General features: G+C 44.3%; 3 protein-coding genes across 12 annotated transcripts; 2 read left to right on the forward strand and 1 right to left on the reverse strand.

Annotated features, from left to right (window-relative positions):
• Positions 1-10694: 10694 nt before the first annotated feature.
• Positions 10695-21358, forward strand: egfl7 (EGF-like-domain, multiple 7). The gene is made up of 9 exons (XM_070989027.1): positions 10695-10890; positions 14323-14588; positions 15086-15208; positions 16191-16303; positions 17015-17110; positions 17192-17404; positions 19304-19380; positions 19668-19830; positions 20857-21358. The coding sequence occupies exons 2-9, from the start codon at positions 14509-14511 to the stop codon at positions 20874-20876; spliced, it is 885 nt and encodes a 294-aa protein (XP_070845128.1). The 5' UTR covers positions 10695-10890; positions 14323-14508; the 3' UTR covers positions 20877-21358.
• A 694-nt stretch (positions 21359-22052) lies between these two features.
• agpat2 (1-acylglycerol-3-phosphate O-acyltransferase 2 (lysophosphatidic acid acyltransferase, beta)) lies at positions 22053-38244 on the reverse strand. The gene is made up of 6 exons (XM_070989248.1): positions 37842-38244; positions 30145-30278; positions 26673-26848; positions 26307-26402; positions 24895-24967; positions 22053-24766 (listed from the first exon to the last, which is right to left on the reverse strand). The coding sequence occupies exons 1-6, from the start codon at positions 38015-38017 to the stop codon at positions 24609-24611; spliced, it is 813 nt and encodes a 270-aa protein (XP_070845349.1). The 5' UTR covers positions 38018-38244; the 3' UTR covers positions 22053-24608.
• Positions 38245-43530: 5286 nt separating this feature from the next.
• Positions 43531-100273, forward strand: fnbp1b (formin binding protein 1b). 10 transcript variants are annotated; one of them, XM_070989235.1, is made up of 20 exons: positions 52496-52927; positions 59475-59590; positions 63365-63421; positions 63683-63830; positions 69729-69791; positions 71562-71666; positions 74481-74495; positions 76127-76255; positions 76835-76981; positions 79156-79347; positions 81040-81228; positions 87356-87448; positions 89715-89729; positions 90024-90059; positions 92590-92699; positions 92800-92932; positions 93309-93430; positions 93566-93726; positions 95143-95301; positions 96945-100273. In XM_070989235.1, the coding sequence occupies exons 1-20, from the start codon at positions 52766-52768 to the stop codon at positions 96950-96952; spliced, it is 2160 nt and encodes a 719-aa protein (XP_070845336.1). In that variant the 5' UTR covers positions 52496-52765; the 3' UTR covers positions 96953-100273. The 10 variants fall into 10 exon arrangements, with proteins under 10 accessions (XP_070845338.1, XP_070845336.1, XP_070845337.1 ...); XM_070989237.1 differs by lacking the exons at positions 52496-52927; positions 96945-100273 and adding an exon at positions 43531-43835 and having other exon boundaries at positions 93309-93429; positions 93553-93726; positions 95143-96025; XM_070989238.1 differs by lacking the exons at positions 52496-52927; positions 96945-100273 and adding an exon at positions 57820-57877 and having other exon boundaries at positions 93309-93429; positions 93553-93726; positions 95143-96025.
• The last annotated feature ends 40905 nt before the right edge of the window (positions 100274-141178 follow it).

Below are 141178 nucleotides of genomic sequence, written 5' to 3' on the forward strand. Positions count from 1 at the left end.
GGGAACAATTGGAAGATGTGACTCGCTAGGTTTGTTCAACGGTGGGGTAAACTGATGTGCGTGGATGAAAGGCTGGAGCAGCGAATATGCCCGCTTTTCTTAGCGTTCCTCAGGGTGGGGCCGCCAGCGGTGAGCGAGTCTGCAGGATTGAGATAAATTCAGAGGGGAGTCGATAGGAAGTGCTCTCACATCACTTCCTCTCTTTGTTTTAGCCGCTATTTTCAAGGCTTGGAATGTAGTTCCTGTCAAGAGGTGAAGGAATTCAAAACAAGTTCATTAACCTCCGTAGGGGAGCGCTGAGGTGGGAAAGGACAAGGTGCGGGCGCTGTATGAATGAAGGTGTTTGTGGAGAGGGCATCAATGAGAATGCAGCACCTCTGGCAATTTAGCTACCTTTTCTGTAGTTAGACTGAAGTAATCCAATCATGTGCAACCGCCTCCTTAACAACTGTGTGTGTTGTTCTGTCCTGTGTCCCGGGGTCTGTGGGAGAATGAGAAAACTCGAGCACCACACCCTCCTCACATCCTGTGGCAGGCCTGTCCTTGTGTGTCTCAGGCCAGGGTCCAGAGACATACCAAAGCCCTGCAGTCCCAGCGCACTGACATAAACACTGACCCTTAAAAGGAAGTCTGTGTGTATGTGAATTTGTGTGCGCTCGCTGAGTAGTTGCATACGTGTGTGAAGCGCATTAAAGTGCTATGAACTTCATGTGTAACACGTCACATATTTGTTCCCATTAAACTAAACTTCATTTGGCTCAAGAAGTGCTGTAGGTTTCCACTGCTCCGGACACCTGGCACCTCCATTGTGTTACATCGGTGAAGACAGGATGTCAGTCATACTGTGCTCAGCAGCAGCATGTCTACAGGCTTTTTTTGGTAAGTGGGTATATCTCCCCGGGGACATCTCAACGATGCCCAGTTCTCTGCACACAGACATCCGGAAATCCACCACTTTTCTCCAGCAAAGACTTCAGTCCCACTAATGACTCTCGAGGAAACTTCAGTCAGCAGCAGAGGGATCCGAAGTCAAACACGGCAAACCTTTTCCAAACCGAGTCAGACGGCCTCTCAGACATGTGCACATGAATTCCAAACCTTCTGGGCTTAATATGAAACGACATGTACCTGCAAACCCTCCTCTCAGGTTGTGTAAATCTGTGAGTTTTGAGTTTCAATCACAATGATTTTCCCTCCTCAGACTGTTTCATTTGAGGAATTTTTTACAACCCCGAAGGTGTAAAGCTGTCCAACGTTTCACAAGAAACAAAACAAAGTGGAGACATAAATTTTGTTTTGCAGAATTTAGTTCTTTCTTGTTTCCCAGTATACTGTATATTCATCTTAAAACTCCCAGTTTGGGAACCACTAATGCAAATTAACACACTCTTAGGCCTGAATGCTTAATAAGAAGCTACAGCCAGGAGATGGTTATCTTAGTTTTAATGTGGATTAAACGTACAAGATATTCTGTGTTATTAGCGAGCTTTGGAGCTTCTGAATTGGCAAATCTTTTTCATGACAAAGGAACCCACATTCATCCTACAACCTCTACTCTGTGTAAAGTGTAAATAAAAATAAAATGCAAGCATTTGCAAACTGTGTTTACTCACAGTTTTACAAAGTGTTCCTGAGCCCAGGTAGTAATATCCTTAAATCATGTGTTCACAAAGTGGTGAATCTCACGACTGAGCCTTTCCAGGATGCCCCTTTCACACCCAATCATGACACTATCACCTGTTGCCAATTAACCCGTTTACCTGTGCAATGATCCGCACAGGTGTGTTTGGAGCGTTCAGCATCTTTCCCAGTCTTTCTTTGAACCATGTTGCTGCATCAAATCAGACTAAGCAGATATTTACAAAAATCAATGAAGCCAATGAGGCGAAACATTAAATGTTTTGTCTCCGTGCTGTTTTCAGTTGAGAAGATGTCAAAAATGATTAGCAGATGATCACACTGTGTTTTTTCTGCGTCTTTTCGGAATCAGGGATCTAACGATTGTTTTGCTGATGGCTTGTTTATTTTGCATGCCGGCTCAGCCTGCCTTCCCTTGTTTAATCGCCCTCCCCTGCCTCCATTTATTCCTTAATGCTGTGCCGTTCTCGCTTTTCCTCCGTGCTCGTCTCCTCAGTGCCATCAGTGCTGTTGATCTACAGACAGCATGTTGATGGGGCAATGCCAGTTGCACTTTGTGGCCACATTAGGGCCCCACTGCTAATGTCTTTGACACAGTTATGAGAGTGCCTTGCCTCATAAAGCCTGCGTGCAGCAGTGTGCAGTAGCTATAAACTCCATCTGAGAGAGGACCATTTGTCAGGCTTGTTTATTGAAGCATTTTGCTGCTCTGCATGCTGGGCTCATCTAAGGTCGAGAAGTCATGATTTCTATTTTCATACACTTTCATTCGAATGATTGACACCATCAAGGGAGAAGCGAAACCCATGGGCATATTTTTTGAGTGTTTCCAGTCTCTGGAGATACAGTATCTGATGCCCCTTGTGTTACCTCTCCGTTCAACAGGCACATTTATAGAAATACTGAACAAACTGTCAGTTTTCATTTGCCTTGAATTGCTCTCCATGTCTAGAGTGAATAATCACATTTCTACTAAATGGATGTCAAGGACAGTGAAACTTTGGATCTCTGTAAAACCGGAGACAGGCAGCAGATCAAATAGCTGTAATGTTGAGACTGCTGCACGACTTTCCCGGGGCTCAGCTGTGGTTTGACATAAATCTCCTCCGGAGTCTGTCTGATATACCATAACTGCTTCTTGGCCATCTGTGCTTAGTTAGCGAGCTAGATACCTTTTTAATGAACCCATCATTAAGACTTTAGGAGAAAGTAACAGCATCGGGCTGGTATTCCCCCTCTGTGGTCTGCTGACGGCTCCCCTAAATACAACAATTCAAACAGCACTGTACTTCATTATAGCTGAAGCAGACTGCGCTCTGCACACAGCGCTGGTACAAGCGAAGGGGGGGAAAAATCAATTCACCACATCAATGAGAATCAAGTAATAACCTGAAAGAAAGAGTGGGGTGGGGTCTCACACACACACACACGCACACAAAGAAGTGCTGGATTCTCATAAAGCTCTCATCAGCTCAAGGAGTCGTGCTGCTCCTTTGACAGCAGTTCACTATTTTCTTACACTCCCGCATGTTCCACTGAATGTTCTGTCCTTTCCCTCCAACTCCATGGACATCTGAGAGGAAGCTGACAAGGATCTGCAGCCTGTCGTAGGGAAAGTGATAAAGCTGAGTGTGTGCTTTTTAAAATTCTACTTTAAAATGCACTTTATCATTAAGTTGCAGGTGAAGCAACGCGTAACACCTGAAGACTCTGCAGTGAAGTAACTCAGAAGTTTTGGGCAAAATGCTCTTTTATTCTTTTAATTCTCATTTTGAAAACTGATTATTTGTTTAAATCATGTATAAAGACACAAGGCTAAGAGTTTGCAGCCATGCTAGCAGCTCTACAAAGCTGTGTTTAGGTACCGCTGCACTTTGAGGTAAACACTAAAGTCAGCCTGCTGTTGAACATGGTGATGTTAGGTAGGTGTAATGCTTACCATGTTCAGCATCTTTGTTTAGCATGTTAGCATGCTAACATTTGCTACACACAAAAGCTGAGGCTGATGTCATTAGTTCCTCAGGTGTTTGATCATAAACCAAAGAACTGGACACTAAAATTTGACTGATGATGGCGCTAGAGACAAAGCCAGGGAGTCACCACAGTCAGTAGGGCTCATCATCAGGGCACCATGAATGTCTCCACCAAACTGAATGTCAATCCATCCAATAGATGTAGAGATATGTCCGCCTGGACCGAAGCTGTGGACTGACTCATTGTCATCCCAAAAGCCATAAAAACCCAGCTTTCCACATCTGAAGATTTCCTGTTTTATTTTGGTTGGACAAAAAAAGTTAATTGAAGACATCATCTTGGGCTCATTTGATAGAGCAAACAATTAATTCATTAATTGAAAAAACGTGATAGAATAAAACATGCTTGTAAGTATTAGCTTTATTAGTTAGCAAGGGGTTGAGTCTTCCATCTTGGGGAGACGCTGTCGATGTGTTGGGTGGTCTTGGTCTTAATGGACCAGTACTCTGTCTCCCGGAGGACAGCTCTGGAACAGATGGCTGAACAGAAATCTTCCTGCTCTCGGTTCCACCCTGGTGTCACTCAGTCCTCTTTGATGTAGTATCCTCCTATTCAACATGCTTGTGGCTGTTACCGGAGCTGCTCCAGTCCGGGATGCATCAACAATCTATAAAATCGACTGGTTGGGCTTCTTCAGCTGCTGCAGAAAGGGAACGGCTTACGTTGAGCCTTTTAGTTAAAGCACATGTTCAATAACAAAGTCCTAGCAGGAAAGACAAGTTTACGGGTCAGTTTTGAAGCAAGGGTCCTGGTTAAAAGGGTCATGTGGGGATCTACGAGCTTCCTCATCTCCTGCTATGGTTCATGCACAGACATGGAAGAGAGAAGAAGGGATTGGAGGCAGTTGAGAGAATTAATATAATTAGAATGGGCTGATGTACCTAAAATAAATGAATTTCTTCAGATCCAAGAAATGAGCAGTTGAAAATTAATGATTCTTTAGCGAGCACATCTTTAAAGGTCAACCCTCATTTTAATAATTGCTTTGTAGATGAAGCACACTGGCAGAACTGCTGTTAATCATTCAAATGGAGCTTTCATAGTCTTGTTATATATTTCTTGTCATTTCTACCTTATTAAATAGTAAATTCTAGAGAGTTAGAGGAACATTAACATGAAATGCAGCACTTTTTAACCTGCAATGCTGCGCATTGTTAATTAGCATGGAGAAATACCAAGAAGCTAATACATGTAGCATACAGTCTAGCTCTGAGGATGGCAATATTGTCATATATTAAATTGACTGCTATGACATTCATGGTCCTCAGAGGTTTAATTCTATTGACTTTGGCAATCTTATAACTTTTCAGGTCAAAGTTTTGCTTTACTGATGACCAAATACCCGCAAAGCTAACGATATTCCCATCAAGCCTCAGCTGTCCCTTGTGTTAAGTGCTAATTAGCATATGTTAGCCTGCTGACATGCTAAATTAAGGTGGTGAAGATGACACATTGATGACACAGCATTTAGCTCAAACCGACACTGTGATAAAGAGCATGGCTGTAGAAACGTAGCCTTGTTTCGGTCTTAACTGAGATATCTCAACAAATATTGAGCGGACAGACATGACATTTTGTAGCATGCATGGTCCCCAGATAATCCATCTTGATGAATTTGGTGACCCTCTGAACATTCTTGGTTCCTAGATGATGCATCCTAATGACATTTAGCACAACCAGCAAGCTGAACCCTTTTACAACATTAAGCTAACAGGTTAAACTATCAGCACACCTCATTTATATCAAACATATTTGATTGGATGCAGCATTTGCTTCACATCTTTCTAACCTTTCTTGAAATGAAAGTCATTCTCACTCCAGCATCACTTCCCTGTTTAGTCTATTTCTGCAAGAGTTGGACAATTATCCACCGAGGAGATCTAAGGATACCCCTCATGGAAACAACACAAAACAGTAGAACGCCAAATGCCGCTACTGACAAGCCATCATAAAAATTTGGCAATGCTACGCCAAATTTTACAGCCAAGAAATATTAACAGCATTCCTTTGTTTGACACCTCAGCGTATTGCATATTTGTGCAGGAACAGAACATTAAATCATTCTGGAACAGGCTGGCTAACATATTTCAGGATGAGTGTACACTTACACTTAACACTCTTGCAGCTTCAAAGAACAAATGTCGGGAGACGTTGGACCACAATGGACACGGCCACCGTTCCAAACATTAGCCTCCAAGTGGGAAAATTTGATTACCGTGGTAAGTAAGTCAATCAGACTCACATGTGTTTCTGAGATGCAGAGTTTGGTGGAATGTGTATAAACTCCCTAATCTCTCCACACTGTTGATGACAGGCTGACAAGGGGAGCTGGCAGCCAGAGGACGGGAATACTGTATGAAGGAGAGGCCATTAACGGGGACATTACAGCATGTACAGCATTACTGCTAAATATGCATATAGGACACAATTAGTCAAGGATATTTTTTGGGTTGGTTGGGTCTCAGCGGCATCAGTTTTGCATTATGTATTTTGAAACAAACTCTGGCATGCGAGGCAGAGCACAGGAAGTGCCAGGACCACCAGCGCAAGCTTTCTGAATAAGTGCGTGTCTCGGCTTTGTCTAACGCTGAGGGTAACAGGGGAGCGGTGGTGTTGGTGGCAGGCCTTGGACATCAGGATGTCCTGTTTGGCTGCTCAGCATGGAAATCCTACAGAGCAGAGACACATGCTACACCTCTAGACTCGTTCCAGGGTCACTTGTGAATCAGCTGAGTTGATGAATCTGACACAATGGCAGTTTGGCATTTCAGCATTTACTGAGACAAAATCTGAGACATAACAGTTCAACTTAAATTCAGTTCCACGAAGGAAGGAAACTTGGGGGAAATATAGGAATGCTGCTGCACAACTGCAGCGAGTCTCCATATCGTCATACCCATCTCACCCATCACAGCAAACCGCAAACTTTATCACACAGCATTAAGTCCGACTTCACTGCTCACAGCTATGCACGTTATAACCGTATTAAAGTATCAAATCTCTAAAAGCTGCAGTGAAGTAAAACATTTTTTCACTCTGCTGACAGTCCTCCATTAGTGCTGCCGACCAAATCCTGACTGTGAAACACTTCAAAGAGGGAGATGAGGGGAAAGAGCAAACTCTTTAAAAGGGGAATTGAAACTTTAACCCTCATCACTTCTTGTGGAAGACGAGCTGTCATGATGCTACAGCTTTTGGCATATTCTTTACTCTTTCTTTGGATCCCCCGGTAGCTTCAACTAGTGGTCACTGCTTAAGTTGCACATTCTGATGACTCATTGTGCTGTTAAGTTCATACTCCACTTGGCAGCTAGTTAGCCTAGCTTGCTAACGTAAGCAATGTTTCCCACTTTTTGCTCGCCTGATGAGTCACCGGTGGCTCTCAAACACTCTGTGCCACGTTTGTCCCTCAAAGCTGTGGGTCTAGTTAGCATTAGCTGCTTCTCTTTCATGGGTCCAGATGTGGTGATGGCAAATGATCAGTCGGTCAAATCTCACAGCAACCGGTGTCCTGTGGTGTCAGTGCTCCATACGTAACCCTGCGGTTCCAACCATGAACATGTGGAGTGCTCAAATCACAGATGGGGCCAATCAACGGATAACAACGTGGGCCCCTCAGGTCTGCCTGTGTGGCCGTAGCAATTGAGGTGATATTACTAACGCTGGATTCAGGCAGACGGACAGCACCTTCCGGACGACACGGAAAAAACAAACAGTCCAAGGAAGTGACAGGATGGCAAAACATAATATATATGATGATATGGTGATGTCTTATTACAAAGTCTTGTATTTTATGTAGCTATTCTAGTAAAGCATGTATCTATGAACATGCAGCTTTCTCTTTATGTTCCACTAATGTTCTCCCTATGTGAGGGAGCGACGTGACATTCGGTTGTAAATTCTGTCGCAAAGTAACAAAAAAAATAATAATTTTTTACTTTTTACGTTACCGGCATGCTCTGCCGACTTTACCGTCCCACTCTGGTACATTAAAACTGATGTCCAGTCTGCCTAAATTGATGTGAATGCAGCATTAACATATTTAGTGCCCCACCTGTTGCTCTTCCTGAGGTTTTTCCCTTTTGTCCCTCTTCAGGGGGAGTTTTTCCTCATCCAAAGCAATGCTCTAAGGATATATGACATAGTATGTTGTACAGATTGTGAGATCCTTTAAGAGAAATTTGTGATTCATGGTTTTGGGCAATATAAATAAAAGGGCCTTGCCATGACTGCACTATACATTATGCAGATGGATGACAAATAAAAAGAAAAAGTAGAATAAATGAGTAGGAAAACATGCACAACAAATGCAGATGCTTCCTCTCGCTCCGGGCACGAGGGTTCACTGAGTGGTTTGATGAGCATGACAATAATGTGAATCATATTGCTGGCCTTCACAGTGGCCAGACCGCAGCCCAGTCGCCCACCAATGGCAGATTTCAGACAACTGTGCTAGACAGCACTCTCCACCTCCATCATCAGAACACCAAATGAGGGACTATCTTTTGGTGTTTTACCCCCGATTAGAGCTCCACAGACCAAGCAGAACTGATGGCTCCTGCTTGGGGGTCCAACACCTTATGAAAACATTTAATGTTGGTCTAAGTATCCACACACAGACATACTTACACATGCATGTAAGAGTTCACACAAAAACATGCTAACAGACTGATGCAAGCAACAAAAGCACCTACATTAAACATTCGAACATTAATACATTAAAAACAAGCTGTCCCTCCTCCATTATTTCTGCAGTTATTTTTCCTCTTATCATGATGTTTTACTGCATTTATTCTAAAGATTTCCTCATCTTCTGTGCATTCATACAGATGCATACCTTGTGCACTTATCTACACAGCACTGACTTGAAATCTATGTGTTAAAATGTGTTGCATGTACTCAAAATCTGCACTTTTTCAGAGTTGTTGTTGGGCACAGCTGCCCTCTTGTTCATGCCCCATCCAGGGTCACTGCTACTGCCCTTTAGCAGAATCTGTCAGGCCCTCTTTGACGCAGATCCGTTTCCTGTCAAAGTGAGATTTTTATTGTTCCAAGGGAGCAGCCTCCAGAATCTCGCTCCCCCAGCCTTTTCCTGTTTCCTCTCAAAGAGGAAGTGCTGCTTTGCTTCAGTTTTTTTCCTCCCTCCCGCATCTTCTCTGGGACAAATCTGGAACACCGACTGCAAAACTTTACTTGTGTCGGCCAAGTCTTGATTTCAAAGAATGAAAAGAGTTCCTTAAAAAGAGGGACCCTCCCACTTCGCTCTCCCTTGCACGAGCTTACGCGCACGCACACTCACACACAAACAAAGCGGCGCATTCACAAACAAGCCCACATTGATTTTGCATCCTATATTCTAATGTGCCCCCTCTGAGCGATCAGCCTTGATGGTGTGTGGTCACCTGCGACCCCGAAGTGAAGCGTTCCCATGGTGCCTCAGCACGTAGCCTCTTTTGTTATCGCAGAGAAAATAGTTCTTTGTATGCAGGGAGTGTCAGATCATACATTTAGTCAGCATAGGTCCTTAAACGAACACAGACAGAACAGCAGGCACTTGAAACTCCTCAGCAGCGTCACTGCAAACAAGAAAACTTAAGTGTATAATTCCTCATCATAAATCTAAGTAGAGAAGATGTCTGCTCAATGTGAGTGATGTTCTGGCACAAACGCACAGAAAACTAGTTTGTGTGCACATGCATGCACACAGGGTTCTGCACATACTTAGAATGACAAATGAGCCCTGCTTGTCAGTCTGATCTCAGTCAAGCTCGGCTTAAAGGCAGAGGAGGAGCAGCTTGTTTGTCTTAAATACTGATGTCAGCCATCGCTAAGGAAAGCGTTTGAGGCTCACTTTAGAGACCCCGTCTGAACCCGGGCACGACCCCATCCGAACAAACTCCAGATCTCTTACAAAGCTGGAACACTGATCATCAGATCACAAACTCTGTTGTGAAAGAACCAAAAAAAATCTGCAGACGTTTAGAGTCCGAGGGCCGAAACATGAATAACGTGAGTACAAGCGATCAACAGTGTGCAGCATTTATGCAGCTAAAAAGTTCAAATTCAGCAAAGTGTTCACCGAGCCAAGGGATCCCAGTGAGGAAAATACATGTACAATGTGAAGTTTGAAGTCAGTTTGTGAATTTGGAAACAATGAACAACACTTGAGCAAACAATCTCACCACAAGGTTCATTTAGCTGCTGTTCTGTTGTTTGAAAGCTCCAGAACAATAATGAATGGGCCTCCTTATAAGACTGTTTTCTTCTAATCAGGATCAACACAAACATCTTTTAAAACTTGAACGTGGCTTTTGCCACTCACTGCACTCCGTCTCATATCATAGCAAAGCATCATTTATTTTGAACATCTGGTGCGTTTCAAGCTACATCTATTAATTTGAATCGTCCCTGTTAAATATACCAATGAATAAATAAATGAATAAATAAAGTAATTCAATACAGTGTAAATTAGTGAAAGCATTTGTCTTAGGTAAGTCTTGCACACTATGAGCTGCACAAGAAGGAGGAAAAAAGAAACTTGCTTCTTATCGTGCAACAGTTTGGCCTTAACAAGCTGCAATTTAGCAGATTTGATCTCACAGTGACCTTAACCACTGTAAACACGAGCCTATATGAGCTCCCAGTGTGCCATCAGCTGAAATGTTTGAAATACCAGTCAGTGTTGTGACATCAACCCGAGCATTAGGTTCAGTAAATGCAAATAACCTCCCAGTGCTGAGGATTCCTGCGCTTCCTCTGGACAGCAAAGGCGACAGAAGGCCATGAGGTGAGAAGGCTGCGGGTTCTTGGCCCCTTCAAGATGTCTGCGGCACAATGGGGACAGAAAAATGCTTCAAAATCAGATTCGTGAAGCGGTTTGAGCAGGATGGAGAGTGTTTGTGCAGGAGAGGGGTTTTATCAGCGGCAAACACTCACAGGAATTCCGGTTTGGGATTGTCCATCCAATTCCTGCGTTCCACAGGAAGCCCTGCATAAAAAGCAACTGAAAAACGCCCGAAGACGTTTCATTTCATCCAGTCGACTCACGGGGAGCACCTCGAATCAAGAGCGAGGTTTTTATTTGAAGCCACCGAGCCGAGCTTTAAAAGAAACGGGCGCCATGGAAGAGTCCTCTAATGCACCGCTCCGGCGGCTCGCGCCCCTGGCCGCCGCTCAGCCTGCGCGCGCGCACGCACCTGACGACCCCATACAGCGAGGGTAAGATTTTTACACCTTATCAAAGCTTCATGTTCCGGGCACCTGGGTCCTCTACAAGCGTGCTTTATTATTAATATTATTTGTTTTGTTTAATTGTATTTATGTATTTTCTTATTTATCTGAATCAACTTTTATTGGCAGCTTGCACACAAACACACACACACACACACACACACACACACACACACACACACACACACACACACACACACACACACACACACACACACACACTCAGATTTGCAGAAGGATGAAAATGCACTTAAGCTAAAGAAGCTAAAGAAATACAAGCAAATGTGGCTGTAACTACAGACAAGAGCTGAACAGCAAACTCTCCACATATGTAACTCCAGGTCAGGTCGCTCCTGTGCTGCAGGGTCACAGGTAATGCAAAGGATAGTAAAGTACAGTCCAATCAGATGGACACAATGAAATGGTGCTTTTGCACAGTGTGTGATGTGCGAAAACATATACAGCAGAACGGTAAAATGCATATCATCAGTGACTGCCATGTGTCTAAAAAGTGGTAAATTGGCAGTGGAAATAACAGCCGTGTGATAAAGGTAGTCTGCATTAGTGAACAAGAGCATGACGTGAGAATGGGAATGATTCATTTTTATTCTTACTGGCTTAATATTGTCTGTATTCATCATGTTAGCCAAGTCAATATTGAACTCATTTTCCAGGGACATAACTTCAGAGGAAAGGGATCAGCGCGCAAGTGTTGACACAGTTTATTAAAAGAAAAAACACAATCAAAGCTTTTAATTGCTATGTTTTCTAATCACTGTTGGACAAACATCGATTTCTTTTGCACATATAACACACATTTAAGTAATTAATTAATTTAGCTATTAATCTGCGGAACACATTAGGTGGAATGATTTGGAATTTACTAAGACCAGAAATCCTGACCTTAATCAGCATTTTGTTTTCCTCAGAACTTCCCATATGGCTTCGGTTTTCCATCGGTTTTCCCCTGACAGTGAATTAAAGGATACGGTCACAGTTTTCGAGCCTGTTGTGAAGCAGCTGTCTGTTGTATGAACACTGAAACAGGTTTGGCTCGCTGGAATCGTCCCTCTTGTCCATGCTGGACATTATGAGCTCCTGTGATGGAGAGACATCCACAGTCATTCTGTGCAAAAATGTAGCCTAAAGTTTATCTAAATCAAGAGGATATCTTGCAAAGTTGTCGCCTTTTTAGTACAAAATCCTGGTTTGTGGCACAGCTTATCAAAGAAACACCATTCCCTCATTAAAGCAGCAAAGAGAGACATCACACTGAAAGACAGTAAGTCTGAGAGTGCTGAGGTCTCACATTGTCTCCCTCTTGCATTGAAAGCAGGGTAGAAAGGGATCTCTTAATGGCCAGGGTGGAGAAAGTTGTGGCTCTGCCCTTTAGTCACGCCAGCTGCCGCCTTCAGACACTCCGCAGGGTCTTTTTTTACCCACCGCCGGCACGTGAGGCGCATCAGCAGGTCATGAATGAAAAAAAATGAAAAATCTGAGCAGGTGACGTCGCCTGTGCGGTGACGTCACGCACGGTAACCCAGCCTGAGCTCCGGGACACCCAGCTGGAGGAGTGGGAGGAGGTCCTACCATCACCCCCCATGCTCCCTGACGGGTCTGAGGAGAAACCTGACGAGGAGCGCAGTTTCATGGACTTTGAAGTCAGCAGCGGGACGGAGCGGGACTAACTTTTGCTTCTGCACCTCCTGCGATTTTTAGGGGATTAATCTTAGGAAAGCTGGTTGTTCTTTGCACGGTTTGTGATTATTTTTCTATCCATGCATGCGCTCTTGGCTTGGTTTTACTGGCTTGTGCGTGCCTGTTGTTCGGTTTAGGAAAGTAGTTTTCTTTGCGTTTGTTCCTGAATTTGTGGAGTCATCGTTTTAATGTGTGAGCGCGTAACTCTAGATGCGTGTGCGTGCGTGCGTGCGTGCGTGTGTGTTACGGAGATGGTCCATTGAGTGAAGGATGTTCTCCAGATCTGCACAGTGCTGTGAAACAGCGCCCTCTAACGGCGAGTGTAAGGCGCTCAAATGACGGCTAATGTGTCAGTGGGTCAGAGCTCGTTTTAAAAACTTACACACAAAACAGAGTCAGACACAAACACCTTGTGACCACACCTGGATTACGAGCATCCTTTTGTATAACATGCATTTTATCCAAATTGCTGCTTTTTGCAAAAGCAAAAAATCAGGTCAAATCAGAATAATCTTATGGGGAAATTTAAGTCTTACTTACTATAACTATAATTTGCTGCTAATGTACTTTATGCATCCCAAAGGAAGAGTTTTTCCTTCCATAACAAGATCATAAAAGGCTCCAGTCATAGGAACACTTACTCCACACCCAACTCGTGTAACGTTTTGGACATGTGCTTTGCCCTGCAGCACCTTCCTCGCTGCCAGTGTAATGATGCTGGATTGTTACACACACGCACACACATGTCGTCCTCAAAGTGGCCCCCTGCTGCACCACGAGTCACCCTCGCTGCCGTCATTTGTGAATGAACGCAGGCGGTGGATGTGCGTGTCCTGTCTCCGGGCGTCGGGCCAGCAGGGGATCAGGGAGACATGCAAGCTGTCAGCTGAGGCTTCGCATCAGCCTCAGGATGACCGCAGACTCTGCTGCAGGCTGCAGACCTGCGATCACACTCGGCTGGCTTTAACGCCCCGCTAGAGATTTCCCCTGAAGTTTAGTGTCTGGAAGGTTAAAACACACGCCAGCAGGCTGATCCGTGGAACTACTACACAGTTCTTCCTCACAAACAGAGAGCTCAGTCATTCTTTTAATCCTGTACAGTATGTAATAATCCAAAATGGTGCGAAGGGATGAGTGAACATGTCTGTGAAGGGAGAGTTTGTGCGTTTGCCCCGTCCTTTGTCTTACAGTCTCAGAGTCCGTGCAGGTGCAGTTCAGAGAGAGGTCAACCCATTGTTCTATATACAGGACCTGAGCACGTGTGATGCATAGACGCCCACATGTGAGGCTGTTTGTGTGCTTGTGTGGCCTCTGTGTGCTTTCAGGCCAGGAGCCGGGCCCAAGGAAGCATCCAGACATCTGCCTGACGTCTCTCAAAGAGGTGTTCTGTGTTCAGCCTCACATGGATGTCAAGCGTCTTGAGATTAGCACGCAGATCCAAGTCCACGTGCTCATAAAAATGTTTCAGACTGGAGGACTTTGTGAACATGCTTGGTCTACACCCTCTGGGCTCTGGTTTCTGATCTTGGTGCAATCACTCACCAGGGCAAGAGAGAAATACTCGCGAGGAATGTTGAAGATAAACATTTGATCGTGTCAAACGTTTGAAGATGATGATGCAGCAGTAAAAATGCCTCATGGTTCACTTGTTGGCTGGCGTTTTAGTGCAGCGACCCACACTGTGTTAATGCGTAATCCCCTCGAATGTCCTGTCTGTTACAGGTAGCTGGAGTCGCCCTCCTGGAGGAAAGCGTGCAGATTCAGCGTGAGGTGGACTTTGGCTCAGATCCACGACCCCCCCCTGCCCGCCCCCTCCTCCTCCCCTCCATCCTCCTCTCCTCTTCCCTCCGACTGGCACAGAGAAGAGTGTGAGAGACCGAGCGAGGGAACGTGGGAAAGAGGAAGACAATGTACCAAACGCTGCTTCTCTCCTCCTCCCTCTTCATCCTTCATGTGATGGGCACTCCGCAGTTCTTCGCTCACCACGGGTAACAGCTCACTTAATACTCTTCCTGTGTTTATTATGACCTGCCATTTAGTCAGCGCGGTCCTCCAGCTCCAGATCTCCTCTTCAGCTGTCATTCAGACCTGTTTGTTTTAGCGACCTCTTCCACATTCTCCCCCACGAATGTACACAAACTGGCCAAATGACATTTAAACATTTAGGAGTGCACCCTCTCAGGACCGAGGAGCTACCCTTCTGTCCTAGACTATTAGGTGCACAGCAGTGTGGGGAGTCTGCAGGCTTGTCTTGTCATTTTCATTTGATTTGCACAAAGACCAAATTAAGCCAAAGGCCAAATGGAAAGGTCAAGTGGAGCCAAAGAGGTCAAAGATCAACTCTTAACCCCGACACGTTCAGGGGTGATTATACAGGTCAGTCAGGATCAATTAGGCTACATGCCAGCTTTTGGTGAAGAACAGAAACCATGAGTTACTTAAATCGGGCAGTTTTAACCTCAGATCTCATGTCTCACTTTCGCAGGAGGAGGGCGTGTGGCCGAGACCTCCGTCACGGCGTTGTCATTGCAACAGAGTCGTATGTCCAGCCGGTGCACAAGCCCTACATCACCCTGTGTCAAGGCCATCGCCTCTGCAGCACGTACAAGTGAGTCCGCCGGCACACAACAGCACGCTCCTGGACTAATAACAGCAAAATGAGAGATCCTCGGCTTGTGTTGGGCGAGCTCCAGCTGAAGTCCGGCTCGTATGCAAGGACCCGGGTCAGCGCGGTGTCAAAGCAGAGCTCCGATTAAGCCGTCACGAGATGTTTGTTTAATGAAGGGGTAAACAATGCATGACATGCTCAGGAGGGGAAAGGGTTAGACGTGCGGTCATGAATAGATTAAATAGACGCTCGTAAGCACGCACGCATGCACACAAATCCGTGTTCTACACAGAACTGGGTCATGGTGGCACATATTTGGGCGGAATCTAAATATCGAGTACTTTGTGTAACTACGGGAAATGAACTGCCGGCCCGCAGAGACCGCGGTCATGTTTATTTTGGACTGCGTCTCCCTCCATACTTACACACTCTCGATCTCTCCTCCAGCTCTGATGCTCGAGCCCCCCCCCCCCCTACATTCCCTCCATTTTAATCTTTTAACTCTTGCCTCACCGCCAAACGTTTCTGTCCTCTGGCTCGTCCTGTGGGGAGGCCTCAGACAGTTCCTGGCCCCAGGTCCCATGGTGATTCTCCTGACTGTGACGGCTTGTTTTCTGAAAACATCCCTCGTTGCTTTTCGCTTTGTTTTCAGCTTTTGCCTCAGTTTATCACCTTTTATCTCTCCTTGCAAGCGCATACCACAGTCTCAGCAGGCTGCAGCGAGATCTCAGTACTCAGATCTGACTTTGCATCTCCCCTCCTGCCCCTCGCTCCCTCCCTCCATCCCTGACACACTCCTGGACGTCAGTGGTCCGCGGTTTCAATATTCCACCAGATTCCCAGTCTCTCATCATGTTCTTTGGGTTTGACAGAACATGGAAAAGGCTGGATGGGCTCAACCACACACACGAGGGTGATGACAGCATTATTCATAATAACCAGGAAAACCCTAACTGTGGGTGTCTGTGTTTTGTCTCCACAGGACTGTGTACTCAGTGGCGTACCGGCAGGTGAGCAGAGCAGCACCTTCTTCGCATTTCTACCCAGAGTGCTGCCCGGGCTGGAGGAGATATCACTCTCACAACTGCAACCAAGGTAACCTGGAGGGATGTGAGAGGGGTCTGCGTGTTGATCACTACCTGCACCTGCTATGCGAATTCGCTTCCTTGCCCAGAATTATATGAGAAAATTGATGCCACTCTCAGGCCTATATGGTCAATATGAAGAGAGAGCCAGGAGACAGTTAGCTTAGTTTAGCATACAGACTGGAAGCAGGATGAAATGGCCAGCTTAGTTCTGTACAAAGCTAAAAGAAAGAAAAGGTCTGTGCAGAAAATTTGTTTTATAGGTGGCTGTGTGCTGGACTGTTTCTTTTCATGCCTGCCAAAACACTTTGCACTTTTTGTGCGGCTTAAATGTGGATAAGTGAAATCAGTGGTGCTGGATGACCAAGCTAGCTGTCTTGCCCTGTTTCCAGTCTCTATGCTAAGCTAAGCTAACTGTCCCCAGGCTGTAGCTTCATATTTAGCATTTAGATACGAGAGTGGTATTAGCATCATTTCCAATATGTGAAATAATCCAGCACAAAACTCCACATTAAACCTCAACTCAACCTTTTCTACACATTATTTTGTACAGATTGAGCAAAACTAGACAGAGGTAGGCAGATTTTACACAGCCAAGCTTGCTTCATATCTCTCCTACAGACATGAGAGTGGTATCAATTTCTCATCTAACTCTTGGCAAGAAAGCAAATAAGCGTATTTCCCCAAAATGTTGACTCAGTCCTTTAAATGTCTCCTCCAGCTGTGTGTGGACAGCCCTGTGTGAATGGAGGTACCTGCTTAAGACCCAACCAGTGTGCTTGTCCGCTTGGCTGGACGGGGCACCAGTGCCAAACAGGTAAAACACACACACACATTTACCTGCACAACAAGCTGACAGCAAAGCGCATATTCACACACATATCTCTTCGTCTGTCAGATGTGGATGAGTGTAGCGAGCAGCGTCCGTGCGCTCAGGAGTGTGTGAACACAGCTGGCAGCTATCGGTGCGCGTGCACAGACGGCTTCAGGCTCACCGGAGATGGTCGTTCCTGTCAAAGCCTTCTTCCTCCTCCTCCTCCTCCTCCTCCTGCCACTCCTCCCTCTCCCACCCAGACCAGCCAGGCAACAGTGGGTGGTCACACAGATGCGGGTAAATGAGCAGCAGAGTGTGTGTGTGTGTGTGTGTGTGTGTGTGTGTGTGTGTGTGTGTGTGTGCACATGGTTCAGTTTTGTGTCTTGCAGCAGCAAAGTGTCTGGAGCGCAGAAGAGAAGAACATAGCCAGCTTCGCGGTCCATTATTACTTTTGGTACGCGCTATGCCACTCTCAACTCGTACCGTGAGTAATAATGCACTGCGACTGGTGCCGACTCCAGACAGATGTCTTGTGGTCTGGCCCCGTGCGGTGAGACTGGGACCAGTTGGTCTTTGATAAAGACTCAGTTTACTCCTATGAGTCCTGTGAGTACAGCAAACATCTGACTCTAATAGAGCTCCCATGCTAATACAGACATATTTTTATCCCGCACATTAGTTGCCTTAAAAACGTTTCAGTGTTGTCTCTTACCATGAAAAAGTCGACCTTCGTTTGTTTGTGCTTCCAGTATCTTAGCAACAAAATAATACACCCCCTCCTCCATGTCTGCAAATGTGGTAGTTGACCCCCGGACATTCCACTTCTGTCAAGTATTGCTTTTTTGGGAATAAATGCAACATGAAACCTTAAAGAAGACATCCCTTTTCCTGATTTCTCCCAAATCTGTCCACCTTTGGGGATTTTTGTGAGTCACCAGACTGTAAATGTAAAAGGGATTCTGTCTCGTGTCTCACCATCAGAAAATACCTCTACGTGAATGTGAGCTCTGCACCAAACTCCCTTGTATATATCAGTGTTTTTGTGGAGAAGAAAGACCAAATCCACACAAAATGGTACTCCTCAGCTAAAATGAGCCTGTTCACTCCCATGACTCCACATGAGAGTCCTGCAAGTATTGCCGACTCAGCGGGAATGCAGAAAAACACATGAAGAAAGGCGGATGAATAGCCAAAATATGACAGATCTTTCTACTTGGTGAAAGCGACGGAGGGTTTATTTGTGGGAGCGTGCTCAGTTTCAGCTCTCAGATGCAGAAATGCAAGGCCAGCAGAGATGTTTTGCTTGAGGCTGCGTTCCATTATCTGTTCATATGCACGCGTCAGAGGGATGTTGATGGAGATTGTGAGAGCAAACACAGGTTTGAATGCTCAAAAAGTAGAGCCTCGCTCTGACTCTGCCAAGCTGCTGTGGAGGAGTGTTGGACTGCATGTGTGTATCTCCATCTCAGACTCCTTTTTTTCTTCCCTGTCTCCCTTTTTCACTCCACTCTTGGCCAACGCTTGTGTTCTCATTCCAGCTCCATCAACCCTGTCTGCTGGGGGTCATCGCCGGCTCCCCCTCGCCTTTCCTCCCCCTCGCCTTTCCTCCCCTCCTATACCCTCCTCCTCCTCCTCCTCACCCCGTTTCTCAACTCATTCTTGTCTCGGTAATGGACCACATCTGGGAGAGATTGAGCCGCTCTAGCTCTGTCTGCTAAAGCACAGCCAGAGAGCAGGGGGTCCCTGAATTTTGCATCCCGATCTGGGTCCCGCCTGCTCCAGGGACATTCCCCTCGGGTGGGGCAGAGCAGACGCTTCCCCCGTAACTGATGCATGTTTACAGGAGGGATGAATGAGTGCTAGTCTATTTCTGGTGGCCTCTCTTTCAGCTTGTTAGCTTTTTCAGCCGTTCCCATATCCACCATTCCCCACTGAACCCTAAACTCCCCGGGCCTCCCTGCAGCTCTGCCGTCCTGCTCCTGGTTTGTAGTTTAGAGACGTTGCTGTGGCTGTGAATCATCCGAGGTGAGGGACTGATGAGGGCCGGCTGCTGGAACGACTCTTCTGAGATATAAACTTTAGATCTGAGAGAGAGGATTAAACATCGTTCTCGCCTTTGATCTGTGCCCTAACCCCTCTCTCCACCCCCTCTTCACTCAGCATCCTCTCATGTACGTGTTTGTATGCTTTCCACAGGTGGACGGTTCGGCCTGGCGGAGAATGTGACGGAGGAGGTGCAGAGCCTGAGGAACAGAGTCGAGCTGCTGGAGAAGGTACACGTGTTAAACACAAGCGTGCACACATAAAAGCCACCTACCCTGATACTTCCCAGCCTCACTCACCAGGAACACCTCTGGTCCTTGTATGATGCTATGATATAAAATTTTTGTTGCTATTTAAACCTCAAACCAAAGTTTCTTTGAAATGCCAGCCCCACACAGAGCCTTTTTAGAGTTTTATGGGTTTTATTGGATGTGAACCTGTGTTCAGTGAAACTAGGTGAGTAATAGTCGTGTTTCTGCAGCAGTTTCCCTCATTTCCTCCTTCTCCCTCTGTGCAGAAGTTGCAGTTGGTGTTGGCCCCCTTCAGCAGCTTCTTCCCGCTGTCGCTGGACGAAGGCTTGTCGGAGAAAACCACCTTGCTGTCTCACTCCTTCCAGCAGCTGGACCGCATTGACTCCCTCAGCGAGCAGATTGGCTTTCTGGAGGAGCGCCTCGGCACATGTGAGTGACCCCGGGCTGACCGTCAATGCCGCACTTAGAGGAGGGGAAAATCCTGTTTTTAGTTCAACGCCACTGGAACTTTGTGTCCCCAGGAAAGCACAAACAGTTTTTAAACTAAAAGATCAGAGACCATATAAAAGCCCAAATGCAATAATTGCCCATAATGTAATAAAATAAATGTACTACAGTGCATATTAATAAAAATCCAATAATATAATAAAATCTTGAGCCTGGAATGTAATAACCTTTTTGGCTATGACATAATAAGTTCAGTGATACAATAAAAGTAGATCAAATTAGGAGTGAAATGTCAGATTTTAACCCAATTAAGACATTAAAGATTATATAATAAGACTGAGTCGACAGCCGTGCTAGCAGCTCTGAGGCCTTTCTTAACCACAGCGCTGCTCTGAGCTAAATGCTAACTTCACAATGCTAACAAGCCTGCAGTGACAATGCTAGCATGCTGATGTTTAGCAGGTAATATTTACAATGCTCACCATCCTCATTCAGCATGTCGGCATGCTAACATTTGCTAATTAGCACTAAGCACATTCCCTTTGAAACTGCTGACTCAGCTGCACTGTGTCTGAGAGGGACTGCGGGTCACTGAGGGCTTGGCCTTTGATTGACACGCTGTCAATCAATCAAAGTGTTTAATAGTGACTCCTTGCTCTCAGACGGCTGAATCATAAGTAGCATGTACAATGTCAGCAATGTCTATCAAACCAAGCTCGTTTCCTATCATTTGTATTCATGTCTGTTAAATCAGAGTACAGTTTTAAGGCATGTCAATAAATGCAATTATACCTTCATGAACATGAACTATTTTTATTATGTTATGAGCTTTATCCCATTTGGTTTAATTACATTATGGTCAGTTTTTAAATTTTGAATCTTCAGCTAATGAAGCTCCAACTATGAAAATCTTAAACCAACAATCTTTAATTAGCAAATTCCGCTCAGTTAGCATTGCGGTGGGTACAGTGAGATAAAAGCACGGCCTTTTCTTCTTCCCCCCTGCAGGTTCCTGTCAGGAGAATTAGCCACCAATCACGGGCACGACATTTCCAGACATCTCTACCATGAAGTTAATAACGACACAAACCTGCCAGAGATTGTACGCACCGGTGCGGCTGGCGTTTCTCAGAAAGCAGAAACAGCCTCAGCTGCGACGCAGCCATCGCACAAATCATCCCAAAGGCTTCATTTACTTTTCTGCTTGGATTACTGTCAGATTCTTGATTTTGTAACAGTACCTGTGGCAGGGTCGGCTTCAGCAGTACGTCATCCCTGTAACATCTGAATCAAACCCCCCGAGGGTCAAAGGTCAACTTGGCCACTTTTGTTTCTGTGTTTGTTTTGCATCAGAGCAGCTGTGTCCTCCGTCTCAGCCCAAACTGTCCCGAGGCAGACGTGGACATCTGTATTTATCTATTTAAATTATGATAACTTCTAGTTATTTCTCAGTGCGCCAATAGACATTTCTACCTAGTTTTGTAACATTTTGTAATAAAAAGTCTTAATCAAACCACCATGTGTGCTCACTAATGTCTTACTGAATAATGTGTGCAAATACAATTTTCTGATATAAGATAAGACAAAGTCTCCATTAAGCTAATGTCTCAGTGCAGAAGAAGCATTCAGATCCTTGACTAAAGTAAGCGGAGCAGTACTGCATTGTGAAAATACTGCATTACGGGTTTAAGTCCTGCATTTAAAGTTTTATTTGAGTAAAAGTCTTACCAGCAAAATCTGATTAAATCATCAAAAGTCCAAGCAGTCACCATGCAGAGTGGCCCTTCCAGAGAGTTTAATGTACAACTTTTCCAGTTTTCATCACCTATGCTTTAATGCATACGCAGCACTTTAATGTTAACTGATCGAGGTGGAGCTGATTAGAAATATTTTATATGATAATCAGTTTTTCTTAAAATAACTGAAAAAGCATCTACATCCTGGTAAATATACAGTATGTAGTGAAGTACAAAGTAAATTCCTCTCTGAAATGTGGTAATATAGAAGTATAAGGTGGCAGAAAATGGACATACTGAGTAAATGTGCTCACTTACTTCCCACCACTGACTCTGATATAAATCACAGAGGAGGTGTTTCAGCGCACAACCGAACACTACATCATTGATATTAACCAGATACTATAATGGGTGTCTATACCATGTGTGCATATTTACACACACACATACAGTAAGGGACCCCACGCACGCACGCACACACACACACACGAGGCTCTGCAGGATGTCAGCTCTGGTTCTCGTATCCATCTAAAGCTGCAGCTGAACCACTTTAATAGCTTTGGTGAAAATCTGACAAAACTCGAAGTCTGTTTCTTTATTTTTCAACCCAAACTCAGCATGAAAAGTGCTTTATTAAGGTCCAGAATACTTTGAATCTTTTCCAATATCTTACACATGAGTTTGTAAACTACTGCCCAAAAATCGGTTGTCGCTGAGCCCGTGAGCCGCCGGATCGAGCTCACGACACGAAGGAAGCCTCACAAATCACACGTCTGTATTACAAAATGAACGAGAACTGAGCAGGAAATCAAACTTTAGCAACATGAGCAAAATGTGTATGGTACAGGTCATATTTTGGGAGAAATCATTTTGGTAGAGTACTTTGAAACATTCAAACCACTTGCTGCAGAGGTAAAATAGACTCTTACAGATAAGAAAAAGTCAATAAATATATTCAAACTCGGAAAACAGAATTTGATTAATTAGAATTAGTAGGGGCATATATTCCATATTGGCCTTGAATATAAATGAAACCTTGACCATTAATTTTTAAAAACTACTGTTGCACTGAGCTATGAACAGCAGTGTACAGGCTTGGTACTGATGAATCCACTCGCCAGCAGCTCAGCCTCAACTGAACATTTTATGGTCAAATAAATACATTTCTAGATTTGATGCCAGCTATGTGCAAGAAAACATCCCACTTTAATACAATAACTTCATCCAATAGAATAAGATGCAGTATCCTGAACGCTGAGTTACATTCTCAGGGGCAAAAGCGGCAAAATAAATGATTCTGCGAACGGCGTAAAGGCAGCGAGCGATGTCAAACTGAAGACCTGGATGTAAAACGTAAACAGCTCAGTCAGCTCAGTTCTATCTGGGAAGAAGTCGTCGTCAGTACATATTATAAAACATAAATTATCGATCAAGAGCAACAACAGCCGATCAAACTTAAGGCCAAAATTTCCACAACTTTTTAAATAAATCTAATATTCTGCTATGAGGTTATTTAATAACTGATTCAGAACGTCACAGCTAAAACAATGTTATTCACTTTAATATTGACTTTGAAAAAAAAAGACAGGGACAACCCTTCCACTCTTCTGAGATGAAGACTTGAGTAGGTTTGTTAGTAATCTGAGAACCTTCAAGTTAATCAGAACAAATGAAATCAGTCACAATTCTACGCGAGTGTCACCTTCTTCTGTACGGCGAGAGCGATCTTCTATCATTGGTAAAGAGAAATCAGTCGCTGGATGGCTGATGGAGCAGGTCGCAGTGAGATAATCACGTTGGAAACGTCCCAAAAACCGCTCTGTGATGGCACAGCAGGTAGCTCGCACTTTGGAACAGTAATGCTAATAAAACAGCTCGACATTGCACAATATGAAATCGCCTTTTTGACACATCTTTAAATAGGTTCCGTCTGAGGAGCAAAAAACGTGTGATCACCATTCAAAAAAGAAAAAAAAAACAAAACAAGAACCAGATTATCTGATGTAGACATAAATAAAGCAGAAAGCGAGAAGACACTTGCTGCTTGATGCTTCTGATCTTCTGCCGCGACCAACTGAAAGAATGCACAAAGATACACCAACAATGCACGACATTGAAAACTGATCAGTCCGCTTAAGTCCATTAAATCAGTACAGATGGGTGCTATTGTTACACTCTGTATCCTGTAACCTTGAATTCCTTTCATTCTGACATCATGAAGTATGTCATGGACCTATTGGTCGTTGAGTTGAAGAGCCAATGTGGATTAAGAGTTGAATTCAGAGAGACAGAACCAAAGAAGTCCGCGGCCGACCGGGGTCGACCTCTCGCCTCCACGCGCTCCACCGCTCGTGGAGACCCCGCTCCCTTTGTCTTTAGGCAAGAGACTGGAATGCAGAAAGGGGGGAGAACACACTAAAAGGAAAGGAAGGAAGGAGATGGGGTACTTTGAATGCGTGTGTGTGTGTGTGTGTATGTATGTGTGTGTCAGAGGAGAAATAAAAAAAAGGCAGCGTGAGAGGAACACATGAATATCCACAGTTATGAGCAGAAAACCCTGAGGTTTATCTGCTAAGCAGAAGGCAGACGGAGAAAAAAAAGGGAGGAAAAGGCCAAAAGAAAAGTACAAAACGGTGATAAAATAAGACAATAATAAAGCCAGGCTTCCAAAGCCAGAGACGAAGGTGGACAAAGCCATCCAAAAGGCATGCATGAAGAACAACACACATCCATACTGTTCGGCTCGCCGTCCGTCACTCCGCTCACGGCGTGCAGAGCAGCGCCGCTGCCGATGCTGCTGCAGACACAGTGAGGGTCAGGACTGACTGTGCTGTATGGTCAGGCCAGAGGCGGACTGGACCAGGCGTCAACTAGACAAGAAGAGACTTCATGACAAGAGACCTGTGTCATGTTGTTTCCTGGCCAGGTGATGGGACAACCTGGGGAGAGCGGGGGAGGTCTGGGGGGAGGAATGGGTCTCAGACAGGGACAGAGGAGAAAAAGAGGAGGGAGCGTGGTGAATGTTCAGTGCCTCAACGGCCCGTTGCTCTGGGTCACGGAGTCAGAGACCTTCAAGAAGGCAGAGCGCATCAGGTCGAAGGATTTGTCAGAGAGGGACGCTACGTCGTCTGACGTCATTCCCTTCGTCTCGATCTTTGGAAGGATCTTCAATCTGATGGTCCCTGCGGAGGCACAAAAGCTTCACTGTCAGAAGTCTCAGCGAACATCAAGGAGCAGATGTCATGTACAGAGAGGACAGGCCTGCGTGCAACAAAGACGTGGAAAAAGGAGGATAATCGAGCGGAGTTACCTGAATTGAACTGCTTTTCTTTCCGTAGGTAGAAGTTGCTGTAGGAGGAGAAAACGACGGGTATGATGGGCACCTGAAAAACAAGACAGGAAAGAAGCTTGAACTTTGATGTTGAGACAAATCTAAAGTAACCTGGCTCTTAAACTTCAAATTTGCCCATTTTCTTAGTCAAAAGCAAGCCAAAAGACGAGAAACAAACCGACAGAAACGCCTGACTGAACCGACATCACATTCTCTCACACACAATCAGCGCCACACGAGCTATCTCCATCTCCTCCGCTGCTGCTAATAGAGGCCGAGCTCCTCTCTCGAGGCCCCCCCGAGTGGCCCTTCGACAGGACTGGCTGAGCCAAACGTGGCTCCCCCTGGGGGCTGTCCTGCTTCCACTCAATCTGGCCGGCTGGGTACAAATGAAAAGGCTGCGCTGCAACTCGGCAGAAGCAAACACGGAGAGATAGAAATAGTCTGCGTTCACACAGGAACAGCCTCGAGTGTACAGCGAAACCAAAACACAGTCTACAGCTACTCCGCTACTTTATGCCGACGCTCGCACAACAATTCAAAACTGAGTACATCTGTTTGTGCTATTTGTACATCATATGAGCAGAGCGCCTACAGAAAACGACCGTGTTTGTTAATCAGGAGCAGCGGCTCTCGGCCTCGGCGCTTATCTGAAGCAAACTGATATCAATCTCTAGCAGCCTGGGGTGAACCGAGGTGCAGTTTCTCGCCAGATCTCACTCAGCAATAATGTTTTTTTAATTCATTCCACCTGTCTGACCCGGAGTGCGTGCTGCAAAACATCAGCTCGAGAAAGGAGACCTCCCACCTGCATGCACGCTGAGATAAAGCTCATAAACGCGCACAGCTGAGCCGACGGTTGCTCTGGAGTCAGTCTGTGGCGGGAGCTGCGACCGCCCGCCCTCTAATCATTTGGCGTGAGGAGTTTCGGGAGAAGTTGCATTACGTGCAACTGAGGACAACCTCAGAGCAGACCGAACCAGAAACATCACAATGAATGAGTAAACAGACCAAACTGATCGGATCTTTCCAAAGCTGTTGTGTACATCAGCGTCTGTACGTTGGATTAGGTTAAATCACCATGTTGCCTTGTACCATTTAAGGTTGCTAGCTCCCCCATGTGTCTAGAATCAGCACATTTCTGGCAACATTACCCCTCTCTCTTTTAGGAGTCAAAAGCTGGCACAAGTCTCCTGGAACACAGCCAGTATCATCGCGGGCCTTCTTGCCAGCAGGGTTAAGTGACTGAACATGATGAGGGTGTACATTACACTGCACGGAATACTGACTGTATAGATGGGGACATGGATGGGACAGGACGTCTCACGCTTGCTCGACTCGGCACGCAGAGAAACGAAAAAGAGAGAGAGAAGTGAATTTGAAGTACTGACTTGTGCCTGCACTGCCAGGTGGAAAGCTCCTTTTTTGAAGGGCAGCAGGTCGCCTCTCTGGTTCCGCGTCCCCTCCGGGAACACCCACAGACGAATCTGTGGAGGTCAAAGGACGAGAGTTGGAGGGACAAAAACAGCGATTTAATCCTCTCATGTCATCCCCAACGTGTCAAAAACCAGAACTTTATGACAAGAACAAAGAAAATGGTAAAGCATCAACTTACTCTGACATACAATCTACCCTTAAAATCCAAAAAGCATGAAGTACTAATTCTTCAGGGACGTAAACACTGTAAAACAGTTTCACTCAGATAAGCTCAGCTCCTTCTATCATCACTGATACGGAAAAAAAAGATTACAGATTACCTGCTCGTCCAACATGGTTTTGGCAGCGTCGGCCATGATGCTCTTGGCATCGCTCGTCTTCTTGCGGTTGATAAAGACGATGCCGCCCAGCCAGCAAATGAGGCCCACCGTGCCGGCGTAAATCAGCTCCTTCTTGGCGATCATGGTGCAGCGGTCTGGTAAGATCTCCATTAGACCTGAGGAACAGAGGAGAAGAGGCTCACTCGTCAGTATACAACACTGTGTCAATGAGAACCACTAATGTTGAACACTTTTTCCAATTACAGCCGTGTCTATCATTCACAAGCACGAGAAACAAGACTCAATCGATAGAGAAGCTTAGTTTTCTAGCATGTGAATCAAAAGCAGCAGCAAAAGAAGGACATTCATGTGCTTGAAGCGAATCCAAAATGTCTCACGTTACTCTAAAAACACAAATCCAAAAACACTACGACTAAAACAGTGACTAAACAAATGGCCTTCGCCTTCCTGGAAATCACCTTTAGCTCCAAACTTTAGGCCACAAGTGTGAAACTTTATGGTTAAGTGAAAACTTAATTCTGCAATTTCAGAGACATTTTCACAGAAGACGTTGGTGAACGTGCCGTCACGTAGCCTCTGTCCTCACAGCCTGCTTTAATACTGCCCATCAAATCTAATTACATCAGAATTGGTTTGTTTATTTTTCTAAATTTGAAGCACTTTCCACTGAAAATGAGTAAACAAGTGAAGTCTCTAACATAAAAAGTTTCAAATTGGACAACCAAACGCAACTTCCATGTGCCCAGTTTGGGATGACCTTTGGCCTTTCCGTCTTATCTCTCTGTGGCCTTGTCAAAACCCAGATTTCATCATGTATAAAGTCTGCTGATGGAAGAAATTTCACTTTATTGATGGGAGTTTACCTCTGCGAATAGCGCCAGCATTACACAATCAGACATGTGTGATTAACCTTCGTGCAAAGGCGGCTGGTGCAGAAGACAGAGTGGTGCGGGATGTCCAACACGCACAATATTAGAGGGAGGAAGACAAAGTGTGTGACATCAAGGATGGGACGCAGCATTGACAGATGCGTCTATGCTACAGCAAGAAATCCTAAATAATGACTTATTTATTGATCTATTTATATAACTTTTATTTTGGAAGTGACTACAATTAGCATTTTGTTACCTTGAAAAACAGAGCACACAGAAGCAAAACGGCATCAGAAAGAGACCCGGCGCTAGCTGTGGAGGTTACGTCCTCATCGCATCACATCAGCTCTGGGATGAGCAGCTATTAACGGCTGGGTGTAGCAGTTGGCATGGCAACTTGGACGCCAAATCAGACTCACGCTGAGTTTTCTCAGCGCTAATTAGATGCCTAGCTCTCCCCCTGCTGTCACTGCCCTGGCCTGGAGCCTGCCCTCGTCACTCTGCCTGGCACTGCTGGAGAGAAAGCGTCCCTCTGCTAAATGAGCATCCTCAACACTCACATTTAGGACCAAGACGGATGACGTGCAAAAAGCACAGACACCAAGAACCAACGTGCTCTTAACTCCGTCTAAACTGACAGTAAATGGCACATTTCTAATCATCCTTTAATTCAGAGAGGGTCCTGTGAGGCCAGCCATGTGTGAATTCTTTATTGTTCGCCGTGTCCGTCTACGGTCGGCCGTGCCAAATCTAAACAAAGCATGTTATAATAATCTATGTGGTTGCGTGGTGCTCTGCTGCAATTCATTCTCCATTTTGCAAAAACCCCTTTGTCACCACAAAGCTGGTGTAATCTTACATTTGTCCCAGTTTTAGCGGGACTATTGCCTAAATGGCACTGCAGTCCGCCTCAGCAGCCAGAACCAGGAAACGCGGTTCCTCCCAGAACACGTGCTTAAAGTCTGAACGTGTGGTGTTACATCCTGGATGTGAAGGCACGGTGGCACCCGACGTCTTCTTCGTTTGAGTCTGTTCTTGTACTCTTTGGTGGTTGATCCAAACCAGACTGTGACTAACCGATCCGGCTCCGGCCCAGCTGACAATCCTGCTCCCTGTGATCACACATGCTGTGTTTTAATGCAGCCAAATTTAGTTATTCTCTTTTACATATCCCCACACATTTCAGTCGTCAAGCAAATGAGCATGAAATTTGACTGTGGATTTGAATCTGACTCATGTGTGTACATATATCTATATATAGTATATCTTCTACCGCATCTAAACAAGCTGCAAACATCTATTTATGCTTGCAAACACACAAAAAAATGCAGGAAGTAAATCCTGCTGGGCCTTTTAAAAAAAACTGTGTTTTTCTGAATTAGCTGCCTTCATGAGGACATAGTCTGAGTGGGAGCAGGTCAGGGGGGTGAGCCTGGGCCTATCAAATCTACAGTTAAATACATTCAGGTCATCATGCAGTTGTTAACTGTCTCCAGTGTGAGGGGACGGTTTCCTGTGTCACGGTGTCAGTGAGCTCATCCAGGTCAGCAGTCAGAGCACTCTCAAAGCAGGATTCAGTGTTTTGGCAGCTCACGGCTGAGACCTTCCCCATTAAAATCCCGTAGGATCGTGATAAGGGAGCATGGATGTGCTCCGTGCAGCATCCCGCTCACACAAGCTTGAGGTGGGACGTCAACACGGGCCAGAATAAAAGTCAGCGGAACAACACTTTTTAGTTCCTTTGAACAGTAGCAGCTTGGCTGTTTTATTGGCCAGGGAGCAGAGATTCACCACATGCATACACACGTTTAACCAGCGCTAAAGTACACTTCTTTCATCTGCAACTCCGCCGCTCCGTCAACTAAAATGTCCAGAAATGTGTGAGTGTGCCGCATCTGGAGTCGAGTTGCTCAGGGTGAAGAGCTGAAAGTTAAGTACGCCTCAGTGAATCTGATCTTATTTGAGTTCATGAACACAAACAACAAAAGTCAGCGCTGAGCAAAAGCTGCAATGTGCAGAAACATCTTGCATAATTATTAATATGAACCAACAAAAGATTTCAGTCAGTGCTGAAAAACAGACGAGACCTGCTGCATTTCTGAACCTCTCCACATTGTTTCAGCCTCGCTTTAAAGACAAAATGATTTAATTATGCAGGACGACATTTAATAGGCTCTGAGGCTCCAACACTCCAAAACATACCCTGTTTTTCACAGTTTCAGTTTTGGCTGTCAAACCTTCTTCTCCTGCAGTGTTTTAACGGCATCTGACTGGCAAATAAGAGCCACCAGCTGTTTGTCTCGATCAACCAACTCCTAATAATCACGGAAAATTTGCATTTTCCTCTGCTGATTTTCTTGAAATCCAGTTAAAATTTGAATGAAATCCAATAAGGTCTAATAATAAGGTCAAAGTTCACAGAATGCAGATGTTACTCCCTCACATTAAAGCTGAAAGTCATTGTTTCACTTCAGATCCATGCATCACTGTCTGAATATGGACTGCATGCAATCAAAGTCTTCTGTCATCTGAGAGTGAATATGTCAAAAATATTTATCTTGATAGAGCGCAGCACCCACCCAAAACATCCAGGGAGCTCTGGTGGTTGGAGATGATGACGTAGGGTCCCTCTGTCTGCAGATGCTCCCAGCCGCTCACTTCAAATCGAAGACCCAGGAAATACTTCACATGACGAACCATGAAGCGGATAATCCTGAGGGGGAAAAGGTTAATTAGAGTCCTGAATAAGTTAAGTTACTGTTCACAGTCATGTGAGCGTAGCACGTAGGCTGCACATTATCAACCAGGACTACACTGAAAGGCTGGAAGTGGAATCTGTTAAATACGAAGGTATTATAGCACATTGCAAGAACACCAGCTCAAATATTTCAAATGTGACCTAAATGAAAGAAAATAGTCACGACTGTCTTCAAAATACAAGAGATCTGGCAGATGAACCACATCAACGTCCCCATTAGTGCTGTTTGTTTCTTGGTTGGTTAATTAACTGCCTGAGGTAAGAACAACGCTCCAATGAGCTTTGAGAAAGAATGGCCCACCATCTGCGTGCAGGCAGGTAGAAAACAGTCCAACAAACAGCTGACAAACACACAGCCTCCACTGTTCTTTCCAGTTTAGAGAGCTGTTTACGTTGGCTAACGTGTTAGCAAACAACTGCCTACTTTTGCATTCAGCAGTCACTAAACAACACTGGCAGTCATTGGTTGGATTTACGGCCACTTGGAAAATATTCATCTTTCCAGCTCTGGTTAGGTCTCCATCGTGTCTTTAGCTCGTTGCTCGATGTCCAACTCTTAGCCAGACAGTTGTTAACTTCACTGTATGCGCTGTTTGAATTTCAGCATTTACTCTCTGTGATTCTAGCACAATGAGTGATACTTTCAGTTTACACGCAGTCATTTGATTAGATGTTAATATCAGGTTGCTTAGTGAGGCTTCAAGATAAGATAAGAAGAGACTTTATTGATCCCACTGCCAGCAAGTATTACAAAAAGCGAACACAGTGGCACAAAAGGATCAAGATTAAACGTGTACACGATAAAGAATAGACAAACAACATACTGCATGCCATAAAAATCCTACTGCCACAAAAAGTACTATTGCCAATATTCTTATGAGAAAACTACTCATGTCATATGTTGTATTGCACTTGAAAAATACTTTTTTTATGCTATTTAAGAACTGTTTTCAGAAGTAGGTTAAATATTCTCCAACATAACAAACAGAAAAGCACCTTTTGTGCACAGCATTTTCACCCTTTCTGCTCAGGGTTTATCTTTAGAGATTTAGAAAAGTCGACCTTTGTGCGGACACAGGCGATAACAGTTCTGAACTCTGTTAAGACACATCCAAGGTGACCTCTTCCTCACTTGGAAAAGTTTCAGTATGATTCCAAACAATCAGCTCCAAGGTGAGATCATCTGTGTCACAATCTGATCATGCAGGTTCACAGGCTCTGAGTCCATCCCAGCACTCACATCCGTGAGGTTTTCTCTAACACGTCCAAAAGCCCACCTTGTCCTCAATCAATACAGTGTCTCACCTCAGACACACTGACCATGGCTGCTGATTTTCAAGAAATCTGCTGCTAAGCCTGGAAAGAGATCTTTGGTATTTTATGTCCAGGCCACAATTAGCGAATTAGCTCTCCATTCCGAGCCATTATCTGATCATTATGTCATCAGGACGAACCTCTTCTCACTCTTGGAGCCAAAGTACAGCACATGTACAGTATATAATGCATGTAAAATTAAGGTCCATTTGAACATTGAGAAAGGGGGATTATGTAAATGAGGAGTGCTTTGCAAATCTGTGCTGAACCTTCCATTCAAGTCAGATGGAAGTCACGTGATCACCTAATTTTCCTTTTTTTATTAGCCCTCACAAAGCAATTTTTTTGTGCCTTAAGCAGGATAAATGATCTGAAAGACTCAAGAGTGTGCAAAGAACGATGAGAAACACCTCAGCGCTGAAAGAGCAGCATTAACGGTCATCATGATGGTACAGTAGATCACTGCCAGATCTCATGGTGTTCAATCAAAGGATGCATTAAAGATGCTGCGATCAGTGCGGCGCAGAGTGAGGGATTCGAAGAACTAGCTCAGTACCTAGAGCCTCAGTATGTAATGCCATTGAGAGCTACTGTGGCTAAAAACATTGGAAAAACTTTGAGGAGGAACTAAAAGTCAAGGTCCGACCGCTGACTGTGGGACAGCTCTCACAAACGAAAGCCGCATCACAGCTACCAACCACCTGTCACTTCATCAGTGCTGACTGACAGCACGGTTTCCATTATCCGGTAAAAACCTGCTGAAGTCCCTCATATTTAAGCCCAAGTAAGATGTGAATATATCTCTGTTTTCCCTACTCCCCCTTTCTCTCGCTCCTCTCCTGATTCTGTTTAGGGGTTTATTTCAACTGTGGAACACTAATGACAAACAAAGACGGTTTTGGTGAGTTTTATTTTGTTTCTGTCGAGTTTGAATGAAGTGTTTTATGATGATAAAATAACTGGTTTTGCAAATGGAGTCTGGTGGCTTTGGCCAGAGCGATGCAGCGTCTGTTTCTGGTTAAACAAACAGATCTTACTCTTTGACAAAAGGGTTATCTCTGTCGGGATCCTTTCTATAATGTTGTCAGGCACTTAGAGTAACTATCTGAGCTTGTCAGTGGCAAAAACAAGCATTTTAGCAGGCGTACATCGATGGCGTGCAAACGCCCAGAGGGATTACATTGCAGCCTGTTTTACAGCTGCAGTACTTTCATTCAATACTGGACCTATTTAAAAAATCATTGTCCCCATCAGTCACTTACATGGGAAAACAGAGTTCAGAAAAAGATATCTAACCAGAATTTCTCCCACTTGGCCGGGACAATGAAATCTTCCAGGACACGACTGACTGGGAGACACAGTCCAGCCTGCTCCTCAGAGTAAAATGAAGCTGTTAGTTGCCGATTAATGGCTGTTGGGCTACTGAAAGCAACGTTAACCAAAGCTGACATCCCTACTTCTCATTGCTCAAAAAGATGCTGAGGTTCTAGATAAACCTGTAACTCTGCCTGAACTGAAAACGACATGAGTTGTTATGAAGAGAAAGACGTCTCCAGGAAGGGATGGGATCCCCTCGCAGAGCTCTACATCACCTTCTGGGACTGCTGGGATACTGCTGCTAATACTTTTTAGTCATCATGCTTCACTGGTCTAAGAACAGAGGTTCCTTTTTCAGTTATTTGAATACCGCTTTAAATGCTGTGATACCCAAACCTAATAAGACCACGGCCTTACACAGAGGGTTAAGTGTTTGCTCGGGTTTTGGGATTGTGTCATCAGATAACGGCTGCTCCGTGTGATCAGGTCACCACCTCTGTGGAACATTTTCAATTAGGTCCCAAATTCATCAGACACATTCAAATGTAATAATCCCTCTGCAGTAATGAACACAAATGGTGTTATATCTCCTAAGTCTGCTGACAGGGCTGTCCCTTAGGCCAGCCAATTCCATGACTGTGACTGAATTATAGGTGCATTATGGGAGTGTGGGGATGCTGGCAAGGCATATGTCCAATGTGGGATTTCTATAAGATCAGAAAGCTCAACCAAAAAAACCTGAAATGCAGTGATCTTGAAATAAATATTTTCTTTGAAAATGGCTTTTCAGGGCGTCCCAGCAGCCTGATGAGTAAGGCGCACACCACACAACCGTAATGTCCGAGGTTGGCTTCCTGCCACGGGCGCATTTCCTGTCTGTCTCTGATTCACTGACTGTCAAAGGCCAAAGAATAAAGTTAAGACTTGATAAACTCAGAGCAAGTCTATACACGATGAGGCCTAAAAACAAGAACACCACAGAAATGTCTTCATGTTCATACAGCCACAGCTCACCGGCCAAATCTGCACCTGCATCCCACTGGCAAGCATTTTCCTATGCAAAACTGAACCGCACATTTTGGATAACAAAATATCTATTTTTCCTGCATATCACACTAAAACTGGCTTGAATGACCTTCCCTCTCCGGGAAAAGAACAGAGTGACATCTTCTGTCTCACCATCACTTCATAAAATACCTCAAGTCCCTTCCTCATCAGTGAATCATTTCCCTTCTCCAACTGCCTTCTTTTGCAATCCTAATATGCCTTCATTTTAAAAACACTTTCTTCCAACCTACATGTAATTAAGGGTCTCTCACGACAGATTTTGCTTTTGCGTCACAACCTTGCCCTTCTCTGCAGTTAGACACACAGGTAATTACCTTGAAAGCTACAAATATCTCCATCTTTAGCGTGCAATGTATGCTGCAAACCCCGAAACTAAACATTAGAAATAATGGGCTCCATGTGTATTGACAGTGTACAACACTGAATGACACAATAATCAAACATTTCCAGTCTTAATTTCCAGTGTTCCACTCCAAAAGAAAGGAAATTAAATGATCAAGGCTTTTGGTATGGCAAGTCTCTGTGGTTATATTCACTATAATTACTGGACTGAAAACAGGAAAGCCACTTATTACATTATATTAGCCTTTATCTAACCCTGATGACAGAGCTAATTATTTTTTACCCATTCACTTGAGGGTGAAAAAAAAAACTGGAGAGCATTTACTGGACATAAACAGTAAATTTGCAGTTTTAATTTGCCACTGTTTGGTTACACGAGTCCAATTCGTCTCAAATGAGCAAATCCCTCATGGATTTTTTTCTTAATTAAAATATTTTAGTCTTGTTTTGATGTTGCTAAAACAATCCCCCATGAATTTGGGGAAAAACTGAATCTGGAAAAATTTAAAACAGACTTCTTAGGGCCCTATTTATGTATGCTCTGAGTGACTTTCCCTTCAAAGATAGTAAACAGTTCAGATGATGTGGTTAACTTTTTTTTTTTATTATTATTATTATTATTTTTTTTTAGAAATGTGTCTGAATAACTCGAGCTAGGCTTCCTGGGTAATAGCAAATTACCACACAGTCCATTTGTGGTAATCAAATCAAAATGATTTTAATTACTATGTCAAGAAGGGAAAGCTCACAGTGTCATAATACTCAAAGACACGAGGACGCTCTTGAACTCATCACTATCTTGTCATTCCACCTAATGCAATCATCTCTCACTGATGGCTCACTAAAAGCTAAGCTTGCCTTGGACATGCAACATACATTTGGCAGGTTTACTATTGTAAAACCACCTTAACCTTTAAACAAGACTGCGATCTTTGGGTTATCTTTCAACGCAACAGTACAGTGATAATACACTCAGTCTAGTGCAAAAGCAAGTGGTTATGCAATGACTGTTGCAGCAATTGAAAGATTGTTCAAGGGGAATGAAATGGCCTTGGTTGAACTATTTTATGGCCAATCCACTAAGATCTTCCTATGGTTCATTTCATTATCAGTCTCTAAATAAGCTCCATTCATGCCTACAGGACATAATGATTTTTGGGCTGTTCTGTTATCTGCATAGACAGATACCTGGCTGGTCACAGATAAAAGTGGGCCTGACCTGTTATCCCTACAAATATTGCACTAATAAAAAACACTTGTGCCAAAGCTAATTCATGTGTTGAGGGTCAGAGGTCGTATTCAAGACAGGGACATGGTCACAGGATCAGAATGACACAGCCGGGGATTAATTCGTTCAGAAAGGCAGGGACAAGAAAATTAGCAGTTTAAAACTGTGTAGGCTTTAAAGGTCAGTCACCTAACAGTCTGAGTGACAAGATTACTGCTTAGTCAAACAGATAGAAACACTGGTAGTCTCCCACTGATGCTAACAGCCATTACGCAGAATGGAACCTGAGCTCAAGCAATTGTGAGGAAGGAAACTAAACCTATGTCCTTTATCTGTTGTCATGAGATCCTACCGGATAATTAAAGTTCGAGCTGTAGCCAAAAGTAGCCATTCACATAAGTGACAGGTAAAACTGTGTGTCTGTAGACGCAGACACTAAGAATAAACTGAAGACCAACAGGAGTGTTTCAGGAAAAGCGAGCACGATATGAATGGTAACTTGAATCCTACGGATGCTCCTGACTGTAAAGGCCTGTTCTGTCCCACTATAGTTTACTGTTACATTGAAGTCCTCTAAGTCAGCTGTGGCGCAACCAGTCAACCCCAGAATTCAGGCCTTTGTGTACCCGTCTGACAGCAAATGACTGTGACGGACTGCTCTGTCCTTGATGAATCACTCTTTCTGCCAGAGCTGGCTGGTGTGTAAAACGTGCATCCAAGACTCTTTTCACTCTCTGTGCAAGGTTTGACCCCGATTCAGCCGCTTTGTCACAGTCAACAGGTCCAGATAACCTTTGAGCTGACAGAATGGTACACGGGTGCAACATGACACCAGCTCCATGGCTAACGTGACTGTGAAACAGTTATTCCTAGAGCAGCGAGGCAGTAAGGTCAACTTTGTTACTGACGGGGCTGCTGTCAGATCAAGGCCAAGTGAGGTTGCTTTGAGGATGTGCATCGTTGCTACTTAGTATGGCAACTCTAATCAGGGGGAAATCGCCATCTGGCATCCAACTCTTCAAGGTGATTACTGGAATGTAGTCATTTCCATCCTCAGCATCTAGGTTTAACCACAACAACAAAAATCCTGCTGTCACACAGTGGACACTGACACTAAAGGCGTACTACATTTCTATCCCAACAGCTATCAGTTGGTCTGGCCAGTGTGTGTGTGTGTGTGTGTGTGTGTGTGTGTGTGTGTGTGTGTGTCGAGTATAAAATGACATGTTTCTCCAGTGTTAAGGTCGAGGGGTCATTCCCACAGGGCCATTGTCTGCACCTATAGTATGTTACATTAGAAAAGTTGTAGCTGTGTGGGTGCGGCTGTATTAGATTTCACTGGATCTGAGGTCGTTTCTAATATTCAGCCCCTCACATATATGTTAATATAGGTCTAGACATGAGATCCACCTTTAAGTATAATATTTAATACACCATCACCACCACTAACTCTGGCCTCAATAACTCACTCATACATCTCATAACGATGGAAGTTATTGCAGGCTGTTGAGCTGGTTTGCATATTTAAAGTGCACATGTGTACCTCAAACAGATACTCTGACATCTGAGCAGACACAGCTGCACTTGTATCCGTTGCATCATCAAAATTGCTGAACCGATTTAGCAAGCGTCAATCCTAAATGTTTTGCCACAAAAAGCGGCTCTGACACCGAAGCTAGCAAAACAATGATAGCCTTGTGATATACTTAGCTATGTGCTCCCCTCATTAAAACTTACAATGTCAGGTATGTGACTGGAGGAAGATGAAGTTAGCACACATGCTTACAGAAAACATGACAATTATCGTTATGTAAGACTAGAATTGTTTCACCCACAGCGGGAATAGTCAGAGCATGGCCTGACTTTGTTCGCTAAACAGGAGCTTAACGTTAAATGTTAATGTTAGCATTCTAGTTCTCAGCTAACGTTGACACGTTACAACTGCCAGTGTGTCAAGGGGGCTAATGTTAGCATATGTGTGATTAAAAATGCACCCTGTATTTAATTAGTTTTTATTTAATTTTCCTTTTTAATGTCAGATGAACTGGTACCCTACAACATGCCGATCGTTACAGTGCTGTTATGTTAACATAACCCTCATCTGAATTAAAACCGGGTATGTTGCTAGCAAACGTAATCTGAATGTTTAATATCAACTATGGCTGCTACTAGCCAGCCAGCTAGCATGCTAACGTTGGCTAGCTGTCAGACGCCGCCGCGAGCGACATTTATTATGCAAACAAACTCACCTCATGTTTTCAATGTCTCTGCCTCCGCTTTTCAGTATACACAGAGGGATGGTAACCAGGGCCAAACACATCATCCAGGCGACATAAAAACACTTTTTGAAATAAAAAACAAACGTGCTGCTGGTCCACATCAGGAGTGGAATCAGCAGCAGGGGTATCATCCACATCACATCCATAGCGACCCACCACTGCAACTCCCTGCCAGCAATAACACACGCGGTGGGGATGAGGAAGCCGCTAAACCGCTGCCCGGCAAACGTTACGGTGCAAGAGCGAAGAGAGACACCGCGACCGTGACGAACATTACACACTGCTAAGTACTCCTTTAGGGTGCCCTAGCGATAGCAATGCTCGTCCCTGGCTACCCAAAATGAACTGTAACGTTGCTCATCTGTTGCTAAATGGCATCATGAGGTGGAGTCAAGACGTCATCGGTTGTGTTTTTTCCATTTCCGGTTGCTCAGACAGTGTGTCTGATGTCACAAGCAACAAACAAAAAATTGCATCAGTGCATGTGTACTTAGTAGTCTGTGTGATGTTAGATTAAATTAGCATTCGCTGTGAAAACAGAAGTTTTAAACATGTTTGACCACAATCACAGCTCTTGTAGGATATTTCAAAGTTTTGTGTGGCCAAACATCCAAATTTCAGTTTGCTTTACTAAACCAATGCGGATTCACCCCAACAGGACTGTCCTTAGAATGAGACCAGTTTGACAGCTGATTACAGAGCAACACGTGTAATTGGATTAACAGTGATAATCCAATCCTTGGCTATAATCTGACACTGTCCCGTAGCCTTGGCTATGAAGTTTCACCCATGTCGAAGCGCTCTACTTGACATGATTTGGAAGATTAGGATCAATCTGTAATTAATCCTGATTTAACATGTGCAGTGATCCTAATCATTGGCAGTCTCTGAACTTGGCATCATTCTTCCCATTCAGAAGCAGAAATTAGTCTAATTTGCACTTTAGAAAAGAATAATAGAGTAAGTGTGCGATTACCAAAAAACTCTGTGATGAAGAATAGAAATCCCAGACTTAAAACAAAGTTTATAGATTGCTCTTGATTGTTTTATCTATTTAGATCAAGATAAAAGCTTCTTTGTTGGTTTGTCTGTATGGGCTGGAATACAGTTTCATACAGTTTAAGCATATAGTACATAAAATATGTTGATAATGCATTTGGAAATTTGATAAAACTGACTGCAACCCCGGTAGACTTCACTCAGAACTGTTATTTATATTCTCTGGCAACGTGGGGTTATTTGTTAGATTTATGGGTGAACACAGGTTGCAGTAATTGATCCATAAAACGTAAATGATTTAACTGGCCTCACAGTCAAGACATGCAATAACCGTCCTCCAGACGTCAGATCTTTATGTCCACCCTTCGAGTTGCACTGCCTGCAGGGGAGCCAGACCAATAAGACCTCTGTGGCACAAACTCTCCTTCTGTAATCACGAGTGGGTCAACATCAAGTTGGGAAAGTTTGCCTTTGAACTAACATGGCGAGATGGAGTGTAAGGTTGAGTTTAAGTCAACAAGACGGAGTCATGGGTGTTTGAAATATTTGGCACGGCCCACAGGTTCAATGTTTACTGGTCTGACAGATTTATGATAAGAGAAGCTGTGACCAAGTGTACAGATATCTGCCCACATTTAGATAAAAAGGCTCGTGTTTGTGTCCACAGTAGATGTGTGTTTTCTAATTAAGCTCAGTTTACTTCAGTTTAGGCCCTTTACTCCTGCTGACTCGGCATCAGGGGCGTTCCTGTTGCAACCATTTCTCTATCGCTTTCCAAATAGCGACTTTACATTTGTGGGTGGCATGTTGTCAGACCTAGCAATTTCCTAAATCTTTGGCTGGCTGAAGTGTTTATTCTTGAATAAAACAAGTGAAAGAAGCGTGTTTATGGTGTCTGCTGTCTAAAGACTACTGAGGAGCTGAGGGAGTATTGACAGAGGGCCGGCTGTTGCAGGAGGTTGGAAGATGTTGAGCAGGTAGGAGCAAGCAGGGCCGCAGGCTATGATAAGATGTGTATTTGCTGGAGTTGGACAACCTTGCAACGCCTTCATTTTCTAACCTCTCAGAACCAAAATGTACTGCATATAGGGCTACCATAAAAGAAGCCAGAGTCCACTCGAGCATTGCTACACTTTTTTATTGCTGTGACTTACTGTCAGAAAAAAAAATAAGACCTGTCTTTGCTTTACTGCAGACGGCTGTGCAAAATTAGATGGTAAATCAGCTGTTTTGCGTAGGAAATAAATATGATTTCACGAACGATTTTGTTTACATCAAGTATAGTTTGACACAAACGACTGTACCCAGTAACAAAGGTACACAGTAAACATCCATTTGCTTTGGAGAAACATGCAGTTTACTTTGCAACTCAAGCATCATGACAAGATGTGATACATGGAAAAAGGAAGAAACTTGTCAGACAGATGCAGTATACTGAGATCTCCTATTGTTTGCAAGAGTGTGTTACTGTTTGACTTATGGGTGTGTTTTCCATAGTTATGGTATGTGAGGTTGTGGTATATTTGCACTTATGAATGCGTTTTTGTGTTTGGTTGCGGAGGTGATTATATACCTCAGGAACAATGCACCCATTATTTCAGTATCCTGTACATCTATATGTGAATTTGAAAGGATTTCACAACTCTAAATTGCAAAATGCATCCATCTGGTGATTTGGTCAAAGAAAAAGGAGCTTGTCCACATGACTTCTATCTATCTGTGACTTAATCCAATCCAGTCTGCTATTTCCTTTTCTCTTACCATCCCACCGCAGATGCAGTCTGCTGTCACACTGTTTCTCTTCTGTTTTTATGAGCCAAACTGCTACCAGCAAAAACTGAACGCCTGGCAAAGTGGTGAAAAAAAAAAAGCTACTCAGGGAAAGTTTCCTGAGGAAATTAAGGAGAAATATTAGATGTGATCTGTCTTTGCCTCTCATGAGTCATTACCAGATGGCTTTACACTCCCATTAAAGTGATTGAAATTAAAGTGTAAATGTGCATAACACCTGGTAAAACTGAAATCCCATTCATCTCAGTTGCACATCTTCATGAAACCAGTGTAGACCAAAGATTAATCTGCAGGACTGTGCAGCAATAAGCCACCTGAATTTTGATAACTGAAACAGGAACAGCTCTGCATCCCGGTCCTGCTCACTTGACACCTCTGAAGCCAGCAGCAAGTGTACAAAGCTTACTGGGAAACTGGTCTAAATGTGGAATGGAACCACTAGGGGGGAAGGATTGGGGTCACATCCAGGCTCTCTATTGGCTCTGGAATCAAACTCCTCCATCTGGACAGTGTAAAACCCAACAGAGGCTTCAATGGCCATTTTGGGAACTACGGAGAAACCTGGAGTGAAGTGAAAACAGAGAAACAGAGGTTCAGTTGTGAACGTGGTTTGTTGTGGTTGGACATCTGCGCGGGCCATGAATTGTTCAAGCTAAACATCAACTTGAAACACAAGAGGGTTCATATGTAGACGGCAGGCTGTCAGAGGGCTTGAGTCAAAGGATGATGTTGAAGTTGGAGTTGTTTTATCAGACCTGTACTCTCAGATGAGTTAAGAGGCTGAGCTGTCTACTGATCACCATCTGGTTTAGGTGTTAGATCAGAGGAAAAGCCGAGACTCATGATCTCATCTCAGCTGCTGATATGACCTAAAGTATCTCATGTGGCTGCACTCGCTCTCCTTTCAAATCTGAGCCAGGAAGACCTCAGATTCGAGTCGCTGCTCCTCAGAAAAGGAGCCAGGCAATGCTTTCTGATAGTTGACAAAGGACTGAATGCATTCACGCTATGATTATTGTGATGCCCTGTGAATTTATTGTGTGGGCTTTAATCTCCAAAAACTTGATTTCAGTAGGTTGTGATTTTGCATGCGCTGATTGGTGTCAGCGATGGTCCTTGTGCGCCCCCTGCTGGTGAAACTAAATTCTTTTTCAAAAGATGTGCTTTTTGCAGTCCATCATCCAAATGTAAACAGAAAAAAGTCACCCTTTACCCCACTCCAGATTCTCTTACCTCGAGGACCCGACAGTAGTTCAGCAGTTAAATACATTTTTGTCCTCACACATCACCAGAGATAACACCACAGCTGGGCACTTCATCAAGGATAGACAGGCTCAATGGAATCCAGACGCTTGTCAGAGGTATGGTGTCCATATGTCAGATGGTGTCTGACAAATATAGCAGGGCCATCACAACACAACAATTATTTAACTTTAACAATACTTAAAGATGTTGTGATAGATTACACAAACACCAAGTTTTCATCTTCAGTAAATGTGATTTAGCACAAATTAGCTTAAAAAAAATGTGCAAATGGTCCTTTAAGAAATGGTTTAGTTCACTGTAACACCATGCAATTTTGGAAGCACGAACCATTAACAAACTGAATGCATACCTTGAATGTTTTGTTTCTGCTTAGTAATTATGACAGAACAGCCTACTTTGAACAGCATATCTGTAATATTCAACTACAAGCGCAAGGGTTTATTGTGTATAATGACTGTACAAGGATGCTGGGCACCTAATCTTCCAAGAAATCTAATAAAAATGCACATCTCAAAGCTGACATTTTTACCCATCACAGTAAGTGACAGGTTCCCCTGAACACACCCGAAAGGAAAAACGATATAATTAGTTGTTATTTATTCCACCTGCGTCAGACAGGTAAAAATGTTTGCTGTAAGAACCATCAGCTCCAGCTTCCCGGTGTTTCTTTCCGAATCTGCACTTACTGCCCCCAGTGGTCCCTCCAATAGAAAATCTCCAACCACTAGATGGCAGCAGTGTTGTATCAATACTGGTCAGAGCATCAACAATGGACCAATCACATCAGAATTTGTTGCTAAACACTAAGGAAGGCTTATTATGAAACTTAATGCTGATGCAATTATTCACATAATCGACCACAGTCATGATAACTGCTGATACGGTGAATGTTTTATCTCTGAGTGAGATCATTATTAAGTCTTTGTGTCTTTTTGCTACTGGAGATTGAACTGGAAGGTTGCAATAGGTGCCTTGAATGAACAGTATCAGCAGCTAGTTTTCTGTGTCAATTTATAGCTGATATCTGGTCAAAATCATGTTAACAGATCGTCCAGTGTGCAAACAAAGGTCACCAGGTGGGGGTCAAGGTTTTGAATAAAAGCTTCTACAAAGGGTAGAAGGACAGACTGCCATCAGTGCATAAGATGTTGCCCTTTCATGATGCTGCAGCAGGATTTTAGCTGCCCTCTCATCATCTGATTCTTGGTGCATCACAGTTTCTAAACTCTGCAGCTTCAGAGTAACACCCTGTGTGCAGAGTGGAAGCCTCCAACTGTTATTGGGCAAATGTTAAGCAAGACACGCACGGTGTCTTACTTTATCAGAGAGAGGAAAGACAGAGAGAGAAAGTTGCCAGAAGTTAGTATGAACCCCTCAGGGGGTATTCAATGAAACATCTGCCGTGGGTGGTGACCTTCTTGAACCCCCTCTACCCCCACCGCCGCGCTCCTTCTGCACCACCACCCTCTTTAAATCAGGGCTTCTGCTCAGTTAGAGCGCACAAGGCGAGGGAGCGTCGATATTTGTAAAGCTTTATTGGTCAACCCTGCAGAGACACCCCCCACCAACACCCTTTTTTTTTTATCTTCGCGTGCGCGCGCGCAGGAGCAGCTGTCATTGGGTCGAAGCGGGTGCCCGCGCGCCGCTGCATATAGCGAGACTATCCTGTTTGAAGATTATGCTGCAGCTCCTGGCCATCTTGTATCAGACAGGATGAGACGCTGAGGAAAAAAAAAACTGCGAGTACAGGAGGCCTTCTATTTGTCAGAAGACGGTCGTTGAGAGGCGAATACCTCAAAGGCTAAAATCCCATCTTGCCGTTTGTGTGCGTTGCAAACACCTCGTACGAGTTGTGGATTATTCCGAGGACATCGTACTGAAACCATGAGCTGGGGGTCAGAGCTCTGGGTGAGTCTCTGTTTACTTCTAACGTTCGTTTAATTCATACAGCCTGTGTGCGGACATAACGGTTCTCAAATGAGATAAGCGTGAGTGATAAGACGCAGCGTTTGCCGCTAAAACGACGTGTGCTGTCCGCTGTTTTGCGGCTGTTCAGCCTCCCCGACGTTAGCCTGACTAATTTATGGCGCTAATCACCGAAGCTGGTGTGTGTTTTTTGTGGCTTGTGTTGCATTTAGCTTCACTGTCGGTGTGACATGATGTATGTTAGCTAGCTGAAGAGTCCGTGCTAGCTAACCGTCCGTTTTTAGGGCACATTTGAGCGTTTCAAAGCACGCTTTGCACACACCCCCTCACAATATAACATAGCTAGCCATGCCGTGCCAAGCTGCTGAGGCTGTATGGCCATATTGCAGTGACACTTGCTTATTATTATTAGTATCATTTTTGTAACGGTTTCATAAACGTGTAAGGCAAACTACGTGAACCTCACAGGTCACGCTCAGTAGAGGAAGTAGATGAGGTGAAGTTCTGTTACTGAAACGCACCGTTGACATTAATATCTGCATACAAAAGGTTTCTTAAGCTCTGCTCAGTACAAGCTGTGGGAAAAAATAACTGACAAACCACTGCAACAATTTAAGATATATTTAATCATCACAGATGTATTCATCATCACAACCTATAGCATGTAAACATCTAAATAAGGGGCTTACAAGCATATACAAAGGGAAATGTCTGAGATTAGTCTTAGATTTGGCAAGAAATTGCATTGCAATTGACTGACTAAGCAGAGGCTCTGCAGTTTCATCCCCCAAAATTGCCACAAAACCAGGGGGGCTAGGATGACCTTATGTCTTATAAATGTTTGCTTTGGTTCGTCACTCCTTGTGAGCAACAGAAGAAGACAAAGTGGAGGCCCAGTGACCTTACTACAATAAATTCCTGTGTGGTGATGTCACTTTTCATCCCACTTAAATTCACTTTTCAGGAGTGAACTTCTTACAAACTGCAGCCCTTATTAAGCCAACCCCTGCATCAATGGTATTTCCCCGTGTTCGCATACACACAGATTTAGGGGAATTTAAAAAAGGACATTTAGGGCAACGTGTTATAAAGTGCAGCACTGGTATAAGAAGATTACAGGACTGTGTCGAACTATTTTTATGACTTGATAATAAGCAGTTGCGGCGAGAGGAATTCCTGTTGTTTCAGTGGTTCATGTTGTCATTTTGTTGTGGAAATGATCCGCCGGAAAAGCAGTCATTCAGCTGTCTGTGTGCTGGCGAGCTACCTGACAGAGGTGCCAGCTTGTTGTTACAGGATTCGTTGTACATTTAGTGGTATGTGTATGTCTGTCATTGTAAATATGCATGAATGTATGCCTGCAAGTTACCACATGCAGTTTCAGTTTGAACCTGTGAGAAGGGTCACATTTTATTGACTTAAACTCACGTTTCACCCTTTTCTGTATGTTTACAATAACAACAACTCAGTTTTGAACTGTTGGTCAATGATTGCACCTTTTTCCTCTGATAAATCTGCAGTTTTAGCAGAGTCAGTATTATGAGTTTTTTTTTTATCTCTACCGAGCAGCAAAGGGGTCTGGAGATAGTTAAATCAGGGATGTGTTTTCCTTTCTAAGAAAAAAAAGAAGGGAGAGGCACTCCCCTGAATTCTCCAGTAATTTACCTGGTCCAAAGTTCACAGAGAAAAACCACCAGTACTGCACTTTTTTGCATTTCCCCAGTGTTGTCAGTGTGTTTTTGCTTTACTACTGCAATGCTTGACCGAGAAACACTGCTGCCCAGGTAGTCATGCAAAGCGGACGTAGCCCGAAGGTATTCAACAGGCTTTCATGTGTACTTAAAGTCTGGAAAAAATGTGAAAGTTTTTTAAACAGAGTCTGAGCTTTTGCAGAGAATAATCTATTACAACCAGATGCTGGCTCCCCCCCCCCCCCCCCCCCTTAGCAAGCTGAATAGAATCCAGACACTTGTTCTTTAATCTACGTCTGCAGTGGGGCCGCAGACAGAGCACAGCGAAGCTCGACAGGTGGCTGTTGCCAGTGGAGAAAGTACACGGTTTATTTTCTTGTTGTCCCAAACCAGATCAAACAGCAAAACATACAGCAACACTGGCGCTGTTGCTGTGGCTGCACACACGCTTTTATGTAGAGCAAAGGCAGGATGTTGTGGGTTAGGCTTCACATGTCGTGTTTTGTCACGCTAACTTAGAAAAGATAATCAGTGTACGCTGCGAATCCTCACATTAAAGGAGCTGAGATGTTTGCCATTTTGGACTGAAATGATTGATTATTATAAGTGTCTGAATGAATTTTCTGCAGGTTAGTAGTTCTAGTTTAGCTAAATCCTACATTATCTGCCATTTAGGCATATCTGTGTCCAATTACTTTTAAGGTCAAGATCCAGCATTTTATGATGTCTTCATGAGGTTAAATATCTTAAAGACTTAGATGGTGCAACGTGACAGATGAAGGATGAGGCATGCCATGCACCGCACATTTTATCACACTCGTCCTGCTGTTCCTCATCGTGAACAGGAAAGTAAGTGATATTTCAGGAAGTGAAGTCACAGTCAAGCGTGGTTTCTCAACCTCTCACGAGCACGACCGCTTTGGTGAGGCAGTGCAAGTGTGCGCAATCAAATTATATTGATCGAGTATCATATGTTAGGCAGATAGGACTGGAATGGAGATTGTTAAGGCTTTGTTAGAGTAAAGCACCGCAGTCAGTTGATAGACTCACGTCAAATACCTTTCCTGCAACATCATAGCTCTGATTGTAGTCTTCACCATCCACTTAAAGACAGACTCGAGGAATGTTTGCTGCCATGTAAATGATGATCATCACTGACCTGTCCTTGCAAAATTACCAACAAGGTACCAATAGAAATGTCACAAAAACATCTTCCTTTGACCTGCAAGTATTCATGGCATCAAACCTCATAATAGTATGTTTTAGAGTACTGAAATGCACTGCAAGATAGCAAAGTTTAGGGCAAATTCTTAGGAAATGCCGGTTGTTTTCTTTTTATGCAAGCAGATAATGAAGTAAATGGATGATTAGTAAAGACCCCCAAATCCCTTTCAAAAGAGGCATTATGTAAAAACACAGCCAAGGAAGAAGGAAGTCAAATGTGGTGAAACATGTGACTGTCTCTCAGTGGAACAAGGGTCAGAATAAGAAGAAAGAAAGCTTAGGCGGCTATTTTATAACTATAGAAGCATTGCACTCTAAATCAAGTGCTGTGGTTGTCTGAAGAAAGAGACAACATCTCTGAAGTATTTCATGTTACAGCTGGAGGTGCCACTAACCAGGCCAAAGTTGTCCTGTCAGATCAAACACAACATTCACAGACAAAGTATCAGCAGTAGACACTAGTTCAAAATGAAAAAAGAAGTCCTTGTCCTCTGGCTTTTCATCAAAGTGACTACTGCACCTTTTCACAATGACACTCCTCGAATGTTTCACTTCTTGTGTGGTGGTTCGGGAACTGGATGTGCTGCCTTTCTCACAGTGGTACGCAGGACTTTACTAAATCTCCATAGTCAGATGAAAAAGTACCTTCTTGTCACGCAACTTATTGATGAGGCAACATGGACAAGGTTGAAACTCTACTCAAAGAGCAGCAGCTTAAGGTGAGTTGAACCTTGCAGGGGTCATCAGCGTTGGTTTTAGTGTAGTAATAGTAAATTGGCATATGTGTGGCCCCCTGACTGAACAGTGCTTTGCCAGTTACGCTGCTCTAATGGTGCATGGCTTTGTTTATTCATTGTCAGTCTTGGTGTGAATATCTATAATTGTCTTGCCGTGGGGGAAAACTTGAGGAACGAATGCTCCAGAGTTTTTAATCGTAGGCACGCGGCTATCTGTTAGCCATCACCTCCAAGCTCATTGAGAAGGGAAAGCGGTGTTGTCTGGAGAGGCCTTTCAAGCGTCTCATGTCGTTAAGTGGTGCTCCAGACTCTGCCAGAGGGCCACAGACAAAAAAGTTCCATCAAAAGCTCATGATCTTGTTTTTGTGGATTTCAGTTGGGCACTCCCAGCAGTGAGATATCAGGGCTGATCTCCTGGTGGTGTTATTTCGAGTTCGCAGCAGCCTGGTGTTTGAGTGAGATTTCCTCAGTGCTTTCTGCTGCTCTATCTCATCTCAGCTCAGACTCCCCCAGGGTCCAGCCTCATCTCCTGCTGTTCACTTGACATTCAGGGCACTTCCAGGCTTGAAACCTGAGCTGGTTTGTTTCCTTCTGTCAGTGTGCTGGAGTCAGGGGGGGTCAGAGACCGAAACCTTTGCAACCCCCCATTAAATCTTACACTCACTGCCACCCACCTGCTGACTCAGTGATACCACCCCAAGCTCATTTTCTCTTCACCTCATTCATTGAACCTCCATGATGGTAAAATAGTGATAAATGGATCCACATCTGATCTGCAGGGCCCAGACTGCACCCCGGGGAGAGGCAGAAAGAAAGGAGGACGAGGGGGAGTAGATGAGGGGCTATTCAAACAGAATGGGTTCACATTAGAATATGTAAGACATGCAGGTGAATCACAATAAGTAACATTTCTGTTTTATCCGACCCTTTGGAGTTATGTCCTTGCAGATGTCTTCTGCTTTTCAGTTTGGCTAAAACTACATCCCATGGAATAAGGTCTGGGGGAGGTATAGGGGTTCACAAATGACATTTTCTGGTGTCTCAAATGTGAGTATTTGCTGCTTCATATTTTCTTAACATTTTAGTAAATTGACTATCTTCTAGTTTCAGACCTATTTTTGCATGTTTTTGATGGATCATTACCCCGAATGATCCATTGCGATACCCTGTCTTGGGCGTTTTCTGGCTACAAATGTTGTCCTTCCACTTCCTCAGACCCGAATAGCAGAGGACGAAGCTATTTTGTCATCTTGTTCATGAAAAGGTGACTCAATCCTTCCCGCCACAGACTGTTGCAGCCTTTAATCTACACCCTTAGCCTCTTCTGTGATTTGTTAAGTCCGCCTCTAATCACTGCTGTGACCGTGGAAATTAAACGACTACTTGGTCTCAGTCACATGAGCTCCGATGTATTTCACCTGAGCACTAGTCGTCCATGTTCTCCTAATTGCTGCTGTGTTGTACTACACACTGTAAATGTCATTTGGCTGTTACAGCATTGAGTTTCCCTCAGCAGAGAGATGCAGTAACACGAGCACAGAGATTGCCTGCGCTGTTTTATGGCTTTTAAAGGTGAAGGATGGCGGACGAAGGACTACCACCTCTTGTATCTGCAGCATCTCTATTGAAACTACAAGTGCTTTCAAACCTAAGTGTATCTCACTGTAGGCCAAACAGTGTAGCTCATAAACAAGTAGTGAGAGGAGTGACAGCATGAACATAGAAAGAACAATTGAAATAATGATGAAAGAACTTAGAGCTCAGGCTTCACACATATAACAGATGACAAAAGCAAATGTTTTTTGGTTTGAAGTGAGCTAATCTCTTCATCTAGAAAACAGCAAATAAACAGGAAACATGCTCTATGCTAAAGGAAATGATAAAACGTGTGTTCAAACGATGCAAACAGAATTGTCTGTGTTTATATACCCCGAATGGATGCGACAGCGCAGATGTTTGCTGCAGCTGGCTAGGACACACAACTGCACGTGTGTGTGCTTAAGTGCTAAAGATGCTACTGTAAATTTTATTGGCTGTGTAATCTCAGCTCTCCTCTTCCGTGATCGTGCATCACAGGAACGTGTCCGAGGCCAAGAAACAGAGGGTCTGCTGCTTGTGTGACAGTAGTGGTCTGTTGTTTTGCTTCCTGAAACCTCTTCGTTTTTAAGGGATACCAGATGTGGTCAGTGGACGTGGTCGGTACCATGTGAATCTTTTTAGCAGTTGACTTTATGGCTGCTTAATGTTAAATGATTCAAAGCCGTAATGAAAACTGGCTCATGCAGCTGTGCAGTTACCACACATTTGTCTCCCACTGCTTGAAAATATTCGAACTGCTGCTCCAGCTTTCACTCCAGCAGCCCACTCTTCCCTTTCTTTGCATTTCCTCATTTGCTGTTTTTCTTTCCTCCTCTCTGCTTTCATCATGCAGACTCTCTGGCTCTCCCCTCTTCCATAATTGCCTTTGTGAGGCTGATGGATACAATCATGTGTTGCTTCAAAATAAAGCTTGTTTGCAGAGGTTGTTCAGCGTATCTCGGCTTAGATTTTTCCTCTTACAGTGAAAGAATTAACCTCACATTTTTGTGATTATTGAGAGGCTGTGTGGGCTTGAGGAGGCTTCCTGGCAAGACAGTACTTCATTGTGGTCTGTTACTGCTCTCGAATCTGCAGGATGCTGTATCAAACTCTTTGTGCTTTAGCTGGAATAACTCGCTTGTTAACATGAATTGATGTGTATGATACCAGACAGGGTGGGGGTGGGGGGGCATTGATTGTATTAGTAAATGGTTTTGGAAATAAATGACGTTTGAAATTATCTGCATTACTTCCTGTAGCGAGGTCTGGCTTCATTCAATAACAAAGACTGTCTTAGAAAGTTTCCATGAATCCTTGAGTAGGTGTTACCTCTCACCGTATTGTACATTAGCTTAGAAAACATTGAGTGCAACTGTCAGGCATAAAAGTGTGTTAAACACACAGAGATGGGTAAAAGATATGCCATCTTTACTCATATCCTGAAATGAGACATGTCGGGGTGGAGTGAAACTGCTGCAAACAAACCAGAGAACATTTAGTGATGCCAACAGCAACAAAAAAGTAGGACCACCAAGAGATTTCAGCTCATTTGGGTGATACAGTGAAAGTACTTATGTAATTCAAGCCCTGTGAGGAGGACCCCCCCTCCCTCCACGCCCCAATAAAAGGACTGTAAATATTCCAACACCAGCATAAAACCTTTTGTTGTTTGCAAGAGAGAATAAAGTTACGGTCTTAAAGTCCTTGTGGGCTGTTGCAGGTTAAAGTCTTGGCTTTTCTTCCAGTAGAATAAAAGCAGCCGAAGAGCTCAAACAGCAAACTCTGTGTGTGGTGGAAGAGGAGGAAATGTAGCAGGAGATCCAACATGATATCCTCCATCGCGAGGGCCTCTCAGGCGCTCATTTGTAGTAAACTGTTTTTTTATTCTGCAAAATCATTTCATTTAGAGGTAATAAATCTTCTGCAAATGTGAGTGATTGAGTTTTGGCCAATATACTGTTGATTCTAATCATCAATCTGAGAAAAGCATGCCATCAACCACAGCTGTAACACCAGCGATGTGTTTATGTGTGTTAACCGTTCCAGCAAAATACAATGCTCTGGTTTAAAATAGCAACCTCGCTCATTGGCTATGCTAGCCGTGCTTGCATGCATGATTTATGACACCTTTCTGCAAGTGAAATGAGTCGTAAAGCAGGTAACAAGTACGTAGGTTTAGCTGGAAAGGAAAGCAAGCGGTCTGGAATTCACAGGAAAAAATTTAATACATGGCTGGCGAATAGCCAGTTGGAGTGTCCTGCTGCTGTATGATGTGATCCCCAAGGGAAACATTTGATTCCTGTCATCTGAAGCTAAGTTATCAAACTGTCGCTGTAGTGCGTGAAGAGCCAGTGCAAGACGAGAGGCCATACATGACGCTGACAGAAAAAGGCGGCGTCTCACACTGAGCTATTTATGAACTGAAACTGTAAGCAAGACGGGCAGACTGGTATAAGTGTAAAACACATAAAAAAACCAGACATGTCCCATCTAGTCTCTCATTTACTGCCATCATGTTTGCCAGCAGACTTAATTACACGATGCTAGTGCTGTTTGTTTGTAGATTACCCCCCCCTCCCCATGTTCAGCTCCACTGCAGCTACAGTATGATTAAATTCAAAGACTGCCACCTATTGGCATGGAAGTATAGTCATCATAAAGGTGTTATTTTGACCCTCTGCAAGACAACATGTAGTTATTATGTTCAAATCATGGTTAGGGAACATGTCATGGCAACACATAGCTTGAGTGCCTGGACAAGAGATCCACCTGAACCATGTATAGCATCTGTACTAGCAGTTATTATTAGTGGACAGCTGAGCAGGGGTGTCATTTACAGGAAGACTGAAGTGTTAACTCGTCAGTTTTGTCTCTCAACACGTTTCATAGCATTTGTCACATTACATTTATTTACTGGGCAAGAGGAACATGGTGTAACGTAACAATTTCAATTATAGGTCGCTTTTATTCTAAGTGTACAAGCACTCACCACGCCAGTCGGTGCCATTGTGAGGGATTAATTTCTCCAACAATACCCCACTTGCTTCAGCTGTCCATAGACATGTCCTGTCTCTGGATTGCTTCCAGCTTGTTCTCTGAATCAATCAAGGATGAAATTCAACCGAAGTCAACACCTTGCCACCTGTTAAAGCAGTTAAGGAGTCATGGTGGTTCTCTCCTATTGGATGTATTATATAGTTCAGTTTTCCTAAATTCCACAGATCGTGTTACATAAGAGTTAAAGAGCTTTATCCTCCAAAAAGAACAAAAACAGCTCAACAAGAACAATGGCTAATGTGTCTTTGCTGGCCTAGTTGGATTAATCCACAGAACGGCGGCACCCTATTGGGTGGTTTAGGTAGTTAGAAGGGAGGTGTAGTAATCAGATTAATAACAACGCCATTTAATCAAGTTCTGTGCTGGTTGCAACATTTCTTTTGCTCCCTCTCATTATACTTTTTATTCTGCTTGCATTCGCTCTGCTTCGATTGCCGAATATGTTCTTGGATTAGGCGTTACCAGGATATATGATGTGTTTGGATCCAGTCTTTGCATTACTATATGCAGGAGCGTAAATCTCTTAACACTGCTGTGCTTGACCAAGGCTTGTTCCTCTGTTGTTTCTACTCCTCTGAGATGGATTAACTTCGTCGAGGGCTCCTTTCTTCCGCTTTGTTGTCGCATGAAAGCCGTGACCATGTTGCGTAGAAGAAGCGAGTTTTTCGTATTCCTGGACAGTGTTCGCTCCGTGAAATCAGAGAAAGAAGAACAGAAGGAAGAGGAGCAGCTGAGTCCTTGTGAAGAGTATCTGCAGGTGCTGCTGCAGATGAAGATGACAAGTGCTGTAAGTGGGCAGAAATTCAAACATGCAGTATTATAAATGAAGAGCAGCAATGGCTGTGTGCCAGTCAAAGAACGTCTGTGGTGTACAACACTGCACGATATGGCAAGAAAAGGTCCGCTTTGTAAAGTTAAGAACTCGTTAGAGGCCAGCTCATTGGGTATTTACAGGATGCTGCAGTAAAAGTGGCTTTTTGATGTCCATGAATGAGTTGACCACCCTTCCAGTTACCATGACTCACAATTGAGAGGCAGCAATTTCCTGTTGCCTAACCGCCACGCTAAGGGTGGGTATTTCTAACTGAGTGAACCAACTACTCACACACGATACTGCTAAGTGATTTGGACAGGCGCAGAGTGATTAGATATCAACCGGGGTCGTGCGCAGGCAAGCTCAGAGAAGGAATACTTCATGAGCACAGGAGCAGGACACACGTGTGCGTACGCCAACACACATTCTTAAATTTCAGACCAGCAGAGGCGTTGTTTCTATAAATATCTACATGGCATGCAAACAAGAGCTCTTACACTTAAGGTCACTCGCTGCGCCAAACAGCTGCTCGTATTTTGTGCAAACTTGTTGTGTGTCACTCTGTACACTCAGGTATTTTCCTGTGGGCAATGGGCATTGTTTTTGCTTCGTCAGGGGAATATTTTGCATAGATTTCCCCCAATGTCAGGACGTTGATGACGGATCCTTAGCTGTGATAGTGAAACTCTCTTCACAAATGTCAGTTTAGTTATGAGTGATGGATCTGTGTTTAGCAGAATTACGGAAAAAGTTAAAAACTTCCTATGCTCAAAGACAGATCTGTTTGCTGTGTTGGCTCATTTCGACTCTGGTTCGAATCATCTGAGCCTGTCACATGAAGAGATAATTTGTTTGCATTCATGTGTTAAATCCTCATCGAGGGTGGGTGGGCACGGTGCTGCCAAGCCCTTCTCAACCTTTAATAACCCAAAGAGAAATGGCTGAGAGCAGCTATTCAGTGGTCGCGACCACATGATCGTCGCTCTTTGTTTATGTGTGTGCACGAGCGTGTTTGTGTGTGTGCAGCTACTGTCCAGTTTCCCTGTGACTCCTCTCTGACACAGGGGTTACACCAGGCTATGGGGGCATTGTTCCGCCCTGCTTTCTTGTACAAAGCCTGGTGTGTGTTTGAGAGAGGGCTTGGCATCCCCCCCCCAAATATTTGCTCTTGCTGCTGGACGCCCACTGCCGCGAGACACAGTGAAGCGCTGCATTGACCAGCTCATGGGCGACAGTGGATTTGAGTGGCTCTGCTGTACTGTACTCACTGCTTTGAGTCATCTCTCTGGTGTGTCTTCCCCGCGCCGGTCAGTAAGAAGCAGAGTGTAAGGCTTTAGATCATTACTACAAAAACAAGTCCACAGCTTCAGACATTTTCTGTCTGCTTTATTCCAGGGCTGGTTTTGCTTGAACAATCGGGCTGTTTGTTTGTTCTTTGATTTGGCAGGACCCTCACAGGCGAATGAACAGTTTTGCATGAATGCAGTTTATTCCATTCTCATTCTCACTGTGGGAAGGGGGTTGTCAGCTAATGAGGCTCCTGAAATAACTTTTTCAGGTTTACCGTAATGGTTCTAATAGACAAGAGGCTGCAAAGCACACTGAAACCATTTTATCTCTTTTTACTCATCATACTTATGATGCAGTCAGGGCTTCCATCTCAGTTTCTGACACCACTTTTTCTCCAATCTCAAACTGTTCCGACCCACCAACCTAATCTGCTGTCCTTACTCAGCCATTAAGAAAAGACAAAAGCATCTATGGGCCTCTTGTCCCATTGTCCTCCTTCCAGCAGAACATCTGTCCCCTCAGCCTCGGTGGTACCCCCTACCTCTGCTTTTCTTTGCCTCAACAGGTTTCCTGTCAGGGGCTCAACGTCATATAGAAACCAGTGACACAATCTGAAAGCTTGAAGCTGAATTTGGAAAGCTGGTGGGACAGAAAAAACTTCTGGAAGGTTAAGGAGAAGTTTTTTTGGTCCTAGGTAGGACATAATTCATACTATTGTCTCCAGTTTTGTAGTTGCAGTACAGTTTTGCACACTGAGTTTTTATTTATTTATTTAATTTAGAGGTTAATGGTCATATAAATCTGATTAATGGTTCTCATGAAAGTAAAGCCACAAATGCGATTTCAGTCAATAGCATGTTTGCCGTCAGTTCATTTCAGGCGATGTAGGAAATATTCGGGAACAGTGTGCACTCATTGGTGAAATCCTGTTACGCCACCAATTTAAATAATGAGAGATTTGTTTATTGAGACCTTTTCGCCCTAGATTTGCCATACTACCACCATTGTAGATACATTTTAAAAAATGTCATCTTTGCTTTTGTCAGGGGACACTGATGGTTGATTCACATGTGCATTTACATCTTTTTAACTTATTAGTCAGCGATTTCCTGTTGCGCCTTCATTCCCCTCAGTTGACCATTGAAACAGCCCCCTTTCCCCTCTTCTCTTGTGTTTTTAATGGCCTATTGATTTTTGCTGTGATCATCAGAGCAGCAAACCGACCTCTGCAGAGGTGGTACGGCTGTAATAAAACAAGAAGCGTCCCCAGGAGCGTTTGTTCAGAGGGTTTAAAATGAGTGCAGTCCTGTTACCACCAACCTTGCTGTAAAGTGTTTCTGCTCACTTTGCTGCTCACTTCCTTTGTGTCTGGTTACCTAACGCTGGATCTGTCTGTTCCTGAGCCACCATCGCATTATCCTCCCGAAAACAGAGATGAGCATGTCATATGGTTCTTATTTAGTGTCGTCTGCATTCCTGCATTCTGAAGCGACTTGACTCTGAGCTTGACAGGTGCATTATTATGTGAAACCCATCTGTACTTAGGACATCTGTGGTCAGGTCACAGAACAATACTTCCACATGCTCCATTTATTCCACACCTTGTGTTTTTGAAACCTACTGAGGATTGGGTGCTGGGGAAGACAGCTACTTAACATGCCAGAGATGTGTTGTGCAATGACGCTGAGTGTGTTGCCCTCAGTCATTCGCGAGAAGATCATTTCCTGACCGATGTTGACCTGTCGCCACACAAGAATTTACCTGCTTTTGTTGTGCCTCACTAAATTTTACTGACAATGAAGAATACATCAGCAGTTGAGGGTGTGTTTCATGCTTGATAAGCTACAGTATGAATAGAAAGCAAAGGAAGTTATGAATATTCCATCATCTTCAGACGTTGTGCATGAGTTTCAGAGTAAGATGTTTCAGTGCATTAAATCCAGTGGTGTTTAGATGGCAGCATTAGGTGTTCTGGAGAGGAAAGAGAAGACCTATATGTGGAGGGATGCAGGTCAGTGGCCCCTCAGTATGGGTGGGGTAAAGAAATCTGATCTGGAATGGGAGCTAAATAATGTGCATTAGTTCAGATTAACTGGCAGTGTAATACATTAAACTGCACCATAATCTCCATCACCAGTTGGAAAGGGTTGGAGGTCAGGAGGCTGAGCCTTAAACAAGCAAGTGTTTGTTTTCTTACAGCACATGGGGACCCGACATATATTTAGTAACCTCTAAGTGTCTCCTTTGTTCTCTGCTTGAGCCTGTTTCCCATTTCCCGGACAATAAAAAATATTTATATACGCAGATCTATTTATTTTCTTTCATGTACTACCACAATAGTACATGCATCACAGTGAGCGGGGTTGTGTCCTGAAACAACAAGCAGACTGGGGCTGGTTCGTTCCCTGAAGGGATCCCCCACTTATTCCCTCCTGCAGGAACAAGGTCAGGTGTCAGAGGCCGCAGATGGACGAATGGAAGCAGGTTTGGAGCTGGAGCAGGAGTTATTAGTCTTTAGTGTGACGCTGCAGGAGGAGGTTATACAAAAAATCCTGCTCAGGTTTGATCTGGAGCTGTTCAACCAGCTGTGACCAGGCAGTGGATTCATTTTTGAAATTCATGTTTTCTGACTAAAAATATCTTTACCTGTCATAAAAAAATGACTGTTCATCAGCTCATTGAATCTGTTTTTCCAAATTACTGACAAAGCCTATAAAATGCACAGGTTACTTGGATAGCTGGGATGGCAGGAGGTTGATTTAATGGAGCACGGAGACTACAAGCTTGCGTCTGACACACTTTCACATAATGTGTTGTTGCCTTCGATATTTGCCTTGCTCGATTCATAATTTATTAATCCGCTCTTTCTCTTGTAGCTGCTTTGTTGATGACTTTTCCATTTCACTCCAGCAACTTCATCTTCTGTCCCACCAGCTATTAGCAAAGATTCATGAGCAGAGTGACTCATCACATTGCAGGTCATAAACTTTATGTATATTTTATTCAATATTAGATATGGTAAAGTGGAGCGTTTGAGCTCCCAGGAGTGCAGGACAGTCCTCCCTTAAATGTAATCCCCTCCCATGTAATCCCTCCTCCTCTGTCATTTCTACTCCTTTCAACCCCCCCTCACTCTGTTTTTCCGCTCTCTCTCTCTCTCTCTCTCTCTCTCTCTCTCTCTCTCTCTCTCTCTCTCACTGTCCTCCTCTCCCATCCCACTTATTCCACCTTACGCCTGATGGAGCATTAAGCCTAAATGCTGTGGGCAGCCGTGGCCTCAGATTCAGAGTGAGCTACTGCTGCGTCGGCTCCTGCACGGCTCTCTGGGATCCTTGCTTCCTTCCAGATAATCGGAATTACTTGCTACAACTGTGCAGTTTCTTTGTTATTGTGTGGGAGTGGGGTCAGCGGACATTGTTCCCAGCCCAGGCACACTCTCACTCGTCTGCGCTCGCTCTGCTTCGGATACCTGGGGAATGGTCTTGCGGATGCCCTCTCTAACCTAACCACAGCTTTTTGTTGCGCTGCTTTGGGGAGAGGGGCCGGTTGGATGAACATTTTCTGCATTTGGATATTTCAAGACACATTCCACACGGATACACGCGGGATAAAATGGTGCCCCTGCAAAAAAGGGTAATCTGAGTTATGTGTGTGTAGGAGTGCGTGTCGGAGAGAGGAGGGTTTCATGTGCATGATGTGGCCGCTGTGACGTGCGCTAATTGTTGTCCAAGAATGGTTGGTGCCTGCTAGTGATAATGAAGTAAATGCTGTTTGATTGCTTTAATTGGCACATTGGTGAGAGTGAGCATGCGCTGAAGGCACTCAAGGGTATGAGAAGCTTGTTGTAGAAACAAGAAAAACAGTGGATACTGACAAGTGATACTGCTGAGGAATTTCCTCTTATTTCAGTAAAAGGTGTCACATTGTCTGGTTTTACCCTGTCGTTCTCCTTTGATTGGCTCGTTGATGAGTGATTGCTCATTGAAACTGACTAACAATGCAGACTGGAAAGTCCCTCTCACTCACAGCTCTCTCCATTGTTGTTCTTGAGTGCTTCAATTGGGAGTCGTTTAATTCGTGAATAATGCTTCAAAGGTGTTTGAGAGACATTATCATGCTTAACAAGAAAGCTTCAAGAAAGCTACACTGTGCCAGTTTCTCACCATGCTCTAATTCTAACAACCATGTCTGCTTCACCTTTAGATACATTGAAGTGCTGCAGGATTGTGTAGGCTATGCTATAACGCAAAGGCATCACCACAACCGTTTCCTGTGGTATGAAAATGCTGTTAGTGCAGAGATGCTTCAAGTAGTCATTGAGTAAACTGCAAGGTTTGCCCCTACTATCAGGTGAACCTGTTCGCGATGACACTTAACATGCTTAGTGTGTCGGACCAGGAGATGTATTAGCTGGACTCAGGAAGACCACAGAGATGATAGAGGAGAGGATGGGGGACTGTTGGAGCCGCACCAAGGTCGTTTGCTTTTGGTTCATCTTTAAGATTACACCAAAACTGTTGAAAGAAGATCGTGTGGAAGCAGCCATATGATCATCAGTAAATGTTCGCAGTGACATGTGTGTCTGGTCTTTGGTGTCCCTGCTCTCTTTTTAAACTGATTAATTTCAAGCCATGACCTCAGCCAAGCAGAGGCTCATTTTTTCCTCACGAGTGAGGAACAAATCACGAATAATGAGTTCGGCCCCAACAGCTGTATTTGGTTATCAGTAGTGTACGCTGCGAGTGCCTGTTTTTTACTGTGAACTGCACATACCCTCTGTGACAGACCTCACTTTAAGGTGATATTAGCTTAAAAAGATTGTATTTCAAGAGGACAGAGTCAGCCATAGGCCAGACATGCCACCTTTGGTATGATTTAATTGTGAATTGAAGTTGTGGGAGTAGGGCGATGCTTTTATCTCATCAGTGGCTGAGAATAATCACATTGACTGACACATATATGCTGGATTACTTTGGTTGAGGGGAGACAGATGTATAATATTCCCACAACAAATAATGCATGTTGCTCAAAGGCTAAAATGGATATTTGATTTACGGTAGCATTGCATCTGACTTCAGCGTCAGTTCCTACAATACGTACAATGTCCTCATCTAGTTGATGTAATCTTTCATAATGTCTGGCTTCTCTTCCTTTTGTCTTTACATTTGATTGATTGCTATCTCCCTTGTATTTGAATGATTTAATCAGTACGTCCTCTTCTTTTCTGCAGGATCAGTTTGACAACTTGGAGAAGCATACGCAGTGGGGGATCGAATACCTGGAGAAGTACACCAAATTTGTCAAGGAGAGGTCAGAGATCGAAACCAACTATGCAAAACAAATTAGGTGAGTACTCAAGATGACTTGTGATCCATGTTCCGTGTTGCCTTAGATAATGAAACTCCCCCTCTTCAGCAGGATTTGACCTACTGAAGTGTCCTTGAAACCAGATACTGGGTCCTTACTAGCTTGTTATGTAGCTGACCGTGACCTCTGACCTCCCTCTGGAGGGAGAAACCGAAACGAGATTTCCCAGCAGTACGTTAGCAGCGTTATATTAATTATCAGAAAATCATCGAATTTCCAGAGGTATTGTTGTTTCTCTCTAAGGAGACATTATTTCTTCACTCAGATGAAGAGCAAAATAAAGAAGAAGATGTCTATTCTCCTCCATCTTTCTCTCTTTTGTGTCCTCTCTCTGTCTGCCTCTCTAGCTCTCTCTCACCCTTCGTGCATGCATGCTGTCCGTTGTTGTTGCTAGCTTCTGCTTCAGGCAAGAGGAAGTTTGGTTGTGGGGGGGTGGGGGGTGGGGTGGAGCTTGTGTTTCCATAGAGACTCGTAGGTATCAGCATTATCAACCCCACGTCTGACCCAGATTTTTTTTTTCCCCCTACAACCACAAGTGTCGGCCCTGCCCCCTCCGTTCCTCCCCACACAAACTCTGTTTGGGTGCAGTCACTGATTTCCAAAGGCAGTGATGGGAGTCCTGCACCGAGAGGATGCATTTCCTCAAGCCCCCAGCATCCCAACACAGTAGGAGATACACCCCCAAATCCACAATCCTAGTTTTTAAAGAGGCCTGGCAATATGGCTAATGCCCTAAGTATTGACCCCAACCCCCCTTTTCATAGTAACTAGCCAATACCAAACCAGTATTCACATAGCAGCCCCTGCTAACAGATCCTCTGCAGACCATACTGCTCCTCTTTTTGGGAATTAAGTCAGCTTGAGATAATAGGACTAGTAGTCTGTGGTTACATGCATGCATTAACCATCCAGCATATCCCTGCACCCATGAACTTCCCACACTTAAACACAGACGCACATCACACAGAAAATGTTGTGTCTCTTAATTTGAGCTGCTCTTTCTCCTTCTGTCTTAATTAATGTTGAACTCATTAAAAGGAAATGATTGAAGAACAGAAAGTATTCAGGTGCATTCATACCTCTTCTATCACTATGCTTAAATTAGCTTTTCCTTTTGTGTACAACATCTGGATAATTCTTAATTTTTACCCAAAACACATTGCTTTAAAGCCTAATTAAAGCAGCGATATTGAGGCCCAAACACACATGCTCTCACAGATTTCCCATGATTCAGTTAGTCAGCATCTGTCTACAGTATGTTCGACAAAAGAACAGGGGTAGACTCTTTTATTGAACTTCGGGATCCACAGATGGTGCGGATGTTTTCAGTCACTGTGCTTATACGCAGGACTCGCTGTCAGACACACACACAGACACGCACACACGCATGCACACTGGCACACGTGTCAGAAAAAGGCTAAAATGGGGAAATGAGGATGTACAGACAGGATCGCTTGAGTCATAGGGTTTTCCTGTGTTCTCAACGCTCTGTGCTTCTTTGTTGTGGTGCTGCTTAGCCATACGTCAGGACTAATTATCCTTTCTAAGCAACTTAACTCATGAAATCAGGTTTAATCTAACAGGCACGCTCAAACCAAAAGAAACGCACGACTCTTAGATCCAATAAAGCAATTGAATTGACCCCTTTGATCTAGTCGTCTTTCCTCTCATCTGTGTTGTTTGGCAGATTTTTCCTTCTGTTCTTTGCTGTCCTTGTGTAAGTAGCAGGCCTTTAGACATTTGACGCAGCTCATTTTGACTACACCTGGCACAGTCAATGCACGGTTAAACCAATTTTCAAGCGCAAACGCCAAACAATTTCTTCTTCCAGCTTCTCAATTGCTGCTTTTCTTTGCTTGATGCGAAAGTAAATGGAATACCTGTGGGTTTTTGGGGTGTTGATTGGACAAAACAAGCAATTTGAAGACACCACCTTAATCACACCCGTGCTTTCCCTGCTATGATTAGTCAAAATGCTGCTGTGAAAAAAGCTGAAAAAACTAGGCCAGCTGTGTAAGTGAGGTTCAGCGGTTATCATGAAATTGCAGGGAAGTTTTACTAACGATATGAAATAGCCTACGTTCCTCGCCAACTGAATGTATGGCTATCACCCCACATTGTACCACTTCTGCCACCATACCGAACACACGCTGCACTAATCCATGAATAATCCTCTTGCACTGCATTGGTGTAAACATGCACAATGCTTCAGACTAGTCATTGCAGGGCAATGCATTAATGCTTCCTCCTCCCCCAAATTCCAGTCTGGCATAATCCATAACACAGTGGGAATCAAGTCCCACTAACAAAAGAGACTGGGTGAGGGTGAAAAAAGCATCTGTCTTTACTGTGGTTACTGTATGAAGCATTATGAAGCAGTCATACGCTCAAATGGCATCATTGTCCAGCCAGACACAAACACAAACACCCAACAGTGCTTGTTTAGTCGCCCTAATTAAGTGCTGGTTGATACCCTAATTTTGTCAAGTTTGTTAAATATGTTATTGAGGCGAACAGACATATGGACTCTGACATTTGACTTCTGGCTGTGAGGGAATGCATGACTTAGTGGGATCCAGCACTATACTTAGAGATGAGGTGAGAAGGACAGGGAATGAGATAGACAGATAGATCTGCCTAGCAACAGCACAAACACCACCAGGGAGGAGAGGCGTGGGGGATGTTGGCAGAGCAAGCTGGATGGAGTGCAGACACACATTACATGTAATTTTTTTTTTTCCAAATGCATTATTCATTTCAGCAGGGATTTTACATGTCTCTTTACAACATGTGCACGCTGAGACGTTTAGAGACATCAGTGAGTAAACTCCTGAAAAGGGAAGAGGCTACAGCTGTCGTTGGGATTATTGACAATGCTAATAATTATGACAAATTTTCACAAGGTTTTTAATAGGATTTGTCTCCACAGTAATTTCAAATAAGCAGGTGACTCACCTACGTATGGATCCAGTCCATATTTGCTGCAGTCATGCTGAATGCACTGTTACATTCTTAGTGAAAATACAAATGCCTTATGTCGTTTGTGTCAGTTTTTTGTGTACTTCTGCCACTTGGCTGTTTTTAACTTTACAACCATGCTCTTTAATTAGTCAGCAAGGATCCTGAAGGCATAAATACACAATGTGCACCCGTGTCCATCAGAACACGGTCCATGTAATTATGTTCTGTTGACAGGGCGGCCGTCAAACTGAGCATCAGCACAGTCGGGTGTTGAGTGTGTCACCCTGTCATGATCAAACAAATATGACATGATGCACCGTGGCCTGTCGAGTAACACAACAGTTGCTAGGTTGAGAGAAGGACATTTAAAGACTGCCATAACCATAATAATACCCATTCACCTACAGCGAGTGACATCTTTCATTGTCTGTGTGCTATACCTCTCATTTCTGCTTCTCACACTGCACTCATCTAGTGCCACTAGCATGCAGCCAGAGTCAAAACAAGGGCAGTGGCTGCGTAAGAAAAGCATGCTTGTTTCTGGTGACTGCCTCTGCATGCATACTCCTGGGGGCGATGATTTATGACCTGGAGAGAGGAAAGGGGGCGTACCAGCAGGAGCAGAAAGCACTCTGCTGGATTGAATGGTGTACTGGATGATCCTTTGGCAGGTCCATAAGGATAGCGTCAGGGAAATATAATGGGAATGGTGCACTACCCATCTGCAGACTGTGCTCTTAAGAAAGAAACTGTAAGACATGTCTGACAAGACTGAACTCTTTGTCCCTGCAGGAATTTATCAAAGAAGTATCAACCCAAGAAGAACTCACGAGAAGAGGAAGAGAGCAAGTAAGTTCAAGGACATGGCACGCGAAATAAATGGAAAAAATATGTCAACAAAACAAACAAAATACACCTACAAGTTTTAATTTTCGAGTTAGATGAGTCAAGAATTAGTCACACAGAACCTCCCGTGAAAGGGCACGTTGATGTTTTTACACAGTAAATGTGTTATCACTGCACACGGTCGGCCTACCTGTTTCCAGCCTTCATGCCAAGCTGAACCAACCACTATACTGTTCTCTGACATCACTTCCTGTTTCTCTCCAGGTACACCTTCTGTCGAGCCTTCCTGACGACGCTCAATGAGTTAAATGACTACGCGGGTCAGCACGAGGTCATAGCGGAGAACCTGACGTCTCAAATCATCGCAGAGCTTTCGCGCTATCTTCAGGAGCTCAAGTCTGAGAGAAAATCGGTGAGGCATCTTTGTATGTTCGCACTGATAGCATTAATAGCTTTCGCTTTAGACAGTCAAACATGGATTCAGCAAAGGAAAAGCTGAACACTGGTCCACAAGAAATTAAGTATCCCGTTCTGTCCACACACTCTATTCTGCATGAACTGAGGTCATCACTGAGTAAATATAGATACACCCAAAGGCTCGCCAGAAGTGCAGAACGTGACTGACTGAGTCCCTTTTATGGAACAAACGCATCGTCTCTCTATCATTACAGGCCTATTTCTCTCTTTTAATCCAACTTACAAAAGATTGGTGCACCACACACTATTCTTAAACACTGAAGTCACTTTCTTCCTCACCATTATAAAGTGATTTGGACAAGCGGTGGACCTGCAGCGTGTGATTCATAGATAACAGTGCAGCGCCCGTTAAATGCATAGAGTTGGTGGAGGAGCAGAGAGAAAGCCACCCAGCTAGAGAAAAAGCTTGAAAAATCTGTCATGGACTCTTCTGTCATGGAAGTCCAGCTGAGGGAACTGGAGTGGAAAACCAAAACCAGAGGGCTGCTCAAAGTGACCTTTTTTAGACTATATTTTCATGTGCACAACCGGTGACAATCTGTGTTACTGCAGTCGCAGCTCGGCCTAAATACAGGAAGCCATGGGTCACGTTATTAGTGATCAGTTTTGAGTTTCAATTCAGTTTTAGCTGCAGCAAACACAGAGGGAAAGGGGATTTCCAGTGCTTCTGTGGGGTATCATCCACTGCCTCCAGGCCTGTTTTGCTCTTCTGGCGTAGCCTGATTTGGTTTGACCTGGCATCTGCATCGCTGCTGTCCAGATAGAGGGTCCATGGACAGACCCCTGCTGCCCAGCAGCTGCAGGATGTCACTCTGACATCCCTCTTCCTCTTCATTTTGCTGCACTTTTCCTTTTCCTCTTTTTTATTTAAAAATATCTGTTTTCTCCCCTCTGTCGCACTCATTATATCCCTGTCGTGTGTCCTTAACAGCCTTAACACATTTTTTGCAGCTGATATATTTAATAGTTTGTCATGTGCCTCTCTGTGCTAAACAACAGTTTCATCAGTTAACCACTGTAGGGGGTTTCCTTTCACAGCGTGTTCATTGCGTTCACAGAAAATTCATAGTTTCACAGTAAACTTGCAGAAAAATTATAATATTCTGAAGGGCGTTTGTAATCACTTTTAACTCATGACTTCTCCAGCATCCCATCATTCTTTTCCCCGGTTTCACTCACATGAATTTTTAAGCACCACTCAGGGCTCTTTCTGTTTGTGTCTAAGTCAGACAAAGCTGTGCAGGCAGACCCAGACAGTGGGATTACAGGAGGGGCAGGACCTGCCCCTCCTGGGTTTATAGGGAGCTTATTGGGCAGGTAGAACCCAAACTACAAACCAGAGGGAGGAAAAAAAATACCTCATTAGTTTCTCACGTGGGGTTGTTTTGTAACTCTCCCCACCTCCCTTTGCTGTTTCCCCAAGTGAACCTCTTGCTAAGCTCAGCTTGGGGTAGCATAGGAGGTAAGGCCAAGAATGTTGCCTGAAAGGATTTTATTTGAGAGCAGATATACTTGTTTTTACGAAAGCTGAACCAGGCACTATAGGTCAGACTGCTCGATTTAATGCGTTATGCACGCATATTTCATCGATTAGATTTAGATTATCAAAATATATCATGAACTCAACAAGATGCCGCTGCTTGTGGATGGCTGAATAGTATATAGGGCAATGATGAAGAGCAGGCAGGGTTAATATGGGATGAAGAGCCTAAGTCTCACTGGACTGAGATTGTGCTGAGGAATCATAATAAGGTGTTCGGTCAGCATAGTGCCGTCCTCACAGGGCTTAGGTATCCTCCTTAATAAAGACCCTTAACACTCAGACCTCCAGGGAGTGCTCATTCACTGTAACACTTGATATGTTACTACACTGTATTTACTGTATGTTGTACAACCTTGATTAAAACATAAATAATTCTTTTTGACACATGCTGAATTATTGAAAACAGTACAATTTATTTAAAGTTTTACCTCATACACTGATTTTTGTAAATATATGCTTATTCTGAATTTGACGCCCCACAGGCTGAGGGAGACTCAATAGAAGCTTCAGATTTAAGAGAATGACCTTCAGCACAGCCCTGCACCCCAACTTTTTGGGACTTTTTATTACATCAACTGTTACTGACAGAGTCCACTTGAGGATGAGCTCAGTGTGTGCTCTCTTGTATCCACTTGCACCCACAGCACACCACGTAATTATATCTTTTGGTGTTGGGGGACGTTCAATCTGTCTTACCCTGCTGTGATGTGACGTGTTAAACCAGCCTGGAAAAAAGAAAAAGGGAATACATCTCATTCAGCTGACAGGGGCGGGAAAATAAGCATTGCGTTTAGTGAAAAGTCAGCTGAAAACCATAATGCACTATAAAACATCTTTAGGTGGGTTTGGCAAAGGACACTGACCTCATTTATCTCTCAGAGGCTGAGAAGAGAGATGCAGCCACAGTGAAACAGTGTAAGAACAATGTGTCTCTCTGGAGTGGCCTCGCATGCCTTCTTGTGTTGAGTGGAAAGAGAAACAGGATGCAGGGAGGGTGAATTGATCGCCAGACCTTCCCATCGTCGCTGCATGCACATCTCACTCCAGAATTTAATATCAGTGTTGAACCGCTCCCTAATGGTTTAAACATGAGGAGAAGAGTCTCGCCTGAGCTTTCGTGTGGTTTAATCATCTCTCTCCTCTCTAGATCTCCTATGACTTGTGGCTATTTCAAGTACCTAACGATTATACGTGTGTTGACAACATACAGGAGTGCAGGTGCCATTCCTATGAACCAAGTCAAGTCAATGAATGACTAACAGTCCAGCACATGTGTGTGTGCACACGTGTGCAGCTCTTCACACGAGCAAACTCAAAAGGGCAAATTATGCAGCGCTGGAGTGAAGTTTTCATTCCTCTCTAATTTGTCAGACAGCAGAAGGTGTTGGTTGATTTTTCCCTTTTTTTCACCTCACGTCTTTGCTCAGCTTGTGAGTCACACCGGGTGTGTGTCATACTCAGCCCCATCAGAGCATGTCTGACACTCAAACTGGGAAGTGGAAAGGCAGATAGTAACCGCTGTAGCTCATGATTGAGACGCCATAATACACACCAGTAAAAGTAGTATTATCTGTGTGTGTGTGTTGTAATTGAAATCTTTCAAAACAAGACTCCACAGAATTACAGTTATCTATAACATCAGCGGTTATTACATCTATGTCCTTTCATTACATGCCCCAGTTTATTTCAAACGTCATGGTACCTGGGGGGGGGGGGGTTCTGGTGGTCCAGGCTGCACCAGGAGGTCCATGAGAGCAGGGGTTAGCATGAGGAATTAAGCCATAGCACAGAAAGCAGTCCTGCTTCAGATTATCAAGTAAATATCTGCTTGGATGGATAATCATCATATTTTCCAGTCCGGCTTTTATTACAGCCAATATATTGATTTGAGTCCCGGTCAAGAATTTGTCAGCGTGTTAGGTCCAGCTTTTTTCTCTCTCACTGTGTCTTTCAAATGCCTGGGTGGCTGAGAGTGGCGGCTTCAGGTCACCGACTTGTGGAAGTACCCCAGATGTCCCTGACAGCGTCCGCAGTCACACGCTGTTACTGAGAGCGTTATGTGAGAGAAAGACAAGGTGTGTCTACTCTTTGCCGGGTCAAGTGCATCTCTGCAGTCTGTCATTTTACACACAGAGATGCTGTGCAACGCTGCAGAACATCTGCCTAAATGGCTGCAGCAGTCATACCTGCATCACAGATGGCTGCTTGTCGCATGATGACACACTACTTTTTGCCGCGTTTGAAAGTGAGCAAGCTCATGTGGTCGGTAGATCATCATCCAGCAGGACCTTGTTGAAATGATGGAACTGTTTAGGAAAGAGTGTCAGTGTGGTTTGTTTATCTCTGCTGCGATGGAAGATTTGTTTATGCAGACGGCATGAGATGCTGGATATTTTTCAGATGTGTTGTTATGGAGACAAATATTTGGTTGAAAGCATTCGCCACAGTAACAATGATGTCACGCAGCCCGGAGCTGTGCGCTGTGAAGAGGCTTTATGGCATCTTCACGATCTTATCATCATCTCTTAAGACATTTTTCCAAAGTTCATCACTGAATAAGAATGTGAAGGTCAGGGTCTTAACAGCAGCTGGAAAAACTGAATGCTTGATTATACGTTGGTTCATCAGGACCTCTACAATGTCCGATTTTCTGCTTGAGCTCAAATACTTCCTCTGAAACACTGGCGCACTTCCTCATTTTTCACAGCTTCCCTCGAAACTTTGGGAAATGAGAAGTGCGACTACCTTGAGGTGAACCAGGGCACATTCTCACTAACTGCTCTCCTCATGTTCAGGTGAGATTAACCTTTCAGGGCCTCTGCATCAGTCTCAATTTCACATCTCTTGAGTTAGTACACAGAATAAAGAGGACTTCCTTGTGCCGTCCAAAGCGCTGAAATGCAAAGTAGTACAAGCAACAGCTTTCTGGCCTGTGTCCGTTATTGAATAGCAGCATCGATATTCAGCTCAGCTACTGACCGTAGCTTCCGCAGCCATGGGCACCTCATTGATAGTCAAGATGCCATTTTCATTTTAAAGTGATTCTTTTTGGATTAACATAACCTCAGGCATTAGAGGAAAGTTATTAATGTTTTGCACAGAAGCACAATCTAGTTTGAAAACAGCTAAGGTTTAAAGTTGGTGCTCTGCGTTTGCAGGGGATCTGGCTGTGATCCATGCAGAGCTGCAGAGAGATGTGCTCTGCCTCCGGACCGAGCGTTCAGTGAGGAAGGCCAAGAGAGGCCTCCTACAAAAGTGCACAGTGTGTGTGCTGTGTGAGCTCAGACCAGCAGCTGCCACCTAGTCTTGTCTAATATGCCACACTTGGCAGTGCCAAATTCCACTGTGACCTGTCTGTCTCCTCCTAGATTACAATATCCGGCTCCTCATATGCATTGTTTTATCTCATGGTATGTTCACTGTCAGCATTGTATGTTCAGACATTTTTCTTACGTCACTTTGCCGTTTGCTCTTTCTTATTCTACTCACCTGGCAATGCCTAGAGCCACGCTGCTATCTTTAGCGAAACTCTCTCCATTTATATAATGTTATTATTATATTAGTTGAGATTTTGTGCAGAGAAATAGTAGCCAGTAGACATTGGGCTTTTGGGCTAAACACATCTACTTTGGTTAGATTTTCCTTGTTGAAGAATTCATTCATGTCTCTTATGTTTGCATGAGGTCTTAGCAGAAAGCACAGACAACACAAAGCTTGCCGTTGGCAGCGTGACATGTGACTTTGCAGCTTAATAAAACAGCCTCTATTCGGCTTCACCGCACTGCTATCGGTCCCTTGGCTGTCATTGTTACTTGATCTACAGCATGTTTGACCTGTTTTGACTGGAAACGCTACTTAGTATAATGGCTTCATTCAGTCGCTTTTTAGTGTCAGTGCTGTATGGATGTTGAAATTTTAACATAACGTTGGCACACCTGTGTTGAACCAGTGGGCTACGATCGGGTCGATCTTTAATCAAATAGACTTATAGCCATTACTCCAAGCCTGTACAAATCTCTGGGAGTTAAGCCTGTGCTCATATTTTTTAATGTAGCTTGAGTATAGTGTCTGTTTGAATTTGTCCTACTTTCTCAGCTCACATTAATACTGTCACAGTATGAGTAATATTCGCAGTGTTTAATGGTATGGTTGAGACTCTCATTCCTGCTGCTTCTAATTTATTATTCCTCCTCTGTCAAGGTCAGGTTCACCTGCTTTTAAATCCCTTAAGCTTGTGAATAGTATGATAATATTTCTAATGTTTTTTTTCCTTTCCGACTCCTTTGACAGCACTTCCATGAAGGGCGTAAAGCACAGCAGCACATCGAGAGCTCGTGGAAACAGCTGGAATCAGTAAGTGACCCCATTAATGTGCAATACCACAATTGCTCACTAGTAACAGCTGTGATTAGTGAAAAATACTGACTAGGTTTTTTCACATTACTATTATTAGTATGTAGTCATAAAGCATTTAAAAGTCATATGAAATCAAGACTGCATTTCGGGTTCGATAGCATCTAACTAGGTTTATCATTGTCATCGTTTCCAAGTAACTGAAGTCATAAATTACTAAAACGCAAAGATTGTATTTAGATCTGTAATCAGTGTTTCTTGGCCGAGAAGCCAGAAATGGTGCTGTTTTCAGTTACAGCCTAATTAATGTACACAACCAGCAGCTATAACCACAGAACTGTACAATATTTTAATGAGCTACTCTCTCCAAATGCTGGAGACCCCAATGCATAAATGCATATAAGCTGAAAATACTGATATTCCTTAACGTTTGACAGAGAAACAACAGCCTGAAGTTTAACTTAGCTGAATTAATATTAAGAGGGATGAGAGGTCAAAGGTTTGATGAGACTGGATTTGTTAGCTCCGATGCTAACAAATGTGGGTATTTTAACCCTAACCTTTTCCCGAAAATGAAACTATGTATCAGAACCCAACCTTAGTCATGACATAAATCTAGTATTTATCTATATATCATAACTTCAAAGAAAACATCACACACAAGACTTACACTTGTTCTGGGTATTCATCAAATCATATATCAAGGTCTAGAGAATAAGGGGATAAAAAACTACTGTCTGTTGACCTCAATTGCTCAAGGCCTCACAGTCAGTCATCAGCATCAACACCACCATACTAAAGCACATGCTACGGCAGACATGTGAGTACATCATCATCAAAAACTGAAGGAGCACAGGCAGGAGGTGGCAAACTGAGTTTCTAAATGGAAAAGAGAACATCAGCAGAGGGCTGGGCACAGAGCCCTGAGGGACATCCTGTTCTGTCTTCACCAGAAACCTCGAACAATGTGCCTCAAACCAGAAACGAAGACAGGATAGTGGATACAAGTATGAGAAGGATATTCAGGACGGCCTCTTACATCAAGATGGAATTATAATAGATAAAAAACATTGCAGTGCTGCAGGATTTCTGGCAGGCTGATAATGTTAAGAATGTGAAACATCTGAAGAATCTGATAAGTAGAGGTAGAAATGTGCGTCCTTTAAGGTGTCAGTATTTGGGCAGATTAACATTACATCACAATACATTACAGGGTAAAGTTAAAAACCTAGGTAAAAGCAAATCCGGGAGTGCCTTGTGTTTCAGTGAAGGAGCTGAGAGACAGATTGCCGCCTCTTATCTCTGCCTGGCCCCTCTGACAGGGGAGAGAAAGAGTGTGAGAGAGATGCAGAACTGCCTCGTCCTCCTCAAACTTCTCTGCGAGTTCAATGAGCCCATTGTGTGTGAGGCAGATAGGCATAGTTCAGAGTGCACGCTGGCCCAACAAACACTGATTGTTCCGTTAGAGGGGTCGAAAGAGGCTTGGATGAATGGTTGTTTTTCTGTACACAAATGACCACTATGAACATTTGTTTAATCTGCAGGCTGCAGACTTCGACAGACCCCATTGCTGTGTCAATGACAAACTGACCTCTATGGCACACAATGCTGTGCCTGAGATCCATGTGACGTGTATGTGCACGCTGTGACATTCATTACTATGCTTATTTAAAGGTCAAGTCATATAGTGTTTCCTGCTGCAGCTCATGGCTGGAAATTACTGATGCAATGTCCGTGATCATATTAAACTTGATTTCTCTGTTTTTTCAGTCTAAAAGAAAGTTCGAGAGGGACTGTAAAGAGGCAGACAGAGCGCAGCAGTACTTTGAGAAGATGGATGCTGACATTAATGTGACTAAGGCAGACGTGGAAAAGGTATGTGTCATCGCAGTCCTGTGCAGCAGCCACCAATCACACAAGCTTGTCCTATACCCTCAATGCTTAACACAACCGCCTGGCCTTCCTCACCCAACCTCCCACCTAACACCCTCCCCTTCCTCTCGCCATTTTCTTTTACCTTTTTGTCCCCTTCCACGCCCCCCTCCCCAGCCCTGACTCCTCATTCCTCTGAGCCCGGAGCAGAGATTGAGTGACCGTGTGTGTTTGATGCCAGCGTCTGTGTGTAAAAGCTGGCGTTGTCTCAGTGGCACAGCGATCTGCTGCTTAGCAAAGCTGATAGCAGCACCGAGTCCTCATTATCACTGAAGAGCAGCCACCACACGCTCTGAACGGGCTTTAGCAACATGAGGGACTGTATGCCCATGATGGCGCTTGTGTGTGTTTTTATGTGTGTTGTGGATTATACATACCAGCTGGCTTTCTTTTTCATAGCGAAGAATCTAAATATGTAGTTTGGCTTTTCTGTGATTACTCTTCCTCTTCAGTAAATCAACACATGCAGCGTTCATTCGATTCTCAGGGCTTGTAGACCAGAGCCCCCTGGGCCTGTGGCTGATGTCATTTCCTGTTGTCATAACCAATTAAAAGAGCCCTCAAAATCTCAGCCTTTAACCCACACAGCTCCCACGCCCGCAAGGCATCATGGGTCAGCAGCGCGTGCTCCGTGCTTCATCAGCTGTTGGAGCAGAGCTCAGGCTCAGAGTTGACACAGTTCAGACCCGATTATTATGCAAATATAGGCTGGAATAAAGAGTCTTTCTGCACTCTGGACATACAGCCAAAGAGCTACAATAGGTTTAGGCTAACACTGAACTCAGCTGGAAAGATCCGGAACAGCAGCTCAAGAAACCAGTCTTCAAACAAGAGCGGTGTTGTGCCTGATTACAGTCAATTCATTTAAGGCAGCATGAAAGACTCACACATGGCAAAGAACTCAGGGCTGTATTTTTTCGCTTGTGTCACTGTTTGTGTTATGTGATCATGTAAACAGCTCTTTGTCAGGTTCCTCTCGAATGGAGACGGCACCGAAATGTCCATATTTACATTTCTGCTGACCGTTTTCTGTCGACTTTTAGATTCTGTTCACTGAAATTCACCTTCGGTTCAATCCCTGTCGGTGCTTTAAGAATGCTCTGACTTCGAGGAGTTGATTCAGAACTTACTATCGAGCAAGAAGCACCAAATTAGGCTGAAACAAATGACGCCATCTATGGTCTTTGAATTTAGAAACAGCGCAGCTTTAAGACTCATGAATCCCTTAATGTGTGTTCCTCAAGCAGACCACACAATAAGATGCTGGAGACATAACCATGTACCTTTACATTCATAATGAATATGGATGCTTTTCACGATCTCGCCCTGCTCGCCAATGTACAGAATATTCGCCTTCTCATTTGCTGTTCCTCTCTGCGTGGGTTTCTTGACCCACCTCGGCTCTTTTTCACCTACTCACATTTCCATTATTCAGAAGTGAAAAACCTATAATGGAAAACACTGACTTCCCTCTGATCAGCCACTGTAGAAGATGATTGAATTTTCCTCCAACATATTTTTTCTTTAATTCTCAGGCGCTCTGTTGGTGTTGGTTTCCCCATATTGCGTCTGTGCTATCATTTCTACCCGCTGTGCATTTGCAACTTAAGTTTAAAGAAGGTGTGCGAGTGTGAAAAAGAGAAAGGGAGCGTTTGTTTTATTTCTGTAGCGTCTACCGGTTCTGTGAGTCTGTGGTTTGGCCGCGATACCACATGACTTCTCTACAAGCTTGGTGTTAAAATGTCTTCAGCTCTGTAGCATATAGAGTATATAGGCACTAGTGCACTTAATTACGTAATTACATTTGCATTTTTAAAGTCCTCGGTTTGGTTTTTGGTAAAAGATTTGGTCAGAAAATGTCAGATCATGTGTCTCAGTGTGTTTTTGTGTTTGCAGACGCACAGTCCCTTTGTTATTTAGAGGGCCTCTGGGTATTTATCAAAGGAAGGATGACATGTCACAACCTCAGCCTAGTTCATGTTTGGGTTTTAGCCACAGTTAAACCCATGAGGTCAAAGTAGGGTCTGGGTTGGACAGAACAGATGCATTATAGGAGAAGAGCAGAAGAAACTGTGGTTTGTAGGTGTAGATGTGTGCGTGTGTATACTTGTGTAGGTGTACATTAGCATTCTGCAGCTAAAGGCCGCCTTAGGGTTTGACAAGTGACTAATTCACTTTATCAATTAAGTTGCTTGTCAGTAACAATAAAAAAGAATCCACCAACGTTTGACCCAAACATACTTTGTCAAGCTCCAGGAGTGTTTGCCTCCCCGTTATGCTAAAAGCTGCTGTTTGTGGAGCTGAGCTGTTGTGGTTTTCACTGCAGCTGGAGCAAACCTCTAACTGTTCCCTCTCCTCCTCTGGCAATCAACTCCCTCAATTTGGGGTTTGGATTCACAGCCTAGATATCCGCAAAGCCTGTTACAGTTCTTTGGGGGACCCCTGGCCTTCACACGCTGACAGATTTCCCCATCGTGGAGATCCTCTGTTATAAAATAACACTATGCGCTCCTCTCCACTTTTGCTGTGCCTCTACTAATTGCATAAGACAGCACTTTACAACACCAGTATTTTAGTGGTGATTGTGTGTGTTTACCGTGATACCAACTTCCCCTTTTGAGTGATGACTCGCCTGGTGGTCCAGGAAGTGCATCTATGGCAACTTCTTGTTTAGCTGGAAACGGCTAACCATGCTTATTTTTTTGTTTATGTGTATGTGTGTGTGTTTGTACATCTATTTTATGCCATGCCTTGAAGCGAAGTTCCCACAAGGTAGGTCCAGTGGACAGAGAGCCTGTTATATCTGTGGGAACACACACTGTCTCGACCTGTGTCTCGATAAACACACACACACACGCTCTCCTGTGGAGTCTGACACGCAGGTCCCTGTTAGCACGCCCTGTCCTGTCTGACTGTGGTCTGCTCCCGTACGGTGGCTTGTCTCGCTGTCTTCTGCTGAACGCCTTTCTCGCCCTGATTTTTTTTTTATGCGTGATGTAAGAAAAATTCAGCGAGAGAAACACTGAATATGTTGCATAAGGCGACAGCTTTCATACCAACTTTCATTCAGACGTTCCTCATTTTTAGACGGATAGAGATGGAAATTTGATATGTAGAAGCTCACGTGTATACATACACAAACGTATGAGTAATAGAAGAAACAGGTACTTTCTAGAAAAGTACAGGATGCGACGTGGCTGCAGGCACAGCAGCTTGTTATGAGGTTTCGTTATCTGCCAGGGTACCATGGCTATGATGTGTACGCTTATCGTTTCCCCACATATCTGCACACTTTGCATGCACCTACACCAGCACATATCAATAAATGCATGCTCACAGGCCCACAGTTTAAACAGCTGGTCATCCACATGTGCTTTTTAGCTTTTCTCTGGATTTTGCGTACCTTTTTTTTTCCCCCGTTGTGGCTGTGACTATCATTTTCCACCAAGGTATTAACTGTCATCCCTCCTGTTCTGGAAATAATGCACCTTTGTGTCTGACGAGTGTCTCGGCTCTGATGTCCTCCTTTTCTTCTAGTGTGTCGGCTATTGCTTACCCATAAGTGTGTGACTGTGAGAGCGCTTGTCTCAGATTGTTGCGTGGGTGAAAACTGGACGGGGTCTTCTTAATGTTTCCCTCAGGACTGTGACAGATCAGGGTTATAATCCCTTCACTGCCCCGCACAGTTCCCTATATGGCTGCAGTTTTTTTTCTGTGGATCTGCATTCAGTGGACCAAATGCAATCAGGGGTTCATAAGGTGAACCTTTGTTATAAATGACCCAATCAAAACACTATTTATGTGAGGACAGGCCTCAGATCTCATGGAAAGGGGAAACAGATATGAGTACTTAGCTACACACACCCCACATGCTGCCTAGCTGAGATAATCTCATCTCCATCTGCTTGCCTTGGATCTGTAATAGGCTGCTCCTGCTGTGTTTCTGACTGCCTGCCTTAACTCCCTGAGACCGAACTAGCTTAAAATAATCAACATTATCAACAGCAGAGGTAGGCCAGACTGGGCGGGCAATCAAAATCCAAATCCCCCCGTCCTGCAGCCGGTGCAGGCTGTTGTTTCTCTTTGTGTGTGTTTGTTCTGGCCTACATACAGTATAGTCGAATGCCAATGGCTGTTGCTGCTGCCCGACTTGGATTTGCACCTGTGACCGTGCGTCCACGAGCTCTGTGTTTATGTGTGTATATGTGCATGCATGAACACTCATATGCACAAATTTGTCAACTCATGTAGGTTTTTATGCTCCGGCTGTGTGTGTGTGTGTGTGTGCGTGTGTGCGTGTGTGTGTATGTAACCCATATGTCTGTGTTAATCAGGGGACACTGAGGTTTAGTGCACAGAGCGCGTTTCTGACGTGCATGTTTGTGATGTGTTTTCTTCCTCAGGCACGACAGCAAGCTCAGATGAGGCACCAGATGGCTGCCGACAGTAAGAACGATTACTCCTCCTACCTGCAAAAGTTCAACCAGGAGCAGAACGAACATTACTTCACGGTTATCCCCAACATTTTCCAGGTAAACATGAGAGCATATGGCTGGTTTTCTGTTTGTTGTTGCATAGAATTACGCTTAGGCACCTGCTAACAAACAGAGCATCACATTTATTTAGGTCGCCACCCAAATAGGGTTGTCTCCACACAGAAGTATATATGTATATATATAGTATTTTGTTTCTTTCAAAACTCTGCGCACCCAGAGTGATTGAAAAGTCTGCCAGAATAGTTCATTCATGTGCTATCATTAGTGAGTTCATTTGCAGCCCACCGCCCCCGCTCCCCTCTGGGTTGGCTACTAAAAATAAATCTGCAACATGTGAGAAACACTGAGGGTAACGAGCCGTCATTAAGAAGAGCGCGGTTATTTTGCACAAGCTATTTGGAGCTTGAAAGTTTGAAATACAGAAATTAGTCTTTCCACATATTCACGATCTTTGAGTTTTCGCTTCTCGACTCGGGCGCTGCGTGACAGCGGGGTCAAACGTGAAAAAAGACGTTTGATGCTCAATATCAAAAAACATTTTGATCATTTTCCACACAAGCTCTGTCCACTCAACCCTTCATGTTTACTTATGAATATGCTCACATGTTGACGCAGAAACTTCAAGACATGGAGGAGAAAAGAATCGAGAGGATAGGAGCGTGCATGAAGACGTTTGCAGACGTGGACCGCCAGGTGCTGCCCATCGTGGGGAAATGTTTGGACGGCATGACGAAAGCCGCTGAGTCCATCGAGCCCAAGAGTGTGAGTATGCACATTAGGATATTTGCACACACACGCCACCATATGGGACATACTACTCAGTCAGCCAGGGTGTCAATCACAACCCACACACTACTGACTACTGGAGCAACAAGTGTGCCAGTGGGCTGCTGCTCTTGGGGGCGAGGTTTTAGAAAATACAAATAGCCCACCTGTAAAGCTGAACAAAATGATTCAATTCATGTGTTGACCTTCCCTTTATAGTAAGAAAATCAATGAGATACAATCATGCGCTGCATTTCCCACATGAGCAACTCCTCTGGCTTTGTGTCAACTAAAAATACAATTCCCCTCAACGATGAGTGACAAATAAGTTCCATATGAGCACGAGTGATTTCCCCTTGAGCTCCAGCCAGTGAGTTAAAAGCTGCAACAGCCAGAGTTTCAGCCTCAGATGATGCTGAAAATCTGAGGAAAATGGTTGAAATTGAAGAGGACATGACCTGATTCATTACTCACAGTGCCCGCCGCGCTGGCCCTCTTCCAGAGGACGGTCCACTCTCGATGCACACGCTGAGCTGAGAATTCACCATCAAGTGTGGCCGCAGTCCATTCAATTTAAAGGAGCGCTTTGATATTTTGGGCAATGAGCTTGTTCTCTTTCTGGCAGAGAGTTATACAAGAAGATTAATACCACTTTTGCAGCTTTAATGTAAGTAAAGAAGCAACTGCTAGAAGCCGGCTAGCTTAACATAAACAGTGGAAAAGCTAGTCTGCTGGAAACACATCCTCCTCCCAGCTCCCTCAAAGTTCACCATCACGTTATATCTCATGCGTTGAATCCTTTCAAAAACAGAAGTGTGAAAACCACAATTCATTGTTTCACACATGGTAATGTCCTGGCCTGATTCTTGGCCCGGAGGCAACTCCAGGAAGTTACTGGTCCCAGCCAAGAAGTAGTCTGGCTCATAACTCTGAGTGATACAACGAATTGTGGTTTCTACTTTTGTTACTGTGCAGAATACACAAGGTATAACTTGTTGATAGGTGACGCTAGCTTTCCCTCCTGTTTGCAGTCTGGTTTAAACTGCTGGCTGTAGCCTTAAATTTAATGGACAGTTGTAAAAGTGGTATTAATCCTCTCATCGAGCTCTCTGCCACAAAGCGAATCAGGTTATTTCCCCAAAATGTTAAACTGTCTTTTAAATGTTTGAACCCTTTCTGAAATAGGAAGCTGAATCAATGTGCTTATTGTCCCATTGTCTGAGTTCTGTTGAACAGAGCTCCTGTGAACCTCTATTTTCAGTTTACACACTTCTGTGAAGCTAATATGCAGTTGCTGGCTTAAATTCTGCCCCGTTGCTTATTATTATTATTATTATTATTTATTATTTGGATATTGAAATGAAAGTCAGCTTTTTGTCTACGTTAATGAGAAAATGAGCCGTGTGATATATGGAGGTGTCACATGTTGGCTGCTTTCCGTATGACAAAGGAAATCTGCAGGGACTGCATACTATGTGTGTGTGTGTGTGTGTGTGTGTGTGTGTGTGTGTGTGTGTGTGTGTGTGTGTGTGTGTGTGTGTGTGTGTATCAAGCAGTGTTTATGGCCCAGCTCCAGGGAGATGACTCCAGCCTGTGACTGGCTGCTGCAGTAAACAACAGCGGGGAATAACACATCACATGCTCCTCTCCGTCTCTCTTCCTCTCACAGTCTTCTCTCATGCATGCAGTGCACAGCAGCACCTCTTTGACCCCTGATCCTAACTCCAACCAGACCCTCTTCCCTTATCAGTTCAGATAGAGGCTGATGCACACTGCTCTTGATTAATGTTCCTCTTCCTGTGTCTGAGGAGCCTGGCAGTGTCCCCGACCTCAGTGTTTTTGTCATAACTCCTGGCTGACAGATTCGGGTCTTTTCCTCTTTCTTCTGTGGCCCACAAACTGAATAATGACAGTTGCTCTCCCGCTTTCTTTTCATGACACATTCAAGAACTGCTATCAGGCAAAAACTGCTGTAAACACGAGCGTCACCAGGCCTCCATTGTGTTGCGTCTTATCTCCAGACCTGCTGATTAGCTGGAAAATCTAAACAAACACAGATCCCTGTTTTAGTCATTGCTTTGCATTTCATGCCTCTGCCATTGAATTAAAAAGTGGATTAAAATGCATCATAGAGGTGCCGCTGACTGCTGCAAACACTCCTCCCCCACCAGGACTCGAAACAGGTTGTGGAGTCCTACAAGTCCGGGTTCGAGCCCCCGGGAGACGTGGAGTTTGAGGACTACGGCCAGGCCATGAAGAGGACTGCGTCTGACACCAGCCTGACCAACCCCAGAGAGGCCAAGGAGAAGTCCGCTGGCAAGAGCAAAGGCAAACTGTGGCCTTTCATTAAGAACAAGAACAAGGTAACACATGAATGCACGCTTAACACAGAGCCACATTTACACTCGAGCGTACAGCAGAGCCTGGCTGGTTTTAGTGCATTTGGCTTCCTCTCCCGGAGGTCACCTTGCGCTGCGGGGAGACTTCTGTGGGGTGGGGTGGAGGGCTATAACGTTATGTTGGTTCTGTCTTGTAATACAGTGGCTATAAGAAATATATGTGTTCAATGTCACATTCGTAGTATCTGTTACATTTGTAGCACTGCTGCTGTTTGATTTAGTTTCATTTTTGTGTAGATTCTTTGAATTTCGTTTACTTATTTTAAGCTCAAGAAATCTGTTGCTGGTTCATGTTACTATTGCCATTTTTGTTGTTATTATTCGCCACCCGTTTCCCCCTCCCCCGGCAATCACCCTCACCGATTTTGGAGCCTCCCTTCTGTAACACACACTAATGCATTTCTACCTTCATCTTGTGGACGGACTCAAATGGCAGATATTAACTTGATCTGAAATAACAGTCTCCCTTCACCGTGTGTTCCATTGACTGGTAATCATTCCTCGAGCAGCCTCCTTCAGTTTCCTGCTTCTGAAACTGATCTCTCACTGTCCTATGGGCTGGTGGCACTGTTGGTATTAGGCGAGAGCATGAGTAATTGGGTGTGTGTGTGTGTGTGTGTGTGTGGGAGAGAAAGGCTGGAAGCTAGTGTGTGTTGTTGAGACACCCCAGCGTACTGACTGTATGTGTAGAACATGGTGTTTGAGCTCATTGTATCTACTGTGTGCAAGCTCCCAAAACTAAGGTGTACTTATTCAGAGCAACACATTTCAATCATCTTTGCTTGATGTACTCAGGATTCATTTTCTATACTGAGTATTTGGGAGCACAAACAGCCACACACACACAGGTATTTCTGCTGCACATGCACACACTCACACATGCATGCAAGCATAACAGACACATACCAAAATAAAGCATTATATTGATAATTTAGTGGAAAATCACCATTACTGCCTCACAGAAGCAGGCTTCAGTGATGTCTTTGTGTTTGAGAGGAGGGTTTCTGAATCACTTCGCCATGCATGCGCATTGTGTGGTGTCTTAGAGCTCATCACTGCTTCACTCTCTAACTCCTCAACTACTGGTTGATGAATTGTGCAGTCAGGTGTTTCACGACAGCAATAAGCAATTAGATTTCTCGGACGATGACCTCAAATTCAGCTGCTGCTATCCTCTGGGATGTGGTGAATTTCTCGTCCCAGCTGGCATGCGATGAGGTCGGGAAGAGAAAAATGAAAGGGAATTTCCAACGTGGAAGCCTGCATGCGCTTTGACTGAAACTCTCTGCTGTTTGCTTCGTTGCAGCCGCTTGCTTTAACACGTTTTACGCTTCCTGCTCACTCTCTTCTTTTTAACTCTGTTTTTTATTTGTGTGTGTGTTTTATATGTTTGACATTTTTTTCCGTGACATAACAACTGATACACTAGGTTTGACGTTCCTTTGGTTATCTTTTACGTTCTGTTTGGGTTTTCTGTTGTGTGTTTATTTTTCAATATTTGTAGGAGGCTTATTTATTTCGTTTTGTGTTCCCTCCTCCTTTTCCTCCTTTGTCTTTTTTCGTTGGATTCTTGCCCCCTTCTTCTTCTTCTTCTACTTCTTCTTCTTCCATGTTTTTCCTCCTCCTCTCCGCCACGGCTCCCTCTCTTACTGGTAGCTTATGTCCCTGTTAACGTCCCCCCACCAGCCCCCACCTGCCCCCCCAGCCTCATCCCCGCCCTCACCCTCTGCTGTTCCCAACGACCCCCAGTCTCCCAAGCAGCACAAGGAGCCCCTCTCCCACCGCCTCAACGACTTCATGACCTCCAAACCCAAAATGCACTGCCTCCGGAGCCTGAGGCGAGGGGTAAGTGTGTGTGTGTCCGGCAAGCTTCGTGCATGTGTGTGTGTTTCTCTCTACACCTGTATCTGAGCTGTGTACCTGCTACACTGTATGAGTGAAGTGACACAAAGGTAGAGTAGTCGTATCTATGCTTTACATCTGTTTCGGTCATAATGCCTACATGGTATGATCACATAGCAGGTGATTGAACCTTACCTCTGTTACCAGTAACTGAATGCATCTATATGTAGGCAGTGTGACCTCAGCTCAAAACAGTACTCGCATTGGGCAATTATAGGTTTCATTTTGACATTTTGCTCTTCAGAACTGCTTTAAAAATGGCAGTGAACACCAGCAGTAGACCAGGCCTCTTGCCTTCACTCATACAGTGTTCAGCCTTTTCGCTTCTCTAGCATGCTTATGTAGCGCATAACTATGAATCCATGGTACTTGTCTGACTCACCAGCAGTCTCTCCATCTTGTCCCTTCATTCTCCATATTAACTGTGCTCACAATGACAGTCCCTCTCACCCACCTTCCCCCCTTTGACAGAAATTAGCAAGATGCCTGAGCAGTCTTGGCAGCAGCATGGAGACTGCAGTTGCTCCCTGCGCACTACTCTGAAGTCTATGCTGGAGGCGGATTCGTTTTGTTTTTTTGCAAATGGTATTTGGAGGGAACATGGAGAGGAGGGTTAAACCTCACAAAATGAACAAAGTTATGGGTTGCATTCATGGCAGCTGGCTGACTGAGTCGCTCCATGTGGAAGGAGAAAGCCGTTAGAGTAATTTTAGTTGGCTTACTGGAGGGTGGTTTATCAGTGTTAGCCCGGGGTCCTGGTGGGTGTCATCACCAGTTCCCATTCTAAAGTCCAGTGTGTGTTGTGATGGAGACTCTGGGCCAGGCCAGGTCATAGCACTCCTTCCCGTAATGCTTGTCCACCCTCCAGCTCTCCCTGACCTCAGGAATGGGCGGTAACTCACGTGTTCCTTCCGGACTTCTACAAATATAGCTTTTGTTTACGCTCATATTTTGAAAAGGGCAGCAGTTACTCAGAGTAAAAACATTTGTATGAATTGGTGCTAACATGACCTCCGAAAAGAAAAAAGAACAATTCGGCGCACCAGTGCAGTGTGCAAGCATATCATTGAGGAAATGATTGAAGGTCAGCACAAGAAAAGGGAAGCGTGTATTTTTTCTAGCGCCGCACAGGTCTAGCAGGAAGTACACGTTTCTGAAAGCGGAAGTGCTGAAACAGCTCTCGAGAAGAGCGATAAAGAACGTACAGAGTTAAATCTGATGCATTGTTGTCCAGTGTACACAGATGTAATAGATTGAGGTTTGACCTCACTGTAACATTTCATAGCAGGAGAATGAGGTTTTCTAGTGTTTGAGAGTGTCGAAAGCCCTTTAGAGAATCAAAGACCTCGACCAATCAGGCTTTAAACTGCACTCCTTTCCATATCTCATGACAATACATTGAATTAATTCGTGCAGCTTTTCATGTCTCATGGCAGTAACCTGTTTCTGTTTCCATGTGTATAGATGTTGTTTGATTCAGAGTGAATTTTTACAGTATAATTTCTTTCTTTCTGGAATAAATTTACCGTACATGATAGTAACAGAAGCTGCCTTGTTAATCCAGTCAAACAGCAAGTCTTTTAGGGACACCAGCCCCACTGCCTCACTGACACAGACTCTTTGGACTAATGCCTGTGAACAGCTGCTGGTAGGAACGTCAGGGCGATTCCTCAGCTCTTTCACAAACAAGCTCGCATCCATCTGGTCAAGCTGAGCGAACTGCAGTAGCAACACTTCAACCCCAGCACTACAGTGTCATTCTGAGAAGGAGGGCTTATTTTTAATAGGGCATCTGCAGGTGCTGGAAAGCTTTTAATACACTTCCCCCCAGAAAAGTCTTTAAATTACAAGAGTCTTTGTATGTTTTCTCTTGTCAGTTATAAAATGTTTCTGTATCCGACTGTGGGCTGTCAGGAGATGTTACACGCTTTGAATTAAAAGCGAGATTGGTGCGACATTGGATTGTAGGCGTAGGAGGCTGTTCAGTCCTTTTTTGTAGAGTTTCAGTCGGAACCATCTGGCTGTAGCTGCTAGCTGCTAACAGCTTGGAAGCTCTTTCTTTCAGACTGGGCGATTTTAGATTTTCGCAAACTCAAAAGAATGAATCATAGTCAGTTGGTTTATCAGACCATCCATCCATTTTATGCCACTCACCCAGGCCTTATTTGATCAGTAGGAGTTATTCCATCCATCCATCCATTATCTTCCGCTTATCCGGGGCCGGGTTGCGGGGGGAGCAGTCTGAGCAGGGACGCCCAGACTTCCCTCTCCCCGGACACTTCCTCCAACTCTTCCGGGGGGATCCCGAGGCGTTCCCAGGCCAGCCGAGTGACGTAGTCACCCCAGCGTGTCCTGGGTCTTCCCCGGGGCCTCCTCCCGGTGGGACATGCCTGGAACACCTCCCTAGGGAGGCGTCCAGGGGGCATCCGATAGAGATGCCCGAGCCACCTCAGCTGACTCCTCTCGATGCGGAGGAGCAGCGACTCTACTCTGAGCTCCTCCCGGGTGACAGAGCTCCTCACCCTATCTCTAAGGGAGCGCTCCGCCACCCTGCGGAGGAAACTCATTTCAGCCGCTTGTATCCGGGACCTCGTTCTTTCGGTCATGACCCAAAGTTCATGACCATAGGTGAGGGTAGGAACGTAGATTGACCGGTAAATCGAGAGCTTCGCCTTTCGGCTCAGCTCCTTCTTTACCACGACAGACCGATACAGCGACCGCATTACTGCAGCCGCTGCACCGATCCGCCTGTCAATCTCACGCTCCATCCTTCCCTCACTCGTGAACAGGATCCCAAGATACTTAAACTCCTCCACTTGAGGCAGGAACTCTCCTCCAACCTGAAGGGAGCAAGCCACCTTTTTCCGGTCGAGAACCATGGCCTCGGACTTGGAGGTGCTAACTCTCATCCCAGCTGCTTCACACTCGGCTGCGAACCGCCCCAGCGCATGCTGAAGGTCCTGGCTCGAGGAAGCCAACAAGACAACATCATCCGCGAAAAGCAGAGACGAAATCTGCCGGCCTCCGAACCGAACCCCCTCCGGCCCCTGGCTGCGCCTAGAAATCCTGTCCATAAAAATGATGAACAGAACCGGTGACATAGGGCAGCCCTGCCGGAGTCCAACATGCACTGGGAACAGGTCCGACTTACTGCCGGCAATGCGGACCAAGCTCCTGCTCCGGTTGTACAGGGACTGTACAGCCCTCAACAGAGGGCCTCCAACCCCATACTCCTGGAGCACCTCCCACAGAATGACGCGAGGGACACGGTCGAATGCCTTCTCCAAGTCCACGAAGCACATGTGGACTGTTTGGGCAAACTCCCATGAACCCTCAAGCACCCTGTGGAGGGTATAGAGCTGGTCCAGTGTTCCACGGCCAGGACGAAAACCGCATTGTTCCTCTTGAATCCGGGGTTCGACTATCGGCCGGATTCTCCTCTCCAGTACCCTGGAATAGACTTTACCAGGGAGGCTGAGGAGTGTGATCCCCCGATAGTTGGAACACACCCTCCGGTCCCCCTTTTTAAAAAGAGGGACCACCACCCCAGTCTGCCAGTCCAGAGGCACTGTCCCCGTCTGCCACGCGATGCTGCAGAGGCGTGTCAACCAAGACAGTCCTACAACATCCAGAGACTTGAGGTACTCAGGGCGGATCTCATCCACCCCCGGCGCTTTGCCACCGAGGAGCTTGCGAACTGCCTCAGTGACTTCAGCCCCGGTGATGAATGAATCGACCTCCAAGTCCCCAGTCTCTGCTTCCTCTACGGAAGACATGACAGAGGGATTGAGGAGATCCTCGAAGTATTCCTTCCACCGCCCGACAATATCCCCAGTCGAGGTCAACAGCTCCCCACCTCCACTGTAAACAGTGTTGACAGAAAGCTGCTTCCCCCTCCTGAGGCGCCGAACGGTTTGCCAGAATTTCCTCGAGGCCAACCGGTAGTCCTCCTCCATGGCCTCCCCGAACTCCTCCCAGACCCGAGTTTTTGCTTCTACAACCGCCCGAGCTGCCGCACGCTTGGTCTGCCGGTACCCATCAGCTGCCTCAGGAGTCCTATGAGCCAACCAGGCCCGATAGGACTCCTTCTTCAGCTTGACGGCATCCCTTACTTCCGGTGTCCACCACCGGGTTCGGGGGTTGCCGCCACGACAGGCACCGCCGACTTTACGGCCACAGCTATGGACGGCTGCATCAACAATGGAAGTGGAGAACATGGTCCATTCGGACTCAATGTCTCCAACCTCCCTCGGGATCTGGTTGAAGCTCTCCCGGAGGTGGGAGTTGAAAACTTCCCTGACAGCGGGTTCCGCCAGACGTTCCCAACAGACCCTCACGGTACGTTTGGGTCTGCCAAGTCTGTCCCGCTTCTTCCCCTGCCAGCGAATCCAACTCACCACCAGGTGGTGATCAGTTGACAGCTCAGCCCCTCTCTTTACCCGAGTGTCCAAGACATACCGCCGAAGGTCAGATGATACGACTACAAAGTCGATCATTGACCTCCGGCCTAGGGTGTCCTGGTGCCACGTGCACTGATGGACACCCTTATGCTCGAACATGGTGTTCGTTATGGACAAACTGTGACTAGCGCAGAAATCCAATAACAGAGCACCACTCGGGTTCAGATCGGGGAGGCCGTTCCTCCCAATCACTCCCCTCCAGGTGTCACTGTCGCTGCCCACGTGAGCATTGAAGTCTCCCAGCAGAACAATGGAGTCCCCGGTTGGAGCACTTTCCAGTACCCCTCCCAGGGACTCCAAGAAGGCCGGGTACTCTACGCTACTGTTCGGCCCGTAGGCCGAAACAATAGTGAGAGACCTATCCCCAACCCGAAGGCGCAGGGAAGCGACCCTCTCGCTCAGCGGGGAGAACTCCAACACATGGCGGCTGAGCTGGGGGGCTATAAGCAAGCCCACACCAGCTCGCCGCCTCTCACCGCGGGCAACTCCAGAGTAGAAGAGAGTCCAGCCTCTCTCAAGGAGTTGGGTTCCCGAGCCCAGACTGTGTGTGGAGGTGAGCCCGACTATCTCTAGCCGGTACCGCTCAACCTCCCGCACTAGCTCAGGCTCTTTCCCCCACAGTGAGGTGACATTCCATGTCCCCATAGCCAGAGTCGTTGTCCAGGATTTGGGTCGTCGGGGCCCCCGCCCACGACTGCTACCCATTCCACATAGCACCGGCCCCTTCTGATCCTTCCTGCGGGTGGTGGGCCTACGGGAAGGCGGGCCCACGTCGCTCCTTCGGGCTGTGCCCGGCCGGGTCCCGTGGGCAAAGACCCGGCCACCAGGCGCTCGCCTGCGAGCCCCAACCCCAGGCCTGGCTCCAGGGCGGGGCCCCGGTGACGCCAATCCGGGCGACGTACGCTTCCTTGCTTTAATTTCTTTCATAAGGGGCTTCTTGAACTGCTCTTAGTCTGACCCGTCACCTAGAACCTGTTTGCCTTGGGAGACCCTACCAGGGGCATTAAGCCCCGGACAACATAGCCTCTAGGATCATTCGGGTACTCAAACTCCTCCACCACGATAAGGTGGCAGTTCAAGGAGGAGAGTAGGAGTTATTATTATTAGCAATTCTAGGTCATATTGCCCCTACTGGTTTTCCATTATATTTTGTGGCTGGTAGTATTCATTCATCTGGGTCTGAAAAGTCGTAAACTTACCATCACGTAATCCTGCAGAAACATGGTTTAAAGGTTTAGCAGAGCGAAGGCTAAGATGTAAAAGATATAAAACCTACTTAAATCAATCAAATACATTGTTAGTCCTGTCCCACCTCCTGCAAGGAGAACAGAGTCTCACATTAGGGATTAGCTGTGCCAGTGGAGGTGGGGTGTTGTGTCTCTCCCTCTGCAGGAGAGCCTTTGTGTGCTGCATACGAGCTGTCTGATCCATCCACAGTTACAGTGTACATGTGCGCGTGTTATGTGTCTTGTGCGGGCTGAAAAAGAGAAAGCCTGTGTGTGTTCTGGGAGTCAAATTGAGACGGTATGCAGTTTTAGAGCTTTAAGACGTCCGTGATGTTTTGTGAGTTCTCACTGACAGAGCTGTATTCTTTCTGACAACCACCACAGCAGCAATCCCCGCGCTCGCTCATTTGTCACAAAGAGCTTATGAAGAGGACTCTGGGCCGACCCACATATGCTTTCGAAGCAAGGCAATATGTTGTAAGTGTGTGAGTGAGGTGAGCGTGAGTACCAGCGGTGTGTGTGTGTGAGGTGAGCCTGAGTACCAGCGGTGTGAATGAATATTGAATGTGTGCCGATGAGTGTGATTAGTAAAAGCCCTGTACAGCACATGCAGTAGCCTCATCAATAATAATTTGTTGTGTGACATGTTCGGTCTCTGCGAGGAGACTGTCTGTCACATTTCATGAGGCAAAATGTCCTCACAAAGGAGGCTAGTGTCTGTGCCTGGCTCGGTATTGATCACATGGCTCTGACACGTGTACAGTCGGGACGAATGATCGGCGAAGATGATGACTTCATCCCACATCTCACATGTATCAGCTTGAGGGTTCTTGTTGCTCGCAGCTGTTTCAGGGCTTCCCCACCGAGCAGCTACAAGGGGTCAATTCACAAAGTGTCACAAGCACCTGAGGCTGTGGGGGATTATGGGCGCGAGGATGCTGTTCATCCCACCCAGCAGTCACCCCTCCTCGCTATTTAAATCTCACCCTCAGCTGGATGTAAAATTAGTTGAGGTGTTGGTCACACTTTGGGTCTGGCTTCAGCCTACAGTACCCAGAATTCACCCCTCCAGGGCTTTCTTTGTGCTGGTGTACCATCCTGCAGCGATGTTATCTGTCTGTGAGGGCCATGATATACCTGTATGTCTATGTCTGTCTGGGTGTGGTCTGTGGACCAGCAAACTTTAGCAAACTTCTAAGAATCACGCTGAAGAAGAGTTCTCAGGAGCAACCTTCACCTTCGCTGAAAGTGAAGAATAAAACACATTTATCATACAGTTGATTCATCACATGTGGTCAGTATAGCCAGTATATTTAAGTACAGTGTGGATGCATGGATGGTGATTGCATAGTAAACCACTGCACATGCAACTAACAGGTTAAAACTAGTACAGTTACTCCAGAGCATGCAGCTCTGTCTGACTTAACAAACCTCTGGAGTTGTCTTACATTTAAGTTGTAAGAAATATGATAAATATCTTTTAATTGAGGAGCAGGGAAGGTTTTTACTTTTATCGTTAAAGTCCAAAGTGTCATTTTTATTGGCTTAAATTAAAAAGCTAACCATTAGAATATAATGTGAAGTGCTCCCCAAACTAAACTGAATCATTTTTATCTCTTATACTTCTAAAGGAAGTGCCCTCAGTGTTGCATTATTTTTTATGCTCCGTAAGTGAAGCTTCACACATAGGAAATGTAAGAATAACACACTGGCGGGAAGGCGAGAAGGAGGATCACAAGGCATCATAGCGAAGACTGTAAGAGGCCATTCCAGGTGGACGGCTTGATTAGTGGACTAAAGTGAGTAGAGCTCCTCAGTGCACCAGCCTGTGAGCCTCTAACAGGATTACAAGTCATCTGCTCCAGCTCTACCAGCCAATGGTTGTTAACCTGCTCTCTACTCTGTTCTGTGTATCAAACATAACCACTTTCTCTCTGAAGTCACTCAGCTAATGGTCCGAATGAGCTGTTAAAACACTTACAGAACAGTTTCTTTTGTTCCTTTCCCTCTACTTGGCTTTTAGTTCATGATTACTGGATTACTTGTTTTGTGCCTTCATTCAGAAACTTCCCGTTGAGGTATTCATAGACCTGGATATGCGTAGATTTTTCTTTTGTGAGTGTCGATAGCTTGGTTTTCACAGCGTCTCCTCAGCTTGTCTTGTGTGCAGTATCTGCCGCCCTGTCAGCGTATGGATCTGCAAATGTGACACATGCTTTTGGCGCCCTCTGCTGTCACTTGCGTGTCATTGTAATGGCAGCAGAGAGGGATCAAGAAGTAAAGGGTACATCCGTCCCTGTCGCAGTCACACTCCCTCTACTTCTTTCTCTACACTTATTTTCACCTGTCTTCCCTTAATTTGACCTCATTCTTTCCTTCATGCTTGTGCAGTAGGTTGGCCTGTTTGCCAACGTATTCCTCATTTTTCATTAATCCATCGTGTTAGAAACGTTAAACTTCACCACACTGGAAAAGAGTGGGGATTTTACAGCTGAAACTCTTGCTGAAAGAGCTTTTTTATGACACAAATAGCTTATAAACCCTTCAGCCGTGAAGGGCCGTACCCTCTTTTCCTTAAATGGTGAAGTTTGGCAAAGCTAAGCGTTACAGTAAAATACTTGTAAACAATTTTTGTTTAAGAGAAAATGAAGTGGCCGTTACATTCTCCTGATGCTGACTTTTGTCTGTTGTTTCTTTCTCTCTCCTGCTCCTCGCCATTTCTCTCTCCTCTCCCTCCATGAAGCTTTCTCTCAAGCTGGTAAGCATGACCGTGTAACCGCACGACCATAGCGGCATGACCATAGCACGCATGTCACGTCCTCCCAGTAACACACTGTCAATAACGTTCTGTGCGCCGTTATGTTTTTGTTGTGCTCTCTTTTTTTATTTTTGGAATTTAAGTTTAATAACTTGCTTTTTGCTGTGACACAACGATGGACCTCAGACTCATGTCGTTGTCTCATTTGTATGTTATTTTGTCGTTTGTGTGTTTGTGTCGTGGTTGTGTTCTTGTCACGTCTCTCCCAAACTGTCTGTGGTCTCTATGGTGCAGATCACACTCAATTCCCACGTCCGGAATCTCATTGAGGTGATCAGATTTACTCTATGTTACGTGTGTGGTCTCGTAGTCTGTCTCGTAGTCCTTCTTGTCTCGACAAATCGTATGTCCTTGTAACAAACACTAATCCGATCTTTAATAGCGGTTGCTCACTCATGTCCTGACACTGCATGCAGAGTTTATTATTTTTATTGAATGCTGCTCTGTAAAGTTAACATACTGTATAGAAATATAAAATTGTCTTCTGTATTAAAGGATTACTTCAGTATTCAGGGGTATAAACTTCTTTGTTTTCTTGTTGAGACTTCAAGGTTGATACCGCTCTCATACCTGTGCACTGAATATGAAGCTACAGCCAACAGATATTTAGCTTAGCTTAGCATTAAGACTGGAAACAGGGGGAAACAGCTAGCCTGATTTACCTCAGAGGTATAAAGATGTGCCTGCCAGAAGCTCTAAAACCCACACAAAAAAAATTGTGTCAAAGGCATGTACAAAACTGTCTGTGAACAATCCCACAATGCAATGCATTGCTGTTTAGAGGTGCAAAAATGACTGTTTTGTGACTCTACATCTGTCAGTGATGATGCATATTGGCTAAAATGGCTAACTGTTTCCCCCCTGCTTACAGTCCTTATGCTAAGCTTCTCTGACCGCCAGCTATCTTCATATTTAGTGGACAGACATGCGAGTGTCTCTGAGCAAGAAAGCGAATAAGCATATCCATTGAAATTAGACCTTTTCAGATTTTTGTGTTTTATTTTAAGTTTTATTTTTAATCTGTACCTGATTCCATACAGAACAATCAATTTGCAAATTCTTGACCATCTTAAATGTATCATGCTACAAACTGCAAATTACTTAGTGTTTGCCCGTAGGTTCAGTTTGGTTTGACACTTTACCTAGCTAGTGTTTTCATTTGTCCTGGGTTACACTAATACATGACGTCTGTACTGTAAATGATCACTCAGAAAGAAGCATGTGTCTGCATGATGATTGACAAACCTTTGTTATGTTGCATGCCTGGTAAGTGTTGCGTGTGGACGCGGGGAGAAGGGGTAAGGTTGCATTGGTAATCTAGCCGCTGTGTTTGACCTGGCTCCTGTGCAGTGAATCCTGACCTCGAGTCTGTAGCTCCTGCCGTTATCTCCAGTGGTGCCGCTGTGACCCATCTCAATGAGATCCAAGCAGGCCTTCACCTATTCAGCCGGAGCACATCTTTCTGAACTGACAGGACCAAAGCAACAAAACACTCAAAAGCTCAAGGATGATCTCTGTAGAGCCCCAAAGAGTTCACTATTAAATTGATAAATAGGACTATCTGTTTTATTGGCTGTGCTAGCAGTGTGGCTGCAGGCAGAGCAGCGTCAGCAGCTGTTGAATGAATTGCCATGAAGTTTTGGATGGACATTTGTGGGCCCCAGTGGCTGAAGCTCACTCACTTTGGCGATGCCCTCACATTTCACCCAGTCTGAAATTCCCATCAGCCTCAGCTTAGCTTTTGTTAGCATGCTAACACACTAAACTAAGACGATGAACATGCTAAACATCAGCAGGTTCATTGCATTATTCATTGCATATCATGTTAGCATGCTGATGTTAGCACCACTGTGCTTTATTTATTCATATGATTATTTATTTTAGAATTATGTATTTGGGGCAACACTGGTGCAGCGCTTAGCACCGTTTCCTCACAGCGTAGGTTTTCACCAGGCGTTCTGGTTTTCCTCCCACAGTCCAAAGACATGCAGGTGATAATGCGTGATTGGATTGTCCAGGATGTATCCTGCTTCTCACCTAACGTCAGCTGAGTTTGACTTCAGCTCCTCTGCGACCCTCAAGGATAAGCAGATGTAGCTGATAGATGAATAGCTAGTTATTTAATTTTGAACTCTTTGGGCCTCCATACAGACCAGCGAGCAAACTTCAGAATGCTGAGACATTATGTCGACAGAAACTTTGATAGACTGCCGAGAAGTATGACTCATCAGTTCAGTGTTATGGACTGGAAACCTTCTCATCAGGAAATATGACCCTTGGTCAGCCAAAAAAACCTCTCACTCACACAACCTCCATTTTAAGAACACGCAGCCGTGCTCGAGAAGAGCCAGAAAGCTTTAGGTCCATTAGGCAGCTCACCCTGAAACACTATATGAGCAGTAATAGGATGTAGCAAACACTTCATGTCATTTCCGATGGATTTACAAAGAGCACTAGATCAGACTGAATAGGTGATAGCCCTCGAGTCTGACACTGACAAACATCCCAACTCTCAGTGATTATGTGTTAGAGAGCGGCTGCAGTATCTCCTTCAGGTGAATTACATGTTAGAACAAAAAGAGCGCTCCGTCTGTGGAGCTGTTTGTCCCTGAGTTCTGGCTCACAGGGTTTACAGCAAAGAGATACTGCACCTCATTAGACAAGATCCCTTTTTAAAGCCGCAACACCACAGATAATAAATGATTAATGTTGCTTTTCGTCATCTTATGGCCTTTCTCCATCTCTTTCTCTTTTTTTGTTGCCTCTCTTCTGCATCTCTTCTCCCCTTTTGGTCTCTCAGGGCTCCGGACCAGAGGACTTCAGCCACCTGCCGCCAGAACAGAGGAGGAAGAAGCTGCAGGGCAAGCTGGACGAACTGAACAAGGACATTCAAAAAGAAATGGACCAGAGGTACCTTTTTAAAGTTTTCAATTTAACATGAAGGAGCAATGTTGTACCTTGATAATAAGCAACAAAGCCTTGTACTGACCTCAGTAATGTGCTCTCCCAGGGACGCTCTAACTAAGATGAAAGACGTGTACGTGAAGAACCCTCAGATGGGAGACCCGACCAGCGTAGACCCCCGGTTATCAGAAATAGGCCAGAACATCGAGAAGCTCCAGTCTGAAGTTCAGAAATTTGAGGTTAGTTTCGGTGCCAGTCTGAGCTCTCAGTTCTGTGTGAGTGTTAGTGTTGGCGAAGCTATCGTGTTTAAATAAGACAGTAAATAACGAGGAGATCAAACACACGTCTCCAGCTGGGGCCGCTCCAAAGAAGCCCGCCGCTCGTCCATATTAGGAGAAGATGTGATGCAGCTGGAGGGTGCTGGTGGCATGTTCCAGCTCTGTGCAGGGAGAGGAGAGGCCCAGAACAATGGCCTGGTTTCACCCTGTAAATAAATGGCAGACGCACTGGATTGCAGGCGGAGGTGTTCCTCCTGTGAAGGTCGTCAAAAGAATTCCACGTAGGAAAAAGGACGAGCTGCGGCCAACACGTACATAATGATTGCGTGTGTTTCAGGGCTGGTTAGCAGAGGTGGAGGAAAGGATGCCTTCCAAGAGCGACACACACCGGAGGAGTGGACTCTATGAGACCCAGAACAACACAACAGTGGGCAACAACTGTGCGCAGGACAGAGAGAGGTATGGTATACTCTGACAAACGAACGAAACGTCTTTCAGCGGCGTGGAAGAGACGTTACACGCCCCCTTTTTTCGGAAGAAAACTATGTATGTTTTCACAGTATATTTACTGTGTGTGTGTTGGCCCTTGAGCAGCCCGGATGGCAGCTACACGGAGGAGCAGAATTCAGAGACTCAGGTCAAAGCCAACATCAACCCCAACCCCACCTCCACCACGCCAGAGTTCGACGACGAGTTCGACGATGAGGAGGCGCTGCCCACCATTGGCACCTGCAAAGCCTTGTATCCATTCGAAGGTAACTGCGTGCATAGCAACAAGAATCAAACCCCATCCAACAAATGTGGACATTTCTAAGTACATGTGCCCTTTAGGTGAGGTGATGGTATTTCTGGACTGACTGCAGGGTGGAGGAATATGATTCCTCTGAATGAGGAGGAGTTAGGGGTCTGACCTTTATGAGCAAATGTGTGCAGGAGGAGGCTGGACAGAAATAAGTCATTTCTCTGGTAAACTATTTTCAAGATCTCTAAAGTGCAAATCAGAGCCCTGACCTTTTAACGCCGAACTCTGCAGAAGAAATGAATCACGTTAAAACAGGAGATTCTCTCCTCTCTGTGAGAAGACGCCATAATCATGAATTAACTATAACAAACCTGAAATGTATAAATAGTGACCACGCTAAGGTTTTTACTTCTGCCGTATGAATATTTTAGCTGTGCCAGTGCTGGTTGGACTCATTTTGCTCTGATGTTTTGAGCAGTTTTAGTGCTGCTTTTGGCTGTGGGCAACCTTTGTATGATCATGATCATGATGGTGAGGATGGCGATGCATTAACTTCAGTATTCATGCAATGTAATACAGAGGGGGAGGAAATCCTCACATGAAGCAAAAGAAAGCAGCAAGAAAATGAAAGCACAAGCCCAGGAATGAGCATAAACTCAACAGTAGAGAATGAATAATGATACAAATGAATTAAAGGGCAGGATGAATTAGAGGTCAGGCTGCTCGGCGGCCCTGTTTCCTGGTGCACATTATTAAAGCGTCAGAGCATGACAGCGGCAGCATGAAGGAAAAAGGAAGTGCAGCTAACTTGAAAATGAAGCGTTTATGACCCCGTCGTGACCTCAGCACGATTGAGGGTGGTGAGCAGTGACTCTTCCAGCTTTCTTTTCTCATTTGAAGGCACTTTAAAGGCCTGAAGAGGTGAAAGTATCGAGGATCTTACTTATTTTAAGGATGTTTTTAAGCTGATTTTTGGATTTTGCACCAGATTTTGTTGCTTGGTCTCGTAGCTGCAGCCGTACCCACAACAAAACACACATTTTTCATTATCAGAAAGATTAAAGGAAGATGTCTCATAAAGAAGTAAGACCGGTTGTTAGCTGATGATATGTTTTACCCAAGTCTGGTGTTAAAAAGTCAGGATGAGATGTGGACTGCAGGCTGATTTTATGCATCGTTGATATCCAAACTACTGCGCTATTAGGCATTTGTTTATTTATGCTTGGACTATTACGATTGCATTTTCCTACCACACAGCTGGTCTTGCTTCCTCTTTATTTTAAGGAAATCTGATTTACAAATGAGGCTTTTCTCTACATGAAGTTAGCTCAAGTAGCTCCTCAAAGTGCACAGGTTGGACATTTCTTATTTGCTGTATTCATGCTCGTTTCTCGCCTTTTCTCCTGTTTCTCTTTCCCTCCTCTCACAGGTCATAACGAGGGCACCATCGCCGTCGCAGAGGGCGAGCTGTTGTACGTCATAGAAGAGGACAAAGGAGACGGCTGGACACGAGTGCGCAGGAACGAGGACGAGGAGGGATACGTCCCCACATCCTACGTCGAGGTCTTTTTGGAAACAAATGCCAAAGGTGCTATGACATACATTTAACCCAGCAAGTGTGTTTTTGTTCCTGTGAGTTTCCATTCACTGCTGTGGAGATTAGAGCTTGTTACTGGTGGCTCAGATAAGAGAATAACTCCCCTACACACACACATACACACACACTTCCTGTCTCTCCCAGAGGGAAGGACCAATCAGATTTGTCCATTGTGCCTCATGACATTTGAGACGGTTATGGCAGATAGTGTGTGTGTCCCTGTGCTCAGAACAAAACATCTGTTTAAGAAATGACACTGAAGGCGAGCTGAGCCCCCCCCGTTCACTGCAGTGCCCCCTAGTGGTCATACAAAATAAGACACGGCGCCCCCAGTCAAAGCTTAGCATGATGGGACGAATCACCCACTGACAGTGATCACGTGTACATTTCAAACACACAATACTTGATTCTTTTTTTTCTCTTCTATTTTTTGTTAAAGATTTACTGTTTTCCACTCAAAAGAACGCGCTTTCAATCAAGTCTCAGTCAGATCTGTGAGTCAGCGATGGGGATAAATCAGTAAACTCAGCCGAGCGAATTCACGTATGATCCGATGTGACAATGAGCATCAAGCGAACGCTGAATCGCCACACAACTTACCGCGTTTCGGTCACTTGTTGTAGCCTAAAAGCGAAGCATTCTCCATGTGCAATCATGCAAGTGTAATTTAAACCTGCTGTATAATATGAAGACATATTAAAAAATATTTTTTTAGGCTAAAACCCTCAAATGTTGCATGCTGTAGATTAATCACAGTGCTGTTACAACATGTCTCCCCTGCTGAGGGGTCATTTTATAAAACTATTGATCAGATTAGTGACTAATACACCCTTAAAGTGTGTTTTCTTTTCCTTTTTTAACCACTTTTTGATAATGATAGTGTTGGACTGCTCTGGTCCTTTTTTCCAGGCCAGTGGTAAAGGAATAAAGGACTGAGAATTAGCTGTAAGCTCTCTGGTGAGACTGGGCTGAGACTTGGAGCTGGACCTCAAAGCTTTGTGGTGTCTTGCATGAGTCTCTGCGCTGCACCTCTGTGGACGGTGCTGTAAAAGCATGGTGTGTACGCCGTCTGTGCCACTTCACTGCTGCGATGAGACACTCTGTGCTACTTTTCACGACTGGCATCGGCTCAGAAATCATCTCTTTCATAACTCATTACGCAAGCCTTTGTTTAACTTCCTTTCGTGCTGTTTAGTCAGCTTTGACGGCTCGTTACCGGCGCAGCATGGGGTTCTTACGCGCGGGGCGCCATCTCACATCAGCAGGGATGCACATTTCACACCTCCTGTGACTGAAACGCGGCGCATGAGACAGCATTTGTGGGATTTTTGTCGTCGTGGTGACATGATTTCAGCATGTTGTGACGAAGTCTAACATGCATTCGAGCCAGATGGTGACTGGAGTGGAATAAGCTGAAAGGCTCTCAGTGAAGCCGAGGCTTCGTTTTGAGGCTTTTCACTCAAACAGAATCAGCACAGTCTCATTTATGCAATGACTCCTCTTCCTCCTCTCCATAGCTGAATATCTGGGTTGCTGTCTTTGACTCGATTTTCCTTTCAAGCTATCTAACTTTTCTTTCTGTCATTTTTTTTTTGTTTGTTTTTGTTTGTTTGTATTTCCTTTTTGAATTGCAGATTCCTAAAAGTGCGAGGCTGGCTGAGGAGTGGCAGGGCAAGCAGCCTTGGAGAAAACCACCATGTTCCTCACGCGCTCGCAGAGTCAGAGAAAGTGAGAGATGACCCGAATCTAAAAGAGAGAGAGACGGCCGATTAGAGCAATTTTCCAAACCATTACGAAAAGAAAGAAACTTATCGGCAGCGCTGCGCTTCCTCTGCGATGTGAAGTGGCGATAAGAGAAATCCATCTAAATTTTAGCTCTCATAACCTTTTCCATTCTTAACCCCATTCAGCCGTCACAACGGCAGTATCCGATTTGCTTCCTGCTGGTTTCAGCTTTGCTTCTTAATGGAACTAACTCCGCTTGCAGCGCGCGCCGTCATGAACGTGGCTGATGGCTTCTTCGCTCTGAACGCCCCCTCCCCTTCCCCTCTTTGCCCCTGTTGCACACACGCACACACACGGCAGAGGGTGTGGTCAGAGACAGGACGGAGACCGGCGAGGACCCTGCGGACGGCGCGCCGGCTGCCCGACACAGCGGCGTGTGTGCGTGTGTGTGTGTGTGAATCATGAACTCCTCACTCACTCTGACTAAAAACAGAATCATCCTGAACTCATCCGCCTACATCTGGGCTCGACCCCTCCCACTAAAATCAGCTCCATATTCGCAGGTTTTCACCCAGCAGGCATTGGAAGCAGTGACGGTGCTCGTCATCTGTCTGTCTGCGATGTGCTCCTGCTTTGTGTTTGTTTGTTTGTTTGTTTGAATGTTGTACGTGCGTCTTATTTTCCCACGGAGGCAGAAGAGGTGGGTGATGGCTCACTCGCCATCACTCCTCTTGTCTTGTCGCTGGTGTCTGTTCCTCTCTCTGACCACCCCCACCCCCCCAGCCCCACCCCCTCACCTCCACGGCGCCTCCCTCCCTCAGGCGGCTCAGGCTTTCCCTCGGCTGCTTTCAGCCCCCCCACCACCTTTTTTTTTTTCCTGTTTTTGCAACAGCTCGGGGCGGGGGCCTCTCAGCGTTGTGGTGTGCTGCATGCTTGCCCTGTCTTCCTCCTCGCCCCCTCTGCTGGCAAGCCGAAGGAGGCGATGGGGGTGTCCGGTCAGGTCGCGCCCCCCTTGCCTCCAGCCTTTCTGTTCAGTTAACCCTCATTGCCTGGTCGTACTGTTTGGATTAACCTGAATGCTACTGTTTGGGTTCAGTGCCTGTGGTTCTTTCTTTTTTAATATCTCTCTTCTGTTGGTTCAGAAAGCATGATTTCCTGTTTGAACAGCGAGTGAGTCGTCTCCTCCCAGTGTTCCCCTCTTTAATCTCAGAGCCTGTCAGTAAAGGACGATAGGGACCCGAAACCTTGTTTTCTGAATGAGCTCATGCGTAGGTAGGCCATGGATGTCTTGTACATTTCTTTTACTGTAAGTACACAGTACAGTATGTATGTAAACATGTTAGTGTTGTACGTTTTGATCGGAGTGTCTAACGCAAGTTGTTGTTAGTTTACAGTGAATCACCTTGTGGAAATGTGTCCACTCAGCAGCAACAAGCAACAGTTTACCCAAAAATAAAGGCTATAAGGATATGAGTCACACCTGTTTAGGACGGTCCACTTTAACTGTCTGCTGTATATGAAAATATACTGTGATCCACACGTTACCTGTGACTGATGGAGCGCCGCGTCATGCCTTCAGTCAGTGGTGCCAGATTGGTTTGACGTTTTCCAGCCTGGTAATTCCTCAAATCTGCCCAAATTTCTAAAAAATGACCGAATATGATCTATATTGTGCAACATAAAGGAAATTATGAACTATATTAACAGTATTGTGGGTTTTATCTAACCTGATAAACTGCAGCAGGCCAACTTAAATGTAACACACTCACACACGTGCATGAAGAGGGAGAACGATCTCATGCCATCAAAAAGCCAAACAGATGTTGATGTTGTGATGTTGCAAGCCCTCAGCTCTCTGTGACTCTGAAAACACTGATTTGTGTTTAAGCCTCGAGTGGGTGGTCGTGACGGAAACTCGTATCTCCTCTCAGCAGAATGAATTAAAATGATGTCATATCAAAGTGGGGCTGAGTAACAGGATGTGTTTGCATAATTAAGGAATATATGAATATATTTTTATTATACTGTATCCAGGCCTGCTCATGCTAAACCAGGCCAAATCCTGCATTATGCATCCCAAAACCGCCCAATCTGGCAACACTGTGTGCAGAGCGTGCCACGAGGCCTCCGTAACATCCCAGCCAGCGACCTTTGTTGCATGTCATACCCGTCTCCCTCCTCCACTTCCTCTCTTCCTCTACTGCTTAAAAAAGGTAAAAGAAATACCCCAAAAATATGAAGTTTGTGACTGAAATGTGACCCAGAATCACCTTCTGTGGGCCTTAACTGGGTTTCTGAGAGGAAGAACGACGCTGGTGGGAGCTGTGGTGCGACGAAAGGTTTAAGATGTGATTATCTCGAAAGTTCAGGGGCAAATCTGAGAGTTTTTCTAACCAGGAAGAGAGAAACTGTCCACTGATCCCCCTCCAGCTCAACGGCACATAATGTACGTGATTTTAACATTCTGTTTTATATTTGATGATGTTGAGATTCTACTTTCTTTCTTTTTTTTTTTGTCTTTTTTTTAAAGCTGGAAATCAATGTGTAGCTTTTTCTGCTTGAATGGGACAAAAATCCCTTAACTGCAAATATGAGTAACAGTGACATTGTTTTGGATGAAGCCATTCTTAACCCTTCACCTGATGCAGCGTATTATGAACACTCTGAACGGAGCAGCGACGAACATATTGACCATTTGGACTCTCGATGGAAGGAATGATCGAATCCCTTGAAGCTGAAGGAAGCTTGAAAGTACCGTGTTTGCTTTTCACCGCCCATCTCTCGATCTGTCAAGATGTCAAACAAGCCGCTTTTTGTTTGTTTTCAATGATAAATGGCAAGATAAATCTGATGAGGCACAGATCACCGCTTCGACGGCGGGAGTAGCTTTCCAGAAGCCTTCTGCTCGCCAGCTCTCTGCAAGGAGACCACCGCAAACCTTTTAGCCCCAGAATAACCCGCCTGTACAGAGGAAATGGCACGTTGGAATTAGAGAGAATATATATGAATATATAAATAAAGTTTAAAAAGGAAAAACATCTATTTTAACTATTGAGAGTCTTACCATTACTTTATCTGCTTTGCAAAGTAAGACTTCTTTTCCTTTGTAAGGTCTACCAAATGGTGTGTTTTGCACTTTTTCGTTTGTGTTCCATTTGGTAGCCCATGCTTGTGTTTTGGAGCACTGAATACTTTGTATTGTGTTTACTGTGCCAATTAAATATGCCTGGAAAGTTAATGGTGTGTAATTTGTGTCTTTGTGTTACCAAAAACGTAAATAGAGACAGAATGTGACGATCTGCAAAATATACAAACCCCACATTTAACTGAAAGAGGCATAAAAACAACACATCAGATGTCAACACTGAGAAGTTTGATTGTTTTTTGAAAGTGATGTCCTCATTTAGAACTTGAGTTGGGACGGTGGCAACAAAAGGCTGGAAAAGCTGAAGTTAAACAGCAGGTGGAACATCTCACAGCTCGTCAGGTTAACTGGCGACAGGTGAGTCACATGATTGCATCCCAGCGTCTTTGTGAGGTGCAGATTGGGGTTCACCTCCTGTGCTGCCAAATAGTGCAACAATTTAAGAACAATGTTCCTCAACGTAAAAATGTAAAGAATTTTGTCATCTACAGTACATAATGTCATTAAAAGATTCAGAGAATGTGAAGAAGTCTTTGTACAAAAGGAACAAGGCCCAGAATCAGGACTGGATGGATGTGAAAAAGCATCGTCTGATCTCTGCATGCAGCCACAAATGAGGCTGAAACTCTACCATGAAAAGAGAAAACTGTACAGAAACCAGATCCAGAAACACCTTCTCTGGTCCTGAAGTCATTTAAGATGGACTGTGGAAAACCGTCCTGTGGTCTGAAGGGCCATAATCAGAAAAGCTCTTTTTGGAAATCATGGACACTATGTCCTTTGGGCTGAAGAGGAGAGGGACAATCCGGCTTGTTGTCAGCACACAGTTCAAAAGCCAGCATCCATGATGGTGTGGGGGGCATAAGAGCACATGGCATGGCTAACCTGCATGTGTGAAGGCTCCATTAATTAGACATCTTTACAGGGAAGGCCTTGTTTATCTCATTAATACAACACAAAACCACATTCTGCTCGTGCTCCAGCAGCAGCACTCTGGGTGCTAAACTGGCCTGCCTGCAGTCCTGACTTTCCTCCCATCGGAAATGTTTGGCTGTTACAAAACGTAAAATATGAAGCTGAAATCAAGCAAAAATTAGAAAACATTCCATGTCCTCAAATGTCCCTCAATCAATGCAGTCACACAGAAAAGCACATTTGAGGGAGTCTTTGCCATTTTTGCCTGATTTAACAGCTAATTATGTCTCAGTGACTGATTAGTCAGCTGCAGTAGTATCCACACACAGTTTTGCTTAGCAATTATTAGCAAGTCAGTGGCTTGAATTTTGTTCATGAAAAGCATAAATTAACAGTCTACGTCTACTGAATAAAAGGCTGTATCATTCATGTGATGAGACAGTTTGGTTATATAACAGAAAATCTGCAATTTTGAGACATAAAACACATTTTAGGGTTTTTATTCTGAAAGTATCACTAATAAACTGGGCTGACAGGATTTGGATGCAGTTCCCCCTCTTGGCCATCAGATGGTAGTCACGTTCCACCAAAAGTCCAAACTTTGGCAACTTCAAAGGAGCATTCAAGAGTGCTTTTCCTTTCTTTTCCTTTTTTATTGCTCTCTTTTTCGCAGACAATGCAGCACTTTTCAGGGACTGACGTGAAAAAAACACCAGAGGGGATTGTTGAATTATGCAAACTGCACCTCAGAAAAGCTTCTTACCTCCGTGTTTGGATTCTGCCGGCCTTTATTTTTGTGCCTGGGCATCAGTAAAGGTCTCCTTCAAGGCATCGTTCTTCTACACGTTGTCATTATTCGTACCAGCCGCTCTGCTGTTGTCAGATTGCATTTGACCATCAGACAACACAGCAGTCACATGTATCGATCTGGCCCACGGACAAACCCGGATTGCCAATTGATTGTGGCCCACTGAGCCGCAGCTGTGATCACTCCCAGTTGCCCCGCAGAATTATGCAGACGCATGCTGTGTAGCAGATGCAGCGTTCACCTCCTCCAACACGCTTTCAAACAGCCTAATTGGCCTTTGCTCCCTTGGACCCGACAAGCTGCACTGTGCTGCGGCTCGAAACGGCTCGAGAAAATGAATTGCTTCAGTGAATCCTGTGGGGCGGGAGAGTTTCAGACATGGTTCAGAGCTATTTTCTCCTCACTTTCCTAATTGGTTTATTTGCCAAAGACAGTCTACTCATTACATTGATGAGTACAATGCAGGAGGGAGCCTCGAATGGCAATTTTTCGTGTCTGTTGCTAAAAACAGAATTGTGTGTTGATGGCGGCCCCTGTGGACAAAAGCTGTATGAGCACCACAGCGCCGTGTCGTACAGATCTTGATCTAGGCTAGCCTATGCAGCTTTGGAAACGAGAGGAAGAAACATGCAACTTTTTAATATTTTTTCCTAAACGCAGCTGTTTGCAGGTCGAGGTCATGTGTCGATCTGTGGCTACGTAAGATTAATAACCATACAAACTACTAATACTGATTGTGTAGTGCGTTTCAGCTGCATAACGTGGATTTTGTGTACGATGGAAATGCACTTCTTCGTGACCAGTTATTAAAAACTTCTTTAAGCTTTCTGAATATTGTTTGCAGTGTTTAACCTTTATGAAATCATTTGTAGTCGTCTTTAAAGGCTTCAAGGTGGTAAAATAGAGCCCAAAGAGATGAGACAGACGAGCGGAGTGAAGTGTTAATGTAACGAGCAGGCTGGCTGACAGTCAACTCCTCTCAGTCCTACACCTTGAGCCATTTGGTATCTTCTTCAGGTCATCCCACAGCAACAAACCCATTCACTGAAAGCACAGGACACTGCAACAACTCCACTCTGAGGATTGATTAAACCTGCCTCGGGCGGATCCTCCATCTGTCTGTAGACCCAAATAAGTCAGGGAACAATCTCTGCAGACGTTTGAGTGAGTACCATTCAGTCGCTGATGAATCATTCACACCTTCGTGGAAGGTCATGTAAGTGTTATTGGACCTGCAGAGACATGTTCAAGATGTTCATTATTTTAATTAAAAATGATTTGTTACTCGGGGCAGGTAAAAAACAAACGTACGGCCTTTGCTTCTAAGATTGCAGCTTCGCGTTGCGAATGACAGTTTCAGTGTTTGGACAAGAGTGATGCTGTTTCTAAAGAAGTTCAGGTATTTTATTGTGTGCCAGCTCGCAGTTGTTTTCTTTCCTCGCTGTGCTGGGAGGGCAGTATCGAGGCTTCAGATGATACGAGCTTACAGCTTGTGTTGCACTATCGAGTCTGAACAACCTGCAGACGGTGAGAGGAGGGAGGACGCTGAACTCCATCTGAGATGGCTCATCCTTTGCACCTATGGTCCTGACAGCTGTCAATCAAAAACAAAACCAAGATCTCAGAAACATCCTGGAGAAGGAGAGGAGGAAGGTGGCTCTCGTTCATGAATCACTGGACTGGATGTTGCTTAGCACTAGCAGCATGACTGTAGGGATGTCTGTGTGCTGATCTGGCTGCTTTGCTCAAATACTCTATCGGATGGATTGCCTTGAAACGTTCACGGTGCCCAGACTGTGAGCCTAGAAATATCTGTTTCTGACAGAAATATCAAATAACGATTGAGGACATTTCATCAGGTCAAAATGTTTGATTTTTCCTGTGCTGTAAAATTAATGACATTTCCATGAGCTTCAATTGTAGCTAGGCTACTTTTTGTTTGGCGGTAACTTAATGTTAACATGCTAACATGCTAAGCTAGTGGAGGTGGAGCATGGTCAATATAACATGGGCTAAATTACAGCATGTTAGCATTGCCATTGTGAGTGTGTTAGCATTTTTAGCATTTAGCTCAAAGCATCACTGTGCCTAAGCACAGCCTCACCACTTTTACACCAAAATTAGCGTATATGCAGTTTTTTGTTTTTGTTTTTGTTTTTTTTTGGCCAAAAATAGGCAGGTGTCTCCTTTTCCTTCTTATTGTCAGTAGACAAGTTTGCCTTCCTGTTGTTTTTCCAGTGTGTCACATTCAGTGTCACAAATGCGCCGGAAAACTGGCAACAATAGAAAGCAGTTTATCAGATGACTTGATGATGATGATGATGATGATGATGATGATGATGATGATGATGATGATGAGATGGAAACAGAGTGAAGTGAGTTGACAGTTCTGTCTGATATCAGGCAATATTTACGAGCTACTGTCTGGAACTTCAATGCACGTCATCATTGCATCGGAAAACAGGCGAAATTTAGCGTGTCCTCCCCTGCTGGAGCCCGTAAATACCCGTGACTACTGCAGAGTCGCTTGACCTTGTAATGAATGTCGACTGAAGGCTTTCCTAAAGACAAAAGCCAGATGTGAGCAGGTGTTAGTGGGCTTTTTGTACAGTGGAAAGAGGCTTTAATCTTACATTTAGTCATGATTTTGGTTTGTGATTTTTAGAAAGTTCCATCAGTAAAGTCCTTTCAAACATGCAGTGTGATGAAGGGCTGTATAAATATACCTTACTTGCGCTCATCTGAATCAGTGTTAACTGAACATTGTGCTGCTTGCTGTAACGCTGTGGACACAGGTTTTTTTTCTTCTTTTTTGTTCTGATGACTGCATAATGTAGCTTTGTCTCATGGTGTGGACTGACGTTACTGGACCTGAGTCCGACTCAAACCACAAATTTGATGACTTCAGACTAAATTCTGTGAAATCCAAAAAGGATCAGATTCTTCACTCGGACTTCAGCCTGATGACTTGAAAGATTTAAGACCCTTTAAAGCCTAAAGAGGAAGGATCTTGGCTGAACCAGCACCGTATTCAGAGAGTCCCTATAATTGTCTTTTACAAGCAGCAATTCCTAAACAACAAACTCGAAGGGAATCAGAGAATTTCTGCATTTCAGGCTCAGTGGGTGAATTCGCACCGGCTTCAGTTAGCATCTTGAAGCTAATACTGCAGTTCCATAGTTCATCTTTGTCAGCAAATGACTAAAACTTGAGAGCATAACTTCCCTGTTTTCAGGTCGTAATAGGTTGTCTGGCTGGTCACCGCGGTGTGTTTTACCTGCTGGTTACAGTCTGTTCCATTACTGGTATGTTCCTGTCTGGCCTGGTGTGAGAGCAGGCGGCCTGATGGGGAAAGCACACCTCTGGAGATCAGCCCAGTCTGCCCCGTCATTAAGGGCCGGAGGGGGCTGGCGTCTGTCTGTGAAACGCATCAAGGCTGTCACCTCCTGCCCCGTATGTGTGTGTGTGTGTGTGTGTGTGTGTGTGTGTGTGTGTGTGTGTGTGTGTGTGTGTAATGTCAGAACAGCAGTATGGTCCGTATACAGCTTTCTGTTTTTGTTCCTGGACTGAAGTTTTTCAACTCTGTTAAAGCCGTTTTGACGTGTATGGGCATGTTACACCACAAGTGAGTTCAGCTTGAAGCTGTCACTGCAGATGATCAAACTGATGATGATGATTGATATGATTCCATACTATTCAGGTCTTTTAAGCAGCGTCAGCCAGAAGACCCTGAGGGCCTCGTGGACCTCTCTTCCAGTTCCTCTTATGTTACAGCATACATACAGGAGTGTGGAATGAGTAAGGTTTTTATTCACAGCCTTTGTAATGGCAACATCCAATGAAGCCTGGAATGAGTAAACATCTGTCAGCGCTGAGCAGCACTCAGCTGCTGGCCTGCTGCAGCTTCGTCGTCGTCACTGGAAGATCTTCAAGATTGGCAAATATTTTCAGAGCCAAAATGTGTTGAATCCATCCCCAAAGTGTGAGAGCTGTGGGAAAGGAAGACACAAACCACCACGGTCGCTTGGCCACCTCAGGCTGCCTGGACGGGCTTCACGTCACGGTCATGGGGCGATGCCACTGCTGGCATATTAATATTTGAGGCAAACACAATGACATTTCCTAAAATGAAAGCGCAGACGTTTTGCCAGTGCGACAGAGACGATCTCTGAAAACCAAGAAAAAAAGGTCAGAGGAAAGCTGGTTCCTCCATCTGGAATAGATATGCTGTCAGCAGGCCGGGTCCTGAGCTGAGCTGAGATAATACTTGGACTGACGCTTCAGTTTTCTATAATATTCTGCACATTATGGTCCTGACTGACAACTCAGCACTGTACAATCTACTCACAACAACAACTCTGCGACCTTGTTGAGCTGCCATCTGGCGCAAGTCCTCAATATCGCTAACAAATAAGGAAAAGGCATGAAGGATAACAAATTGGTCCAAGAGTGGAGACAATAAGCTATATGTTGTTTCAGCACTCATAACTTTCTCGGGGCTGTAGCAGCAGGAGGTTAAAACACCAGAAATGAGCGCTATATGTTTACACTGAGCCTGGGGGTGTGTCGGCGGATACTTTTCACTTTCCCCACAGCGAGCTCGGCTGCCGCTCGCCACTCGTCCTGCCTTTTAATTAGCAGCTGCTAATTAGAGGCGAGGGTGTGCAACTGTGGGTCAGAGACCATAAAACACCTCACAATCTACCAGAAAATCTCCCTCGCTCCGTGTACTTTCACCCTCTCACTTTCCTTTTCTTTTTTTTTGTTCTCGGCAAAATCATGATGGATCCCGTTTTTTTTTCTTTGGCGCAATAGTGGAAAATATGCTGCCGCTGAGTGGGGAAAACTTCAGCTCCCTACCAGAGTGGCAAGCTCAGCAGTGCTGCATTTGTGTTTGAATTTAAAGCATTTCTCTGAATGATCTGAATGCACGCTATGAACAGAAGCTTGTTCTTTGGAAGGAGTAGAAAGCTTCACATTAATCAAAGGAAACCAGAGGAGACCAAGACTCTAAGTTGGCGATCCAAAGAAACGCCCACATGCTGTTATTTTTCTGGTTTTGATGGATTTCAGAAATGCTGATTTTTCTGGGGTCATAAACCTGCAGAGCTCTGTCTTTCCATTCGCAGCTCGCCGCCGTTTGAGTCCTCTCTTTGTGTGGTTTTGGACATGTGTGCTTGGGAGTTCCTGTGAGAAAGAAGACGACAGCAAGCTGGTCATCACCTTTAAAGAACCCCCCCACGGGTCGTAAAAAAAAAAAAAAACACTCACCAACAATGAAATTCCTCCGCTGACCTCTCCACCTTGACTTGTAATTTGGTTTCAACAGTGGCTCCGAGCCACACGGTCGGATTGCAGTGTGACATTTTTAACCAGAGGGACAGTTTTCTCAGTGTCATCGTCCTCTTTTAGATCCCACAGTAAATCTCACACACACACACACACACACACACACACACACACACACACACACCACTATGGAAAATGACATTTGGAAACAAACGTTAGAGCATATTCAGAGTGAATACCGCAGCTTATGAGCGTCAGGAATGCCTTCACCACAGGACAAAGGAACGTCTGTTGCTCCAGCCGCTCTTTGTAATCTTTGGACAATTTCATAAGGTCTTTTTCTACCCCGGTGTGACTGCAGCTGTGGCAAACGTCCAGACCATTTGACCACCTCAGACTCCAAGCAGCTGTACCACAGGGACCTCGTCTCACAGCCAGAGATGGTCCAACTGTGCTCATATGAAGCCAGCAACGAACCCTGGGTAGTTAAGTGCATAGATCCTCCCCAGCCCTTCGAAAACCAGTGACATGGATACACACATACAGGCAAGCCTTTAACGGAGACGCGTTCAGAACTCCTCTTCTTTGATCCATCAAAGATTATTAAAAATTAAGAATCAGAAGATTCGCAGGATTGCATCAGATTCTACAGGTGTTCACGTTATTGTGTCCACCCCTAGTGAAAGTGACAGACATCTAATCAATATTTTCAACACACAATTAACTGATGTTTTTTTGTTTGACGTTGTTCCAAATATGTTCTGTTTTCTTCCCGAGGAAACGGCTCACAGGCCTGTGGGGTGGACAATGTGCTGCATTCAGGAGTCCTATGGGAAATTATATTAGTGTAACAAAATACCAAAGGAGTCAACGTGACCAAGTAGGTGCTTTTAGAGATGACTCAGGGTTGCTGTTATGAATCACGCACTAAAGCTGGATGCCAGTCCAGCTTCTGAGGGAGTCTCTGTCTACCAGTGAGAGATGGCCTCCACCCTGGATGACCCAAAAACATGATTTAATTAAGAGGCCCTGTCACCAATGAAATCCCAGGGTGCCTGCAAGACAGCAGATCTCATTTCTTCCCCGGTTAATTCTCCAGATGACTCTTGCCGAGGGGTTTGTCTCGTTTCTGAACTGATTACCAGTCACAGAATGGATTCCCTCGACTCCACTGATGAAAATCTGGCTGAAAGCAAATCAGTACACGCATTTCAATCCTTCTTCTTTATTGCTGTCAAAGAGACGAGAGGTTCAACGTATGATTTGGAATTCATCTAAAAGGTATCCTGATCTAACACCTTCCTCACTCTGGCACCAGACTTCAAGCTTTCCTTGTAAATGGCTGAAACACCACTTTTACCAAGAACTGGTGACTGTTTGACTTGAAGTTTTTTTGGACACTTGGGGACACAGAAGATAACGCTGACATATTGTCACATTAAGCAAACACAAACAACCATTTGGAGTCATATTCCTGTCCGCCTGATTAATATGAATCCAATAATCAGTATATTTTTAGCTCTATTTTGGTCTCCACCTATGAGGGAGCTAGCTGCTAAATGCTCCACTAGCGTCACCAGCAGCTAACTCTGCCTACATACAGTTCAGCATGTGGCCGACAAACGTTTTATTGCAAAGCTGAAACAAGAAGTAAACACAACGCAGCTCGTCGGGAGACATGTTTGTTGTTTCCTGCTTGTGGTCCCACATTTCATCTCTCAGAGAGAATCCTGGGAAATGTAGGAAAATGCACCACTATCATGTAATAGCCACTTTTGGCCAGAGTGGCCGCTGCTGTGAAGATATTAAACACTGTGTTTTTAACTTTTTTAATTCAATTTTTAAATCAAATTAAGAAAAGAAATTGTCGCCCGGTGAACACTCGTGTTTCAGAAGACATTTGCCTCAACAGACATCCTGACTTGCCACAGCAGGAAGAGCACAGCTGCAGTTAATTATTCATAACTGCTTTCTGGGACACCTACATGGAAAACAGCCATCGTCATTGTCACAGAATGGTCTTCACAGGCATCCTGTGACAATATTTATACAACCTGTTTCCCTTATTGGTTAAATATTTTGTCTGCTCTTTCATTCTGACATTTTCATCTTGTGAATTATCTATAAACGCGACATTCTCCTCCATTCTTATGCGGATGACACACAACTTTACACAGCAATAAAACCCGATAATATGACAGCCAAACATCCTTAATCCTTTCTTTTGGATATCAAAACATAAATGAAAACATCCTCACTCTTGCAGGTGAGCTTTTGCAGCCTTGACCCATATTTCTCCTTTGACAGTTGCATCAAGGCAAAATCCAAAACAAGCACATTTTTCCATCTGGGAAGCATCTCGAGGATTACACACTTCCTCTTCTTTTGTGACCTAGAAAAACTGATTCATGTTTTTGTTTCTTCCAGAGTCGCCCACTGCAGTGTCTCTGGCTCAGCAGCCTTCTGTGTCAGAAATGTCAGATCTAGTCAAGATTTAGCAGCGTTGTGAGCTTACTCAGCAGTGTAGGAAACATGGACGCGTTTCACTCCCCTCTCAGCCTGAAGAACTATTCATCAATGGGTTACAACAAACATCCACCTGGTCCTCCACCAGCAGCAGCCCAGCGTCTGCTTTCCAGCCATCTTCCCTTTTCTCCTGCTTCCTGCTGAGTCTGTTGTCTGGTGGCTTCATAGCACCTCAAATGTGGGTCATGCACATCACCCAAACATGAGGGTATAATGTGTCACAGTTTGTGTTTGTGTTTTGTGGACAAGGTAACAGACAAGATTAAACACGAGAAGAGGTTCTGGCCTTTTCTGTTTTTCCCAGGAGTTCAACATAATGGTGCTAACCCAGAAAAAAAGCATCTCTTTGACTGTGTTCATAGAGGTTTAAAGGCACGCTGTGGACTGTTCCTGTCAGCACATTAAGTTATATTTACATTCACTGGTTCTCACCAAAGCACATTGTTTGCACTCTTGAGGTCTCACAGACATGTTGAATGCATTTCTTTCCTCATAAAACATTGGCGAGACCATATTTGTGGATATTTTTGAACAAGCATTGTTTACATCCACGTTTGTTAGCTAGCGGTCCTCTTCTTCAGCGCCTTTTGCTGGCGCACCGCTGTGTTTCTTTGCACGCTACCGCCACTAACCATCAGTGAGTGGCAGGAATGTGTACCATGTTTGCTGTGCATGTGTGCATCTGTGCAAATGTGTGTGCACAAGATTCAACCAAAAAGTGAGGAATTCCACCACGTAGCTTTGACTCCAACCAAAAATTAACTTTAATTCCAGAGGTCTGTTGCTGTATTCTTTGTTTTCTATAAACACAATGGGGACAAACGTGCTTATTTCACATGAAAAAAGAAGCACATTATTAACATATCTTAGCAACTGTTTCCGGGTCTGTAAAAACACTCTGAATGGAAGCACACTGGATGATGCGAATGCTCAGAGGAGGCCACAAAAAGTCAACCTAACAGCAAAAACTGTTCCCAGCAGAGGAGTGTGACATTCATGAATGCTGCCATTGTAACACTGTAATTACAAAGTGTGGTGAATGTGATTCAAGTTGAAATTCAACAACATTGTAATTGAACAGGGTGCAATGTGAGTAAATGGCTTTTTAGGGAAGTACAAAAAAAAATATTCCACCAGGTCCCGGCCTATTGGAAAAAGCTAATATGTGAACTATTGATATTGGCCCACGTCTTGAAACTGTCAGACCAGAATGGCTTTTTTTCTTCCCTCTAAAAATACAGGCAAGTGTTGTTAAATGGAGCAAGACTGGCTACTTGAGAATGATTGGAAGGCTTTCAAATGGCCTCTCAATAATCTATCACATATATGAAGCTTGCTGTGATTGTGTTTGCTTAAAGGAAACGTGGCGAGAGCGCACGAGTGGTGGATGCAAGCGCAGTCGTGATTTTCTCAGCTTGACTCCATGAGGTCTGAACTTCAAACACAGATTTTTGGCCTGAGTTTGAATTCACTATCGCAGGAAACTAAAGCCAGGTGTGAGATTCTCCATTTTTTTCCATCTCTGAAACTTTGGATGACAAAGCAGCCATCGTGTCAGAGGGATTCAGAGATGACATCTTAAATCAATCGAACACCAAAACATCATTCGATTATGAGAATAACAGAGCACCCAAAGGTGCCACAGATCAGGACAGATTAGCCTCAGATGGGAGATCCGTCACACTGCCTTTGTAGTGAAACCACCCAGCAGAGAAAAACAGAGAGGGGATTTGGACTTAGACGGGAAGAAAGCCAAGATTTGGTTTTATTTTTAATCACAACAGAGAATCAAAAGCAATTGTCTGTGCGCTGGTTGGATCATTTGCTTTGAGTTTTGTGTCCTCACAAGATCTTTTTATAGAAAACGAGGAGGGTTTCAGATACAGACCGAGACTGTGCTGCATGTGGGTGGGCTGGAGACCTAAGCTTCGTGGCTGAAGTGAAGTAATCTGATTAAAGTCAGCGATTAGCTGCTAAATTGATCTACTCAGCTGTTTTAAACACATCGGGCTAATACAGAAAAGAGTCATGTGCCAACGCTACATTGCATTTGAAACACCAGGCAGAAAGTGATGCAGAATTGTGTTTCCTCCGAAATTTGAAGATGCTGTTATTAATACGGAAGAATATGGATCTCGTTTTGGGCCAGTAGGTAGTGATAAAGTCATCATTGAAACATGAAACAGCAGAGAAGAACATTCTGAGCATGTTCTCATTCATCCAGGTCATGGTACCTCTATGTGCTTTCCAAAGGCAACCGGACTTGTTTGTGGTTCTAGAAGATGTCTCGCCTCCGGTGGGAAGTCCCAGACATTCCCAGCAGTCAGTTAGAGCTGAAGAAGCCTCTTGGATGAAACATCTTCTAGAACCACAAACAAGTCCAGTTGCCTTTGGAAAGTCTGAGTACGCAAAGCGAGTTTGCTTTCCCTTGGCGGCAGAAAATTAAAAACACAAACAACGTGGCCGAGCAGCGCAAACCAAACGTCAGCTGACCAGCAGTGCGCTGTTGCTGTTGTTTCAGAGGTGTGATCATTACGCCAAGCAACAACAGGCAGGTGTGAATCGAGGTGATGTCATCATTGTTTCTCAAACGCTGTGGTTTACATGTACACACAGATACACAGGAACTGGAGTTTTAAAAATCTGTGCTTTAGATCCCGTATTGAGACTCTAGTACTACTTTGAATACTAACAATACAATTGCTGTTATTGGCCTCTGACCCACCATCAAGGCTCAGTTTTGGTCATCTAAGGGAAAAGGTTCTTACTTAAATGCTCCATGGCCATTGTTGATAATGCAGGCGGACTTCACAGAGTGGAACAATGTGTGCACTGACAGATGCAAATCAAACTGTGACTTTAGAGGGCCACAAATAATTAAACTTCACAAAGAGAAAGCAACATGTTCCTCCACAGATTTAATGGTTATTTTTTGTTGTCGGAGGTGTTCCTGGAGCTGTCTCACCACTGCAATTTGTTTTTAATGTCTTGCAGCTGTGAGTAGCTCCTCTCACTCCTCTCCTCTCCATCTGCTTTGCAGTGTGGGACACATGTCTTAAACCTGTAACGAGTGAGTTTTTGGCCGCTTGGGGCAGCAGAAACGAGCTCGCGCGACATCGGCTTTTCGTTGTTCACCTTCGTCTTCACTAAAACGCTCCATGAAGCTGAGGTGAACTGCAACGAGCACACATTCTACATCTGATCTGAGGCGCAATTGTAATAATATAGTTTGATTATTGCTTTGTGCAAACAAGTAACTTCAGCTCACCTTTCTTTTCCAGGGAGACAGACAAAAACTGCTAGTGAGAGCAAAACTAAAAGGACACTAATCTAAATGCCAATGGTACTGCACAATGTACTGGCTATAGAATAATAGCCATTACATTACAACAAACTGTCTATTGCCAGTTTACTATGAAGACGTTTGTGCAAATTAAGCATTAGCAAATTTATTATGCTGTATTGTGGATCTGGACACAGAAAATCAAGTCAAACTGCAGATGCCAAAAAAAGTAAAAAAGGAAGTTTATTTAAAACAACTAACAATTACCTGTAAAGATAAAAACAGAGATGAAAAATATGGAAAGCAGCAAGTTATAAATATGTAAATGGATCATTGTTTCCATGAACAACTTGCTTACTTCAACAATACAAAGAGTGTTCATTTCAATGCGTGACCTATTTTTATTCTCGCGCAGTGTTTGTCCTCATGTCCTGTTTTAGCCGTCACACTGGGCTTGAAGCTGCTGCGAGGCTGACAGGGTGGTAGGTGAGTTTCTTCCTTCCAGCTGGTGTCTGAGGCCCAGATTCTGGGCCAGCTGGGGTGTGTGTGGGGTTAGGGACAGCTCATATTATCCCTCACTAGTCATCCCCCCTTTTCACGATCCCCCAGAGGTGTCAGACTGGCTTCACACTGAGGACCAGAGTTTACATGGACCTTTTTTTTTTTTCTCTTGCAATTTATTTACGCTGCGGTCGTGTAGCAACCACCACAACACTCATCAACTCCTCCTTCTCTCATACTCTGTGTCAGTGGTTGTTAACCCCCTTTTGAACAAAGACACATCTGCTGAGGACTACACATGTTTTGGGATGTTCAGGTACCATTGGTAGTCCAGGACTGCGATATGCACAAACATTCACATGCAGACACTCTTTCCCACTGACTGTGGGGTCAGATGGTGGATAACCCTGGTGGGAGCTCAATGACAAACAGGCTGTGACTCAGAAAAACCTGCCCACTCGACTAATCAGAGGGAGATAGCTCAGCTTTTAGCGATGTAGACTCACAGTGTTGTCTGGGAACTTATCAACGCTTCTCTCTTCCGCCTCACGCTCCCTCGTCTGCGATGGATGTTTTCTGGAGAAGAAGAAAAGGATCAGAATCCAATGCCTCCGGTCTGCCATGACATCATCCCTGCACACATCTGGAACCGCTAGAGCGAGTGTGTATGTGTGTGTGTGTGTGTGTGAAGGGGGAGCTGTAGAAGAATAGGGGGGCTGGTGACACATCAGCAGTATGGAGAAAAAGGGGGAAGAGCGAAAGAAAGGAGAGGAAAAAGACTGTTTATATGAAGAACATAGACAAAGATGAGATGTATAACCAGTTTGGGTAAACACATGATCTTCTGTTGGAGCACTAATGAATCAGAAACCGTGGCCTCTGCACAGTAACTCAAAGCCAAACACTGGTTCATGGTTTCGTTGAAAAAAAAAAAAACAAAAAAAACAGCACATGATGTTCTCCCTCAAGGAAACACTTTGGGGAATTTTAAATTGTTAATTTATTTCCAAGCAGATGCAGTGTTTTCAAGATTTACACTCAAGTTACAAGTTGCCTGTAACCAAAAAGTGACACCAGCAGATTTATTGGTCTCACATTCATGTTGTCATTTGTTGAAGCTCAAGCATTTTGCTTGTTGTCTATTTACATGTTTTGCTTCTGGAAATTCTGTGACAGGACGAGACGGCACAAGATTTGGCACGGTCATGAGTTGGTGTCTCATTCTCACCACTAGGGGGGGACACTTTACTGATTGTGCATTCCAGTTGGTGATCTGAAATCATGTAAGTGACTGCCTGTCAAATCATGAGAACTGGACCCTTTTATGACTGCTGTAAAACTGACTTAAGAAGAGCAAAGCAAGATAATCCTAATCTGACTTCCTGATTTATGCTCTTCTCATGCTGGATTTAATCAGAGGACATTTATTGGATCATGCAAATCTGTGGGATGAAGGCAAATAAAAAGGGAGTAGGTCAAAGCAGAGTATATGCAGTTAAACAATAGCTCAGCTTCCACTTCACGTCCATACAGAACTGGTGAGATGTGAAAAGTTGAAGAAGGAAGGAAGAGGAGAGAGAGAGGAGAAGTCAGCGGTTGGAGGGATGTGGAGAAAGCTGTTTGCCAGATGTTTGCTCCAATGCTGCAACATGCTCTGGCAAACAAAACCTGAGCAAACAAAATCTGAGTCTAACCTCTCATTTACAACACTCTCCCTTGATGCAAATCACTCCGACTGACTCGAAGCGATCAAATTATCTTGTGTCCCGTCAAAACCGCCCAATATTTCTTCTTCTTCTTCACCCTGCTATTGTCTGGTTATATGCTCCATTTTCATGACTGACACAGAAGGAGGAGAGAGTTTGCAGCAGTGAGGAAAGAGAGGAAGCTGATGTGAGAGGGGGGCAAAGCAGCAAGTTGTAGAAGGGAGCCCGAATATGTGACGCAAGAGAACATGAAATGGAAGGTGAAAAAAATAGAGCAGAAAGAGACTGGAGGGCGGGGGAGCATGTTGGATATACAGTAGTCTCCAGAGCCCACGTGTACTGTAAGTTCAGGAGCTGATGGAGGGGCTTTGTCTCTAGAGCTGAGTGTAGCGTGACGCACTAATCCAGCCACAGGAGCCTGTGATGTTGTTGTCTCCAGCAGGGCCTGCGGAGCACAGCGGACCAGAGCAGAGCGGCGCTCTCCAGATCCCTGATCCTGAACTCTGAGTTGGGATGCATTACCACCAAAGCCACAGACACTGCCATGCCACATAACCAGTCTATCTGTCTGTCACTCCTCTCCAGCTCCCTCCTCCTCCTCCATCTTTCTCCTCCTCCTCCCTTTCTTCTTTGGGGTTCCATTGCATGAGGTTGCGCTGATCATCATGACAAACATTCCTACAGTGTTCCTGTGAAGCAGCAGAGGCACGTCCCACTTTTGATGCTCTGGTTTTTTCCGTGACCATTTTTTGCCCCACTTGGTCATGAGTCTCTCCTGGTTTCGGGGAGTAGAGGAAAGAAGATGAAGTAGTTTGAAGGTGAGGGATGGGGGGGGTGTTGTGGTGAATTAGCCAACTCCCACCCCCAGCCAACAGTCAGAACAAGGCCTCCACCCCCATGGAGTTATCCTTCCTTCAGACTGGAAAAGTGGAAAAAGGTCTGACTCACAGGGTGATAAATTCCTTTCCTATGTTGAAGGATTCCCCAAGGAAACCATTACTAGCACGAGTTGCCACAAGTTACCAGCATTGATGAGTTAAAAGAAAGAAAACCCAGGTTTAATGCTACAGCTAAATAATCAGCAAATGTCAGCTAATAATACCTTTGCTTTAGAAGTTTAGTTTGTAGTTTTAGTGCCCAAAGACCATTGTTTGATTTGGCACTTAAACATGTGGAATCCTGCTTTTCTTCCTATATCTCCTGTTTGAGATTTTAAGACTGCCTCATATTTTCCATGTTACTGGATTTTATTCCATTTGATTTATTACTCTTCAGTCTGTGTTGTAGGCTTTAAAACACTTGTGTCAGAGCTTGGCTTCTGCAGAGGCTCTACACGGTTGTGTCATGCTAGACTTGGGCAAGGTTCTTCATGTTGCTTGGCTTGAGCTTTTGCTTGCAGGCGTGCAAGGTGTTGATGGCAACTACCTGGCACTGATAGCCTAACTGTGCATTAGTTATACACAGCAAATGAGTTTCTTTTTGTAATTATGCTTTTTTTTTAGAGATTAAACAAATGATATCTTGAACATGACAGTGCTCTGTCCTAAAAGAAACCAATGGGGAGCAAGTTATACACACAGCTGTGAGTTTATAAATCATCTCTGAGAATATCAGCAAAGACCGTGGAACAAAATAACTCCCAGCTGCAGTCTTAAGTCAGCCTTGCCTTCATCTATTCTCAAAACATCATGGTAATGAAGACCAACAAGCTGTTTTCAATCAAACAACACAATCTGCACTTTGCCTCCGCCTTCCTGCTATTTCCTGCTATTTTCCACTCCTCCATTCATATGGGGGGATTGTGAGTTGTAAAAACGGCATTTTCTTGTTGATGGAGGGAGAAAATGTGCAGAGACTGTCTGGTGTTGAGGGTTGAGTAATGCCCAGATTCAGTACCAGGAGAGGGGGGTCTGACTCATACGATGACGTAACCCTGCTTGGCAGAAGAAGCTGTAGGTGTGAAGGTCCTTCACTGCTGCTTGGACCAATAGCAGAACCCCTGAATGGCAGAGGAGGATTTCTGAAAACCGGTGAATTTTCTACTAGGATGCTCGTTTATTGCTAGGGTTTATTAGGGTTATTAAAGGTTAGGGTTTGGTTACTCTGAATAAACAGTAATTAGGAGGTTATTGAGGGAAAACTCTTAGCTGGCCAGGTAGTTGTAGAATATGAGCATGCACAGCAAGACATTAATGCATTATAATGACTAATGAAGAGCCAATGTGCTACTACTCTGCATGTTAGTAAGCAACTAGTTAATGGTGAATGTGTGTACCTTCATATTAAAAGGTACCTAAAGTACATTAAGCACATAACAGGAAAGAAAGAAAGAAAGAAAGAAGCAGAACACGGACTGTAAAAAGTTCAAAGTAAGCTACTTGGTTGACTGACTCAGTCTCCTCCCGAAATAGCTGCTTCTTTCCAGAGGGATAATTAAACTTTCCCTTTAATCATCTAATTCATCTAATTCAACCACTGTCTTATAGAAGCACACGTGTCTTGTTCTCCCAATGCTCCCTCCCCGCTGTGTAAGTGGGCCTCAGACGGATTGAGTCAGTATCAACAGTCAGTGATGCAAACAGACCATTGGGTTTCAATCCTGGTAGTCCAAGGCTGATCCAGAGCCCTCAGGGTTTATGTTAGAAACGTCACACCAGGGACTGATTTAGACTTGAGACATCTGTGAAGATAGAAAGCAGCAGCAGCACATCTACGTGTTTGTCAAATTTTGACTGGAGACAAACACACCTCAGTACTGTTAATTCATATGTATTTGAGTATCATCAGCAAAGAAGTAAAACTGATCAAATACTTTTGAAGGTGGCATGTTAATAAAAAAAAGTACAAAAAGAGCTTTAATGTGCTCTCTCACAAGTCATAAAAGACATTAACGTAACATTAATGTGAAAGAAACCTTCTGTGTGGCTGAATGACCGAAAGCCATCACTTTACAAAAGAAAAAAGGAAGGAGATTAAGGAAACTAATATCTGAGACAAACACATTTTCTTGTAGGTACTGGTCCTAATTAACTGCGTATATTTGGGTGTCATCAGCATAACAGTGAACACTGACATCAATGCAGAGTGTTTGGCAAGAGGAAAATAGAGTAAACATGAAAATGATTAAACTCTCAGGTGTACTGTGCAATAGGCCAATGCTATCCTGGAGTTTTCAAAGGTGAATGTTCTGTCAAATACTTGATTCGGTCACACAGACGGGAATCTGATTGTTTGTACCAAATACTGTGAAGAACAGCTGGAATGTAGGACGAGCTGAAACAGCTGAAAATGCAGCATCATGCTGCGAATGGAGCATTGGTGGAGAGATAATCAGTTAATTGTATTTTCTTTCCAGGACTTTAGTAATGAAGGGAAAACACTGGAGCCTGGATTGTAGAGGATATCAGGATGAAGCTTAATCTTTTTGAGCAATGGTTTAATCAGTGTTCCTTTACACGAATGCTGGAGAAGAGGGAGTAAGGGGTTTTCCTAGCTGATAATTACTGAATTTGGCAGGCAGTGTGTGGACTAATCTCATCATTAAACCCCTGCCGTTTTTACTGTATGTCAACTGTATATTATCACTGGTGATAACAGATGGTGCTGTGAATTCATCAAGTGGACAATGTGTACGTGCTTCAAAAGCGCTGTTAAAAAAGTGAATGCTCCTGCTCTGATGATGTTAATTTTGGGTTGAAAGATAAACGTTGTTTGCAGTAGATGTAAGGCGAGTACACGCTCTCTGCAGAAAAGCATTTGGATGCATATTTCTAAGCTGCCTCTATTTGCTGTCTTCTTTTCCACATACATACAGATGGCAGCAATTATCAATCAACAAATGTGTGGAGGGAACAGAATCCTGTAGGCAGCCAAAGTTTTATAAAATTACCCATCTCCTGTGTTCCAGCGACTTTTGTTTTTCTTTTCTATACCTACTTCTAAATCTGTGGGATCTTTCAGCTCGGAGACATCTGAACCAATGTTTTGGGCCTTTCAAAGACCACTTTCGTTCAGGCTTTCCTGTTGGATTTGATTTCTTTTGAAAATAAACAAAAGCACAGTATACCCACTCTTAAAGGAGAATACTGTTTTAGTTTTCCCGTCGTCCCACAATCACAGCTCACTTGTGTAACTTTTAAACAGTTTGGCTCGCCGCTTCGATGCGTGTCGTTCAACCCCTACGTACAGCAAATGATGAAGTGTGTGCATTTGTTTGTTTGAGTGGGTTTTTGTCTGAGCGTGGATTATAAAAGACTTGACAGCAGAATGTGGAGAAGGAGCACGCTCACTTTCTTGTGACTGAGATAAAGGGCGGAGAAGGAACTCGCCGCTTTCTAATTACCTGCTGATTTAGGCCTCCCCCTCCCTTCTTTTCCCTCAGCCATCCCTATTTCACTTGACAGCGTGCACCCCTGACCCCTCGTCATCCAGGACCCCAGGCAAAAACAAATGAGCTCATCCTAACCTGCCTTCCTTACTCTCAGGTTTAGGTGGTGTTTCTAACGAGAGGTTTAAATTACCTCAGGTATCAGCCGGATCTGACCCACACTACACCTCAAGTACCCTTCGAACCACAGCGAAGCTCCATCTTCACTCCCCTCTGGACATCTGTGCGCCTCAGCTCTTCTCCTCGGCTCCTCAGAGTCTGGCGAACCCACTGTACGTCAGCTCATCTTGTTCTTGACTGAGGTATGTTTGAGTGTTCGACACAAACCTCCCCGGGGACGACAAGCTCTTCCAGGTTGAAGTATGAATTTTCTGTGACGCTGTGCCATGAACTCACAGTGCTGCCACATCACAGATTCGCGGACCGGCTCGTCCTGTCCAAAAACTTAATCTAAACCATTTCGTGTAAATGTACAACGGACCGCAGAAGGAGAGGCTGTTCTTTTTCCACTCTCCCACAGTATTTAGGGTCTCCTGATTGGTTCTACGCGGCAGCTGTTGGATCATCTCTCGTCAGGATTAGTCAGTGTCTGTGCTTGTGTCCATATTGGTGATTACAGGGGGGTGATGGACTGTAAAACCCACAATGAGGGAAATGTCTCCCGAAGTGCCTTATGACTCACCCTTATAGCACACAGTGTACAGCATGTCTCTATTCGCTGCCTCACGATGGCTCCAGCTCTGCACTTTCTCCAGTTGTGTGTGCGCTGAGGGGAATGACAAAGAGATATCCTACTTCTAATAAACAAACTGGCTGCGCAGACTCTACACATGTTAACAACAGAGTCGGTCAACACTCTCCAGATCTTGTCTCAATGACTGCTCAGCTGTGAGAGGATTTGTGTGCTCTTTCGGGAGCATGTGTTGCTATTTGTGCACGTGTGTGTGAGTGACAGAAAAAGGGAAAGAGGCATGTTCACGCAGCGCAACCTAATGAGCGTTCGCCATCGTCTCCTCCATCCTCAGTCTTTCCATTCTGACCGCATCTATCTCTTCCACCCCCTCCTCTTTATCCTGTGTCTTGTGTTTTAGCTGGCAGACATAAATCAAGTGTCTGGAATGGAAACAGTCACGTTTCTGGTGTGCCACATATGTTTATATTTAAAGCCTTTTCCTCTTCTTTTTTTTTTTTTTTTAACTCTTTCGCAGAGGGAGCACCTGAAAAACACAGGACGGGGAAAACCGCTGGAAAGTGTGATTCAACCGAAAATGTCTGCCCACCTCTCCACCCCCCCCACCACATCTGAGGCTCCCACTCCAGCAGCTCAGATCAGTGTATTAACCAGGAGAGAGAGAGAGAGAGAGGGGAGAAGAGGAGGTTTGGTTTGGTTCGCTTGACCCGCGAGGCCGACAGAGGTGGAAAGAATGTGCTGTCCAGCCGGTGAACACGTTAACACAGATGGGGGGAAAAAAACTTCCTACAAGCAGCTTTCCCACCATCCCCGAAACCCCCCCCCCCCCGGCGCCCCTCCACCCGCCATTTACACATGGAGAGAAGGAGGAAGGGGGAGTGGAGGAGGAGTAAAGCGGATGAGGAGGAGGGGAGTGAAAACGCACACAGCAGAGAGATGGAAAAGGTATTGAATGGCAAAAAAAAAGCAGAAAGGGAAGAAGTAAGTGGGTGGCCAGAAAAAGAGAGAAAAAATGTAAAAGATGCATTTTAACCATGAGTTTTAGAGAAAGGAGGCATATAGAGGCATGAAAACTCTGATGTCTGAGAGGCAGTAATATGGAAAAAGAAAGGAAAAGCAGCCAGAGTCAGATGAGAAGATTAATTTCCGCCAGATAGAAGTGAGCTTAGCAGGATTCAGTTAGCGTAGATTAGCATAAAGACTGGAAAAATGGGGAAACTGCTGGTCTAGCTCTCTCCAAAGCAGAAAAAAACCCCATCTGCCTACCTGTGACTTCAAGGCTCAATAATTCACTTCACATATCGTTTGTGTATTCTGTACAAAAACCAAAGTGTCAAAACGACAAGTTGTAACTCCCAGCAAGAAAGCCAACAAGCGCATTTCCCACAACCTCAAACTTTTCCTGTAAATACCAGAATTGTTTACGGTTTTCAAGGATTTAAAGGCTAAAGCTGGCTAGATTTTAGCCTGTTGTTATTGTCACCAAACCCCCTCTTTGAAAGCAAAAATGCATCACAAACAGGGACCGCTGCTCCGTCAGCAGCTGCAGTTTAAGCTCAGGACGCGTTTAAACCTGCGTTGTGTGGATCACAGTCACATGATCACTTAAAGCCCATCGCCGTGTCTTCAGAAGCTTCAGTTTAAGCTGAACTGGTTTAGTCTGAGCACGGCTGCTGTGTCTTGTTGAAGTCACCTAAATCTGTATCTCACTGTGGTGACACTAGATGATAAAAATGTTCTGTAATTGTCTTTTGGCATCATTGGCATGATGACTCGCAGACGTTAATGCACATCATAAGAACACCAGTGACAGCGTTAATTCAGCCGAACATGTGCTTGTTTCAACAGAGCAATCAGGCCTAGTTCAGCACGCAGCTGCATTTTACAAGTTCCAGGTTAGCTGGACCCGTTCTAGACCGCAGCTAAGCTAGTCACATGCTAAGTGGCAGAGCAACAGCCGCGTATATTTTGCACTAATGAGTGTATTTCTTCAGGGCTATTCTCAGCTGTGGATTTGGTGTGTTATGGCAGCAGGATGGCGAATGTGGCTCAAAATGTTGACTCAAAATAAACAAGCCTGTGTTCATTTTAATGAAGGAACATGTCATTCAGTGCAATAAAGTGGGTCAGTGATGTGTTTTTAATAGTTTTTGGACAACGGCGGAGTTTTATTGAAAAGAGAAATAAACAACATCCAGTTATTGATACACAAGCAATGCGTGATGGTGGAATGACTTCATAGTTGGTTTTTAGCCTTTTTGTGGAATTTGTTGACAATAAGAAAAATATTCCCCCACCCTTATCCTTTATAAGACCACACCAGCGGGTTTAAGCACTGAAATAAAAAACATGATCACACAACTCAAGCAAATTTCTGCTGAATGATTATCACACTGAGGGTAATGAATGGAAGCCAGTGGATGCTTTAAATAGCAGAAAGCATACATTTAAAATTGTATCAACACAAGTTGCAGTAAATGGAGTAAAAGATGCAAATGACTGATATGGTCCTTTAAATTACAATAACATCACACTCACACTTCTGCATACAAATCATTCTTTACATGCAGGCTGTATGTACACGCATGCCCTTATACAACATAGATAATATGCACGTGTTTTAAGATTATTTGAGGTTACGAAGGCTGATTTATAGCAAATTGAAAAATGGCGTAGGCTGGAGGAAGCCCTCTGCATGGAGAACTTCAGGGGCCTCTAGGAGATGGAAAAATGTCTGCCTGCCAGTACTTTAAAGGATCACTGAGGCTCTAAAGGGTCAGTTCCAAGTACTGGGGACACTCTTCTTGGAAAGACACGTCAAATGTTTTAAATACAATTTTGCAGCATTTTGAGCAGCACAAAGTTCTGCTTGTGTTTTGGAATTTGGGCACACTGTCTCTTTAAAAGTGAGGCTGATGGAAAAAGGACAGAAAGCAGAGAGACGCTGAACCAGAAACACAGAAACAAACAATCAGAATGCAGAAATGTTGACAGCCGTGATGTTTCCTGTTGTTTCAGTAAACAGCAGGCCCACCCAGCCAGCCTTAGGTGTGTTATGTGTGTGTGTGTGCGTGCCGTCACACACATGTGTAGGTGTCAGGCCTCCTCTGGGGGTCTCGGGTCCTGCTAGTGGTAGTTTATGGGGAACAGACCCACACCTGTCTGCTGTTTCCAGCAACAACCAATGGTCAGCCTCCGTCTCCCAGAGAGGAGACCCTCTCGAGTTGCACACGGAGCCAACTTCCTACTGGGGGGGCCCAGCTCTTCGTCATGATTTGGGATGACCTCCTAGGAGGGTTGGCATCCAGGGGTATCGTCCAAGAGTCCCTTTGGAAATGCAGTGTAAATCAGAGGCAAAGGGGAGGACGCTTGGGGGAGAACCACAGAGGGGTCAAAGGGGCCAAGCCTGCCCAGGATATGGCTCCCTCTGCATGGGATGACTCAACTGCAAAGCATCTCTTTCCATGCAAAACATCCACGTCAGCACTCTCCCACAAGCCCACTGGGTCTTTTAATTACAGTCTGGACTGACTCTCCTTATCTGCAAGGCTCATTTAATCCAATCCATATTGAGGAATTTTATTTACAGTGCTTTACAGTGTGTTTATGTTTGCCTTAATATTGCGAGCATGCGCTCATTCTGCGATTGTGCCTTCTTCTTGTCTCTGGGTGTGTAACGGCGTTAATCTGAGTTGGCATGACGGAGATTATGCATGAGTTCCTGCAAGTGCTGATAGCTGAAGGGAGAGGGCTCTGATGTCTTTAGCAGACTGTGGATTCTGTAAACAAGGCCTTCCAGCCCCCTGACCTGCTTAGCCCTGCACCCCACAACCAGCTTCCTGTCCTCCTGTTGGACCCTCTATCATCACTATCCTCCTTTCTTATAATCGATCTTGTTCTTGATCCCCATTTGCTTTTCTGTCTGTTTCCAGCTGCACAGGTTGAGGTATTCGGATAAACCATTTTTCTGAAATGTTACCATGTGACAATCATGAGCTAATCAGTATGATGTTGATGTTGCACAGTGATCCAGGTTCAACTTTTATTCTGCACGACCCGGCATGGTTTCGCAGGAGCCCTCTGTGCTGGCAACAAAGTGGCCTCAGTCAAATGAATGTTGATTTCTTACAGCTGAGGCTGCGTCCACACTAAAGTGTGTTCATTTTAAAAAGGTGTCTTAAAGCGTTTTCTGGTGCTTTCATGTAACCTCCCAACATACTCCCTACGCTGCACTTTACCTCTGCACCCTGGCCTGCAGTGAGCCCAGCACATAGTCCCAATCACGTTTAGATGGCTGCACGATCCCAGGTCAAAAGGTAGCATGCTTTAGTATTACTCAAGTGGTACTCAAGGACCACTTGAGTACACTGTATTATACTCAAAGGCAACAAAAATAGCACAAATATAAGTTTAATAATTTTAGATTTTCATGCAATCATTTAGCAACAAAAGCAGAAATATGTGTCAACAGATGCACCTGTGTGTTGTGAAAAGCTACACTGAAAGACAGAGAGTTGAAGCAGAGTAAAAAGAGCTTTACTCTGTGGCAATCAGGGCAGTAGGAGTATTCAACCACATTTGTCCAAAACCAGATGATGCTAATAAGAGAGGATTTTGTTGTTTGCCAACCAAAAGAGGAGGAGAAAGAACTGCTATTGTTAGACTTTCATGGAGGACAGTGAACTTTAAACAAAACAACTTGAATCCATCACGGTGGAGGGAATCTCGTTTGAAAGGATTTCCTCAATTTATCTTAATTATTGTGGATGTAACTTGCAAACTTCCTTTTTGTTATTATATAATAGATTCTGAGCCCGTGTATTTCATGAGAAAGCACTAATGATGTTGTATTGTTTGGCTTTATGGCTTGCTGTAAAAAGGCAGCTGAAGTTGAGGCTCATTAAATGGTGCTAAAGACTGTGTCCTGGAGCTTGGGAGAACTTCAGAGTGAGGGCAAAACATGCTTGCAACGGCCCACATCACACAATACAAATATGGAGGAAATGTAGCCACAAGATGCCTATCTCCTTACGTCAGGGGTAGCAAGTGAGGTAAAGTGGGAACAAAAGCGCACTGCAGATTTTCAACATGATTTTAAGTGATTTAAGAGAAAGCGTTTTTCTTTGGACCACGACTGATATAAAGTTCTATATATATATAGCTTCCAGTTCATTTTATTGTAAAGTTGCATGTGACCGCTGTAACTGGATTGTTAATGGAAAAGAACCAGGTTGCTGAATCATGGAAGAAACTTTATTGCAGGGTAATCGCACCCCCTCAAGAGAGTTTTCCACTAAGTACAGGATGGTTTCCCAAGAAAACCTCAGTTTTCAAATGCTTTAAAACACAAAGTAATATGTACTTTTCTCAGCAGTGGAAGGAAAGAAAAGGAACATTTTCTGCATCAAGGTAATTTCTGTGGACATGGATACCTGATGCTTTGGCTGAACCGCCTAATGATAACTACACTACAGGCTTTGGTGGTAATACGAGAGGGTGGGTTCAGAGAGCAGAGGAAGGTGGGGACGGCAAGGCGAAGCTAAACCTGACCCTTGCAGACCTGCTGTGCTCTGCCTTGACCTCAGGCTTTTCAGGGGCAGGACGAGATGGAGCAGGGACAAGCTCAGGAATCCAAACATCCACCTCAGCTCAGGCTGAGCTGACGACAGGGTGAGCCTTTGACACATTTAAATGAAATCCATTCTCTCGCTGCTTTTGCAGCACGAGTGAAGAGACGTTCACACGACTTTTTAAAGCTGCGGTCAGACCCACCTAAGAAGAAATATTCTTGGCAGGCCCATAAGTTTCCATAAGTCAACTTTAATTTGATATCACCTGACACCTAAATTGAGTGTCACCTACCAAAAGCTGTGGCTCAAAACAAAACAGGCAGCATCCTGGCCACATCCATCCACCAAGACCGCAGTGTCAGAACAGTGTTAACGCGAGCATCCACAAGGGCATGATTTACAGTCTCCAGAGGATCCCCAGAGGTTCCAGAAGCTAAATGTAATGAAGCCTCAACCTCACACAGTTGCCATGTTCCCCTGTCATTTGCTAAATCTGAAATCTGTCCCTAAATAGATGGAGGGTGGGTGTTCCTTCTGATCAAAGATGGAGAATACTTCAAACCCCTGAAGAAATCCAAAATATTTCTCTGTGACGTTAACAAATGATCAAAGCTAAGAAAAACATCCTAAGCTGTTATTTATGGAGTGTTTAACACTCCATAAATAATCTCAACTAAATCGCTTGATCAGGACCGTGTGGGATTCATTTAGTTTAATTGACAAACAACCGACCAACTGTCATCACTCTTTGATTCAAGTGTTGCTAAGCCCTGATTGGTGTTTGACAGTACGTGACTTCCCACCCACCTCAAACCAGTGAGAAGGTCAGGGACAAGACAAGAATGCAAATATAGAAATCTCTCAAGCAAAACAAAATCAATTGCCAAACCAAACGGGAGAAATGTATAGTTTAGATATTTTCCTGGTTTCATGATGGTCAAGAGGAAAACACAGCAAGTGAAAAGAAAAATTTCACACTGTGTAGATCCTTGTCCTGCTTTTTTTTTTTTTTTTTTTTCCCCTGATAATATAACATAGTCTTCTTTCATACTAGTGGGACACAAATCCTCCAAAATACACATTTAGGTGTTTATTTTACTTCTGATTTCTCTTCTGGATTTTTATGCAAAATAGCACATATTTCATAGATAATGCCTCCTTTGCGTATTTAAACATAACACTGTAGAAAACTAAAACAAAAAGTAATTGTCTTACTGGGAGGGATCAACCGATCACTCATTGTGATATCTATGATGGAAAATTTTTCCCTTTTCACCTGTGGTGTTTCGCCTGAAGTTAAAAAAAAAAACATTTTTCCCCTTGTGAAGACACGCAAACTCTCTGTTCATGATTCATGTAACAGGTCTGGTGAATTTTGTCTGTTCCTAAGAGAAAATTCTAAATGAGTGGTGCCTCCATGAACTCTATTATCTGCCCATGTAAGCTGGAGGGCAAGTTTGTTCACTCTGTCTCTCATTCCCCTGCTGGTGCTCAGCCTTCCAGCTGCTGTCAGTCAAAAATTCATAATTATAACATGGACCTTCTTTTCTTTCTTTTAACGATAAAAAACAGGTGACAATAGCTTTAAAAACATTATTTTAGACTGATTAAAGGGATGACTAAATGTGACTTTTAAGAGATTCAGTGACAGATTAATCAGTGTGATATTGTTCTGTCCCACAAGCCCATTTCATAGAAGCACTCAAAGCCTCCCAGAGGACAACAACTACAACTAACCATTATATATAGATATTTTTAATGGATCAGTGATGTGGGAATTTCTCTTATTACCAACAGATTTAACTTCATTGAGAGGAAGTCTTGAGAAAATAATGACATATTCTTGTAAAGTGCTGCTGTTTACATTCCCCTTGGAAGAAGTGGAGGGCATGTCTGTTTCTTGTCCTCAAGACTGGAGTCATCCTCCCTTTTCTTAGTGAACAGCACCCCAGCCAAAGTATACACTCATGAGACAAATCTGAAAGAAAACAAGCCACCATCAAGCTAGGCACAGCTGTGACAGGCACTACTCAAATTGATTGGAAATCTCTTGGTCTGTGTATGTGTGTCTGTCCCAATTGTCTGTCCTGATTGTTGACATCTGTTCCCTCCCTGTTTTTCCTTGGAGTCGCAGTCCCACCACGCTTCACTCTGATTGGTTTAAATCATGCTGACAGTAGGATGTTGGACTATGGTCACAGTAAATGACAATTCTGTCATCCAAGACAGAAATGGAAGCATAACCAACCTTCAGGAAGGGTTGCAGGGGAAGAAGGAGAGTAAAAGCAGAGACTTTAAAAAAGAGAGGTGAGAGAAGTGGGGAGGAGGGCTCTGGAAGGAAGAGGTCATAAAGCAGGGAAAAGAAAAGAGGGGAGAGTTGAGAGAAGCTTTTGAGAGGAGAAAGAGAAAGGAGGGAGAGAGTGGAGGAAAAAAGTGACGGAAAGAGAAAACGTGGGAGCTGTGAGGACGTGAGGCAGACGGAGCAATGAGTGATGCAAAAGGGTGGGATGGAATTTGCTCAAAAGTAAGAGCCAAGGCAAATGTGCAGCTGTCAAGGAGTTTTGTTCTCTTTAAAAACATCTTTCAGTCTTTGTGCGACTTGTTTCAACACACGGCAATGGTCGAAAAGCACAAGTCAGGGAGGAAAAGAACAAGCGAGAGCAAAAGGGAGTAAGGATGAGTGCTAAACGGCAAAAAGAAAATGACCAAACAGACGAGCAAAGCGGAGATCGGCATGTTTTGTTACATATAGAACAAGCTCGGACTGGAGGGGGTGGAGAGAGGAATATTGAGCACCAAGTCGAAAGCGAAAAGAGCAACACAGCAGAGAGGAAACAAGCAGAAAACAGGAAGAAAAAGGGAAAGGAGGAGAAGAATTAATAGCATTTTGTCAGTGCACCATGTATCCCTCAGCCTCCCTGTGGACCCAGGGCCTGCGCACATGTCTGCACACTACTGCGCATATGTTTCTACTATTACATGATAGGCTGTGGAGAAAATATAGGAAAACCGTATCTGTGTGTGCATTGGGAGGGGGCAGGGAGAGAAGGGGGTGGAGTAACATCGACAAAGCTGCCTTTCCAACAATGAGCTCCACCTTCGTCTAGTGTATCTGTATGCCTGAAGTTTTCCAGCCCCAGCTCGGGAGCCCCGCCCTGTCCCACCTCCTCCCTCCCTACTGCTTATTGCTTTTACTGAACAATGACAGTATAACCTCAGAGGGAGCCAGGCACATCAGAAGCATTATCTCTGTTTCTGTTTTAGATCACAGCAGCTGTCTTCCACCTGTCCAGACCTAAAAACTCACTTAAAGAGATATTTCTCTGTTCTGGCAACTTTTAACGTCCCAGCAGTCAGCTGAAATATGGCTTTAGAGGTAGTATCTCAAGTCAAACCTGCATGCACACTTCATTAACTGTGGTGAGGACAGAATGGTGATGTCATCAAAGATGTGGCTGCTGTGTCGTCTGCATGTTCGTCCGATGATGCTGATGTTTGGCAGAGAGCTGCTACAGTCGGGTTTGGTGAAATATGTTGTGGTAGCAGAAAGGAGAGGGCCTCACCAAGGTGCTGCTGTGATGTCATCCCATGTGGTCATCCATGACCTCATGGGATGGTTTAGCAGTTCTGTTATGGAAGCTTCCTGGTGGAACAGTGGTTAAAACGCATGCATGGCATATACCATAATTGGCCTTTGTTGCATGTCATTTCCCCTCTCTCTGCACTCACTTACTGTCACCACTCCGCCTCCACACCTTCAAATCAAAGGCACGCTGTGTTACAGCATAGAAGGTTATGTTAAAGCAAGACTATGTACCATTTGCAAAATAGCAGACACTGTGGGCACAAGTGATAATGTGGCATAATTTTAAATGCTAGAATGTGGTGTAACAGCAGCACAAGCAAAAAAGAGTCAGTATACCTTCTCAGTGACGTGGGTTACACATCAAAATCTATCGAAAGCTTGGCTAACATTTGCCAACTTGCAGGGAGTGAAGAATCTATGGTTTTTCTTTCTTTACCAGGTAATAAGGCAAACTTGTTGGAAAACAGTGTACTTGCACATCTAGTTGACAAGAAGCATTAGCATTCATTTGGGTCTGGTCACCTGACCAATGGAGTCCGATATTCACCATTTGCTGTTTGGTGGTGGACAGGAAGTGTAATTGTGGGCCATAAAACCAAAACATTGAGCTGAAAGATACTAAAATGACCTATTCATACCAGATATATATTGATTAGAGAAGCCTTACGTAAACATAAGCTGACATATGGGTCCCCCCTATGTTATGTTATGTCATGTTATGTTGTGTTATATTTGGTGTAGCTTAAATTATTAGCAGCTGCTTATCTTTTAACCAGGCATGTATATCCTTTGCATCCTTTAATGTTTGAGAACCCCAGAGGCAAAAGAGACGAAATGCTTTCTCAGACCTCCTCGCAGCTGATGAGCCTTTCAAACAAACTGTGTGTGGGACTGAATGTATACGTGAACAAGAAACAAAAAGGACAGAAAGCAAGAGAGACAGGAAGAAACATCCACGGCTAATGATTTTATATTGTCACATTTTAACATTAGTGTGCAAATGTACATATTTATGTGACTGTGCAAGCAAAAAGAACATCTCTCTTTATGCCTGTCCTTCCAAAATTCATGGGTTATAAACATACCAAGCATTTCTGTGTGTGTTTGCATGTGTATTTTTGGGGGTCGGGGTGGGTGGGTAAAGTGACAGACAGACAGTAAAAGGGGAGAAAGGTTGTGTGTTCCATGTCAACAGACTTTAAATTTAGCTCTTACTCTGTATATATAGACAGATCCTAAATAAATCTGAGCTGACCCCTCTGGGTCTCTTTATCTATCCCTGTCCTTCACCAGAGAACCAGTGTGCACAGGTGGCACTGAGTGTCATCATGCAGCTCATACAGTACACAGGACTTCTCTGATTTGTGATTGTTGCCTGAGATGTTACGGCTGCATTAGCATTGTCACTACCACAAAGTTTATAGGTCTGATAAAAAAAAAAAATGTAATAATATGATGAAATTAAACCCTAACATCAGCTAACATCAGCATACAAAAGTAATGTTATCATGCATATGTTGAGCAGTTATAATGTTTAGCATGCTAACATTTGCAGGTCACAAACCAAAGTATTGGGACTTTTCACGAGAAAACAAAATTGTCAACATCATGGTGGCATTAGGGGATCATCAAAGTCATGAATGCTTGTACAAAATATCATCACATTTCATCCAATAGTTATACTTCACTTCCATCTCTGAAGCTGTACTGCCAACGTTGCTAAAAACAATTAGAGAAATGCAGATCGAGCCTTTTAACGAGTGTTTTTTAGCCCAGTCATCTGCAAAATCTTATGCTTTTTGATTCACTATCCCATAAAGTACATCAAGTCCTCAATCTGAAAAGTGCTGTCATAAGTATTCAACACAATCATTAAGTGACTGAAGTGGTGGTGACAGACTGAACAGACAGAACAGACACTTGCTTTCTTGCCATGAGGTAAATGAGAAGATCAGACCACACTGTTTATCATTAAACTTTACAGGTACTGTGAGCAGATGTTTTTACCTTCAGATAGAGGGAGGCGAGTCGTTGCCCCCCGCTTACATTCACTGCGCTAAGCTAAGCTAACCTGTTGCTGGCGTCAGCTTCATGTCTTGGAAAGGCAGTGATTCTCCTGGGGTCGACCATCTTCCAGCTCCGTCTCTTCTCTTTTGCGGAGTCATGTGCATCATCCCATTTCCTCTTTGACCCTTCCATTTCCATTTGCACTTTTCATGTACAAAGCTTCACTCTGTAAATTGGCAGTCCAGCCACTCCTCAGACTCTCTGTTGGCTCTGCACTTGTCATGTTGGACCACTAACACCTCACAAATAGCTCAAGTGAAATGATGAATAATGGAAGGCGGTAGAGGCAGGTGGACGCAACAGCAGAAGAAAAATGATGGCCTACACATCACCGTTGCCACTGATATTTGATGTTGCTGCTCTGCTGTCGGCTTGCGGTGATGTGTTCAAGTCACATGTGGCGTGCCGTTCGGACGCGGACTCCAACGCCGCTCCTGAGGAATAAAAATGCAGACTATTTCAAAAGAAAACACCCGGCCCCTCGAGCTACAGCAAAGAACCAAGAGTATTTTGATCCTGCTTGATATATTGCTACAATAATCAGATTTATGTTAAGAAATCCTTTCACTGAAAACCGGTGAGATTAAAAAAAAAAAAACTCTCAAAAGTGAGTGGTTAAGAGATTGTGATGCCAAACACATGGTTTTCTTTATAAAACACTTGGACCAGGAGAAAAAGAATAAGCCAGTTGGCCATTGCTGTGTAATTCCTTGCAGCTCTTATTGACACTATCTTGATGCCTTTATTGATTTCGAGCTCTGCCTGCTCTATCTCGTGCTGCGCCCATCTGCCTCAGCAAGAGATTTTGGCTTTGCTTTGTTATTGCTTTCACATAAGTAGAAACAGTGCTGATTGCTATTTAAGGGTGTTTTGTACACCTCTTCAAATCAGCGCTATTGGAGTGCCAATTGACCCAGCAGTTTGTGTTCCCATCAAGAGCGCACCAAATGAAGCCATATCCTGTGGCAGAAATGGGTTGCATTCCTCCACTAGAGGTCCAGATGGTCGCAGAGCCGATGCCAGCGTGTGCTGCAGGTTTCTGGCAGTCATGGTGGCTCACAGTCTTATTAGCACACTTTTCATTTTGTGGCTCCATGTCTTTTGATGGCTACCTGCCTGTGTTTAGACAATATGGTGGAGAGACACAGTTCACAGTGTTCAAGCTGAGTTCAGTATTGCATCATCACTGTCCAGTTTGGCTCCACAGAAAAATGCCCAAACCACTCGACTGGAATTTCACATCTTATTTGTGGGTGTGACGAGAATGCACAACTTTTCTGACAATGCAACCAGGATTATTGCGGGACTTGTACAATCTAATTGAAGCAACATGTCCTACAAGAATCATGGATTCAAATCTTTTGTTCACATATTACCCGAATGTTTCTGAGAATTTATTGAGCACGCTGGACTTGTTGAACAAGAACAATGGGAACTCTGGGGGAAGGAAACAGGAAAGTACTAAATCCAAGCAGTGTTTGGTGTTCATTCACCACAACAAACTGGGCTTTCCATCTTTGCAGATTACTTTTGCGGGGACAGATGGATCACCTACCAGCATCACAGGCTATAGCCCCACCTGTCCAGGTGGGAATTCTAATTTTAATGTCTCCAGGTCATGCAATACCATCCAGCCCATAAACTGATATGTAATGCAGGTGGATGTCTGCAAAGCTGCAAGCACCACAGGAACACTTCCTGCTCTCTGTCCTTTGTTTACCCTCTAAAGTTTATACTTTATTTGATAATCGCTTACAGGTGTTTTAGCTCCTGGGAGGTCAGGTGCAGAGATTTGTCGTGTTGTGAAAGGATACAGCAAATTGGTGCTTAGCGTCTGATGGGACCGATTATTAGGACAGATGTACCATCCAACACTAAGAGGGACGAGTCCCATTAGTGCACGTGTTGAACTACTTATCATTGATAAGACAGAAAACAGCTGACCTGATTAAAGATGAGGCCACTGAGGTGATTTCCTCTTAGAAATACCTCGCTGTCTGTGTGGATAATAAGCTCGCCTGGAAAGAGAACACCAGTGCCATCTTTAAAGGGGCCCGTCCAGCCTGTTTTTCCTCGGGAAGCTCCAGTATTTTGATGTCAGCAGGACTCTCCTGCACGTTTTTTATCAAAGTGTTTTAACATGTGTCCTATTTTATGCCGTTGCTTGTTAAACACAGAGGGCAGGAACGAGATTGATAGAGTGATCAGGAAGTTGGGATCCATTACTGGCTTGACCCCTGATCATCGAGGAAAGAACGGGAAGTGGGAAGCTCAAGCGTGTTATGCAAAATAACAACCCTCCGTGATGATCTGATGATGAGGATGGTGGTTGCACTGAGTATGGATGTCATCTAAAACCTCTGTCATACACTTGTACTGTTACATTTTGTAGTATGGTGCTGTGCTTGTTCAGTACTGCCATGAGATATGTATGCCTTTTCCCATTGTCCTGCATATTATCTGTCTTATACGTGTGGTGGCACTCAGTTTTCTGCCTGGGGGATAAATACAGCATTTCTTACAGGATGAACTGGACAACAAATGAGATTAAAGGTCAAGGCTGCTCAAACCACCAGTGGTACATTGAAATCATATAAGAGCAGCATACCTTTCCAGAAACAAAGTCCTGGTTACTCGTGATAATAAGCAGACCCTGCTGTGGACAGTTTTCACTAACTCAACTTTCTTCCAAAGAAAATAGTGCCTAGAAACAAACTTCCATTCACCTCCCGTGGATTGTGGCAGCAACAGAAGCTGCAGAGACCAATATCTGAAAACCCCAAACTGAAAGAGTCTGTATACCAGATGCTGCTATAAATAGGGGTACTACTTAACTGTTAATATTAATTTTTCAACCCTACTGCCAGACAAGAGCACAGATATTGGACAAATCTGCAAAATTATCCCGAATTAAGTTATTTTATTTGTTTGTTTTTGAGATTTTGGATATGGCTAGGATTAGGCAAATAAAAACTTTGCACTTTTGGGGAAAAGTTACAGTTATAAGTCCAACTTGCTGCACACTCATCCAGCACTGCGACCTCCAAACCACTAGTGTCCACTTTGGTAATATAGTGTAAAGGGAAAGCTGCTCTCTGTGTTTGCACTTAAATGTTGGCACTGGATGTAAATCACAGGCTGATTTATACATGAAATGACAGTTCAGCTTCTTCCTCTTGAACAGACTTAGACGTCTCGATGTGCTCAATCTACTGCAAAACTATTTTTTTATGCCGCTCTAATCTGGGCGTTTGGTAGGCGGAGGAAAGCGTTGGCGAGGACGGTTCATGTGCTGGGCTGAGCCTGGACCCACTGGAGGTAGTGGTGGGGAAAAGGATGTCAGCAAAAGTACGTGCCACAGTATACTCAATGACCTCCTCCCTTCATGCCATGCTGTCAATGTAATAAAGCTCATTCGCTTACCAGCTAATTCCACTGAGGTGTGCCAGGGAGCACTTGAGGCCCTGATTTGTGCCAGAAAAGATGATTTGTCTGTCTGTCTGCCTATCAACAAGCATGCTTAATCTGAGCGCAAGCGTATTTCTAAGAAGAAACTACTAGCTTTTGTCTTTTTTCACTGAATCACTCGCATTAATTCTCAAACAACACGTGTTTTATGAGTCTCTTTCAGTAATTTCCCCTTAATTTTGACAGTATTCTACACGCATTGTATATTAAATCCTTCACCCTCCAAAAACCCATCTCTCCAGTACGTACCGTCTTCACATCCAGTCCCTTCAGCTGTGGGACAAAACACTGAGAGGCGCAGACGCCAAACTACAACAAAACTGACCGCAGAAAATGTTAAGTCATCTTGTTTAATTCACTTAGCTCATTATTTCTTCCCCTTTCTTTCAGAACGTACAGAAGGAGAGACACACACTTTGCCTGCCACCGCTTTTTAACGAGTTTCTGGGTGTACATTTTTCTCAGTGGGTTGTATGGCTTAATAACTGCCAGCAGCTCGGAGTTGAGAAGACAAACCTCCATGGTCCCCTCTCTCCCCCCTCCTTCCCTCTGGCCTCCCTCCCTTCTTGTAATTTTCTGAAGATTCTGGAAACTGCTACCTCACCCTTTCTATAAACCCCCCTTTAAACAGGGCAATACTTTATGTGTGACTCTTCTGAAATGTTTCCACCAACGCTAAAAGTGGATTGTTAAAGACCTTGTTCATTTGTTCAGCTACAGTACTCTATTCTTTTTCTGTGCTTCAGTGGAGTCATTACCACTGTCATGTTTTATTTTGAGAGGAAGTGACTCGCTTCAGAGTTACTGGCCTCAAGGGAGACTAGAAAGAAAATCAGTTAGAGCATCCATGTATGAGTCCCGTCTTTTTTCCAATGAAAACTGCGATATCTCCTTCACACATACACGCACACATCTAACATCTGCTTGGAATGTGGTGGGAGCCGGCACTGCAAAGAGGATGGAAAATGGCGTGAGGGAAGGCGAGGGAGGGAGGAGAGAGAGGCGGGAGGGGGGCATGAAGGGGAAAGAGATCAGTGGAAGGAATATGAATGGAAGGGGAAAAGAAGCGAGAGCGCACAGCGACGGGCACAGAGACTATAAACCCGGAGATGATGGTCTAAAAACATAAGATCTGGAGTAAGCCTCATCAGAGCCCTGCACACATGCCCTGAGAGTGCAGCACGCATCAGCGGCACACACATCAAAGAGCAGAGCTCAGGCAGGCCAGGAACCGTCTAGACACGCTCTTCCCATCACACAATCCAGTCCCCCCCGTTCATTTTGGCCTCTCTCCACCGCTCAGTTTATTTTTTCCATCTTCGTGTCCCCCTTTGGGCTGTGTCGCTGCTTTTTGACAACGGTTAACACATCTTAATTATGTCTATGGGCTGTCTTTGTGCTCGCACGCTCAAACTGGTGAAAAAACACCACTCCACAGCCACGCTAGCATCTGCGTGAGGCTGTCCTTAGGCACACCTGTGCTTTCATCTACATGCTAACATCAGCATGCTAACAACATTCCCAGGTTGTCAAAGGTCTTTCCACGCCCCTCAACGTCTCACAAAGATGCACAAGGTGCCCTTTAGTGTCAGTCTGAGATGCACTGGACTTTCAGCTAACTCCACTCTAAATGTGGCAATATTAGACGCTTGTAGCAACTACTCCACCCAGCAAAAATAAAAATACATAGTGTACAAGCTGAGATACTTCACTGGATAAGTAAAAACCTAAACATGCTGGTGGTGCAATGAATATATATTAAAAAGTTGAATGCTGTGCCCCATCAGCTTTACTGCCAATTTGTCAATTAGTTTCCCAGTGGCCAAACATGGTACTGCAACTGTAAATCATCTATGGCCCAAAATATTTACAGGAGGCATCTATCTGTTGTCATGACACCTCCAATTTCAAACAAGGTCATTTACTACAGTTTGTATAAAGAATTTTTAAATCATGATGACTTTTTCTTTTTGTCAAAGCCTATTTTTACATCTGGAGGACATGTATCCTCTGTGGACCATGAATGTCTGTAAAACATTTATGATGGACTGACTGACTGATCACCATCCCCAGAGCCATTGGCATGACTGAAAAAAAATAGAATAAAACAGTTAAAAGTGGAAAAAGCTGAAAGAGAGGAGGAATGGATTGTACAAAGAGCGGATGAGTAGCTCCCAATGAGTAGTGGGAAAGTCCCCCTTCACTCCCTCCCTTCATCTCCTCCTCCTCCTCCTCTCTTCCTCCCACACCAGTGGTTCCAGTCCTCAGGGACAAAGTCCGAATGGGAGCACTGGACTGAATCAAGGCTGGACACTGAGCAGACAGTCGGCACAATCCTCCACTGAGCACCACAGAAATGCTTCAGGATGGTTTCGTCTTCGTTATGAGCCCATCACTGTTTCACCATCGACAGTTTATGTCTTGTTTATGGAGTAAATTGCTTAATTCTGTCTGTTGTAGCCTGGAGGTGTCTTCGAGGAAAGTCTTTGCAGACACTTTGTGTTCATTCAGAGTTTTGTAGTCTGGGCGAGTGTGTGTGTCATTAGCCACATGAAACACCCAGAGCCTGGGATTTCTGACGTATTCTGCCCCCCTGGTACCGCTCTTTCTCCAGACCGTCATGACCTGTGGCTGTCTGCATAGTTTATGCCCATCTGTGTTTTAAAAAAACAGTTTTATACCATATGGTTTTCCCACTGAACATTGTACATCTTCACCAAATGTGTCCCCTTACGACCCCCCAAACTCTCTCTGTCTCTCCTCTGTTTTTTCCAACTGTGCATTCACCAGGGGACATCCGGATTTCAACTGCAGACCATTACATGCTAACAGCTCCAGCTTTTTTACAGAGCGAGGTGGCAAGTCACAGCCGTAAAGTGACAGACATCCAGGGAGTGGCATGACTGGAACTGGCCTGTGATGAATGGACAGACTGTGCCCTTGTGTTCCTCTCATCCGAGCTTTGATAAAAACGTTGATTTTTCAAACAAGCTGCAGCAACAAATTTATGACAAGAAGTTACAACCGTGCTGCGCGTCCCCTTTCCAGACATTGTATTTATCAAGACCAATGAGCACTTTGGCATGAGCTGCAGTGTTAAGATTTTCCACAGGAGTGCTGCCAAACCTCAATGAGATGTTTGTGATGAATCGCGTTAGATGGAAAGTGTATTAAACAGGGCCGAGCAGGGAGATTACCAGTAAAATGATGAGCGATGGAACAGTTGTGTGCGTGTATGCATTGTGTGTGTGTGTGTGCTCGTGTGTGCTTGCAACGATACACAGGGGAGCGGGGATGCTTGTATAAACATGCGTTATCCCCAGAAATCCATAACTCTTTCTGTGTAAAGCCATGAAGTAAAGCGGGGGGGGGGGGGGTTAAATCAAGTCTGTGTAGCTCAGGTTGTCCTGTCTCCACCTGGCTGCTGCTGCTTCTCTTTAACGCGCTCATCCATGCATACAATAAACATGGGATTTTCTTAACCAGCAGAATTAAGGACTGAGGTGAGAAGGACTCATCCCTTAGGCTTAAAACTTCAAGGGAAATAGTTCGAATGTCTGAGACGGGTGCTCCTGGAATTCAGAAAGGCCCATTAACTTCAGCAGGACATAACTGTATTACAGAATATGTCTTTTTTTGTGTATATGTGAGTGTGGGTGAGAACATCTGCTGGGCAGATCTGGGATGGGATTAAGATGAGAGGGAGGCTAGGGTCCATCTCTGTGACCTTTGTACCTTTGGGAAGATTTGTTTCTAAAGTTAAACATTATGATTGAAAGAAAAAGTCCCACATGCTGGGCTGAGTTTCATATACAAGAATTGCTCCTGGCGAGAAAGACGAGAACGAAACAAAATGTCTCTGAGTGTCTCTTTTCTATGAGAAGATTGTTTTGTTTCTTTATGAGCTTGAATCCAAACCCTCAGATTGGCCTCCTTAGTCAGAGAGGTAGCTGAGCCAATGGCATCATGGCCAGTAAAAGGAAAAAAGATGACCACAGGCTGCTTGACTCAGCACATCTCACTGTTTCCAGCATTTCCTGAATATGCTCCATACATAGAAGAGCTGATGAAACTGAGTAAAAGGTTAAACGCTAAGAGAGGTTTGGAATGACAAACAGGACAAAATACCCCATTTACACCTGGCATGCATATGCAACCTGTACCTGAATATGTTATGTGGATGCAGGAGAATGCATGTTAAAGCCAGGTCTAACTGCATGCAGAACACACTGGGATCATTTGCAGGTGGTTGGTTTTCAGCCAGATGTAAATGCATTAGTGTAATTTAACTAGTGTCAAGATCAAAATGAGTGCGATGATTTTTGATGATGGTGGTAGACAAAACTCTGAGGGGTCTCCAAAGCTGTTTCAGATCATCCAGAGGGGTCTGTACCAAATTGCATGGCAATCCATTGTTGTGGAGACAAATCACTCAGGACTACAAATTTCAACCTCATGTTGGCTCCAGAGAAACATTTCGGGGATCACCAAAGTCAGGAGAACGTATTCTCATGGAAGCTCAAATGTCTGTGGAATGATTGTAGCGCTGAAGGAAAAGTCAGGAGATAACTACAGCTAGATTAATCTTCTGGGGACAATGAATCTCTGTCCTAAATTTAATGGAAATCCATCCAGTAGCTGTCGAGACATTTCGATAACAAACAACAATGTTACAGGTGCAGGTGGTGCTGGGTGAAAAGTCAGGGAATCACCACAACCAGGTCGCTACATCCTCTGGGGACAACGCACAGATAAGGATAAATCGTAAGCATTTAAAGTAAAAAATTTGTGTCATAGCAACAAACCAAACTAGCCTGTACAGTAGTTTCAACAAAAGCAACTGTGTTGTTATATCTTAAAATCTTCAGCCATGACTCAAACGAAAGAAATTAAGTTTTTTTTTCATTGCATGTGTTGACCAAATGTGTTCACTTAACTCAACATTCAAGTTGTTTGAGAAACATTGTTAGCTCATTAGTACACCATACAGCATGCACTGAGTGGAGGTTAAAAGTCTTCTTCTGCTAATCTGAGGAAAGCTATGATGGATGCTTGTTATGTGCCTTGTTGCATATGTGTCACATATGAATCACATGGTCCTCTGAGCAAAATTAAAACAATCCAGGGTCCACTTCAACCATCCCCCCACACTCTTTCTTAGGAAATACGTTGCAAGCACAATATCTCCAGTGATTAGGCACTGCAGCACATGTTGATATTAACACGATAGTGCTGGAATGTCTCTCATGACACATGAGCACATCCAGCGGCCTTTGAGATATTTCAGTTTGGACCAAAGGTGGACTGATGACTCTGCCATTGCTAGAGCCACACCACTGGCGATGCTAAAAAGCTCCAGCATTTAGATTAAATGATAAAGGGCTTGCACCGCAGACTTTTTCCTTTCAATTTTGCATTTATGAGGGATTCTGACTGCATCATCTTTTATCATCAGGAAGAACGTCAGTGGAGAGGATCTCTTGGAACATCCAAAAATCATCAAAGCTACAACAAACCAACAGAAACTGAGATACGGTAAAAAAAAAAAAAAAAGATTTGATCCAGATTTTGGGACAACCCCCAGCAACACCGCTAGAGTTTCAAGCCAACCACATCAGACATGCAATGTGGGCATTTTGCTCTGAATTGGGCCACACCCACCAAGACTCCAGCTGGCCTGTGCTCTATCTCCACCATTAAACTCCTCTTCCATCGCAGAGTCTCTGATTAGCATATCCTGCTGTTTCTTAATTATTACAGCCTGTATGTGATGTTTAATTTATGACATCAGCTCTCCAAAGAGCACAAAAAATAACAAGAGTGTGGGACAGAGAACAGCAGAGCCAGTGTGAGCCAAGAAAAGGGGCTGCGTGCCACATGTGAGACCAAGGTAGTGTATCTGAGTGGCTGCTTGCCTGCAGAGTTGAGTGTACAGTCAGACCAGGGGCAGGGAACAATCCAAGCTGTTTCTCAGCTGCTGACAGTGTCACTGGGGTCAGTCAGTTAATATACAAGTGATGCAAAACGCTTACCTCCAACCCAAGCAGTAACAAAACACACGACAGCTCAGCTCTATTGGTTTGATGTATTTCCAGTATGTCGAACAATTTTATGTCATGCACATAATAATACCACCACCCCACATGGGCTTGCATGTACAAGTGTGACACCACCAGATATATAGGAATGATGAAACAAGGC

Source organism: Chaetodon trifascialis, chromosome 20 (assembly GCF_039877785.1).
Source record: "Chaetodon trifascialis isolate fChaTrf1 chromosome 20, fChaTrf1.hap1, whole genome shotgun sequence".
In the NCBI taxonomy this organism is placed as follows: Eukaryota; Metazoa; Chordata; class Actinopteri; order Chaetodontiformes; family Chaetodontidae; genus Chaetodon; species Chaetodon trifascialis.

What these genes read in the sequence shown, in the direction of transcription:
- egfl7 (XM_070989027.1), top strand. Translation starts at nt 14,509, where the DNA reads ATGTACCAAACGCTGCTTCTCTCCTCCTCCCTCTTCATCCTTCATGTG. An exon ending in CAGTTCTTCGCTCACCACGG is followed by an intron (nt 14,589 to 15,085) that starts GTAACAGCTCAC and finishes TCACTTTCGCAG; the next exon opens with GAGGAGGGCGTGTGGCCGAG. An exon ending in GGGGCACCAGTGCCAAACAG is followed by an intron (nt 17,111 to 17,191) that starts GTAAAACACACA and finishes TTCGTCTGTCAG; the next exon opens with ATGTGGATGAGTGTAGCGAG.
- fnbp1b (XM_070989235.1), top strand. Translation starts at nt 52,766, where the DNA reads ATGAAAGCCGTGACCATGTTGCGTAGAAGAAGCGAGTTTTTCGTATTC. An exon ending in CGTGGAAACAGCTGGAATCA is followed by an intron (nt 69,792 to 71,561) that starts GTAAGTGACCCC and finishes CTGTTTTTTCAG; the next exon opens with TCTAAAAGAAAGTTCGAGAG. An exon ending in ACGTCCGGAATCTCATTGAG is followed by an intron (nt 90,060 to 92,589) that starts GTGATCAGATTT and finishes TTGGTCTCTCAG; the next exon opens with GGCTCCGGACCAGAGGACTT.
- agpat2 (XM_070989248.1), bottom strand. Translation starts at nt 38,017, where the DNA reads ATGGATGTGATGTGGATGATACCCCTGCTGCTGATTCCACTCCTGATG. An exon ending in AAACCATGTTGGACGAGCAG is followed by an intron (nt 26,403 to 26,672) that starts GTAATCTGTAAT and finishes TGACCTCCACAG; the next exon opens with ATTCGTCTGTGGGTGTTCCC. An exon ending in ACCTGGCAGTGCAGGCACAA is followed by an intron (nt 24,968 to 26,306) that starts GTCAGTACTTCA and finishes CTTGTTTTTCAG; the next exon opens with GTGCCCATCATACCCGTCGT.